Source organism: Dipteris shenzhenensis, chromosome 9 (assembly GCF_047967505.1).
Source record: "Dipteris shenzhenensis isolate YYH24624 ecotype China chromosome 9, Dip_SZ_1.0, whole genome shotgun sequence".
NCBI lineage: Eukaryota > Viridiplantae > Streptophyta > Polypodiopsida > Gleicheniales > Dipteridaceae > Dipteris > Dipteris shenzhenensis.
In genome coordinates, this window is record NC_141604.1 from 10,280,343 (window position 1) to 10,393,220 (window position 112,878).

Genomic DNA, 112,878 nt, shown 5'->3' on the forward strand with positions numbered 1-112,878 from the left:
ATAGATGCATAAATAGATGCTCTGCTAGAAAATATAAAAAACAGACAGACGCATCAATAAATGCGTGTATAGACGCATTTATAAATGGTCTTATAGACTCTTTTATAGACGCACAAATAGAAGCTCCTCGAACAGACAGATGTGTATATAGACACGTTTATAGATGGTTTGATAGACGTGCTACATAATATTTTTTAAAATTTGTGTGCTTGAACAGAATGCTGTGTATGTTGTGTATGCTATGTAGTTACAGGAATCCCATTTCCACATTATGTGATTCAATTCTTATAGCCAACCGCATTTTAATTAGCACTCTTGCAAGCACGTCTATAGCCGACAATTACGTCAATTCCAAATAAAACATTACAACTCCAAAACGTTTAGTTCACAAGGCATTAATTGATAGAACGTTGTACAAGAAAATTGAAAGCTCAAAAGTGCTTGTATGTAGATATAGCACGAAGCTAAGCCAGGTCTTGTGGCTTTGAGTACCAAAAATAAGAGGAGCGTATATATAAGAGGCACGAAGCCAAGCTAGTGGCTTTAAGTACAAAAAATAGTAGCTAGCATTACTTCTACGACTAATCTAAGTTCTCCACATCCTCGCTCCCTTCTATGCTCCCTTCTGCACTCCCTTCTCCGCCTCCTTCCTCGTCTTCTTGTGCAGGGGCCTATAAACAAGGGACAACATATATCAATGTATGAAAAATCAAATCTTTACTTATAATATTCACATTATTTAATTACTTTCAAATACCTCAGGGGACGCTCCAGTAGCCCAAATATACTGCTTCTCAGTAATCAACTCGTCATTATAGAAGCGCTTCCATGTATCTCCTCTGCAATGGTAGCGGTGGTAGGCTGTCTCGATAGGAGTAGGGTATCTGCCCACGATATCAAGCTGCAAGATGACACAATTTGCAGAGGGGTTAGTACAAAGAAACAACCTCCTAATAAACTACATAAACAATATAATTTGAGATCGATACTTACAAATTGGGCCTCCCATGATTCAACACCCCCTTCTCCAAAATGCATGCTTCCATATTGCTCCATTTGGATCCTTCGTGCCTCCACGTGCTGCAGACTAGGTTCCTCCCTTGCTGACTTCATTGCTTTCTTCCACTCATGCTTGTGAGCGGTGTGGGGCAGGCCCCTTGGTGGTTGACCTCCCTTGAGCCTGGCAAGCTCCGCTAGTGCCTGCCTCTTAAGTGAAGATCTTTTATTGCCAAGTATCGTAATAATCTTTGACTTGGTCCATTTATCTGTGAACTAAACATTGGGGGGGTTAGGATACCTAGAGCGAATAGTAGCGAGGGTCTCATCAGCCAACCTCTTTGGATGGTCTTTGTAGTGGATAAAGCAATCTCTATAATTATTAGCAATTACAGAGCACATGAAGGCCATGATGTCCTTCCTCTATGCATCCATCAAGATGCCTCCTGTCTGAGTAATGTCATAGAAGATCGTACCATCACTCAGAGGCACGTTTAAATCATCTGAATCATCCTCGTCCCCACCACCACCCCTCCCAAAGCAGTGTGCCATGCATCCCCCACTGCTCTCCCTAGTATTACACGTGCTACCGTGTCATGTCGAGCTAGTACACTGGCCACTCATAGCTGGAGACTGCATAGGACTATGTGGACCACTCGTAGCTGGAGAACCGCGTCTCGACTTCATAGGTTTACGCCGATGGCTCTGCGAGACAGAAGGACCTCCTGACGGCATGGGCGAAGGGGCATAAGATGGCATGGGGGAAGGGGCATAAGACAGCATGGGGGAAGGGGCTTGGCTGTGTAGGTAGCTGGGCTATGTTGACTCCACTAGGGTAATCTCAGCTAGTGTGGGGTTGGCGTGGTTTGGAGTCTGGAGTGCCGAATCCTAAGGGGTGTTTAGAGTACCCGTCATGTAACCGTATAACTCCGCAGGACTAGGAGGGTGCCCTAAAAGGTTATATAACTCCCGAAAGATGGTCCCTTGAAGATCAAGTGAGCCTGAAGAGCCCAGGACACTCACAAGCTTACTCTGTTTCTAAAAAACTACTACTTTCTAATGCCTTTCCCAATAGAAACAAGTTGCATATCGTGTTTTGAGTTTTTTATCCTCGTTATTGATAAATTTGCCCTTAATTTCTTCTAAAGAGTTGTAGATCTTGATTTCATCTTTGGAATAAAAAAAGAGCTCCCAAATCCAAGCTACGAACCAAAATTTATCGCCAAAATAGTGACTACTATTTCTTGGGGGAGGTGCGACTACTTTTTTAGCTGCATGCTCTTTATTCGGGCCTCCAACTACTAGTCCTACAATCAAAAATCAAATTCTACCATCATGCAAATAAACATCTACTCCTAAAGGCTAGCATGCAAACATGATCTAAGATGTACAATAGTATCAGCTCCACCTAGTTCCTACCACTAGCAGCTCAAAAATGGGGTCCTCAAAATATGCCTATCAGTTTTGCCCACCCCTCACCTATGAACATTTATATCTAGTAGTATCGTTTTGCTTTGCCTTATTACCCTCTTGGATCAAAAGGAAATAAACCCTTCCTTCTATACTGGCCACAATGCCTCAAGCCACCTATAGCCAAATATGTTTGAGTCTCTTGTCCCTGTGTCTTCAAAGTATGCAGCCCATGTTTTAATCTCTCCAATATGCATGCCATCTTCAAATCCGATTCTTCAATTCATTTTTCCAATCGCCAATCAAGAACCTCCCAATTATAACTGGCTTGTGCATATATATCATTATTTGGGAACTCTCCATAAGATGCATCATGCATTGAGCCATGTGGCAAAATATCATGTGCTACCTTTACTTGGTCATCCAAGATTCCTTCATTACACATGATTTAAAAATATATATTTCTGTCAGGTTACACTTGTAATACATTGATAGCATTGAGAGATATATCTCTACGAGATCCTTGAACTCTCTCCTCTTGCATCGAAGTTGTTATAATAGGCTTGTTCCCCTACTCTTCATTATTATCCTCATTGCTTGCATACCTTGTTTGCACTAGCACTACCTCTTCATCAACATGGGGTTGATATGGTTCATTCCCACCCCCTTGTCTACCTTCAGCATCAGTGGGAATTCACTCTCGTAAATTAGCCATGACCATCTCTACCTCATATACTACTTGCATGAATGCATCCCAAGCATTCGCCTCTCCATCATGCTGAGCATATGTCATGTTCGAACAATCTTCTTTCTGATTGTAAATATAAATCACCTACTTCTTATATTTTTTGATAGGTAAGCAGATTTAGCATATAGCATAACTTCATGCTTTGGTTGCCCAAAGAAGAATGTTGGACAATTTAGATCCTCACAATCTGTATCTCTGTGCATACTCATTGGTTATTGATTTTCACTTGGATCAATTCCAACAATAGCCAAAGTTGCATCAAAAGTTTCATTTGCATCAATATATCCATGGGCCAATGTTGATATAAATGGATCATCATTTCCTCTTTGCTCTTCCAAGTCCATGCATTCCTCATTTGGCTAGACATGTAAGTCTTCTTTATGTTTCTGAAAGTTTCATTTGCATCAATATATCCATGGGCCAATGTCGATATAAATGGATCATCATTTTCTCGTTGCTCTTCCAAGTACATGCATTCCTCATTTGGCTAGACTTGTAAGTCTTCTTTATGTTTCTGAGTCTTCATCTATAGCTAAAAATATGGAAGCTGTAGATGCAAATTTGAGACATTTTCTTGCTTGTACAAAGGCATTTCAATGAGTTAATGCAATGCTTTCATAACCAAACTTGGCTAGATGTTACCACTTATATATGGAGTTTGGTATTCTAATTTTCTCATAATTGCAATTCCATGGTCATTTGAACACGGTAGTACAATTTGGACGTTGTCTAGATTAGTAGCAACATCTATAATATTTCCTTTTAACAAATATTGCCTAAAAGATAAGCGTTGACATATCTAGGCAAATGTGGCATGCAGTGCAATTAGCCTTTCTTCAAGCTCTGAAAGCACCTACACTTGTTGGATTACCTCATTCATTTTTGCATGCCTTGGTGATGCCAAAGTGGGGACTTGGACTTGGTCAAGCTGGTATTTACAACATGAACATATAGCATTGGTGCATGCCCTAAAGGAATCATTATCATGCCCAAAGTTTCTACCAATAGTGTAGTGAATTCTTTAGTGGTTGTTTTTGTTTGATATTTAAATGATAGTCTCTCACAATGGCAACAAAAATATGTAGGTGTGTTAGCAACCATTGATAGGAAAGTTTGTATGGTTTTGTCTTCTTTTTCCTCTAATTGTTTTCTCCCCTCAAAGCATTCTCTTGCATTCTTTTGTTTTGTTGTTGGTCTTATTTATTTTCAAGATATTGAAGATGCCGAGTCATTTGAGCAATTGTCCTCCCCTATATGTTTAACTGTGCATGAATAATTGTTGCTACTTCTGGTCTTGATTTGTAGCATGCAAGATAGATCCCATGAGAACTCTGACATGCCCTATTAGGAAAAGATTACGAGGAGAAAGCTTGAGACAACGCGTTGTGGCGTGGTAGACTAGGTAAAATTTGATGACTTACAAAATCTAAGGATTTTCATGTGGTAGAACAAACATTTGGACAATTCGTGGAGAGCAACGCGATTAGACAGAATCTACTTCAGTAAAGAAAAATCATGGATTATGCCTTGTCTACAAGGAAAAGTATTGTGTGTCATACGACTTTGACCAATTCTTGCTCATGGTATGTTTTTGAACTACTGGGATATCAACAAGCTAACAAAGGGCCACTGCCCTTTAAGCTTAACGTCTCTATGCTAGGTTGTTTTGAATTTGGTGCCTGAATCAACAATGCTTGGAAATGTGAAGTCTGCAAGGCTGGAAGTCCACTAAGGAAGTGGTTGAACTGTATTAAAGCAGTTGTAATAGTGGCAAAGGAGTTTGGTAGGCATAGAGCAAGGAAACTATGGGTCACTAAAGGCCTTGCAAGAAGGGAGACTAGACTGGCTCTTCTTCAAGCTATTCAGGAGTGCCCTAAGGATGTCTATCTAGCAACTATGTTGAGCGAAACAGAGTACTTTTGGAGGGCTCGAGAACACAAAAGGCTGAAGGCTATTTGAATTCACATAAGGCTAAGATGGCTTGAGGACAACAATGGACCAAGTTTCTTTTTTTTAATGCTATGAGGGACAAAAAATAGAGGGAATGTATCACTGCTATCAAGGATGAAAATGATAACTTGATCACGGGAGATAAAGAGATAGCAAAGGTTTTTGTAGATCATTTGGCATGAGTAGCTAGCACTAGCCTAACTCTACCAGATAACTTTGATGAAAGGACGGAACTCTATTTCATTAACATGCTAAGAAGAGTGAGTCCACATTAAGAGATTATGTTGCAGAGACCATTTTCTGAGGAAAAGACAAAATTCACAGTAATGCAATTGCCAAGGGATAAGGCCCCCGAACCTGATGGGACACTAGTAGAGTTTTTCTAACGTTATTGGTAGCTTTGTAAAAACGAGTTGGTAAGATTAATACTAGAGCTAGAAATGTCTTTAAAAATTATGTTGCTTTTGGACAATTTCAATGGAGTGCATCCCTAAATTGATTTGCTATTGCAATCCAAAACTCCTTGGTTGATGGTTCTGAATTCAACAAATACCTTAGAGTGCCAAATTAGCAACCACTAGGAGTATACTCATAAGTCTTTACATTCTTCAAGTGGTGACGTTGCAATAAAGAGCCGGTTGCCTTGAATTGTTCCACTAGAGAATAACTTTTGTGCATGGCTTTTGATCTTGCGATTTGTTTTTCTCTCCTTAAGGACAAAACATTAGACAAATCAATCACATTAGCAGAACCCTTTTTCTCATCTGCTATATTAATTCACAAAATTGGCCCAAATGGCCCAGATGCATGGGACAATCATCATACAAGGTTTGCAAAGGATCGATGAAAAAAAGTCACCATACTTTGCATAAATTTCCGTGTTTACTAAAGACCACACATGGATTGGGCTTTGCAAGTAAGTTGATTCCCACAGAATAGCAAAGTGATCTTCCCACAAGCCACCCCATGATGCAGGGATGCGCATATGTGTAGGGTATTTATCATGAGTTTACCACTATGTAAGCTATGAAAAAGGCCTTTGAATAGGTATGTTTCTAGGCAATATATTGCTTGTTTCTCTTTCCTATGCAAAGAAGAAACAAATTCTTGAACTGCAACAATTGGAACTTCTTTTTTATGTCAAGTTTGTGTTTGTCAAATACAGTATTGTATGAAACAAGCAATCCTTGAGGCTTTAATTGCATTTTTTATCGCAGTGCAACTACTGCCTATGCAAGACAATTGAATAGTCTTGTTGGAAGTCCTTTTTTATTAATGTCTCCATGGAAGTTCCAAGGATAACATCTTCTTAAAGTGTAGCATCAACAAAACCAGAAACATTCACTAGTGTAGCAAGCAACAGATCTTGACTCTCATTGGGTTGCAAAGCCATGGCAATACCCTTCATAGCATATGAAGTTTTAGGGTGAGATGTTGTAGATATCTAAACAATTAGTTCAAAATGACTGCAATTCATAGTCCTATCATCATATCAAATTTGTGAAGGTTGTGAATAATACTTTTGCCCGCATCGCATGCAAATTGTTTTATGAATTAAAGACCACACATATATAGGTTTCAAAAGAACTTCAAGAATCCACAAAATAGCAAATTGATCACCCACAAGACCACCATGCATTGCTAGAATAGCCATTCACTCAAGGTACTCTTTGCAAGACTAAACCCTATGCAATGCATGTATACATTCCAAAGACACACCATTTCTAGACATCATTTGCTCATTATCAAACAAGCAATCACAACCTACATATTCACAGTTAACCACACAGTCTTTACTAAACATGTGGGGCCTTTGGTAAATAAGAAAACTTTATTGTTTGCTAGAGATCACACATGCAACACATAATGCCATTGCAAGCAAATTATAGATCCAAGCTCTTAGCTTATATTTGCCCTCTTGCTTTGCACTCCAAGTCACATGCTTCTAGCCACAATGAGAAACCCCTCCAAGTTCAAGCTTCCAATCAAGAAAGCCTTTTCCTAGATTAGCCAAACAAAAAAGGCTCCTTCCATTGCATATAGCTTTGCAAGGTATCTTTTCTTTCTACAGCACATGGTCTTTCAAAAAATAGCTCTATGAATAGCTTCTTTGATTGCAAAAAAGTTTGTGATATATATTTGATTTAAAAATTTACTTCTTCCAGAAATTGTTTCTTGGATTGGCCAAATCACGTTTTTTCTCATTGCATATATAACTGCTTTTCTTTTTTCTTAGCATACAATTTTTTTAAAGCTTTTGCATGGGATTGGCTTGGCAATGGATTTCCTTACAATGCATAGATTTGCAAAATAGCTTTTATTTATTTGGCAAACAATATATAGTTTCTTTCACTAGTTTGCTCCCCGTTTTTTTTAACCACTCAAACAATAGCTCCCTGGTAACACAAAAAGCCACCCAACAGTAATCGTCGCCAATCAAAAAGTAGCTTTAGAGCTACAATGTTCTTCAATGCCAATGTCCTACACTGTGTAATCATCCTCAGAATTTGTAAGCGCTGTATAGGCAATCAAACAATTCCTAGAGTTCGACCCAAATTGTCCATCAACATGTACAAAATAATTTGGTGCCAGAACTCCCTCTCATTCTTGTTGAAATATTCATCAACTGAAGTATTTGTCCCTAGCAATGGAGATATCCAAGAGTCGTTTGCTTGAACCTCAATACCATTTCCTAATCTAATTATTGCAGCCATATAGTAGACATTTCCTAATTTAATTATTACAACCATACAGTTGACATTTTTTGGTTCCACTTGATGGCCACACGCATACAATTGTAGACACTCTTGCCTATTCTTCGCGAGTGTTTTGCAAACGAAACATCCAGTCAAAAGTGATGAGTGGTTTGTACAACTGTTAGCTCACCACAAACGTACAACAAATAGGGCACATGCCACAATTAAAGGAATTTGCAAATTTAACAAATATCCATATCAAGAACTTATCAAAATGTTACCACAAACAAGGCAAAATACCACAATATACATTTCACTCACAAATTCAGTGCTACTGCCTTGCACGAATAATATGGGTAAACCTCAGCAAGTCTTTAAACAGTAGGTGGATCAATTATCGAAGCACCTATCAAGAAACTTGCAAACTGCAATTGCATCTTGCAAGTATGTTTCCCATCCTAGCATTTTTTCACCTAGAAAATAGACTAGATATCGTTCAATGCATTTAACCTCTCATTGTTCACATGCTCATGATCTCCGTAAAACATTGACTATGCAAATAAGTAAAGAATAAGGGACCAACACAAAAAAGAGGAAAAAAAAGAACCTTGCATTAGTACAATCGACACATTCAATTGCCAAATATTAACATCAGTATTGCAAAAACAAGTACTCCCAATTGCTCTTGGGTATTCCCATGCCATCCGCAACTTTGAGATAATAGCTTGTGAATTTCTCATGTTCATGTGTTCCAACATGCTCGAACACCACCACAGCAATCGAACCAACTAGATATGGTTCAGTGCTTTGTAATAGCTCGGCAATCGATTTATTCTCGAACAATGTCAATTTGATTTTGCATGTTAGCAACAATGTGATGATTGTGCTCCCGGTCACCTTCAATGTCAATGTTGAATCTCCTTTCTCCCATTCAAGCTTTTTAGTGCCCTACTCATGTATGCAAATAGCAACACATAGCATATAATCGGTGGCACTTTTTCCTAATTGCACTTCCCTTATTAACAACATACCAATCACTAAAGCCATAAATGGATATCGCCGTCGGTTCAACCAACTTTGTCGCAATGTTTATTGATTCAAAACCAGCACCATATGATTGCATCAAAATCACCCCTTGAAACTCAATGAAACTTAGCACATCTATAACCTCAGCTAATTGGTAGCATGCAATCATCAAGATCAATGCTCCTGGATGAAAAAAAGAACCATGCAATATCTAGTGTCATTCATATCTTAGGATCCGCTCTAAGCATACCCAACAAAATGTGCCAAATAACCTTAATCCCCACAACCCATTGTTGAAGTCACATCCAACAACCCAAGAGTCATGACTCAAAGGTTACTAACTTCTAGCTTTCCGAGTTCACTATGATGATGTTGCATATTATTTTGGCTTCAACTATTCTTTCATGTGCTCTTGTCTTAGGAAAATATATTGTCCAAGAGACAAACAACTTATTGAACTATGAGCAATGCTTTTGGTGCAAGTAGTCCTTAAGCTCTAGGGAGACATAGTAGAGCCATAGTATAAAAACTATATCTCTTAAGCTCTAGGACAAGACCTAGTGGAGCCGTATGAGATACACTATAGCCCTTAAGTTCTAGGATTGACCTGGTAGACCCATAGGAGATACACTATCTTTGTTATGTAGAAGAAGCTAGTGGCCTCCATCTTGGCTTGTTATTGCCACATAAACTTTGATCATGGTTTTTTGCTTTTGTCTTGGCTGACTTCTACTTTGGTTGTTTGTATTTATATGCTTCAAACTTAGGATTATATTAAAGAAGGCAACTTATTGAGCTATAGCTTAGATCTTTTGGTGCAAGTGCGTCTTAAGCTTTAAGGGAGACATGGCAAAGTAGAGATTGATGGCTTGCATCTTGACTTGTGACTTTCACAAAGACTTTGATTCTGATTTTTTTCCTTTAGTCTTGGCAAGGCTTGCTTCCTTGTATAACTTTAGCCTCCCCTTTGTCTATGAACTTTTCTTGTTCAATGGTGAGTGGAAGCTTTACTTTGGTTGTAGTATTTTTTGAATTTGAGTTCCCAAATACCTAGCCTTTTTGTGGTACATTACATACTACTTCTCATGTTGTGTCTTCTTATGTGTATTGAAGGGTTAGTCCAAGTTATCATTGTGGATCTTCATGTGTTGAACAATTTGCAAGTGCAAGACCACTCCTCCAAATCAAGGATTGTGAGGGGTCTAGGTCAAAATGACAAATTTTCTCATGTTCTTTTTTTCTAGAGGATGGTGAAGATCTTATCATTATATAAAGTTAACTTATTTTTATACAACGAGATAGAAATTCAAGGATTGATGCTCACTAAGGTTCCCTGCCTCTATCCCCTATGTCTTGAAGTGGCCCTCAGACCTTTGAACCACTATGGCCATTTTAGCTTGGCTTTGATAATGCTATTGAGGGCAACACAATAGGTTGATTGGGAGACCTCATCGAGATGTCTATGAGGTCACCATCAGAAGAAGGGGAGAAGCAACAATGAAGAATGATTGATGACAAGGGTAATAGGGGGTAGAGATAATATGCCACATGTTACACGTGAACAAGGGATGACTATGGTCAACTTATGTCCAAAGGTCAAAGGTAACAAGCTGCATGAGCTTTACATTTGAACTTTGGAATCGCTCCCTTTTGGCTTAGCTCACTTGTCCTCAACTTGAAACATGCATTGTTTGATATCCTACTGAGAAGATCTAAAATTGAAAGTAGATGGAGGTGGAGAAAAGGTCTAAAATTTCAAGCTCTAACTGTGCTATTTCTATGCTAGCTAGCTAGGTTTGTCACTCCGCTTGCAAATGACCCAAATGAGTGTTTATGGAGATATTCTTTAAAAGAGGGCTAAAAAAAAAGTATGTTTGCTTAGGTAGCAAACATATGAAGTCTATCTTCAAATTCAGTATTGATTAACATGTGTAACCCATTAAAAAAGTTAAAATTTTGGCTAGGCAATAAAATTTTATACTTTTAGTCTCCTCTTTTTAGTTTTAAAGGATCAATTTCTGCTTGTGTGTGTGTTAAAAAGAACTCCACTAAGTGTAAGTATTATTAGAAGAAATAACCAAAAAATAGAAATAGGTTGCTTGCACAACACGTTCGCCATTACTACTTTAGAAAAGGTAGTTTATTAGGAGTTCTTCTAGAGAGAGCACTTTCATGGTGATTTTGGACATTACCACATGTATTATACATTCTTAAAGATATTAAACTCTTTGAAAGCAAATCTCTCTCTCTCTCTCTCTCTCTCTCTCTCTCCCTCAAAATGTCTCTCAAAACGTTGAAGTTTTGACATGGTCAAGGCAAATTAACACACATTCAATGATAGATAAGGACACTTGCCTTGTTTTTTGCATGGTGAAATTTGGTGCTAAGCATGGAGCTGTACATAATTATTTGTTAGTAATGAATAGACTAGTTCTCTCTGTAAGATTTTGCTGTTTAGGTACTTAGAGCTTCAAGAAATGTTACCTCTTAAGACTTTGTTGTAGAGATATCCTTCTGCTTGGGATCCTTTCTGTGAGCTGTTTGTGCCACAGGTGCCTCTTAATTCTCAGATTTTTACCTCTCTGCGAGTATCCTCTCCAGTTGAACGTCCTCTGAGGAGTTGCGAGTGTTGCAAGCGTGCGTTTTATTTCTGTTTCCTTCCATTTTTCCTTTGGCAAGAAGATTGCAGTTTTGGTTTTGTTGATAGACTTCCATGAGTAATTTGCTTCCTGCTTTGGGTCCCATTTTGCCACTCAAGGGCAGCAGCTTCAGATGTGAGTGAGCTTTCTCTCAGCTGTCTGCGTTCCTTCCTTTTCCTCATCATCAGCTCTTGCTCTCTCTCTCTCTCTCTCTCTCTCTCTCTCAACGTGAGACCTGTCACTGCATTTTGGGCAGAATCCTAGCATTTTTGGTGCTCTTGAGAAGGCCTGTCATCCTCTTGATTTCATTTCGACACATTTGGGTCCTCTGTGGAATGGCTCATATTTGCATACAATCTTGTTTTCGTCCTCCTTCTGCCTTCCATCCTTCAGTTTCCCAGTATGGCAGTTCTTCGCAACGGATCTCTCATCTTCCTCTGCCTTCCTCCTTGCTCCCTCCTCCTTTGCTTGCTTTGCGCCAGAATTTCGTTCACAGTGCCCATCGATTCCATCTGTCACAAAAATCTTCCCTTTTAGTTCGGTGCAGCGCCCAAAAGCGGCCCCAATACATCCCCAACAAGATAGATGATCCAAACTATGTGCGCATTTTTGATACCACTCTTAGAGACGGGGAACAGTCCCCCGGCGCAACCTTGACAAGCAAAGAGAAACTGGACATTGCAAGACAACTTGCTAAGCTTGGGGTTGATATCATAGAAGCGGGTTTTCCAATCGCATCCCCAGATGATTTAGAGGCTGTGAAGATTATAGCGAAGGAGGTCGGTAACAAGGTAGATGAAGATGGTTATGTACCGGTTATCTGCGGGCTTGCGCGATGCCACAAGGCCGATATTGATGCAGCTTGGGAGGGCGTAAGACAGGCGTTGAGACCCCGGATACACACCTTCATCGCGACTAGTGATATTCACATGCAGCACAAGCTGCGTAAGTCTCCCGAGGAGGTTGTACGCATTGCAAGGGAAATGGTATCATACGCTCGAAGCCTTGGTTGTGAGGATGTCGAATTTAGCCCCGAGGATGCTGGAAGGTGAGCAGCTTTTTTATCACTTGTTCGAGCACGTCTTTTGCAGCGTTGTTGGTTATCTGCAAAACGTCCTTTCGCACGTTGCTCTCCACGATGAGCAATTCGCTTGCTCACAACGTAGTAACTGATGTCTTCCTTCATTGGTCTCATACGTTTCATTTGATAGGTTATACGTGTGGTGATTCCATTCTTTAGGCTCGTTCAAATAAAATCTTACGCTTTGGAAATGCATAATTACTGCTGTAATTCATCTTGAGAGCCTGCATTTTGATTGGCGAGGCATTACGATATTTTATTGTAATGAGGCTTCAACGTATTCTACGCCTCCGCTTTTGCTAGTGCTCAAAGTATCTGTTGCATCTGCAACTATAATGCTGCCTTGGAAAAAAACGAAAGCCTAAAACACATCCTGTTCTTGTTTTCCTATCAGGAAGGAAATTTGTAGAGGTTCTAGGAGCCCTCGTCATGATTTTAACATGTTCATAAAATGTCGTCACCACTTTTAGCATTAAGAGATCGTGCAGGAAAATGATCTCATGGGATAACCCTTTGACCTTTGAATTGAGCTTACAGCATATTACAAAATTTGGTTCTTAACTTAATTTGTTCTTTCCTCGCTTTTGTGGGATTTTCTAGCATAGCTTATATATGTCTCCCCTCGCTTTGTAATCAATTGATATATTTTTGCAGATTGTTGATCAATTTGATTTTTTCTTTCTTCTGTGTGATAGATCTAGTCCAGAATTCCTATATCAAATACTTGAAGAAGTGATCAAGGCAGGTGCAACCACTTTGAACATCCCGGATACTGTGGGTTACACTCTTCCCACAGAGTTTTCTCAGCTGATAGCAAATATTAAAGCCAATACTCCAGGTGCAGAAAATGTCGTGATCTCTACACATTGTCAGAATGACCTTGGTCTTGCAACAGCAAATACACTTGCTGTGAGTTACAAAATCTAAAATTTCCTTGCATATGTTCTTTGATTCCTTTTCTTACTGCTACAATAGCTAAAAAGTTGCCAAATTGCTTCTTTGGAAAAAGGGGAGTGTAGGGTGTAATTTGTGATGCAAATGCAGCTGGAGTTTCTCTTTGTATTATTAAAATATTTAATACGTTGTCAAAAGGGATTTTTTGAAAAAATGGGAACTGCAGGGTGCCCTTGGTGGTGCAAGGCAATTGGAAGTCACAGTTAATGGTATTGGGGAGCGTGCAGGGAATGCATCACTAGAAGAGGTGCCATTCTGGACCAGACTCAAATTCTATTTTTGTGTGAGGTTCTTGGATGTCTTGCTTGCCCAGCAACTTGCAGACTTTGGGCAAGCTTATCTTTAAAACACAATAAGTAAATAAAAATGTTTACATTGAAATAGAAGGGAGACGTGAACTGTAACATGTATAGGCCTACTGCTAGCTTGCCCTATCTATGCATGTCTTGTACTATTCCTGTTTGTAACGGAAGCAACAAGCAAAGCCGAAAGACAACATCAAACAGGACATGGTTTGGTTTCAATGCCCTCTTCCACAGACTGAATTACAAGGGTGCATCAGGCTTCATAGTCAGTGCATATGTCGTTTGGGAAGTGTGGCTGCCGCATCTGATTTCCCTTCTTCACTCCAGTTGGCAAGGGTGATGATGAGGACTGCTCTTTTGGCTGAAACCTGCTATTGGCTTGTGTGCCTAGGATCCTTCTTGTAATGCTTCTTGCTTGCTGCATCATCTTCATATACCTGATGCTGGTGTCCAATCATCTTTGGTGTTCTTCAGTGCGGTGATGGTTGCTGTCTTTATGTCTATCTTCTACTGCTGTAATTACTTCCAGTAGACTAAGTATCTAAGCTTATACGGTGGTTTTGTTTTTCTCTAGCTCGAGAAGTTCTGCTAGCTAGTTCATGTGGATGAGAATGTGGCTTAATAAATTCTACTGGTTCATCTCCTTCAAGTTGTCTTATTCTAAGTTTGCTTGCATGGAAACTTGTGTATTCTATATCCCTTTTGTAGGTTAATTTGTAAGCCTCACCTATTCTTTTTAGTATTATGAATGGTCCATAGTACCTAGGATATCCTTTAATCATGCACTAGTTCTTGGGATTTTCATAGATTCAGGTAACCTTAGGCTTACTCGCCTACTTCGAATACAACCTTTCGTTATGTGGATTCTTTCCTTTCTACCTTGAGCTTTTTTGACAAACATTTTATTCATATGTTCAATAAACTCCTTTTCACACTTTTGGGTAATTTGAAGGAGTAATACCTTATGAGCTACTTGTTGGAAATGTCACCTCCCCATCTGTAAGCCCCCAAATGAGGAGATCGTGGGGGAGGGAGACCTAGGGCAGGATATGCCCAGAGAAAAGAGAGGGAGCGGGCTGCCACATGGGCATACGGAGCTCGTAGATATGGCACAGACATGGTAGGGGCAGCAAGAACCTAGTCAGCCATTGGATGTAACTGGTAGGGCTGGTTGGAGCCAGTAAACTAGGCCAGCAATAAGGTAGAAAGAAAGAAAGAAAGAAAGAAAGTTTATTAAAGTCTTCGGAAGACCGATGGGTCTTTGAGACTGTGAGAATCGTGATACAAACAAAACGAGCATCCACACCAATGCAGAATGCAAAAAGCTAGTGAGTCATGTTAGAGTGATCGGCTACACATCAGTATCATCATCATCATCATCATCATCATCAGTTCATCCAGGTGGATGAGATGGCAGAAGCATAAAGTCGGCGATAGAGTGTTGTCGGTTGCTCAAGGGCGTGGTCCTGTGTTGTCTCTTGGTCATAGCTCTGCGTCTAACAAGGGCTACAGTGACCCTTGTCGGTCGAGATTTGACTCTGAACAGAGAGGGGATATCCCCAAGTGTAATCTATGTGTCAATCCTCTATCTGAGCTATTGTGTCATTGGCTCCGGATCCTGATCATGTCGGGGCCTCGTAGTATGGGGGTCCACGTGCTCTGGCTGTAAGAACTTTGTGATCGAGCTCTGAGAAGGGTCTACCAAGAAGGAGGTCTGGTCATGTCTCCGTGATCGAAGTAAATGCTCGCGGTGCCTGACTCCCTCATGGATGAAAGCCGCCAAGCATCTCTGGTCTGGATAGGAGAGAAACCGGGACAACACCCCAGAATTGTCTTTGAAGAGGCAGTAGAAGCGTCCTCGAATCTCATAGTAAACTGGGCTCCTGAAAATGAAATGCTCCTCCGACTCGACCTCCTGTGTGTCACATAATGTGCATGTGTGCCTCTCCTCGGGTAGACCCTTTGCCGTGCCACTCTCAATGCGCAGTCTATGTGACGAGACCCGAAATTGCCCAGTAGAGATCCTCAGTGAGTGGGGTAAGTGGATCTGCGTATATCTTGGTGGGTCAATGAAACCCTCCTCTGTGATGTGTAAACAATGATTCCTGTAGAAGCTGAGCTTCACTGGAAGCTCGCTCGGTCCCAACCAGGTTCGGAATGTGTGTAGTTGTAAAAGATCCTCGCGGATGATCTAGTTGACCTCATATGACAAGAGAGGAGAGAACGACGCCTCAATGCTATATTGTAAGGGAGGGAGTTTGTCCATGTGGAGCCCCAATCAATCAAACCATCTCTCTGTGCATGCATACCAGCATCTCTGGTCACTTGCTGCTGATAGTGCCATAGAAGAGGACAATGCTAGCCATGGTAATCTGCTGCGCCCAAAAGTGCAATCCCCGTACCCCTTGACCCGGTATAGGTAGGTGATAACCTGAAATGCTGCATCCAGCTGTAGTGGGGATGACCCAAACTCAGCCTGAATAATCTGGTGAGGGATGGATGGCTTACCGTGAATCATCCGCAATAGCACGAGAACCCGTAGCCGCTCCACACGAGCCCACTCCATATCTGATAGATCCGGCTTTCAACAAGGGCTGTCGTACATCCTCGTTGGACGGACCAAGGAGTCAAACAGCAATCCCTTGGTCCGGGGATCTTGAAAAAGTGAGCGGAAGCACTGCTCTCTAGTTTGTCCAATGAAGTGTATCCCCTACTCAGGCGGGCTTGCATCGCAGGTCTCGTGGTGAAGATAGGTCTAGAGAAGATAACACCAAGGTACGTATATGACGAAACAATCTCAATAGGTGACCCCGTCAAATTGAATTGCTCCTGGTGCATAATGGCTCGAGATGTATTGAAGATCATGACCTTGGTTTTACCAAGGCTGACCTTCAAATCATGGAACTCACAAAAGGACTGTGGTGCATCAAGGTGTCTCTGGAGGCCAGCTGCTGATGAAGACAAAAGCCACATCATCTGCATATAGCAATATCTGGATCAGCGTGCCGACTAGAGAGCATCCATCCCCTCCCAGTGTCTGCATAACTGTCTCAAGCTCGTCAATATAGAGACCAAACAAGGTAGGTGATTAAGGACACCCTTGTTTGACCCCAATAGTGTTAAAAATGGCAGCGGAAGATGCAAACAAACTGAAGCTACAGAACCACACAGAGAATACTAGAGACAACAAGATGTGCCACAAACAGATCTGCTGTAACTCAGCCCATAAACCAGGGCAGCAACTGAAATACAAGGTATCCTGAACAGGATAAGAAACAGGAGCTGCAGGAGGGGCTGAACTGAAGCAGAGGAAAGGGGGCACAAGGAGGCTGCAGAAGGGGCTGAACTGAAGCAGAAGAAAGGGGCACAAGGAGGCTGCAGCCTGAGAGCACGGAGGCTGGAGAAGCCTGAAGCGAAGAGGCAGGGGCCTAGGAGCGAAGAGGCTAGAGGAGCCTGAACCGAGGAGGCAGGAGCCTAGAAATGAGGAGGCTGAAGGAGCCTGGGCGAAGAGGCAGGAACCTTGGAACGAGGGGAACTGTAGAAGCCTGGAGCGAGGAGGCAGGAGCCCGGAAGAGGAGGGATCTGCTGAGGGAGCGTGGACAGCCAACAGAACAGCTGAGGGGAGGCTCCGGTGGGGATGGCCAGGAGCAGGCTGAAGACTAGAGCCTTGAGGAGCTGCTGGAAGAAGTGAGGGAGATGAGAAAGGGGGAAGACCCTTTTGTAGGGAAGGCCAGGAGGGTCGGCCAGATGGCCTAGACCGACCAGCCTGGTCGGTCAGCCAACTGGGCCGACCAGCTGGTCGGCCAGAGCCTGGTCGGCCAGGGGCTGGTCGGCCAGCCTACCCCCTCTGGCCCCCCTGCTGCGTGGGAGCTGGTCGGCCAGCCTACCCTGGAGATGTCAGTCTCAACACCCCCTCTCAGCTCCAGGGTGTGGCACAAGACCCAGAGAGCTGGCATGACGTTGGAGAAGGGGAGGGGAAACAGGTTTGGTAAAAATGTCGGTGACGTTGTCGGTAGTGGTGCTGAAGAGGAGCAAAATGGTACCGTCAAGAACCTTCTCTCGCGTGTAGTGGTACTGAATTTCGATGTGTTTTGTCCGAGCATGGAAAACCGGATTGCGAGCAAGGGCAATACAGCTTTGATTGTCACAAAAAAGTGTGGTAGGAGCGGGTTGCTGAAAACCACAATCGAGAAGAAGGCGCCGAAGCTACACAGCCTCACAGGTGGCACTACACATAGCCCGATACTCAGCCTCGGTGGAAGATAGGGCGACCGTGGGTTGGCGTTTACTGGACCAGGAGATAGCCGCAGAGCCAAAGGAGAAAACATAGCCCGTGGTAGAGCGGCAAGAATCGGGGTCGCCAGCCCAATCAGAGTCACTCCAACCTCGGAGAGTGAGCGGGGAAGGAGAGGAACCACTGGCAGTATATAGGAGCCCGAAAGTAGAGGTCCCCTGAAGATAGCGGAGGAGACGTCGAGCAGCCTCCCAATGAGAAAGCGAAGGGGTTTGCATGAAGGTACTGAGGGTGCCGACAGAGAAGCCGAGATCTAGTCGAGTGTTAAGTAGCCAGAGAAGAGAACCAACAAGCTGGCGGTAGAGGGAGGCATCAAGATAAGCAGTGGACCCAGAAGCAGAGAGTTTAGAGTTGGGATCCATGGGAGAAGTGATGGGCCGACAGTCAGCCATGTGGAAAGTTTCGAGGAGCTCGTGAACATAGCGTTGCTGAGAGACAAAATACCCCCTCTTAGTCTGCCAAATCTCAAGACCCAAGAAAAAATGGAGGCGGCCCATATCCGTCATCTCAAATTCAGATTGAAGAGCAACTTTAATGGCAAGGATATGATTGGTATGACTCCCAGTAAGGATTAGATCATCCACATAAAGAATGATGAAGGTATGAAGCTGTCCTTCATGAAAGAGATAAAGATTGGGATAAGCCAGAGAGCGATGAAGTCCTTGGCGGCAGAAGAAGGTATCAATACGCTGATTCCAGGCCCTAGGAGCTTGCTTGAGACCGTAGAGGGCCTTGCGAAGGCGACAGACCATGGAAGGAGAATGAGAATTAATGAAGCCGGGTGGCTGATCCACATATACCTCTTCTTGAAGATCACCATTCAAAAATGCAGATTTGACGTCCATTTGAAAAATGGGCCACTGATGGTGGGCTGCAAGAGCAAGGATCGTTCGGATGGTGCTCATCCGGGCGGTAGGTGCAAAGGTCTCCCCATAGTCGATGCCGGGTCGTTGGGCATAGCCTTTAGCCACCAGCCGAGCTTTATACTTGTCGACAGAACCATCAGAGGCGTATTTTGTTTTGAATATCCACCGGACACCGATTACAGAACGGTGTGAGGGACGAGGAACAAGGTCCCAGGTATGGTTCCGAAGAAGAGCATGAATTTCCGCTTCCATAGCCTGTTTCCAATGAGGCTGGGCCAGAGCCTGAGGAATGGTAGTGGGCTCGCGAGTGGCGAGGATGCGAGACATAAGGGCGTAATTGACATGGAGGGGATCAGAAGAGGACGGTGGGTGGTGGCGATGAGAGCGACGAGGCCCATCATCAGGGTGTGGTTCGGAGTAGGGATCCTCAAGACCAGAGGAGCGGAGAGTATCAATGAGCCATCGCGGAACACATACCTAGCGGGGTTCCAAAGGAGGAGCAGACGAGGGTGGAGCCGGAGAAGAAGGCGGAGGAGAGAGAATAGGAGGTGATGTAACGGGGGACGAGGCAGGTGGAGGGAGAGAGGGCTCCGGGGCATCGGACGGATCTCCAAGAACAGGAGAGTCGGAGGACGGCAGAAGGACCTGCTCGTCGAAAAGGACATCCCTGCTCACGGAGATAATGCGGCGGCGAGGATCATATAGGCGATATCCAGTGGAGACGGAGTTGTAGCCTACGAACAAGAGCTTGTGGGACTTAGGATCAAGCTTTCCACGATCAGATTTAGGAATATGAACATAAGCATCACAGCCAAATACCCAAAAATGGGAAACATCGGGCTTAGATCCATAGTAAGCCTGATAAGGGGTCATGCCTGGGACTGCTGATGTCGGAGAGCGGTTAAGAGTATGGATCGCGGTCATCATGGCCTCGGCCCAGAGAGACTGAGGGAGTTGACTGTGAGTTAGCATGGTCCGAGCCATTTCAACGCCGGTACGATGTTTACGTTCAACCACGCCATTATCAGAAGGGGTACCTGTGTTGGCAAATTCCCGTTTGACACCATGACTACTCAAGAACCGATCAAACTCGAGAGAGGTGAACTCACCACCCTTATCAGCACGAAGAATTTTGAGCGAGTGGTTGGATTCTTTTTCCACCAGGGCTAGCCAGGTCTGGAAACGACTGAAAGCCAGATCCTTGTGGGAAAGAAAATAGATCCAAGAATAGCGAATGAAGTCATCAACAAGGAGCATGTAGTACGAGGCTCCCCCCAGTGACATAATCTGCATAGGGCCACATAGGTCGAGGTGAACAAGACCAAGCGGAACGGTGGCACGGCGAGAGGCATGATGGGCGAACGGCTCGCGATGTTGTTTGCCCAATATACAAGAGGGACAGAGACCTTGGCGAGTGCCGACGTTAGGGAGGCTGAGGACAAGCTGATCACGGAAAGCACGATGGAGAGCATCAATGTGTAGATGACCAAACCGATAGTGCCAAAGGTCGCCAAGAGAGGTTCGTGTAAGGGAGGGAAGAGCGACAAGCTTGTAGATACCATTAGTAGAATGGCCGGTCCAAACCGGCTGTCCAGTAGCACGATCACGGATGGTAACAGAGGCCGCTTCAAACTCAACCTTCATATTGTTTTGACAAATCTGATGAACCGAAAGGAGATGAAAGCCGAGAGACGGAACATAAAGAACACGAGAAGAGTGTTTACCCCCTTTGCCATCAGGAATAATATCAAGAGAGCCCTCTGAATGAACAGGAATAGAGTGCTTGTCGCCGATGCAGACACGACCAGAATGAGGGGTGAGATCCTGGAGCAGCGAGGAGGAGGGGGTCATATGCCGAGAGGCCCCACTATCAACGATCCATTCACGAGCATCGGAACTATGGAGAGCCAATGACTCTACTGCAGGAAGGGGTACCGAATTCAAGAGCTCAAGGTGAACAAATGTAGGAGTGGGGGTAAGGGAGGCATCAGCCGCAGCGGCCAGGGGTGCGTCAGCTCGTTTGTGTTGGCGGTAGGGACAATTGCGCCAATAATGGCCAGGAGTGCCACAGTGATTGCAATTACCTTTGGGAGCAGGACGGTCACTGGAGGGATCTGAAGAAGATGAGTTAGTGGCAGAGGACGGGGCATTCTTGGATCGAGGTTTGGGACGGTGGGCCACAAGAGCCTCAGAAGAACCATCAGAGGTTTTAATGAACTGTTCCTCCTGATCCATCATCATAGGGACAAGTTCCTCCCAAGTGATGGTGCTGAGGCGGCCAGAGGTAATAAGAGAAGAATAGAATGCTGCATATCGACTGTCAGTAATAACATGAGATAAGAGAGTAATAGCCATATCTTCGGAGGAGATAGCCTTGCCTGCATGGAGGATGTCCTGATGCATGCTCTGCATTTTATTGATGTGGTCCCGTATGGAAGGGGAAGTAGCCGGATCGAGGCGACGAAGCTGAACTTCCAAGGAGATACGTTTCATGGGAGTGACGCGAAGGTACATGCCATCAAGAAATTCCCAAATAGCACGTGCAGAAGTAAGGTGCTTGATATGATTGAGAACCCCTGGTTGACAATTGAGAAAGATGAACGAGCGTACACGAGCATTCAATTTGTCCCAGATAAGAGAAGCATGTGGATCCTCCTTAGGAGACGGACGAGGGATCCCGGGATCAACAAACTCACCAAGATCATAAGATTCCAATACAGACGCCATCTGAATTTTCCAAAGGGAATAGTTGGTCCCATCTAACTGCCGAGCATCTGGAAATGTAGGAAGAGTGGGGATGCGTACAGGCTTGTCAGACTCTTGAAAGAAACTGGACATAGGGGGAACGTGAAGATCCGGAGTAGAATCCTTTGTTTCATCAGCCATGACTGAAACCAGGGAGTGGACAGCAACCAAGGGCTAAAGAAAACGGATCAAAGTCTAGAACGGGGCTGCCGACAGGCAGCAAAAAAATATATATAGGGGGAAGAAGAGAGCTCTGTAGTCAGCGGGAAAGAGAGTTGCCGACGAGGACAAGCTTCTTCAACTTCATCAATACAGGAGTTCCAAGATCAGAGAGTATTCTGGTGCTCTGATACCATGTTAAAAATGGCAGCGGAAGATGCAAACAAACTGAAGCTACAGAACCACACAGAGAATACTAGAGACAACAAGATGTGCCACAAACAGATCTGCTGTAACTCAGCCCATAAACCAGGGCAGCAACTGAAATACAAGGTATCCTGAACAGGATAAGAAACAGGAGCTGCAGGAGGGGCTGAACTGAAGCAGAGGAAAGGGGGCACAAGGAGGCTGCAGAACTGAAGCAGAAGAAAGGGGCACAAGGAGGCTGCAGCCTGAGAGCACGGAGGCTGGAGAAGCCTGAAGCGAAGAGGCAGGGGCCTGGGAGCGAAGAGGCTAGAGGAGCCTGAACCGAGGAGGCAGGAGCCTAGAAATGAGGAGGCTGAAGGAGCCTGGGCGAAGAGGCAGGAACCTTGGAACGAGGGGAACTGTAGAAGCCTGGAGCGAGGAGGCAGGAGCCCGGAAGAGGAGGGATCTGCTGAGGGAGCGTGGACAGCCAACAGAACAGCTGAGGGGAGGCTCCGGTGGGGATGGCCAGGAGCAGGCTGAAGACTAGAGCCTTGAGGAGCTGCTGGAAGAAGTGAGGGAGATGAGAAAGGGGGAAGACCCTTTTATAGGGAAGGCCAGGAGGGTCGGCCAGATGGCCTAGACCGACCAGCCTGGTCGGTCAGCCAACTGGGCCGACCAGCTGGTCGGCCAGAGCCTGGTCGGCCAGGGGCTGGTCGGCCAGCCTACCCCCTCTGGCCCCCCTGCTGTGTGGGAGCTGGTCGGCCAGCCTACCCTGGAGATGTCAGTCTCAACAATTGTGCCAATAATGGCCAGGAGTGCCACAGTGATTGCAATTACCTTTGGGAGCAGGACGGTCACTGGAGGGATCTGAAGAAGATGAGTTAGTGGCAGAGGACGGGGCATTCTTGGATCGAGGTTTGGGACGGTGGGCCACAAGAGCCTCAGAAGAACCATCAGAGGTTTTAATGAACTGTTCCTCCTGATCCATCATCATAGGGACAAGTTCCTCCCAAGTGATGGTGCTGAGGCGGCCAGAGGTAATAAGAGAAGAATAGAATGCTGCATATCGACTAACAGTAATAACATGAGATAAGAGAGTAATAGCCATATCTTCGGAGGAGATAGCCTTGCCTGTGATCTCCTCTGTCCACCTTGACCTTGCTCGGACTCTTTGTGAGACTCTCTCGTAAAGTGCCATGATAGCCTAGATGATCTCTTGGTCATACCCTAAATCCTGTAGGCATCGGAGGAGGCGGGATCTCAGAACCGTGTCAAAGGCTTTGCGGAAATCCACAAAGCAACAATATACCCTCTGCTTCCGTGCCCTCGCCTCCTCGATGATACACCTTAGTGTGAGAATGTGATCCATGGTCGCATGATCACGTCAATATTCAACTTGTCCGACTGCTCTAGGTCCCCTGCACTCTGCGAATCGACTGACCTCAGAATCAAGTACTGATGCATAAATCTTGGACATGAAATGTCCGATCATAATGGTCCTGTAGTTCTAGGGGCTCATGGGATCCTTTGCCTTGTGGATGGGTGAGATAGTGTTGATGGTCCAGGTGTGTGGAAACCCCAAACAAACAACTTCATTAAAGAGCTTTGCTAAGATCGGGGCTAGGAGATTAATCCCACATGCAATGAATAGGCCCTCATGATCTTTCGCTCGGCCATTACTCTACCTAGATAGATTAATGTCACTGGGTCTTTTTTCAATAAAAGTTTTTGAAAAATATAATGTCAAAGTTCTTTTTAAACTTCAATACACCTTGGAAAACTTCTCTTTTGAGGATTTGAATCTAAATAAGCTCCATTATATACAACTTAAAACTTCGTTGGATCGCTTCTTAAAAGTAAAAGCTTCATTTCAAAGCAAAGAAGTCTATCTAAATAAGGAACTCTTGATTTGTATTTTTACTTCTCCCTCACTTGACAAGATAGGCTTAAACTCCATTTTGAAGTCTCCTGAAGTAATGGATTCTCTCCCTCATTTTGTGAGAAGAATTTGGAAGCATCCAGTAGTAGCTTGGAAGTATGTAAAAACTTTAGGACAAAAGGCTTTCAACTATGGAGAGATAGGTAAAAGGCTTTCAGAGCATTCAAAATCTTCTATCCTTAAAGAACCTTGTTGTTGTAAAAGTAAGAGATTCCAAAGCTTTATTGATGCTGATTTAGGACATGTAGTCACAACTGATACCTCAATTTTGCTTTCTAGTAACCTAAGAGACCTTTTCATGAAAGGCACAAAATTTCGATTGTACTCTTTTAAAGAGTCTTGCCTTTTAAAAGCTATTGATAAGGGAATCTCAAAGTTTGTTTTGCAATTAGAAGAATGTTTAGGAGTTAAAAATATCTTATCAGAATGGAAAGGGAAGATTTTGAAGAAAGTTGCTTTGAAACTAGAAGAAGTCCCTTCGGTTATTTGCTCAAAGAAAAGTAACCATCTTTCGAAAGAAGATGAAATTCTTCTTCGAAAATTCCATAGGATTTTTGTCATTTCTTATGTGGACAAATGTTCCAATAACTTTGTTTTTATTTGCAAAAAGTTTTACTTAGAATGTCTTTTGAGAGAAGTGAACTCGTCTGCCAAAACTTACGCCCCCGCCTTAGTTTCTCAAAAGGATTTGATCTCAAAACATCAGAGTTTTTGCAAGTCTTCTGGGTTTGTTTGCAATCCAAGCATACCTTTTCTTTGTGCTGCTTGGAAGTTTCACAAAACTCCAAAAAAGCCAAGATTTATTGCAGCTGCTTGTGAGACTACTTTGATGAATATCTCTAAATGGCTAAGCTACTGCTTCAAAGCCATGTTGCCTAGTGTCCATGAACTTTGGAGGGACTTATTAAAAGAGGCAGATGTCCCCTCGAACTCAAGCTGGATTTTAAATGACTCTGTAGGAGTGATTCCTGTTGTAAAATTTTTTAATTCCTCTCGAAGCATTCAGGAAAAAGAGTCTCCTATTCTCCTTCAAACCTATGATTTTACGACGCTTTACACAAAGATTGAGCTGGAAGACCTGAAGTTTAGAATTAAAAAGCTAGTGGCTGAAGTTTTCAATCTGAGATTTGACAAAGATAGATGCAAAGTGCTAAAAGTTGAGAAAACAGCCTTATGCTTTGACTTTTTGTGGCTAAAAAATAAAGATCATGACATAGGTTCTAAAAAGAAAAGATACACAAAGGTAGTAAGTGTAGAAGATGTTTGCTCTTGGATAGATTTTCTTTTAGATAATCTTTACATCACAATAGGTGATTCTTTGTTTCAACAAGTTATAGGAATCCCCATGGGCACTAATTGTGCCGTCTTTTTAGCAAACTTTTATCTTTTCACTTATGAATTTGAGTTTATGCAACGTCTTATTTCTATCAATACCTGCCCTATCATTTTACATAAGCTTAGTCAAGTTAGGCGTTTTATAGATGATTTATTTGTACCAGATGTTCCTAACTTTCAAGACTTTATGTACAAAGACGCTAGAGCTTTTGGAGAAGGAATCTATCCTCGTGACTCTTGTGAACTGAACTGCACTTCAAAAGGGGATTCTTGTGTTTTCTTAGATCTTAGACTTTCTCAATCTACCATAGGATTAGAGGTTGATATATACGATAAACGTGAACAACCTGAATATAGTGGTTTACACATTATAAAAATGCCTCACATTGACTCAAACATTTCTGATTTGGCAAAATATGGAGTCATTTCTTCCCAATTCCATAGATTTTCCCGCCTTTGTACAACTAAGGAGTCTTTTATCACTCATTGTAGTAATTTGATCACTTTACTATTACACAAGAGGTATAATCCAAGGAAAATAATGAAAAAAGTTCGCACATTCTTAGATATGAAGTCTTTTATCTATGGTGTTTCGGCCTTAGGTTTGTTTAGAATGATTGAACTTAAGCTGAAAACAAAAAGCGGGGAGCTGAATAGCCCGTTTTTCTTTTAGTTTCAAAAGAGAGTTTGTTTGAGTATACTTGTGCTTTCTAAGTTAGAAATGTATTTTTGCCTCTTTGCAGAAACGAGACATAAGTGTAAAGTGCCTTTTAACTTTTTATGTTTTAAATAAGAGAGAGAGAGAGAGAGAGAGAGAGAGAGAGAGAGATTCTAGTTTTTTGGAAGTTTTTGTTTCTTGACTTGCTTGTTTATTTTTGCTTAAGTCACCTGCTTCGTTTCTTCTTTATTTCTTGTTTTCATTCTCTTTTGTTTATTTGACGTATTTTAGCAAGCACTGGGTTTGCCCAAGAGACTCCGCGGGTCTTTAGAAACCCAGTATAGCTGCTTATGCTTGGGCACTGATGACGACATAAGTGTTGCTTTGCTTGCTAAGTATGTCTTTCTTTTGCTTTTCATAAAAGTTTTTGTTTACCTCTTTTTTCTTCTCTTTCATTTTCTCTTTTATTTTCTTTGTAGATTTTTGATCTTTAGAACAACAAAAAATTCTAAATTTGTATGATTGGACTTATTCTAGTCTTACAAAGGTATATTTTGTCACAGTATCCTTTACACCCCCCCTACTGAGAAGTGTGCAGGATGTGGGGCGAGGTATGTGTGAGAGATTAGGAGCTGGCTGATTTGGGATATCATAGAGTGTACGTCCATAATTATCCTAGATTGGAGTGTCAGTGAGTGGTGACGATGATGGCCCCTCTATAAATCTTTGACAAAAGTCCTTAGAGTTGTTACTAAATAGAATATTCAGTAGTTTTCCTCGTTTCGGCGGACAAAATCCAGCTTCTTCCTACGTACCAATCAACGATACTCACGTAGCGTCTCTGGTTGGTTCGGGAGGTAGTTTTTGGTTTCAAATCTAAGTTGATGGCGTAAAGCCTTGCACTCATCATCGTACCAGCTATTACAAGGGATAGTCCTAGGTGGTGGTGGACGAGTGGAGCGAGTAGTGTGGGGGAAAGCGTGAAGGGAAGCCTCGTACAGTGAGCAGGTGAGTAGAGCAACACGGTCCTCTAGTAAGGGTATAAAATCAATTTATGTGAGAAGTATGTAAAGGCGAGCAGAATATGTAGGCGAGAGGCTGCGGTCAAAATGTATGTCATGATAAGTGGTGTGGGTAATGTGTGGTGTGGGAGGTACCGTGAGATGGGGTGTAGAGATACTTAAGAAGAGGTATGTCTGACAGCCCCAGGAGGATAGGGTGCGACAGGAAAATCAGTGATGCGAGAGGTGAACGCAGGGGATCCCATGACGAAGTCAACAACGCTAGAGCCCCCTCCATGTGGGAGGCAGGTAAAACCACCTGAGAAGGGCCATCTATCTGTTAGAAAATACCCAACAGAGGGTACGCACAGCGGAAGACTTATAGTAATGCCCAGGAGCTCACACAGTGTGCGGTGTGGGGTGTGGAATCACAAACTTCTTTACTTATGTGCATTCAATAGATATGCAGACTCATCAGTAGACAATGAACCAGCCAGATAGAGAAACCACCAAAATATATATTTCCGTCCAAAACTATGGACACAATACAAAACAGAGAGATCCAGAGTCCCACCAATGATGTGGTCCTCTGATCTTACCACAAGGTCCTTCTCCTATCTGCTTGCTATCTCTAGACTTGAGCCCGCGTGCTCCACCTCGAGCGTCTGTAGACTTTCCGTCTAGTGTGTTCTTCTCCACCTTACTGCCTGTGAATCAGCCTAGGTGGGCAGCCCCTGCCAAGCTTTGTCTGCAGCACACAGATCCCTGTTCCACTGCTCCAACCTGCTTGTGAATGGCTGCTCCAGAAGATGATGATCTCAGCAACCTTCTGCCCTAGAAGACAGTCTAGGTTCAGCCTCTCCCTGGAGCTAAGTCTGCAGCACCTCAGCACAGTTCACCTCCTGGTCATAAGCCCAACTGCTGCTGCTCTGCTGCTCCTTTCTGCTCCCTGAAGTGCTGCTAGGCTGGATGAGAAATGAGGCCTGAAGCCTCTCCTTTTATAGGCCCTGAGGCCTGGCAAAAATACCGACCAGTCTGCCCTGACTGGGCCGACTGGACAGACTAGGTTGGCTGGCCCAACCGACCTGGTTGGCTCAGCCCAACCAGCCCTATATAAGGGCCCTTTGCTGGCCCTTTGTTCCATGCAGGGTCCAGCTCCTTTGCTGCTGTCCTGCCACCTGCCAGCCCTGCTTGCAAGCCATAGACCTGCCCATAGACCCCCACTATACTGCGCCTTGCTGCAGCCCTTTGCTGGCACCTTGTCCTGGCCGTACCTCTTCCGTACTCTGCCCTGCAGCAGCCTGCACAGATCCGTACAGCTTTGTACCCTGCTCCATACACATGCTGATGTCAGCACGCCTTTCATAGGGTCCTGCTGCAGTCCACTGAGTGCCTCATGCCAGGCCTGATCCAAGACATTGTGTCCCCGCCATCTTCCTGCACATGAGCTGCTCCTGATGCAGCCATTCATCCTTGGGATACCCCACCAACCATGAATGCTCCAGATCTGTCCTAGATCCACACATCCAGGTAATCTCTCTTTGGGCACATCCTGCCCTAGGTCTCCCTCCCCCACACACTCCTCATTTGGGGGCTTACAGATGGGGAGGTGACCTTTCCAACACCCCCTCTCACCGGCACATCCAAGCCCAATGCCAACATGTCGATGAAGATGCTCCAGTAACTCCCTGGTCGTAGTCCTCTAGAACCTTTCGGTGTCGAAATCTTTTCCTGGCTTTTCATCCAGTGGCTCCTGCTCCACCACGTCCGGTTCCGCTTGTGCACACCATCCTGGTACACAGGTCCATCTCTCGTAGCACCTCCTGGCACCACCCCCTTCCGTCACATTCCTGCCTTTGTATTCGAGCAACCCAGCATCCACGATCTTCTAGTCGTCCCCCTCATAATGAGTGAACAACCTGGAGTCTTCCAGGCACCATGCTCTGAGGGTCTGTTGCAACCCATCCTTCCTTTGGCAAGGTCTACAACAAAAGTACATCTCCAGATCACCTGGACTGCAAACTTTAAACGCACCTGACTCTGAATCACCTTCCTTCTCGCAAGGGCACAATCCTCCAATCGTGGAAGTCAATTCCCAAGAGCTTCTGAATCAGGGTCGTCCTTCAGCGAGGTCCCTGCCTTGAGGCTCCCACACTTGTGAGCCTCCTACTTGGGCTCTGATACCATGTTAGAAAATACCCGAGAGAGGGTACGTACAGCGGAAGACTTATAGTAATGCCGAGGAGCTGACACAGTGTGCGGTGTGGGGTGTGGAATCACAAACTTCTTTACTTATGTGCATTCAATAGATGTGCAGACTCATCAGTAGACAATGAACCAGCCAGATAGAGAAACCACCAAAATATATATTTCCGTCCAAAACTATGGACACAATACAAAAGAGATAGATCCAGAGTCCCACCAATGATGTGGTCCTCTGATCTTACCACAAGGTCCTTCTCCTATCTGCTGGCTATCTCTAGACTTGAGCCCGCGTGCTCCACCTCGAGCGTCTGTAGACTTTTCGTCTAGTGTGTTCTTCTCCATCTTACTGCCTGTGAATCAACCTAGGTGGGCAGCCCCTACCAAGCTTTGTCTACAGCACACAGATCCCTGTTCCACTGCTCCAACCTGCTTGTGAATGGCTGCTCCAGAAGATGATGACCTCAGCAACCTTCTGCCCTAGAAGACAGTCTAGGTTCAGCCTCTCCCTGGAGCTAAGTCTGCAGCACCTCAGCACAGTTCACCTCCTAGTCATAGGCCCAACTGCTGCTGCTCTGCTGCTCCTTCCTGCTCCCTGAAGTGCTGCTAGGCTGGATGAGAAATGAGGCCTGAAGCCTCTCCTTTTATAGGCCCTGAGGCCTGGCAAAAATGCCGACCAGTCTGCCCTGACTGGGCCGACTGGACAGACTAGGTTGGCTGAGCCCAACCAGCCCTATATAAGGGCCCTTTGCTGGCCCTTTGTTCCATGCAGGGTCCAGCTCCTTTGCTGCTGTCCTGCCATCTGCCAGCCCTGCTTGCAAGCCATAGACCTGCCCATAGACCCCCACTATACTGCGCCTTGCTGCAACCCTTTGCTGGCGCCTTGTCCTGGCCGTACCTCTTCCGTACACTGCCCTGCAGCAGCCTGTACAGATCCGTACAGCTTTGTACCCTTCTTTGTACACATGCTGATGTCAGCGTGCTATTCATACGGTCCTACTGCAGTCCACTGAGTGCCTCATGCCAGGCCTGATCCAAGACACTGTGTCCCCACCATCTTCCTGCACATGAGCTGCTCCTGGTGCAGCCATTCATCCTTGGGATACCCCACCAACCATGAATGCTCCAGATCTGTCCCAGATCCACACATCCAGGTAATCTCTGTTTGGGCACATCCTGCCCTAGGTCTCCCTCCCCCACGCACTCCTCATTTGGGGGCTTACAGATGGGGAGGTGACCTTTCCAACACCCCCTCTCACCGACACATCTAGGCCCAATGCCAACACGTCGATGAAGATGCTCCAGTAACTCCCTGGTCGTAGTCCGCTGGAACCTTTCGGTGTCGAAATCTTTTCCTGGCTTTTCATCCAGTGGCTCCTGCTCCACCACGTCCGGTTCCGCTTGTGCACACCATCTTGGTACACAGGTCCATCTTTGGTAGCACCTCCTGGCACCATCCCCTTCCGTCACATTCCTGCCTTTGTATTCGAGCAACCCAGCATCCACGATCTTCCACTCGTCCCCCTTATAATGAGTGAACAACCTGGAGTCTTCCAGGCACCATGCTTTGAGGGTCTGTTGCAACCTGTCCTTCCTTTGGCAAGGTCTACAACAAAAGTACATCTCCAGATCACCTGGACTGCGAACTTTAAACGCACCTGACTGAACCTGAATCACCCTCCTTCTCGCAAGGGCACAATCCTCCAGTCGTGGAAGTCGATTCCCAAGAGCTTCTGAATCAGGGTCGTCCTTCAACGAGGTCCCTGCCTTCAGGCTCCCACACCTGTGAGCCTCCTACTTGGGCTATGATACCATGTTAGAAAATACCCAACAGAGGGTACGCACAGCGGAAGACTTATAGTAATGCCCAGGAGCTCACACAGTATGCGGTGTGGGGTGTGGAATCACAAACTTCTTTACTTATTGCATTCAATAGATGTGCAGACTCATCAGTAGACAATGAACCAGCCAGATAGAGAAACCATCAAAATATATATTTCCGTCCAAAACTATGGACACAATACAAAAGAGATAGATCCAGAGTCCCACCAATGATGTGGTCCTCTGATCTTACCACAAGGTCCTTCTCCTATCTGCTGGCTATCTCTAGACTTGAGCCCGCGTGCTCCACCTCGAGCGTCTGTAGACTTTCCGTCTAGTGTGTTCTTCTCCATCTTACTGCCTGTGAATCAGCCTAGCTGGGCAGCCTCTGCCAAGCTTTGTCTGCAGCTCACAGATCCATGTTCCACTGCTCCAACCTACTTGTGAATGGCTGCTCCAGAAGATGATGATCTCAGCAACCTTCTGCCCTAGAAGACAGTCTAGGTTCAGCCTCTCCCTGGAGCTAAGTCTGCAGCACCTCAGCACAGTTCACCTCCTGGTCATAGGCCCAACTGCTGCTGCTCTGCTGCTCCTTCCTGCTCCCTGAAGTGCTGCTAGGCTGGATGAGAAATGAGGCCTGAAGCCTCTCCTTTTATAGGCCCTGAGGCCTGGCAAAAATACCGACCAGTCTGCCCTGACTGGGCCGACTGGACAGACTAGGTTGGCTGGCCCAACCGACCTGTTTATAGGCCCTGAGGCCTGGCAAAAATACCGACCAGTCTGCCCTGACTGGGCCGGCTGGACAGACTAGGTTGGCTGGCCCAACCGACCTGGTTGGCTCAGCCCAACCAGCCCTATATAAGGGCCCTTTGCTGGCCCTTTGTTCCATGCAGGGTCCAGCTCCTTTGCTGCTGTCCTGCCACCTGCCAGCCCTGCTTGCAAGCCATAGACCTGCCCATAGACCCCCACTATACTGCGCCTTGCTGCAGCCCTTTGCCGGCGCCTTGTCCTAGCCGTACCTCTTCCGTACACTGCCCTGCAGCAGCCTGTACAGATCCATACAGCTTTGTACCCTGCTCCGTACACATGCTGATGTCAGCGCGCCTTTCATAGGATCCTGCTGCAGTCCACTGAGTGCCTCATGCTAGGCCTGATCCAAGACACTGTGTCCCCGCCATCTTCCTGCACATGAGCTGCTCCTGATGCAGCCATTCATCCTTGGGATACCCCACCAACCATGAATGCTCCAGATCTGTCCCAGATCCACACATCCAGGTAATCTCTCTTTGGGCACAGCCTGCCCTAGGTCTCCCTCCCCCACGCACTCCTCATTTGGGGGCTTACAGATGGGGAGGTGACCTTTCCAACACTATCAAGACAATTATAAATAATAAGATCATGCATCCTGCCTAGATCTAACAGGGCCTGCCCGTAAGATGTGACTGGAGCTCATCTATCAGTTGAAACTTGCATCATACCTACATCCTCAAGATCAATGTCTGGCTGTAAAATGAATCGTCTCTGAAGTCGAGAAGTGGCGACGATCCCTTGTCCTCGTGTTGAAGTCCCCAACCAAGAGGGACTTCCCTGCGGCTTGAGAGGTCGACAATGTCTTAGTATAGAGCTGCGTATGGTGATGTCTCCGTCTCCTCTCGGACATCTTGAGCAAAGTGTGAGGTCTCGGGAGGGAAGTAGCATACTGCAATGGACAAATCCCGACTGTCTGTGTGTCAGACTCGGATCCAGAGAAATCTGGAGTGTGTATCTCTCCACTCTACTAAGATGGTTCCCAAAAGAGTGGACTTCTAAAGAACTGCTGCTCCTCTCGATCCTCGTACTCCCCCTTTGTCCCTCGTCTCATCTCTGTAAGCAGACTCCCATGTATACCGGCTGACTACTAGTAGTGGGTGCTGTGGACTCTGATGTGTCTCTGTATAAAAGACTATGTCACGACCTGTATAAGATTCCGAGAAGTTTCTTGGTTCTGACGAGAAGGTTCCATTACAGTTCCAAATGGTACAAGACAGGGTCTCAGTATGCTAAGTCTCATAGACCCCACCTCCCTATGTGGGAGGAGGATCAGATGCCCGACGGGGGCCAGCAAGGAGTCGTCCATCTCGAACTACTGCTCACTTTCCATCCTTGTGGGTGTGGTCCTGCTGCTGTATCAGAGTGCGCCTCTCCTCAACCTACAAAGGGGTGAGATCCTCATCCATGGATATCGATGGATGGTCCCGTAAGACTAATCTATGCCGCAGAGGTGAGAGTCGTGCATGAGTATCATGGAATCGTATGATAAGGGGCTGCTCTCGATTGGGATCTCTCCCCACCCACCATGCCCACTCAGCTACCCCAAGTGTAGTGGCCACAAATGCAGTCTCATCGCTCATCAGTGTAGCCTCGGTGCGTGGAATACCATGGACTCTGATGTTGAGAGCCTTACTGGCTCTCTGCTGTTGCTCCATGAGAGTTACCGAAATGGTTGCCTTCGCAGGTTCCCGTTTGGCCACGTTTACCCATCTAGATGCCTCCTCGATTACAAAGGGGCTGGACTCCCTGCATGAATGGATGTCTGAAGGCCTGGCTTTATAGAACCCCTCAGGTTGTGGGGAAGCTGGAAGCAGGTCGGCCAGCAGACCCACAAAGGGTCAGGCTTTGGGGCTGGGAGGAGCCCTATTTAGAGGTGTGGTGGAGGGGGCCAGGCACACACAACTAGGGGGCTGGGCCCCCATTTATAGGAGGCAAAAGTCGGCCTGTTCCAGTTGGCCAGGATTGGGCAGCGAGTCGGTTTTTTGTGGAGGGCCTTGTGCCCTATATAAGAGGGCCTTTGGGGCCTCATTATTCATCCAGCAGTCCAGCAAGTTGGGGAGCAGCAGGAGCAGCTACTCACACACCCTCAGTCCTACTTCCAAAAAGTGGGTGCAGACTGAACTTTACTAGGGCTGGTATCTTGGCTGTCTCCTAAGGCAGAGAAGTCCAGATTTAGCTTTACTAGGGCTGGTATCTTGGCCTCATTATTCATCCAGCAGTCCAGCAAGTTGGGGAGCAGCAGGAGCAGCTACTTACACACCCTCAGGCCTACTTCCAGGAGGTAGAGAAGTACGGAGGGTGGGTGCAGACTAAGCTTTACTAGGGCTGGTATCTTGGCTGCCTCCTAAGGCAGCAAGAAGCTGAGGTCAAAGGGTGGAGAGTCTACATACGCTCAAGGTGGAGCATGCGGGCTCAAGTTCTAGAGATATAGTAGAAGTAATGGTGGTAAGATCCAAGGACCACGCTCTGGTGGGACTCTCTGGTGGGACTTTGGATCTATCTCTTTTGTATTGTGTCCATAGCTTTGGACGGAAATATATTCTTTTGGTAGCTTCTATATCTGGCTGGATCATTGTCTATTTATGGTTGCATCATGAAGGAGACCTCTATCCCAAGCCGGCTAGTGCACTGCTGTGGCAACTAGTGTGTACCTTGCTTGAGCTGAACTGCTGGCCCGACTCCCGAGCACAGCTAGTGTGAGGCCCAGTCCTCATCTCTCTGCCAAGAAACCCAACTAGAGAATAGCTAGGTGACTGGGGAAATCCACAACTCCCTTTCATGAAGTCCCAGCCACTCCTCCACCATGTGAAACATTTGGTCCCTCATCGTTAGATAAAAAAGCATGGTGGTCCAGTTCTCCTCTCCCATGGAGGGAAAGTTGAAACCCCAAAAAAGGATGAGAGGAGGAATCAATTGCACCAATGGTCCCGCCTTTTGAGGCTACATGATTAAAGCCTTCACCTCCAAGGCAACAAGATAATCATTTGAGATGTCGAGGTAGCTCCACGGTCCAAGCCTCCAGAACTCGTTCGGAAGGGGTCGTCTTGGATTTAGGCCTTGGACTTGGAAGCTTAGAAAAGGGGCCATGTGACGGAGTTTGCTCCATAGAAGCTATGTCTTGCACTAGAAGAGGGGCGGGGCTGGGATTCGAGGAAGAATCTGAAGACTGAGAGGAAAGAGTTTCCACCTTGCCCTTGTCCGAACGCTTAGGCACCGGAGAAGGCTGGGACTTTGGGTGGGGAGAAGGGGAGGTGACGGGAGGGAAGAGTTTGGGGGGGGGGGGGTGGAGGGGAGGACGATGGATAGTGAGAGTGACCGCAACGGGAGGGGCGGGAGGAGGTGAGGGTGCGAAGGAAGGTGGAGGGAGAAAGGTTGAGCAAGGGAAGATCCAAGGGGTGGATGGGAGGGGGGCAAGGCGATGGGCTCTCCTATTGTCTGTCGATGTGTAAGAGCTTGAGTACTCTAGGCCTCTGCCTTTGGCGGGTTTGTTGGGAGATAGAAGGATATCCGATCCATCTGTCTACCCCCCTTGAGATTGGAAAGTTGTTGCTTGGTCTGCCATCACCTTTTGCCTAAGTCTGGTTTGCCACTAGCAATTCTTGACGACGCTCTTACCAAGCTTCTTTCTCTCCACCCAGTCCAATCCCCTCGGAAGGCTCCACCCAAAGGGGTTTGAGACTCGTGCTGCTGCTTGGGTGGATGTTGGGCTCTATCCGCATGAAGCTCGAGCCTGAGGAGGAGGGGGAGCCCTACTTTGGCCCTAGGGACATGCCCGTGCCAAATGACCCATTTGCTTGCAACGAATACATTGACCTGGAAGTCCAGAGACCTCAACCCTTTGTTGGAGCTCTCCGTTGACAAGAGTCTCGAGGAGGATCTCGCTGGAAGAGTTTTGGGGTTGTCTTCAATCACCTTGAGATAAGAGATTCCATCATCTACCACAACTGAGTCTGTTGAAGTCGGCGGGGACTCTAACACTATGCCAAAACATCCCTTGATGGAGGAAAGGATAGGTCGGTACTCCTTTGGGAGCCCCATGAATCGGAGGCTGGAGTCACTGAGAGAAGTGGCATGTGTTGTGTCAAGCCCATGTCGTCAATTGTGAACCCATGGTACCAAGGGATGAAGTAAACGAGGTGGGGGTCAAGGAAAATGGGCATGCTCCACCAAGGCCGGGGTGTTCTCGAGGGAACTCATCTAACGAAGAAAAACTCCTCTCTTGTAGATGGTGACCTCTTGAATGTCGTCACTGTCTAGCGCTAAGCTCACCTAGATCCAGTCCCGCACCTAACTCCTCGCTTGTAGATGGTGACCTAGATCCAGTCCCACACCTAACTCCTTGTGGGAGTGGGTCCAACAATCGTGCTCACCAAAGCTCTATCCTGAAGTCACTGTACTGCATTTCTTTACTTGTTGCTTGTCCTTTGGGAAAGTAGAACCTTAGCGGCTAGGGGAGTCAAGCGAGCTGCCAAAGAGCCCCTCTTGCCGGACCAGAGAAATCAAACAAAAACACTGCGCTGTGAGAGAGGAAGGGCGGGGCAGAAAAGAGGAAAAAAAGGCTGGGATTCGAGGAAGAATCTGAAGACTGAGAGGAAAGAGTTTCCACCTTGCCCTTGTCCGAACGCTTAGGCACCGGAGAAGGCTGGGACCTTGGGTGGGGAGAAGGGGAGGTGACGGGAGGGAAGGGTTTGGGGGGGGGGGGGTGGAGGGGAGGACAATGGATAGTGAGAGTGACCGCAACGGGAGGGGCGGGAGGAGGTGAGGGTGCGAAGGAAGGTGGAGGGAGAAAGGTTGAGCAAGGGAAGATCCAAGGGGTGGATGGGAGGGGGGCAAGGCGATGGGCTCTCCTATTGTCTGTCGGATGTGTAAGAGCTTGAGTACTCTAGGCCTCTGCCTTTGGCGGGTTTGTTGGGAGATAGAAGGATATCCGATCCATCTGTCTACCCCCCTTGAGATTGGAAAGTTGTTGCTTGGTTTGCCATCACCTTTTGCCTAAGTCTGGTTTGCCACTAGCAATTCTTGACGACGCTCTTACCAAGCTTCTTTCTCTCCACCCAGTCCAATCCCCTCGGAAGGCTCCACCCAAAGGGGTTTGAGACTCATGCTGCTGCTTGGGTGGATGTTGGGCTCCATCCGCATGAAGCTCGAGCCTGAGGAGGAGGGGGAGCCCTACTTTGGCCCTAGGGACATGCCCGTGCCAAATGACCCATTTGCTTGCAACGAATACATTGACCTGGAAGTCCAGAGACCTCAACCCTTTGTTGGAGCTCTCCGTTGACAAGAGTCTCGAGGAGGATCTCGCTGGAAGAGTTTTGGGGTTGTCTTCAATCACCTTGAGATAAGAGATTCCATCATCTACCACAACTGAGTCTGTTGAAGTCGGCGGGGACTCTAACACTATGCCAAAACATCCCTTGATGGAGGAAAGGATAGGTCGGTACTCCTTTGGGAGCCCCATGAATCGGAGGCTGGAGTCACTGAGAGAAGTGGCATGTGTTGTGTCAAGCCCATGTCGTCAATTGTGAACCCATGGTACCAAGGGATGAAGTAAACGAGGTGGGGGTCAAGGAAAATGGGCATGCTCCACCAAGGCCGGGGTGTTCTCGAGGGAACTCATCTAACGAAGAAAAACTCCTCTCTTGTAGATGGTGACCTCTTGAATGTAGTCACTGTCTAGCGCTAAGCTCACCTAGATCCAGTCCCGCACCTAACTCCTCGCTTGTAGATGGTGACCTAGATCCAGTCCCACACCTAACTCCTTGTGGGAGTGGGTCCAACAATCGTGCTCACCAAAGCTCTATCCTGAAGTCACTGTACTGCATTTCTTTACTTGTTGCTTGTCCTTTGGGAAAGTAGAACCTTAGCGGCTAGGGGAGTCAAGCGAGCTGCCAAAGAGCCCCTCTTGCCGGACCAGAGAAATCAAACAAAAACACTGCGCTGTGAGAGAGGAAGGGCGGGGCAGAAAAGAGGAAAAAAAGGCTGGAGAGGAATCAGGATCAAGATTCTCTTTAAATAGGCCCACCAAAGGGCTTGGGCAGAAAAGAATTGCTCGAGTCTGAGAAAAGCTGAAAAGCTGACCTGCTCGCAGGAAAAGGGTCCAGCAGAGCCAAAAGGACTCAAGAAGATAACTGAAGGCTATGGCCTTTAAACAATGCCCAAATGAGCCACAAAAAGACCTGTGACCAGGCCCAGTGGAGCTAGAGAGCGGGGGCTGCTCCCAAAACAAGAAGAGCAGCACAAAAACTGCGCTAGCATCCAAGTCCACGCTCGACCCAGAGAAGAGCTCCCAGAAACAGTTGCAAGCTTCAAAAGCTTCAGAACCAGCAAGCTGCCAGAAAAGAAACTCCCACGAACAGTGCGAATCACAGAGAAGCCTCCAGGGACCAACTCGAACTGCTGGGTGGTCTAAATACAGCAATGGTGCTGCTTCCAAATCACCAGAGCAGCACAAAGCTGCGCTTCCAAGCTCGAACCAGAGAAAAGTACCTAGAGACAGATGCGACCTGTCAACTTTAAAACTAACAAGCCGGCCAGCAAAGAGCTCCCACAATCAGCGCGAACAGCTGAGAAACCTCCCGGGACCCAACTCAAAGCAAAGGGCGGCTGAAGCCTGAAAGACAGCAAAGGTGCTGCAAGAAGGCTTGGAACGGGCAGGAAGAAGCGGAGGGAAAGCAGGGAGAGGGCTTAGGAAGAGGCGGAGTGAAGGCGGGGGTAGGAGAGGCTATGACAGGGGAGAGAGCAGCAGTGCTCACGCAGGCAAGGACAGCACCCATCGCTCCCTTCATCTCCCCTTGCTTTCCAAACTCTGGTCAACCATACTCCACGTCTTTTAGGCCTGAACTATGGAGAAGAGCTTCTTCTCATAAGCTGAATATTTTGGTAATTAGAGTCTAACTTTTTGCTCTCAAAAGTAAGTGGCTGATCATCTTGGATCAGTATGGCTCGGACACTGAAGCCTTTAGCATCCACTTCAACCACAAAAGGCTGATGTGCTACTGTTCTTAGTATGAATGTTGTGACTACTATTCTTTTAATAGCGACAAAGCTTTTTAAGCTTCACCTCTCCAAAAAGGCGTTTTCCTTCCCCCCATCAAAGTAGAAAACCTATTATATATAATCTCTAGCGAAACTTTGGAGATGTTTGAATCAAATATGTCCAAGATACTTTGCATCCAGAAGCATAACTCAGTACAACATAAGCTGAGTCAAGAATCTCAATAAACTGCAACGTGTCACAAGCACTTCTACTACAAGTATCGGCTGCCCCGTGCGTAAGGTGGATTATTGTAGAAAATGTGAGACATGGCAAAAAACCATGCCAATTGAGCTCATTTAATAATTATGACCTATGTGTAGGACTTCTTGAAGTACATGGTTAGTGTAAAGTCTTGTAAAAAAGAACTCACACAGATGATCAATAAACATGTGCACAATAAACATGTACCCTTCACCTCCAGAGTGCCGACAGAAACTCAGTACGAAGACTTTGTATAAATGGATGCTCAAGTATGTGTGGGTGTGTGGATTTGTATGTGTGAGAGAGTCCCTGCTATGCGTGATGGAGTTTATGGTTTTCAATCTTATGAGTGACTATCATGAGATTGAAACTGCACTATGTTGTGTTTTTAGAGGATGAGTTTGGGAATGTTCCTGGAAATCCATCTAGGTATATGTGCACAATAAATAATAAAAATAAATGAGAAAATGGTATGGATATGCATGGATTGATGAAAGTTATTAGACCAGCTTCTTTAGCATAATGTAGAAATCTGACTGTGTTAATAGATATTTGAATTTTAACATTTATTGGATGTTATTATTCTAAAAGAATTTTAACTTTTTTCTGGACTAATATGATATTCCAACATAAAAAACTGTCCTAAATCTTTTGGTTATGTGGGAAAAATTCACTCCTGATTGCTTGGTGTAAAACTTTCACTTTCTAAGCAATTTAAAAACTTTTCTCAAAGTCTTCACATGTTCTTTACTGTAGGTTAGGATATCATCATGAAATGTATAACAAATTCACCCAGATAGGGTATAGGCAGGATATTCATGGGATTTGAATAAGGTTGTCTCATTACTTAAACGAAAGGACATAATTTTGAACTCGCAATAATTATAACGAGTACGGAACCCTATCTTACATATAAGTCCTTTAGGTATTATGAGCCATGTATTTGAAGAAAGATAACATATGTACTATTTTCATTCATGACCTGAACCTTTCTATGAGGAGTTGGAAGTATTTGCACAAAATGACCTAGGAGGGTGGTTGCTTAGGCTGTGGCGGTGGATAATCTGCTCCCTTATTGTCCTTTCCTAGACACTTCAAACTATCTTTTATGATTTTGTTTAACTTTATTGGTTTTAAAAGTCTAGCTTTTGTGTTTGCTTAGAAATCCTAGTTGGGCTGTTAGGTGAAGGCACATATGTGCCCAGTGTGGGGAATGAGATGACATTGCAGGAGCATTAGTACGGGAGCATGCAGCAAGGATGTATGGATCTGTGGCAGAGGATCTAGGGCCTGGACAGGGCCAAAACCATGGTTCTTAAGACACTCGTGTCTTATGATACGACACTTAAGACACGTGTCTTACCTTAAGATACCTTTAGACACTCTTGTTTTTTTTTTTTTTTTGTGGGTGGGGTGTAACACCTAACATTAAGTTTGACTTAACCATGCTATCACTGATGGCGACTTTGGATCCAGTAGTGGCAGTGACCTTGCAGATTCGGATTAGGATGAATCTTGAGAGTCGAAAGTTTCCTATTATATGTATCGAGATGTAGATTTCATTCATGTCACATGTGACTGACAGATTGTTGTCATGATATTTATGTTTATTGATCTATGATGATTGGTATATAATCTATGTAGCCCTCTAGCCTCTTGTTAAGTTGTTTATCTAGATTTTTGAATATCAAGATTCAATTGTCAGTTTAAACCTTTAAAGTTGTGTCGTGACTTGCAAGCTCTTGAGCCGTGAGTCTTAACTTTACCTTTTGAGTCCACATTGTACAAGTGCATTGTTTAAGTGTAGCTTATTGTACTTCTAGAATCTAGCTGCTAGCTATGTTAGCAAGTTGTACACTTGTATTCTTATACATATATTAATTAAATATTTATTATTACAATGACGTGTCTTATTTTTAAGACACTTTAGACACTCGTGTCTAACGTGTCGTGTCTTAACGTGTCTTACAACCATGGCCAAAACAGAGGTGGGGCACCAGGAGCTGATAGGTGACTGATCTGCAGGGACTTTGCGCCAGGAAATGGGCTTGGAGTAAGTCAGGACAGAGACAGGGGATCCTGGCCCAGTGGCTGCTTGCCATCTGGCCATGCAGGACCTTCAAGCCAGCAAAGGAGCTGCCCTAACAGTTGGTTTGACAGACTATATCTGGGGTTGACTGGGTCGGCTCTCTAGGCCTAATCAGTCGGCTATTTTGGAGGCCCTTGTGGCCTATAAAAGGAGAGCCTTTGGGGCTCACTAATCATCCATTGAAAGACCCATTTGAGGAGCAGATTGGAGCAGCAGTTCAGCCATACTTGAGCCTTCGTGCATGGGATTTGGAGCAGCAAAGGAGGAGGCTGAGTGCTCCAGAGAAAGAGCTCACAAGGTGTCTTCATCCTAGGCTGACTATCAAGGCAGCAAGGCTGATGGATCAAAGGGGGAGCTTGGGCCTCACCATTGGATGCGTTTTGGAGCAACAAGGAGGTCAAGCACTGACTGACTTGTGGCTATCCGGGAGGGTCAGCTTGAAGGTGTGTTTGTGGGGTACCACAACGAGGCCCACTTAAGCACATAGGAAGCACGCAGGCCAAGGGTTTTGGGAGAGCTACGGAGGTAGGAGAACAACTGTTGTAAAGGGTTTCACGCAGCCAATGAAAATGGGAGAAACACCACTAAAAGCCAAGGAAGCACCACAGTATTGCCCATACTTAAACTTTTTTTAGTAATACCTCCACTACCATAACGAATTGTGAGGGAGATTAAAAAACAGGGTCCTCCTCAGGTTGTTTAAAAGGGTTTAAGGGTTCTCGTCGCTCGAACAAGTATGCAGCTCAAGCAACTACATAACATGTCACGTAAGCTGCCACTTAACCCGAAATTAAGTCGGTTGAAGTGAGAATAAAAGGAATTGGTCTTGTAAGAAAGGGATTTCCTCCGAAAGGTTCAAAAGGGGGAGGTCTGAATCTCTTCTTTTCGGGTTGCACTTCCACCCGTTGAATATACATTCTACACAACACTACTTTATATGTGGTCGTGAGTAGACAGTTCGCAGAATGATTGCTCCATTTTGTGAAGCTAGGGTCTAAATTGTCTCAACTTCTGAAAGGTAGGATCATTCAGACGTCGTTGCAGCACGAGATAGCACTCTGCTACTAGAGGGTGATGCACTAGGCATTGCTTTTGTATCATGTCCATCTTGGACAGAAATATAAGTTTTGTTGGTTTACTTGCTGCACATCTACATAAGTACACATAAGGAAAGAGGTTTTAGTTTTGGATTCCACATATAACACCAATGTGTGAGTTCTTGGGCTCTATTATTCATCCGTATACCCTTTGTTGTCATTTCTAACAATCTAGATATACGTTCCTGCCATGTTGCGGCCTGCTGGTTTTGCGGTAATTCTTTCTATCTTAAGTGGTGTGTTGCCCTTGTCCTATTAGCGAGATTTAGATGCCCATGTGGGAGAGACTAAAATGAAATCGTTTAGTCTTCACAGGGAGTTGTAGCTTGAATGAAGAGATTTTGGACTAGCTTTTGATTGGCCTTCTCCTTTAGTGCTAGCCTTCGTCATGGCTGAGTCTGCCCTTCACCTCCGGAGTGCCGACAAAAACTCAGTATGAAGACTTTGTATAAATGGATCCTCAAGTATGTGTGGGTGTGTGGATTTGTATGTGTGAGAGCATATGCTATGGTCTACACCCACTGTTGGGTGCTGATGACGTCAGTGCAGTTTATGGTCTTCAACCTTATGAGTGACTATCATGAGATTGAAACTGCACTATGTTGTTTTTAGAGGATGAGTTTGGGCATGTTCCCGGACTCATCTAGGTATACGTTCTCGCCATATTATCGGACATGCAAATTTCATCCCTTGTGAAGTTTTTGTCTATGTTGCAGCTTGCTGGTATTGCAATAAGTTCTTTCTATTTAAGTGTGCCCTATCAGCTAGATTGCCTAATTATTTTGCTTAGAAATGCTCATTTGGGAGAGACGAAAATGAAATTGTATAGTCTTTACAAACAGTAGTAACTTGAGTGAAGAGAAGGTGTACTGCTTTTTGACTAGCCTTCTTCTTTATTACTAGCCTTTGTCACAGTTGAGTCTGCCCTTCACCTTGAAGTGTTGGTAGAAACTCAATACGAAGATCTTTGTATAGATGGATGCTCGAGTATGTATGGGTGTGTGGATATGTATTTCTGAGAGCATATATTTACAGTATGGTCTAGCGGGCGCCGATGACGTTGGTGACCTGCTATGCCTTGTGGAGTTTATGTTTTTCAACCTTGTGAGTGTGTGTCATGGGATTGAATTGTACTATGTGTTGTGTTTTCAAAGGATGAGTTTGGCATGTTTGTGGATTCATGTAGATGTATGATGAAGCTACTTAGCACCATTTGAACATGGAATTGAGGATTAATGGACTCCATATGCATTTATTGAATGGAAGTTTTTCTAAGTTCTCTTCTTTCTTGCAACACCCCGTCTTCTCTCTAGCCCCTTTTCCCACCTCCTTTCTCCTCTCTTTTTGGTTAAAGAAGTAGATGTTCTGTTTGATATGTGGGTAGCACTTTTTGTATGTATCTATCATAAAATGGTTGCGTGCCTTTGTCTATCATGAAAAGGTTGCGTGCCTTTGCAGGTTGTGATGGCCATTAAATGTCGAGGCAAAGAGCTGATGGGTGGATTGTTTACTGGCATCCAAACAAAGCATATTGCAGCAGCAAGCAAGATGGTTTGTACTCCAGAAAAAGATCTTACTTTTCACACGAAATCGTTGCCCCATTTCATTGACTGTATAAGATAACCTTGCATTGTATTTCTTACCCAAGGCAACCATTTCATACACATTTCTGATAAGCATGTAGCCTTACTTGGGTCCCTTGCTATAGGTGCCATGCCTTTACCAGTAAGCAATACTAGACATATCTTCCAAGCATCCTGGTTTGAATAAAGGAGCATGCTTTGTTGAGGGTAAATTCTAGGATTTGAATCTCTAATTGGAGGGTTCTTATTGCTGTGCCAGGTTACAGAATATACTGGCATGCTAGTACAGCCTCACAAAGCAATTGTTGGAGCCAATGCATTTGCACACGAAAGTGGAATTCACCAGGTAACTTTCTCACTAGGAAAATTAAGTTTTGATGTTTATGTGAGTCAGGAGGTTGTCATTAGTGGCCTATGTAGCCTTTTAATTGTGAGAGGAAAAAACAGAAAGATAAGTTTTGATGTTTATGCGAGTTAGGAGGTTGTTATGTAGTGGCCAATGTAGCTTTTTAATTGTGAGAGGGAAAAACAGAAGGATATGTATCACTAGTGTTAATCAGTTTGACTGTGAGAAAGCAGGGAATATCATTGAGCACTTACAGTGAATTTTGTGACATGCTTTCTTTTCAAATATTTAGCAATTGTCTTTTACAGCTTTTTCTTTGCATCTTTTTCCACACGACAGAAAGGCCTACACCAATATAGCTAGCTTGATTGGGATGGGTGTGTGGATTTGTATGTGTGAGAGCATATGTTTATACTATGGTCTACACCCACCGTTGGGCGCGATGACATCAGTGGGGATGTCATAGTAGCTAGTCCCTGCTATGCGTGATGGAGTTTATGGTTTTCAATCGTATGAGTGACTATCATGAGGTTGAAACTGCACTATGTTGTGTTTATAGAGGATGAGTTTGGGCATGTTCCTGAAATCATCTAGATATATGTATCACTAGTGTTGATCGGTTGGTGTGCCAGAAAGCATGAAATACTATTGGGCAACATTGAAATTTATAACATGCTTTCTTTTCAAATATTTAGCAATTGTCATTTTTCAGATTTTTCTTTGTATAATCTTTCATTTATAGAAACACTTACAGTGATATAGAAAGCTGTAATTCAGAAGCCTATGGCCAGGCTTTTAAGGCAAACAATGTTACCCTTAGAATTTGTAACAAATGCCTACATATTTGATGCAGCTGTGTTATGATGCATCTTGTGTATGGCTTATGTAATAGCTGTGATGTTTGTTCTGCCATTGGGTTTGTTTTGGTGGTGCTGGGTAGTTTTAGCTAACACAACCCTGTGACTTTGGTAGCCACGTGATGCGAAACGTAAAAGGTCAATGACCATTAATCTTGTTTCTAAGATCAACAGCACATGCTTTTTAGGACACTTACACAGAAATGCTCAATTTGTAACGTGGTATATTCTGGTCCCATGACAGAAAACATATAAGTTTATTCTGCAGATCCCATCAGAGAATGTGCTCAGTCAAGAAAAGAAAATTCAAATGAAAATTTGGATATCTGGAATGGAAGCTATTGTGGGTATTGGATTAGAATGTCAGATCTGATAGATGGTTGATGGGAAAATTTATAGGATGGAATGCTGAAATTCAGGGGCACGTACGAGATACTTGCTCCAGAAGATATTGGGCTTTCCCGTGCAGATGAATCAGGCATTGTGCTAGGGAAACATAGGTATTTTTCCTCGATTTGTGGCATTAATGCATCCCCCTGCTTGATACTCGTTTTAGATTAGTTATTTTTGGATCGAGGTATTTGTTCTCTAATGTTATAGTGATGTGGGTGACAATGTTCTTTGTTGTTTTGCCAGTGGTCGGCATGCATTGAGATCTCGCCTACAGCAGGTATTTATTGCATTTTGGCTTTTTGTTGACGACTCGGTTTTGCCTTTTTTTAATTATGCTTCAAAATTATGAGCTTGTGTAAACCTACAATTCACATTGAGGATCTGTCAAGCAAATTGCTCAAACCCACATTTATTTGTAGTGGAATTTCCAAGTCCATGTCAACGAGTTATGATGTTGCTGACGATGCCAATGACATCTATGCTGAATTTATATGTTGCTGCAGCAGCCACTAACACATATACCGTAGTACACTGCGTAAGGTCTAGTACCTATGCTGGAATAAATGTAGATAATTCAGCTAAGCTGACAAACAAATAGTAGATGGCAATTGTATTGCTGCTCTATGTCGAGGGATTTGCATTGATACATCGCAACAATCCTAGCGAACAAGCCTCTATCAACAACTTGATTGTTACAACCAAAGTCCCCAGACATGGTTGTAAGTTGTAACTGCACTAAATTGTTAAAACGACAAAATTCAAACTGTATCAAGTTTGCGAGAGGGGTTGGGGGGGGGGACAGGATATACCGTGGAGAGAGCAAGTAGTGAAGCAAAATGCAATATTGCTATCGCAAGAGTAGGAAAGTACAACACACTAGGGCTATGTAACCTCAAAGCATAATAGTAGCCCTAGCTAACCTAAGTGACACTTTTATCCCCAGTTAGGGATTTTGTTGCAAACATGGTGAAGGGCGAGAGAGAGAGAGAGTTAAGGTGTGAGGAAATAATGCTTTAATGAAGACACAATGAAAGGCTCTCATTCATTCATCAAGTGTCACATAACAAGTGAACATGACTTGACCAAGAAAAATGTAGTTTTCAGTTGGGGAGAAAGACAAAGGAAAGCTTTTAATGCTCTCAAAGAAAAGCTAACGATCGAGCTTATTCTCGTTGTTTCAGATTTACAGAAACCGTTTGATGTGGATTGCGATGCATGTTAAGAGTGTGTGGGAGCTGCCCTCCATCAAGAAGGTCGGGTTTTAGCTTATGAAAGTAGGAGGCTGCGTGGTGCCGAGATGTTTTTGGGTGTTTATGAGAAAGAGATGCTAGCAGTTATTCATGCTTTAAATATTTGGAAGTATTATCTTCTTGGAGCTGGCTTTACAGTCAAGACCGATCACGAGAGCCTCAAGTATTTCTTGACTCAGACCAAGATCTTCGAAAAGCAGGTGAAGTGGGTAAATTTTCTGTCCATGTTTCATTTTCAGATTGTCTATACTCCATGAGCTCGGAACAAAGTTGCGGATGTCTTATCTAGAAGGCCGAAAGTGAATAATGTCACCATAGCATATCACCGGGACTTGGAGGCTATGAAAGAGCTTTATTTATAGGATCCAGATTTCGGAGAGACCATGAGAAATATTCAGCAAAGAGCATCATTGAGCCAGTATACACTGAAATACGGATTTCTCATGAAAGATGATCATCCTTGTGTGACTCAAGACATGCGAGCCAAAGTTTTGGAAGAATGTCATGTTCCTCCTTATGCAGGGCATCGAGGTATTTTGTCTACTACATAGGCCATTGAGAGATATTTCTTTTGGCCATGGATGTGGATAGACATTCACAAGTTTGTAACTGAATGTCTTACTTGCCAAAAGGTAAAGTATGATAGGTACAAGACCCGAGGACTTCTCATGCCGCTACCCATACCGGAGGGACCATGGGAAAGTATTGCCATGGATTTCATCTTTGATTTTTCCTATATCTAGATACGGGAATGATGGGATATGGACCATCATTGACAGGTTCAGCAAGCAGGCCTATTTCATTCCAATAAGAAAAACTTTTAAGGCAGACCACATGGCCATATTGTATATCATGCAGAGAAGAAACGACCCAGAGGCAAGGTTATCCGTAGATACCTTGTCAAGTTTAAGAATTATTCGGCATTTGATGCCAAGTGGGTGGATGAGGAATTCTTCTCAGAGTATCCTCAGGTTCTACAGTTGTATCAAGAAGCTTTTCAGTTGAGGACAACTGTTTAGAAGCCGAGGGGATATCACCATTTGGGACTTCTCCTAAGAAAATAAAGAGTAATCTTTATTAGAATTGACTTCTGTCAAAGAATAGTGAAGTTTGTTAACCAAGAATAGGTTTTATTGTTTTTACTTTTGCCTTGCATTGGTAAAAAGGAAAACTGTGGGGATGCCCACAATGGACTAAAATAGTCGAAGAACTAGAATGCATGCATTAGTCTAACCTTTAACGGGTTAAAGTGTTGGTTTTTGTTTGTGGCAATGTGTAGGACCAAGAGGAGTGCAAAAAGGCCCTAGAATCAAGGAAAAAGTGCAAAAGGCAGGTCCTACAAGGAAAAAAGCACCAAGATGTGGGCGCCTACTTTATGGAGGATCCCACAAGGCCAAATCAGCAAGAATTCCAGTGCAATTTCCAAGAAAAGCCCCCTAAAGCTGATTTTACAGAAAGCTCAGCTGTCTAAGAAAAGTATGCCTAATTTAGGCTAAAAGCTAACCCCAGCTTATTAGAAAGCTCTTGCTTTTGGGTTGGAGGTTAAGTCTATAAAAGAAGAGCCTTAGAGCTCTAGAACACACAGATTGTACTTAGTCCATGCTCTTGTGAGAGCTAGCTGTACAAAGCATTATTCTATTGCAATAAAGACCTTCGGGGCGTCCAACCCTTTTTTCTGGGCCCTAGTGCTGTGTTTTGCTCCTTACCCTTGTCTCCTAGCACTCTATCTTATTGGTGATTTGATTTTCACAGTTTCAGCACATTTCCCGAGGAGTATACGAAATTTCTAGTGCCAGGCATCCTGTCGCGGGGAGTCCCACGTTGATTGCGAAATGTTCCATGGTGCCAAAGTGGATTGTGATTTTCATCTGATCTGGGTTTCATTGCAAGCAAAGGCAGGTCTAAAAAAATTTGCAGAAGAGGTTGATGCAGATGTGGTTGATTTGGGAGATGCCTGGGAGAGGTGCTGCAAGTGCAAGTGCATCTGCACATGGGCCAAAACTGAAGAAACAAAAGGTGTCAAAGGGAGCCTTGGCCAAGGCATGGGAGTCCCAAGCACGGAAGGAGGCCTACATTGCTCTTCGGATGCTTTTTCTTTGCAGAGGACATTCCTCATTGGAAGGCGAGCAGTCCTTATTTTTTGGAAATGGTCTGTGCAATTGGCCAAGCTAGACCTAGCTTTATCTTTGCGCATGAAGAAGATAAATAATGAGGAGGTATGCATATGTCAAGATTTGCTACAGTTTCAAGAGAAATGGAAAAAATATGGCTGCAGCATAGTATGTGATGGCTGGTCTTACACTTGGCATAGGCCTATCATTAATATCATGGTCTCATGCATTTTTGGCTCATCCCTCTTGAAGTTTGTGGATACTAGTGGGCAGTACAAATTAGGGGAATACATTTTTGGGATATTGAAAGCTGCCATTCTTGATGTTGGGCCAGATAATGTGGTCTAGGTATGCATGGACAATGCATCTAACTATGTGCGAGCAAGAGAATTGTATAGGAAGAGTGGCCTCATATTTTCTATACTAGATGCATGTGTCATTGCCTTGACCTCTTGTTTGAGGACATTGGACAACTTGCTTGGGTGAAGCCAGTGTTACCACATGCCAACACGATTGTGATATTTGTTACTCGAAAGCACACTGGTGTTAGCATGATACTACACAGACTCGGTTTGCTTACATGTTTATCGTGTTAGGAAACTTGTGGGATGACAGAGTCTACAATGGATTGATGGTTGTGAGTGATGGGTACTATAGGAAGAAAGTGTCACACACTGTGAAAGCACAAAAGGTGTCCTCCATTGTATTAGGTGCCTCATTCTGGTAAAAAGCAAGAGTTATATTGAAGATATGTGTACCTATTTTGAAGATCCTTCATTTGGCTGATACGGAAGGGCAACCATGGGACTTGTATATGAGCTCACGGATCGAATGGTGGAGAAGATACAAACTATGGATGGGATAGACTTCTCAAAGTTAACTGATGCTAGAGCCTTGTGGTGCATGATGGGTGGATGGATGTCATAGAGCGGTACATGAAGTATGATGTTGTGAGAGGCAGGGCATCTTAATTGATGAGCTAGATATTTACAAGTCCATGTCATGCACATTTGCTCGGGCAATTGCAAATTCTTGTAGCTTCGAGTGTTTGGAGCAGAGCAGTGCTGTTAGCCTTTGTGTCTTGAGTAGTAGATGCAACAAGCCCCATAGGGATGAGCATCTGCTAGAGTGAGGTTTGAGGGCTTGATGATTGTCAGCTTTCCATTTGAATATATATCGACTCGTGTGGTCTAAGATTCACGATTCTCTTCCTTCTCTTAGCTAGTGAATGTATTAGTGCATGCAAGTGTGTCTCTATTCACCAACAATGGGTATCAGAGCGGTGATCTCAGAGGATCTGTGAAGCATCCTAGCATTCAGGACTTGATAAGCGACATGAGATTCTTAAGGTCTGAGAATTAGAGTCGCTGAAAGTAATTAGAGCGAGTCTCTGAGCAAAGCAATTGAGTTTCCTATCAGCCATGAAGATGTACAGGCGGTGCAGTGCTTGCTACGTGCTACTGCAGATTGAGCCTAGTAACCGATGCTCTCAGAGGACGTGAGGTTTCTCTCATACGCTTGAGGACTCGAATCCAAACCTTGAAGAAGATTGTTGCATAGGAGATTACCCCGATTCAAAATTATCAAAGCACCTCATACTCTCAAGAGGCCACGAAGTGCACGGAGGAGAAGGGTGCTAGCAATTGGCATGCTTGTGATCTATGTGGACAAATTCGTCTACAGTAAGAGCAGAAATGGACACGTGGAACAAGGCCTTGGAGATTGGCCTGCCCGAGATGTCGGCGGTAAGGTTTGATGGTCGTAATTTCCCTTCTTGGCAATTATTTGTTTGTTTGTTATACATGGAGAAAGGGTTGTGGGGGGTTGTGTCTGGAACGGAGAAGAAACCTACTAATCGTGAAGAGAAAAGGCAAGCATGGAAGTTCAAGAATGAGAAGGCTTTGGGCCTTCTTGGACGTACTTTAGGATTATACTTTTTCCATCATGTCGATATCTCCAAGATTGCTGCCCAGAATTGGAGCATACCTGAAGCATTGTTCGGGTCGATGGTGAAGAATTCTAAAATAATGCTGAAGTTCTTTACAAATGGGAGAAGGAGATTCCTTGGCTACCCACCTCAACAAGATGCAGGCAATTATGAAGCAGCTCCAAGCCTTGAATGTCCAGGTAGATGATGATGATGTAAAGGCCATTTTACTCACGAGCATCCCGTGAAGGTATTCTGAAATAGTTACCATACTCAGGTTGAATTCCGATGCAGTTGGTTTCCATGACGTTGTATCTATGCTCTTGAGTGAGGAAAAGAGGGCAAAGCTTAATATGGCAAGTACCAATGAACGAGCTTTTACAATTAAGGATTAGCATCTGTGTGGTAAACCTCGGGTAGAGAAGCACTAAGGTTTGTTGGGATATCTCAAGGTGTATGCCTCAGGCACACCTTGGTTTCTATGTGTGAGTGCTAGAGGCACAGTTAGGTGCCCATAAGCACAGTTAGGTGGTGGAAAGCCACATAGGATGATTGAGAGAATCTAGGAGCAGATTGAGGAGATGATTGTGGAGCTCTGAAGTCATCAGTGATGTCAGTGAGCATGTAAGAGGTGCCTACATAAGGACCTCACTCTTCTTCATTCCGTAATGCAAGTATTCTGAGTTTGTGTCCACTCTACTCTTTCTTTTCAGTTTACCAACATGGTATCAGAGCCATTTGATCCCCCTTGATCCATTTCTGCCACATCATCATCTTCTTCTCCATCTTCTTCTTTCACCATCTCTTCCTCTTCTTCCCAAAATTTGCTTAAGCTTGTTCTCCCTCAGTTCTCCGCCATTCTCCAAGCCCTTCCTGCTGGAGAAACCCCTCGTTTGGGCGAACCTCCACCTGCAAGCAATTGAAAAAAAAACGTCTCTGCTGGCTGCCATTCTCCAAACAGCGCATTTTTTCATCATTCTTCTGTTGCAAAATACTCCCTGCTTGCTGCGCCATTGCTCGAGCCCTCTTAGGAGTAGATGGGCGACCTCAAGACGAACATTTTGAGTCATTTTTCAGCTCATTTGGTTCAGTAATGAAGGAGAAATCGTGAAAACTCAGGTTCAGCCTGCAGCAACTCCCCCGGGCAAAACAGCGCGCCATTTCACCCAACCTCTGTGCTGGATCTTCTCTGGTATATGAGCTTTCTTTTGCTTCAGAAAGCCCTCTTTTCCTTGCTTTGAAGAGTGAGATACAAGCCCTCCAAGTTCAGTCTTTTGATTTTGACAGTTTTGACAAGTTTTTGAAGATGATGCTACATAAGATGCTACTCTAGCATTTCTGAGTTTTTGAAGTTTTCAATAACATCAGTACAACTGTGGCTTCAGCTTTGCTTTGAGTTGCTATACCTGGTTTTGATTGGAAAGATTTCATTTTAACCACCTCTATGAAGCATGTAAGAAAAAGCATCATTGATTGAATTTTGGTCACTAGTCTTTGCTACATTAAATGCTTATATTTGGAAGCCTTTCAGTTGTTATTCTAGCCTTGTAAGAGAGAAGACACTACCCAATACCTGGGTTAGACCCTCTCATGGCTACCATATTGAATATAGATAAGTTCAATGGAAAGGGCTTCCACACATGGCAGATGAAGGTGAAATTTGCATTGATGAGGAAAAACCTCTGGGAACTTATCAAACCGACTTCAACCTCTTCTTCTATAGCCTCCAATGCTGGAGAATCCTCAGCTCTGACACTCCCTGCAAGGGATCCCGCTAGAGAGGAGAAAGCATATGGTATCATTGCTCTTGCTTTAGGAGATGATTATATTCATCACATCTCTGACTTAGAGTCTCCTTCAGAAGCTTGGCAGAAGCTTGACTTGATTTTTGGTGCTAGCTCTCACATCTCTAAATTATCACTTAAAATCTCTTTCTTTGAATTGAAGATGGTTAGTGGCACTGCTTTGGCAGCCCATGTCAATTACATGAGGAGTCTTATGACTCAACTTGCTTCTATCAACTCTCCTATCACTACAGATGATGCTATGGCAGTGTTGCTTAAGAGTATGTCTGAAGATTATGATCATATTGTTACAACTTTGAAAAATCTTCTTAATCCTAATCTTGAAGGTATTATCTCTGCTCTCCAAGAAGAAGAAAGGCACATGGAACTCAGGAAAGGCAATGACACAGCTTATGCTGTAAAAATCCAGAAGGGCAAGTTTACACCTTGCAATCATTGTGGAAAGACAAATCACCTTTCAAAGGACTGCTTCAAAATCAATCCATGCAAACACTGTGGCAAAAACAATCATCATGAGAAGTTTTGCAGAGCCAAAGCAAAGACAGAAAATGCCAATCTACTTTCAGTTGATGTGCCTCCACAAGATGAGGCATCCTTTGAAGATTATGCATTTTAAATCATCTCTATGTATGCTCCAGATCTCTCTTTTTATGTTGAGTCAAGGTACTCAGCCTGGATAGTCCTCCAAAATGAATGAAATAAACTATTGTGTTTTGTGTGTTTTGTAAACACCTCTGGTCACCTTATGATGTAGGCCATGTGTATGTGTTTTGCTCCATGGTACCTCCTGCAAACATTGTGTGCATGTACATGCAGGAGAGATAACCATTGGAAGGTCTTTTGTATCCCTTTTGTTTACCTTACACCCATGGGAACCCTTGCTAGCTTGAAATCCTAGCCATTGATAGATCCATGACCACCATGAGATGGCATGAGACACCTTGTGCTAGCTGTATCCTTGACATAGCCTGAGGCATTCCCTTGAGGGGGGGTTTGTTGGGATATCCCAAGGTGTATGCCTCAGGCATACCTTGGTTTCTATGTGTGAGTGCTAGAGGCACAGTTAGGTGCCCATAAGCACAGTTAGGTGGTGGAAAGCCGCATAGGATGATTGAGAGAATCTAGGAGCAGATTGAGGAGATGATTGTGGAGCTCTGAAGTCATTAGTGATGTCAGTGAGCATGTAAGAGGTGCCTACATAAGGACCTCACTCTTCTTCATTCTATAATGCAAGTATTCTGAGTTTGTGTCCACTCTACTCTTTCTTTTCAGTTTACCAACAAGGTTAATGGAGGGGTAGAATGGCAAGTGCCATGTGACACCTTCACATGCAAACTTCTATGTAGCTCCATTAGAGAGGCATCGACACCTTGTAGAAAACCTTTCGGAACTCGTTCGGCCGTGGGTCTTTCTCCTTCATGAGAGTTGGGATCTTTGGCATTTGTGGGCAGGCAGAGACGACTAACAGTGACTGCCTATTGGTACATGGCTGCTGGCGGTTCTACTGGCGGTGCAGTTCATCCCTTCATGATCTCAAGTGACTCTCTACGATCTCGGGTACCTCTATGATGCCTATAATAGCTGGGTATGCTCAGAACAGTTCGGTGTGCATGTGAAGTAGTGTGTGGCTCATTCTTGTAGCTTTGAGTGTTTGGAGCGGACAATGTTGTCAGCGTTTGTGGCTTGAGTGGTAGGTTCTTTTGTAAGCAGATGCAACAAGCTCCGTACGGATGAGCATGTGCAAAGTGAGGTGTGAGGGCTTGATGTTTGTAAGCTTTCTATTTGAATATATATTGACTTGTGTGGTCTAAGATTTGGAATTCTCTTCCTTCTCTCAGCTAGTGAATCAATTAGTGCATACAAGTGTGTCTGTATTCACCAACGTTAGGATCATGTAGTCAATCATGCTTGACCCGAGAGAGAGAGAGAGAGAGAGAGAGAGAGAGAGAGAGTTTAATAAAGTCTTCGAAATACTGATGGGTCTATGAGATTGTGAAAAATCTTGATACAAACAAGCTGTGTGGTGGAGCTACTAAACGAGCATCCACTCGAATGCAGAATGCAAATGATAAGTGCTGAGTGCTACATAGCCATGTCAGACTGATGATCGCCTACACAACACTAACATCCTCATCATCAGAGCATCGAGGGGGATGAGGTAGCGAGGACATAAAGTCAGAGATAGAGTGCTAGCGGCTGCCCGCAGACGTGGTCCTATGTCGTCTCTTGGTCGTAGCTCTGCGTCTAATAAGGGCTACAATGACCCCTGTCGATGGAGCCCCAACTCTACACAGAGAAGAAATATCCCCAAGCATAATCAGTGCATCAACCCTCTGTCTGAGTTGTCGCTGGCTCTGTGTCACAATCATGGTGGGGCCTCGTGGTGTGGGAGCCCGCATGGTCTGGCCGGAAGAACTCAGTGATCGAGCTCTGAGAAGAGTCTAACAGGGAGGTCCGCTCCTGTCTCTGTGATCGAAGTAGATGCTTGCAGTGTCTGGCTACCTTGTGAATGAAGGCGACTAAGCATCTCTGGTCTAGAAAGGAGAGAAAGTGGGACAATATCCCAGAACTGTCTCTGAAGAGGCAATAGAAGCGTCCTCGGATATCATAGTATATAGGGCATCTGAAAATGAAATGCTCCTCCAACTCAATCTCCTGGATGTCACACAATGTGCAAATGCGTCTCTCCTTGGGTAAACCCGCAGCCCTGCCACTCTCGATGCGAAGTCTATGTGAAGATCCCCGAAACTGCCCAATAGAGATCCTCAGTGAGTGGGGTAGGTGGATCTACGTATATCCTAGTGGGACGATAAAACCCTCCGCTGTAAAATGTAAACAATGATCCCTGTAGAAGCTGAGCTTTACCGGAAGCTCGGTCGGTCCCAACCAGGTCTTGAATGTGTGTAGCTTCAAAAGATCCTCACGAATGACCTAGTTGACCTCATGAGACAGGAGAGGGGAAAAAGGCGCGTCAATGCTATACTAGAAGGGGGGGAAAAAGTCGCTCAAACTATCTCTTCGTGCGTGCAAACCAGCATCTCTGATCACCTGCTGCTGTTGATAGTGCCATAGACGAGGACAATGCTAGCCACGGTAATCTGCTGCGTCCAGAAGTGCAATTTCCGTACCCCTTGACCCGATATAGGAAATGCTGCATCTAGCTGTAATGGGGATGACCTGAACTCAGCCTGAATGATCTGGTGAGGAACAGATGGCTTACTGTGAATCATCCGTGATAGTGTGAGAACTTGTAGCCGCTCCACACGAGCCCACTCTATATCTGACAAATCTGACCCCCAACAAGGGCTGCCATACATCCCCACTAGGCGGACCAAGGAGTAAAAAAGTAAGCCCTTGGTCTGCGGGTCCTGAAAATGTAAGCGGACGCATTGCCTCTCTAACCTAGCCAATGAAGCGTATCTTCGGGCCTGCATCGCCGGTCTCATAGTAAAGATAGGTCCAGAGAAGAGAACCCCTAGATATGAGAGAGAGAGAGAGAGAGAGAGAGAGAGATAGAGAGAGATAGAGAGAGAGAGAGACCGCTGGCTAACGATGTGTGTGTTTTATTGAACCAGCTTGGGTATGATTTGGATGGAAAGAATCTGGATGATGTTTTCCATCGTTTCAAGGCTGTAGCTGAGAAAAAAAAGGTGAGGGTTAACCCGGTTAAGCTTTCATAGTTTTAATGTCTTTTTAAACTTTTCATGCTCATATGGATAAAGCACGGTTCTGATGTTTTGCATTCTCATACAGTGCATGTACATACATATTATCAGGCTTATAAAAAAAAGAAACGACTATATCTTCACAAAAGAAAGGAATATATCCCCTACTCCACAGAAAATGGAATTCCATTTACATTAAATGAAGTGAGGGAGGAGGGTGAAATAAAGCATGTATTGCAGCTTTTGAGGGGGCACTAACAAAGAATAGAGGATGATAACTGTGTCACCCTTGTCTACACATCTTCACTCTTTGTGAAGTTCTATGTCCTTCAGTTGGTGTCTCAGAGGGTTCCCGTATCTCAGGAATCTTTTATCAGATCCATGTACCATGTGGCGAGCTTGTTCTCATGAGTGGCAGGGGGAGGTTCTTCCTCAACCACATTTTGCTTACCTTTATCATGCACGTGTTTATTGTCAACCTGCTTGCCTTGTTAATTTTGGGCTATTGCAACTGAACCTCAGGCTGTTCATTGTCCTTTTCGACTTTGTCAGTGAATGGCTACTGTTTTTCCTTCTGTTTCTTAATCGGAGTGTTATCAGATTCAAAAAAACAACTCCTCTGCCGATTATGAGCTTTCTGGATTGCATATCATACAACCTCTATGCTTTCTGCACTCCTACATGACTAACAAAGATGCAGTTTACTGGATTATTACGCAAATAGTATTTTGGCACATCTTTGTCTTTAAGCATTGCCTTGGTGCATTTCAAAATTGTTCCATCTTTTATTTCAGCCACCCCATTTTACTGAGGGGTATATGCTGTTGTAGACCATATCTAAAATGCCACATTTTGCTGAGGAGTATATTGTGTAGTAGACCGTCTTTGAATGCCACATTTGCTGCAAAGAAACCCAACCAACTCTTTTGACTCATACTTTCGTCACCAACAGAGGGTACGCACAGCGGAAAACTGAGAGAATAGCCCAGGAGCTCACACAGTGTGTGTTGTGGGTGGAATCACAAACTTCTTTACTTAATGTGGTTCACATAGATGTGTTGTGCAGGCTAGCAAGGACCCTCCTTTTCCTCTTGGATGTAGGCCCAAAGATGAGGCTCCTGCTGCTCCTGCTGCTCCTGCCACTCCTATGCTTGCTGATATGCTGGATGCATAACTGAGGCACAAAGGCCTCCTTTTATAGGGCCATGGCCCCCTTCAAACTGACTGACTTGCTGCCTTGCTGGCCGACTGAACCTGCCCTCCAACCGACCATACTAGCCCTTGTTATGGGGCTGTGGGCACCTACTCTAGGTCTTTGTGCCGGCCCTGATTGGCCAGCCAACCAGCCAGCCCAGCCCTGTATAAGGGCAGGTCGCTGCCCACTGTAGCCCCCTTTGCTGCTCCCGCCTGGCCTCCTGGGTGCCCTGCATACCTACCCTCGTGCCAGGCCTATTGCAGGCCATAGTTTAGCCGACAAACCTGTCCATAGGTAGACTCCTTTCCTGCTCCATTAGCTCCGTACATACTGGTCCACAGACCCGTACAGCTGCTGTGAGGTGCTGACCATGTGGCAGCCCCCCCTCTCTCTTCTCTGGGCATATCTTGCCCTAGGTCTCCCTCCCCCATGCTCTCCTCATTTGGGGTCTTATAGATGGGGAGGATGAGTTCTCTCATCTCTCCCAGATTGGTGTGCCTGTGTTGTCTTACAATAACAATTGGTGCAACAATTGGGGGTGTTGGATGAAAACAAGCTGAAGCAACTCATCAGAGGATTGGATTCTAACATCCGTTTCCCAGTATGGAACTTTGACCCGCTCACCTAAGAGCTTGCGCTGACCCTCGCTCAGAATCAAGAAATGATGCTACATGGGGGAAAGTCCAAGTAGGTGCAGAAGTATACCAAAGCCCCGTAGCAGTCCTCAAACCTAGCAGGTAAAGGCGATCAAAAGAAAGACAACTAGTATCATAAGAAAGACCAAGACTCTGGTCAAGAGTCGTCCAAGCCCAAGATGACTCCAGACAAAAAAGCTAGAGCGGGTATTACAGGAGGTTACTTACAGCCCGACGAACAGAAGCGGTTACACCAAGAACATCGATGTTTCCATTGCCATCATATTGCTAGGCATGGGAAGAAAGATTGTTTGAAGTGGTTGGTCGAAAAGGTAGCAACAACACCGGCTTCTACCGTCGCCTCTGTGATAGCTCTTCCAACCTCGCCAGAACTAGCTTCAGCTACCAATTCAGTTTGACCTACTTTGAACGCTGTTCCAACGGTGGTCTTTGAAGATAAGAAGGAGGGCAATCTTACAGAGCAGAAGAAGGCTCTTATTAGAGCATATGGCACGGCTAAAGGACGACAATTTGTTGTTCTCTTTGATATGGGAAGTTCAGAAGATGCTATTTCACCACAGTTAGCAAAGAAGATGGGGTGCAATCTAGTACCTCATGAGCTTGCTGTGGACGGATTCACACCGTGATTACGCACACAAATCACACATCAAGCCTCTCAGTTTGCTTTCCCCATTCAAAAGGCCTCATTCCAGCGGGATTTTATCATGACAGCTTTACTGGGATGCGGCACGATCCTTGGGATTCAATGGTTCCGTGAGCATTCACCGGTTCGCAGGATACCTTTACTATTGTAGACTGTCTACCTAAGCTGGCCATTATCCGCGGTAATCGGAGGATACTAGGGATTCCGCTGATTTCTCATATCCAGGCAGCTCGAGTGATCCACAAGGGCGTATTGTGCGCATTGAATACCTTTACTATTGTAGACTGTCTACCTAAGCCGGCCATTATCTGCGGTAATCGGAGGATATTAGGGATTCCGTTGATTTCTCATATCCAGGTAGCTCGAGTGATCCACAAGGGCGTAGTGTGTGCATTGATCTATGTCAGTTGCCAGCTTAATGTAGTTCAGCCCGCTCCTCCATTGGGGCAAGCCATGGCTGCTCTACTTCGGGAGTTTCAAGATATCATGCTCTGCAACGATCTGCCACCTTAGCTTCCACTGCACAAACCAGAAGACCATTGTATGAAGTTGGTTCGGGACTCCACTCGTCCAAGTAAGTTCCCATATCGTCGTTCCAAATATATGGAGGGGGAGTTAGAGCAAGAGTTGTCTCAGTTACTGTACGTCAATTTTATATGACCATCATCTTCACCATTCGTTGCTCCAATTCTATTCGTACACAAAAAGGACAAGTCAACACGCTGATGTGTTGACTATAGGACACTCAACAAGCTCACAGTAAGCAACAAATATCCCATGCTCCGCATTGAGTACATTTTGGAGCGACTCAACGGCACGCTTATGTGTTGACTATAGGACACTCAACAAGCTCACAGTAAGCAACAAATTTCCCATGCTCCGCATTGAGTACATTTTGGAGCGACTCAACGGTGCAAAGTACTTTTCAAAGATTGATCTCAAAAGTGGCTACCATTAGGTCCACATTTTTGAAGCTGACATTCCAAAGACAGCTTTCAGGACGGAGTGAGCTCATTATGAGTTCGTGGTTATGCCCTTTGGTCTAAAAAATGCAGCTCATGTGATGACGTCACGGGTTTTTGATTAGCATATTTCCGTGTGCCTATTCATCTTTTTAGATGATATTCTTATATTTTCAGCTATAGCAGAGCAACATATTAAGGATGTGCGGAATGATTTACAGTTATTTGTTGGAACACTGAAGGGAAAGAGTAGAGTGGACACAAAATCAGAATACTTGCTTATAGAATGAAGAAGAAAGAGGTCCTTAAGTAGGCACCTCATACAAGGTCGCCTCTGCAAAACTTCTCACTATGGTTGTTTTTGCCACAGTGCTTGCATGGATTAACTTTGAAGCAGTCCTTTGAAAGGTGATTTGTCTTTCCACAGTGATTGCAAGGAGAATACTTGCCCTTCTGGAATTTCATAACATAAGCAGTGTCATTGCCTTTCCTTAGCTCCATATGTCTTTCTTCTTCTTGGAGAGCTGAGATAATGCCTTCAAGGTTAGGATTGGGAAGATTCTTCAAAGTGCTAACAATGTGATCAAAACTTTCAGGCATACTCTTAAGTAACACTGCCATAGCATCATCAGGGGTGATAGGAGAGTTGATAGAAGCTAACTGAGTCATAAGACTCCGCATATAGTTGACATGAGCAGCTAAAGTAGTATCACTTGCCATCTTTAATTCAAAGAAAGAGATTTTAAGTGATAGTTTAGATATGTGAGAGCTTGCACCAAAAATCAAGTCTAGCTTCTGCCAAGCTTCCGATGGAGACTCTAAGTCAGATATATGATGTATGTAATCATCACCCAAAGCTAAAGCAATTATACCATATGCTTTTTCTTCTCTTGCTGGATCCCTTGCCGGTCGTGTCGGAGTTGAAGTTTCTCCTGCATTTGAGGCCGTAGAAGAAGCGGTAGGAGTAGGTTTGACAAGTCCCCATAAGTTCTCCCGCATCAATGCAAATTTTACCTTCATTTGCCATGTATGGAAGCCCTTTCCATTGAACTTCTCAAGATTATATAAGGTAGCCATGAGAGGGTCTAACCCAGATATTGGGCAGTGTCTATCTCTCTTACAAGGCAAAAAGAACTGAAATACTTCCAAAGTATAGGCACTTGATGTAGCAAATAGTAGTGACTAGTTTTCAAACAATGATGCTACTTTTTGCATGCTTCATAGAAGTGGATGAAATAAACACTTTCCAATCACAACCAGGTCTAGCAAGTCAAAACAAAACTGAAGCAACACTTGTAGTGAAGTTATTGAAAACTTCAAAAGACCAGAAATGCTAGAGTAGCATTTTATGTAGCATCATTTTCAAAAGTATGTCAAAACTGTCAAAACTAGAGAGCTGAACTTGGAGGGCTCATATCACACTTTTCAAAGCAAAAGAAAGGGGGCTTTCTGAGGCAAAAGAAAGCTGGTATACCACAGTAGATCCTCTGGGAAGAAGAGTCGCCTTCACCTTCTTGAACAAAGTCGACTGGTTTTTCTCTGTTTTCTCCTTCAATATGCAGCCATTGCTGCTCAGATTTCAGCACAAGGTAGCTCTAGGTATGGAGAAGCTTGCCCTGAAAGGAATTAGACAAAGACGGAGCAGGCGCAGAGAAATCGCAGCAGAGAACTTCGATGATCTTCCTGTAATGGCGACGAGCAGACGCAATGATTCGTCGATTCCTTGCAGCCAGAAGTTCGCCCCAACTAGGTGGATCTTCAGCTGGAAGGGCGTGGGAAATGGGTGAGAATTGGAGGAGAACAAGCTCAAGCAAATTTTTGGAAGAAGAGGGAGAGATGGTGAAGAAGAAGAAGAGGAAGAAGATGATGATGTGGCAGAAATGGGCTCAAGGGGGACCGGATCAAATGGCTCTGATACCATGTTGGAACACTGAAGGGAAAGAGTAGAGTGGACACAAAATCAGAATACTTGCTTATAGAATGAAGAAGAAAGAGGTCCTTAAGTAGGCACCTCATACAAGGTCACTGACATCACTGATGACCTCAAAGCTCCACAATCATCTCCTCAATCTGCTCCTAGATTCACTCAATCATCCTATGTGGCTTTTCCACCACCTAACTGTGCTTGTGGGCACCTAACTGTGCCTCTAGCACTCACACATAGAAACATAAGGTGTGCCTGAGGCATACACCTTGAGATATCCCAACATTATTGCGCAACAATCAGCTCTACCTTAATGCCAAAAAGAGTGAATTTGGGCTGATGGAGATTCAATATCTGGGTTACATCATCAGTGCGGATGGCATTCGCTTGGTACCCCAAAAGATTCAAGCTATCACTAGTTGGGCTATCCCCACGACAGCTCAAGAGATCCGATTATTTGTTGGTCTTTGCTAGGCCTATAGCTCTCATATGGACGGATTCTCGACTCATGTAGCACCTCTTACAGATCTATTGAAGGGGGTGAAGACACGTTGGCATAAAGTGTCAGTTACACGTAAAGCTTTAGAGGTCTTTCATGGCTTACAACGGTTGGCCACCACAGTGTCAGTTATGAAAATAGCGTCATGGGATGATCCTTTCCTGGTCATCACCAATGCAAGTAATGTAGCCATCGGGACAGTCTTAGAACAGGAAGATCGATTCGTGGCTTACACAGTCGGAAGCTCAATGACGCCGAGAAGAACTATTCAGTATATGACAGGGAATTGCTCGGGTTATTCAGGCGTTGAAGCACTGGAAGTCGTTTCTTTATGGGCGGACTTTCGCAGTAAAGACAGATCGTCAAGCTCTTAAGTCGCGTCAGACAATGCCAAGTTCACAGTGGAGTGATCGGCAACAAAGATGGAGTCAGATCTTTCAGTAGTTCGGGGGTATGATTGAGTAGGTCCCTGGCAAGAACAACCCCGTCGCCGATGCTCTTAGTCGGAAGAGCTCCATTCAGACCATTCAGAAGGCCACTGTGCTCGAGAGACAACGGAAGGACCTTGACAATATGAAGGCATAGTATGCGGATTCAACAGAGTTTGGCACTTAGTTCCACTTAGCCACCACTCTCAATCCAGACAGTGAAAAATGGTTGGCTCTTCTACAAAAACAGGTTATGTGTGCTTAAAGACAAAAGACAAGCACTTCTACATGATGCCCACAACTCCCTTGGAGGTGGCCATCGAGGCATCAATGGTACATTGGAGAAGTTAGAGCGCTACTTTTATTGGCCAAAGATGCGGAAGGATGTTTATGGTTATGTGCAGCAGTGTCAGATCTGTCACCAAGTCAAGGCGTCCCACAAGAAGGCAGCTGGTTTATTTATGCCTTTGCCTATTCCGGATGACCCTTTCCAGGGACTAGGACATAGCCATGGATTTTGTGGGGCCTCTTCCCGCAGTAGTAGGTATGGGCAACACACAATGCTTAACTAATATTGATTGTTTTAGTAAGTTTTGCATGCTTGTTCCTTGCAAGCATACGGCTAGCGCAGAAGATGTAGCACTCTTGTTCATCTGGTATTGGTATCCTATTGGAGGGTTGTCACGGACCATTACATCTGACAGGGATTCGAAGTTTACCTCTCATTTCTAGAGGGCCCTGTTCAATAATTTCGGTACCAAGTTGCAAATGTCCAGCGCTTTTTATCCGGCAGTCCAATGGTATCATGGGCTGGCATTCAACATGCTTAAAGCGTATTGTCATGATACATAGTTAAAGTGAGAGCAGTTTCTTCCACTTGTGCAAGCCATCCTTAATGACACTTATTCATCGAGTATCGGTCGCACTCCACATGAAGCAGCTTTTGGTAAGCGGTTCTCTTCGCTCCCCACCAGGGCGATATCTCCTTCTCTTGAAGCTATAAGATGACATAGACCATGGCATAGATTACAGAGCCAGTTAAAGACCGCCTCGCCAAAGCCCAGACAGCATACACGTGTCAAGGCAACAAGTCTAGACGGGATGTTAAATATAAGGAGGGTGATTGGGTTTATCTTTGAATTATCAAGCAAAGATTGAAGCATGTTTGCAAGCGATGCCCCAAGCTTTCTTTCACGAGCTTTGGACCCTTTCCCATTATTAAAAATATCAACGAAGTCTTGATGAAGCTCCGATTACCTGATAGTTGGACTATGCACAATGTGTTTCACGTTGTATGGTTGAAGCCCTACATTGGACGAGGTTTCAGATGAGCCGCAACTTGAAGTCATCGACGATGAGAAATAATAGAGCGAGAGCAGATTCTTCTCCATAAATGGAAACATGGGTCAGGACGCCGTATCTTGGAGTTCTATACCAAGTTTCGCAATCGAGCCACCCATGAGGCGGTATGGTCTGATGAAAGCTTTTTCCAAGAGCTCCCACAAGTTTTGGCGGACTACTTGGAAGTGATGGAGTTACCGCCAAGTTAAGGAGGGAACGACATGCATCCCTGCACTTGGGTGCATTGTGACACACTGGCTACATCGACAAATGCTTAGTAGGTCCCTTTATAGGTGATTTTAACGTATGCCGCGACCCCATTGTGATCCCTCAGTCCAAGGACAATCAGGCACGAGCTGCGTAGGTCAGTCTCCTAGCCTTAGGATCGGTCGTAAATAACTTGTACCCACTGGAGAACTAGTTAGGATAGTTAGGTTCAGCCTAAGTTAGTAGTTAGGAGGCACTCTTATAGGCCAGGTCCAGGCAGTCAGCAAAAGCTGATCGGTCAAAGGTTGATTGGTCAAAGGTTGATTTGTCAAAGTTAAAGGCTGACCAATCAACAGCTGACTAGTCAAAGGGTGATTGGACAGCCTAACCAGCCTTATATCAAAGACTCCTTGGGGCCTTTTTGTGGATGTCTGACCTATCTCTCCCTTTCGGGATCAAACAAATCCATCCCTGCTCAAGGACTAAGGGAGGGAGAGCCTGTGTCGAAAATCTCTTGGCATGCTAGACGGGAAGGGATGGAGATAATCTCCTAGAAGTTCCAGAAGAAGGTCAGAGTCAAGCCATCTTCACCAGGACACTTATGGATCGGGAGAACCTTGAGGGCTTCCCAAAGCTCCTCATCCGTGAAAGGCTCCTCTAGCCTGCTGCATAGATCCCGTGAGACTATTGCCGGAACGTGGTCCCAAACTACCTCTTGGGCCACAATGCCAACTGGAGTCATCCTCTCCGTCTGAAAGAGATGGCTGTAAAATCCTGTGGTCAGGTCTAGAATCTCCTGCGGGTCAGTGTGCATGATGCATTGCGGATCTTGGAGACGCTGCAGTTGTGTGCTTGCCGACTGGGGCCGAGTGGTCTGGAAGAACTACTTCGTCATCCTGTGCCCCTGCTGTACCTACCAGGCCCTGGAAGAGTGGTAAGAGAACTCAGCCCGCTGAATCTCTGTGTCCTGTAGCTCAAGGCGAGCACTCTCGAGCCTGTCTCTAAGCCACTGAGAACCTGGGTCCTGCTCCCTGAGCCTCTCTATGGAGGCAAGGTCCCTCCTCAAAGCCCGCTCACGATCTTGAAGCATCCTCCTTCGCCTTAGGGCGTGAGCCTGTAGCTCCTCACTGCTCCTCTGGATCGCGTCGGCGCCAAAGCCCAGCCCTCGCCCGGTGTCATCTCTGATTGCTCCCAAATCCCCGCCATCATAGGCAATTTATTAAGGACTCTTAAATAGTATACCTTTGTAAGACTAGAATATTTCTTTGACATAAGGCCTTTAGTATCTTAGGAAACATGATAGCTTTACCTAAGTAGTACTAAATAGTAATAAGGGCCATAGTACTATTTAGTACTAAACAGCAAATGACAATGGTATTTAGCATTTCAGAGAAAATGATAGCAGTTTCTAAATAGTACTAAATAGCATGGCCTTGCTTTAATAGTAGACAATATCCTTGAATAGTAGACAAGGGCAAACTAGTATTAAGGGCCATAGTAAGCAATAGTAGACAAGGACAAAGTAGCACTAAGGGACATAGTAAGCAATAGTAGACAAGGACAAAGTAGTACTAAGGGCCATAGTAAGCACCTAGTAAGCAATAGTAGTTAGTAAATAGCATATGACAATGGTACTTATCATGTGAGATAAAATGACACTAGTAGTAAATATTTCTAAATAGTACTAAATAGTTCTAAGTAGTACTAAATAGTAGTAAATATTTCTAAATAGTACTAAATAGTTCCAAGTAGTTCTAAATAGTATATGTCAATGGTACTGAGCATCTAATAGGACATGACAATAGCAACCAAATAGTAGTATGTAGCATATGACTAGTACTTAGTATTTGAGCGAATATGACAATAGTACCTTAACTGCTTTAAGAAGTCTAGTATTTAGTACTAAACAGCAAATGACAATGGTACTTAGCATTTCTGAGAATATTTAGCAATTTCTAAATAGTATTGAATATATTAGTAGTTTCTAAATAGTGCATGATAGTGATATTGATAATATGAACATACTTGACAAAAAAATGGTACAAAAAAAATTCCAATAGTACTAAATATTTGACAATGCATTTTCTACTGAATCTCCTTGTCCTGCAGGCGGTCCTCTAGAATGCGGACCCCCTTTTGGGGGAGACCTCGACGGGGCTACTCTAGATGAAGTACTACGGGAGAGTGGTCTGACATCGTGGTACCTGTCAAAATCCCGATAGAGCCGCCTCTGTGTAGGGCCAATCCCCAATGTAGAAACTGTCTAGTCTTTTAAGCAGTCCATCGTGTCTCCTCTGTTCGTAAGAGAATAGGAGGTTGCCAGGTATCCTGCTGAAATCTGGCTCTCGCCACGGGTCCCTGCCACTAATCATGAAAATGAACTGCTCCTAGGTGCTATGCTCTGTTGCTTGCATCTCAGAGAATGAGGCACCGCTCTGCTTGTCTTCCCCAAACTCTAGGCTCTTGAAGTCTCCTCCAACAATCCAGGAGTCTACATCCGGAAGACTCTCTGTTAGCCTCCTCCAAAAGGCTTGGCGGTGCTGTCTGCACGCTGGGGCATACACGTTCAGGATCCCAATCCTGGACTCTCCCGTCCTGACTCCCATCCAAACTGCTTGTCCTGGGATAAGCTCGCCCTGATCGTAGACCTCTGGAGGCAAAGTCTGTGAAACCGATATGCAGACCCCTTCGCTCTGTCCTACTGCAGGGGACCACTCCTCCGGACCTCTCCTTGGGAGGAGGTGGTGGCGCCGTGTGATGTCTGCTGCGGAGAACATGTGCTCTTGAACCAAAAGGATGTCCACTGTCCACCCTACCATGGTCCTCTGTAACTCGTGTCGGAGTATCAGGTACTGCGGCGGTTGACTACGAGCACGGTCGTGGAGCCCATGCACGTTCCAACTCACTATGGTCTAGCTCATGAGGATGGGGGTGTAGAGAACAAGGCTCTCCTATGAGTGGGTGCTTGTTTTAGAAAGACTGCCTTAAGTGACTTTGTCGGGGGTTTTGAGGGCGAATAGTCCGTGTCTGTGCGACGGCGTACTAGGGTGGATACCGGCTCAGTGCCGATCTTCCGTGCCCACTTCATCATGAAGGAGACTTCCACCCCAAACCGCTCCGCACACTTTTGGAGGGGCCAGCAGTATGCATGATCCATCGTGGCCTCAAGCGGCAATCTGATAACTCCTGCCACCAAACCACACATCGGCTCCTCTCGCGTGAAGCTCAGCTAGAAGTTCACCTCCATCCCATGGGCGTACCAAAGATCCAGTCCCCGTGCTCCCATCCACTCATCCATCATGCATGCTATCTGGTCTCCCATAATAGCATCAAACACCTCTGGGGTCCACTTCTCCAACCCTACTCCAAACGGGGTGTGTCTGAGAGTCAACTGTGTTAATCAAACCCCCCTTTCATCTGGCTGCAGGACCATAAGCGTTACCTCTAGGGTAAAGGATAGGAGTTCGAGATCTCCAGGTAGTTTCAGGGTCCCAACCTTTAGAAGTCCCGCGGCAATGCGCTCCTAGGCTGGAGGTGGGGGGCGGCTGACCTAGAGGACGAGCCTCGTCCCTCTGGCTCCCTCCCTGGATGGGCCTGATGCTGCGGTGAGGGGGTTGAAGGGGACGTCGTCTTACCCTTGCTTGCTGGCAGGGGTGTTGAAGCCTGGGAGGGAGGGGAGGTTGAGGAACCTGCTGCAGAGGTGGAAGGGAGGGCAACGGGGGCGAGAAGAGGTGCGGGGGCGGAGGGAAGGGGACGAGTGATGAGGGTGATCACAGCAGGGGGGATGAGGGGACCCGGGGGGAGAGGAGGGGAAAGGGGGAAGGGATCTGGAGGGGGAGGGGGAGAAAGGGGGCAATCACAGGCTCCCTCTCCTGATCAGGCTCGATGGGGCTCTGGATCCGCTCCTCCTCAACCACTGTTTGACTATCGTCCGCCATTGCCACATCAGGAACTCCTGGGGTTCGCTACGGGTGTGGGAGTGGGTGCGGACGCTGAACCTCTACCACGTGAGGAACATCTGGCTGGATGGTGGTCCCTTCCGCTAAGGGAGGTGGATCCCCTCGCAAGGGCTCTTGCTGCTGTTGCTCCTCCTCAGGTGCCTTGCGAACAACCTTGTCTCTCTCTCTCTCTCTATGTTTGGCCTTCTGCCTATGGCGCTTGCAAGCCTGCTTGCTTGGTTTCTTTTTCTTTTTAACCTGGGTCTAATCTCCTTTTGAAGGGGTCACCCAGGGGGTCTGAGACTCCTGCTGCTCCTGTCTAAGGGGACGCGGGACTTTGGTCTGTTGGCTTTGTTGGGGTAAAGGCACATTGCCAACCCTTCATTAAAGATAGGACACCTATGACTGTCTTAAGACAGTCATAGGGTAAAACCTAATCCTAATAAAACTAAAGAGTTTGTGGTGTGGCTCATCACTTCACACCCGCACATTGGAGTCTTCTCTCTCTCTCACTCTCTCCCTCTTGCTCTTCTTCCCCCTTCAGGCCCCTTCAACTGGTATCAGAGCCACCTTTCCCTTCTACCCTTGACCAACCTACCCACCCCCCTCCGTACGGACATACGTCGAGCGCAGTACTGACAGCGCCGTACGGACGTACGTCGTCCGTACATCCGTACGGACGGGCATCGAGCGACGGCATTGCATCGCGGGCTCTGGCGCTGGCATGGATCAGGGCGCGGGCGTGGGCGCTGGCATCGAGCAGGGCAAGGGAGCTGGCGCGGGCGCGGGCATCTAGCGGGCGCGGGCTGTATAGCAGCTGCTAGCTGCAGCACAGCGGCGCCGCATCACGCCAGCAGCTGCTGCTAGCTGCTAAGCCCTTCGGGCGTCGCACAGTCTACTCCAAGGACAATTGTACGGAAGTCCGTACGACGGGCGTCCGTACAGTACGGACGAAGCCGCCGTACCTGCAGGGAACTGCTTCCGATTTTTCCAGCAGGGAGGTATATTTTTTTTTGGGATCTGTGTCAGAGGAAACTTCTTTCCTTGGATCTGGCTTTTGCACAGGTACAGCAAGTACGAAAGTACAACAGGTACTTTTTGTTTGGGGAAGAAAGAGAGGTGAAAGAGCACTCTGCTCTTCATTCCTCTTGATTAAGGATCATTTTTCAGTTCACAGAACTGTGTTTTCTTGAAAGTACAGCAAGTACCTTCATTTACCTCGTGCTTGAGGAAAAGAGAACCACAGTGTGTGGTTGATTGCACAGTTATTTTGTTCTGGGAAGGTAATGCCTTGATTTTGCAAGAGGACATATGCTTTTACTGGGTTTGAATCTCAGTTTACAGGTGAGCAGATCATAGGGCTTTTGCCCGGCAGGTGATGCTTTGTATGCCTTGAGGCAGTGTGGTGCCAAAGAGCACACATTTGTCTTGATTTCCGCAGTGTCGAGGTGACATTTTCTTGCAGGTCACATTTCTTGTGCAACACTCAGAGAACCTCAGTTGAGCCACGCTTGGCCAGGGCGCATCGAGTTTACTCGGTCCCTAACTGTCCATCGTTGACAGTGCTCAAAAGGTTCCTCATTGAGTGTTTGTACGTTGGGATCTGTGTATGTCATTTCTACACAGGGCAGTATATGCATTACACTGTTGGATAATTTTGTCAGAGAGATTTTCATATTGCATGCTACCTCAGTGTTGAGGTGTTCTTCACTTGGTTCAGGTGTCAGATCAAGGGGCTTTTGCCCAGATTTTGTTTGATAGCACTTGGTTACCGACAGAGATCTTCAAATGCATTTTATCCCCTTGGTATAAGGGTGGTTGCTTGGGATTTATCCCATTTTCTGTTGCAGGTTTTGTGACAGGCTGAAGAGTCATTTTTTTTTGGGGAGTTTACCAAGTGGTTTATGCATATTAACTCAATGCAATACCTCATCTGAGGTGGGAGAAGTGATCAGTACAGTCAGTACAGCAGTGTTTACAGCAGTGTTTGTGCCTTGTCAGCTGATTATGCACTGTTAAGCACTTGTTGAGCAGCTGCAGCAGTCTGAAATTACTGTTTTTATGCCTCTTTGAGCACGGTACAGTGTGTCAGAAGGTACAGTTTTTGCAGGGACATTTATTGTTTTGCTGCAGATTTTCCTGACAGTAAAAAACAGCACTATTGTGAGTGCTCCTGGCTCTTAATAGAGCAGGCTTTTTCTGAGAAATCAGAATTTTTTATTCAGTCTTTTTTTACTTCCAGTGAGTCAGATACTTTCCTTATCTGATATGGCATCAGGGGGAAGTGATTCTTCAATTCTGAACATAAAGAAACTGGAAGGAGCACACAATTATGCATTATGGGCAGAACAGTGCTTGAATGTACTTCTATTAAAGAAGATTTCTAAGCCCATAAGGGTGAAGGGTGTCAAGCCATCTGACATGGCAGCTGATGACTGGGAAGAGCTTGATTTGTCCGCAAGGGCAGCTATCATGCTCACTATTTCTGACACTCTTGTGTTCAATGTTCAGGCTGAAAAGACCTCTTATGGTTTATGGCAAAGGCTAGAAGAATTGTATGCCCAAAAGAGCTCAGCCAGTAAGGTTTATTGGTTGAAGAAGCTGGTTGATCTTCGCATGAAGGAAGGTACAGCTATGACCTCACACTTGAGTGAGTTCAATGCCATCTTTACACAGCTGATTGCACAGGGATTGAATCTTGATGAGGAGTTCAAGGCTACTTTCTTGCTGTGTACCCTCCCTGAGAGTTGGGACACTTTCAAGACCACCCTGTCAAATTCAAATGTCACTCTTATTTATGCTGATGTAGAGAGCTCTCTCCTTATGGAGGAGATGAGCAGGAAGAATAATGCGAGCAGCAAGTCTTCAAATGCCTTGCAGGTACAGGATAGAGGCAGAACTCAGCAGAAGGGGAGATCTGCTAGTAAGTCCAAATCCCGAAGTCAGTCCCGTGGTAAAAAGGATATTGAATGCTTTTATTGTGGCAAGAAGGGACATGTGAAGTCTAAGTGCTTCAAGTTCATACGGGATCAGAAAGCCAAGAAGGCTGAAACAAAGGATGCAGGAAATGCAAGCAAAGGCAAAGGCAAGGCCAAGGCAGATGACTTGGATGCAGTGAATGTTGCAGCAGAGGACAGTGACAGTGACATACATGATGTTTTATGCTCTTCTACTGTAATAGCACATGCCTTGGTTATTGATGGTCATGACATGCACACCTGGCTCTTGGATTCAGGTGCCTCTTTTCATGTTACTCCTCATAGGGAGTGGTTTACTTCCTACACAGGTACTCATGGAGTTGTTCATCTTGGGAACAACTATGCATGTCAGATTGCAGGGATTGGCCGTATACAGATAGTATTTCCTGATGGACGCATATTCATGCTTGATGGTGTCCGCCATGTGCTGCAAATCAAGAAAAATCTGATTAGCACTGGCTTATTGGATGACAGTGGTTACCACACCACATTTGGGGATTCCAAATGGGTGATTACTGATGGCCAGGCTGTAGTGGCTGAGGGTTTTAAGAGTGATACCTTGTACCCTCTTTATGTTTCCAGTGTGGGTAATCATGTTGTTGCCATAACCGAGCTGCCAAAGGTTTCATTATGGCATAGCCGGTTGGGACACATGTCTGTTAAAGGAATGCAAGAACTGTCACGTTTGGGTTATCTGCCGTCTCTTTCTTTTTCAGATTTGCCTACTTGTGATCATTGTATATTTGGCAAGCATTCTGTGACTCCTCATAAGAGGAGAACTCCCCAGAATAGAGCACCACTTGATCTAGTGCACACTGATTTGTGTGAGATGCCACAGTTATCACTAGGGGGTGCAAAATATTTTATTACTTTCATTGATGATGCCACACGCAAAGTGTGGGTCTATTTCTTGAAGCATAAGGGCGATGCCTTAGATGCTTTCAAGAAGTTTGTCGCTCAGGTTGAGAATCGGACAGGTCGCAGGCTGAAATGCCTCAGATCCGATAATAGGGGTGAGTATGTGTCACATGCTTTTGTGCAGTTTTGCCAAGCTAAGGGCATCAAACAGGAACTCACAGCTCCTCATAATGCATCTCAAAATGGTGCAAGTGAGCGGATGAATCGAACTATTCAGGAGAAGGTTCGATGTATGTTGTCTTATGCTGCATTACCCCATGGCTTTTGGGCAGAAGCCGTGCAAACAGCAGTTCACATTATTAACAGGTCGCCAAACAAGGCTTTGGAGTTGAAAGTGCCAGAGGAGGTGTGGTCCGGCAAGCCACCTTCATATAAGCACTTACGTGTATTTGGCTGCGAGTGCTTTGCTCATGTACGCAAAGAACTGCGCACCAAACTGGATCCAAAGTCTATCAGATGCATCTTTATGGGTTATGGTGACGAAGGTGAAATGGGGTACAGGTTATGGGATCCCGTTAAACGGAAGATTATACGCAGCAATGATGTCATCTTTAAAGAGGATAGTGTACACAAGGAACCCGTGCAACCTGTGGAATACAGGAGGGTTATTTATGATGATGTTGGACAGCAAAGAATGCCCATTTATATGCAGCAGCAGCCTGCTGCAGATAACCCCGTTCAAGAGGGTATACAGGCTGAAAATCAGCCAGATAATTTTGCCAATGATGCACCACTGGATATGTCAGCAGATGAGGCTGTAGAACAGCCAGATATGGTGGTACAGCCACCCGTCATGCATGAAGAACAGGCTGGACAGCAGCCTAATCCGGAACATTTTGTTAGGAGGAGCACCCGTGTACAACGGCCTCCTGCCAGGTTTGTTCCAGGAGCCAATAATGTGGCTGATTTTATCATGCTGACAGATTGTGGTGAGCCTTCCAGCTTCAAGGAAGCTATGGGAAGAACAGAGAAAAAGCAGTGGGAGAAAGCCATGCAGTCAGAAATGGACTCCCTACTTCAGAATGATACATGGGACTTGGTGCAGTTACCTGCAGGCAGAAAGGTTTTGCCATGCAAGTGGGTTTACAAAGTCAAAGTGGATTCAAATGCTTTACCTAGGTATAAGGCCAGATTGGTTGCCAAGGGATTTAAGCAGGAGAAGGGCATTGACTTTGATGAGATCTTTTCCCCTGTAGTCAAGATGACTACTTTGAGAGCAGTGTTAGCTCTTGTTGCTCATGACGACATGGATTTATGTCAGATGGATGTGAAGACAGCGTTTCTTCACGGAGATCTCCATGATGAGATCTATATGAGTCAGCCAGAGGGATATGCTGTTAAAGGGAAAGAGCAGCTTGTGTGTAAGCTCAAGAGGAGCTTGTATGGACTCAAGCAGGCGCCAAGAGAATGGTACAAGAAGTTTGGTGCCTTCATGCAGTCCCAAGGGTATCATAGGTGTGAGACCGATCATTGCTTGTACACCAAACGGGCAAAGGATGGCAGTTTGATGCTACTCATCCTATATGTGGATGACATGCTTATTGCCAGTAAATCTCAGCATGAGATTAGTGCTTTGAAGAAACAACTGCATAAGTCTTTTGACATGAAAGACTTGGGTGATGCAAATCATATTCTTGGCATGCGGATTACTCGTGACAGGTCCAAGGGACTTTTGTTTCTGTCACAGAAAGAGTACATTGACAAAGTACTGCAGCGCTTTAAAATGGAGGGGGGGAAGTCTATTAGTACCCCGTTACCTCCACATTTAAAACTCAGCAGTAAGGACAGCCCCAGATCAGATGATGATAAGGCTGAAATGGCCAAGGTTCCGTATGCATCTGCAGTTGGATCTTTGATGTATGCCATGGTTGCCACTCGTCCGGATATTGCTTTTGCGGTGGGAGTCATCAGCAGGTATATGGCAAATCCAGGCAAGAGGCACTGGGAAGCAGTGAAAGGTGTCTTGAGGTATCTCAAGGGTACCAAAGACTTGTGCATATGCTATGGTAGGCAGGATGCATTGGTGCATGGTTTTACAGATTCAGACTATGCAGGGAATGCAGATAACCGGAAATCTACTACCGGTTATATTTTCACATTTGCAGGAGGTGCTATATCATGGGTGTCTCAGTTGCAGAAATACGTTGCACTGTCAACTACTGAAGCTGAATATGTTGCAGCCACTGAGGCTTGCAAGGAAGCAATATGGCTTACTCGGCTGGTGGGAGATTTGGGCATTACAGGAGATATGCCAGTTTTGCATTGTGATAGTCAGAGTGCTATCATGTTGGCAAAGAATCCGGTCTTTCATCAGAAGACCAAGCACATAGAAGTGAAATATCATTTCATCAGGGAGGTACTGGAAGACAAGCGACTTGAGCTTGTGAAAGTGCATACTGATGATAATCCTGCAGATTTGCTCACTAAGAGCTTGCCTACAGAGCGGTTTGCACATTGCCGCCACATCATGGGATTAGGATGAGACCATTCTTATTATATGGTCTTGTATACAGTAACTGTATATTGCTGTAATTTTTATTCTTTTCTCCCCTTTAGGCACATTGGCCTTTAGGTGGGAGGTTGTTGGGGTAAAGGCACATTGCCAACCCTTCATTAAAGATAGGACACCTATGACTGTCTTAAGACAGTCATAGGGTAAAACCTAATCCTAATAAAACTAAAGAGTTTGTGGTGTGGCTCATCACTTCACACCCGCACATTGGAGTCTTCTCTCTCTCTCACTCTCTCCCTCTTGCTCTTCTTCCCCCTTCAGGCCCCTTCAGGCTTTGCCTGCTTTGCGAGGGAGGGGGGGAGGTGCTCGGGGGTGGCCACGGGGGCAATCTTTGGCAAGGTGACCTATCTGTCTGCACCGAAGACACTGCCTGGTAGTCTAGAAATCTCCACACGTTGGCAAAGTATGCCTCCCTCGAGGGTGATCCTGGGGACTCCATCATCTGCTACAACTGAGGCGGCCGACTCTGGCGAGGACTCGAGCACAGTGCCAAATGCTCGACCAATGGAGAGGAGGATGGCTCGATACTCCTTGGGAAGCCTTGGGAAGCGGAGCGTAACAGGAAAATGGAAAACGTGGTGTGTCGTGTCCATGTCCTCCACTGTGAACACATGATACCAAGGAAAGAGGTAAACTAGGTGCGGGCCAAGGAAGATGGGGCTCTGCTCCACTAGTGTCGGGGGAGCTCAGCTGGATGAGGAAAATGCCTCTTCCATAGATGGGGACCTCCTGAATGTGGTCGCCCTCTAATGTCAAGCTAGCATGTATCCACTCTCGCACTTGTCTCCATGTAGGCGTGAGGCCCACAATTCTACCCACGAGCACCTTGTCTTGGAGGGACTGAACTGCGTGTTGTACCTGTTGCTTGTCAGTTGGGGAAAGAAGAACCTTGATGGCTATGGGAGTCGAGGGTGCTGTCATAGAGCCCCTTTGGCAAGCAGACAAGGATCGGCACCAAGATTTTCTTTCACCTGAATAAGCACAAGTGCTCTTGCTGCAAGGAGGAAGATGAGGAAAAAGGGGGGGAGGAAGAAGAGTGTACGAGGGGGAGACGGAGGCGAGGCGAAGAGGCAGAGGAGAGAGGTGGAGAGGGCAGGAGGGAAGGTAGAAGGGAGAAGGAGAGAGGAAGGAGAAGAGAAGGAGAGAAGGGAGCGATGGAGTGGAGGGAAGGTAGGAGGGGGGAGCGCTTGCGGGCGGAGAAAGAGGGGCGGAGAAGAGGGTAGAGGAGGGAGGGAAAGTGGAGGAGAAAGATGGAGAGGGGAAGCGAAAGGGCGGGGGGAGGCGCGCTGGCGAGAGAGGAAGGAAGTGGGCGGGAGATGCGAGGCGGGAGAGAAAGGAGACGAGAAGGCAAGAAGGTGGGGAGAAGGAGGAGTGAAGCGGGGGTGGAGGAGTAGCACGGGGGGCGGGGGAGCTAGATGGCGGGGGAGGCAGGGCGGAGCAGGGACTGAAGAGAATTGAGGCGGAAGGGAGACGGGGAGGGGTAGCGGAGCAGGCAGGAGCAATGAGTAGCAGGCAGCAGGGCAGCAGGCCGCCGCGGGCGAGCTCACCGAGCAGCTCGCTCAGCCATAGCTTCTTCTGAATCAACCGTAAGACCATTTGGCTTCACTTGGACTTAGAGGGGTGTGTCAGTTAGATACTTAGGATGCCAGGTCAGAATGTTCTTCACAACAATTTTCTTGTGGGCTGCCCAAGTAGTATTGGAACCTTGAACCCTTCAAGTGGTTTTTGGAAGTCTTTGATTGGTTTTTTGCAAGCTTGCAGGTGGTTTTGAAGCAAAAAGACATTTTTTGACGATTCCTTGTTTCTTTCAATGTCTGAAAGTCCGGAATGACTTGCAAAAACAAGGTGTCCATTGCACTTGAGGATTTCAAAAACCTCTTTATTCTTGAATTTGTGATTATTTTGTTGGACTTCTGACTCACTGTCTTTGCTCCAACGTTTTTTTATCAGTGTGTTGGAACTCAAGTTTGAAGCAATCATTCGCAGATCTGTCAGTTCCGGCGGACTCAAGAGGTCCTAAAACTTTTGTGTTGCTCATCATTCGTATTCCGGTGGTGTTTACAAACAGATCTGTTTGCTAAAACTTTTTTTAGTCCTTGTGTTGGATCTAGTTATTGGGACCACGGTTTTCAAAACCGTCTGTTCCATTGCGTTTCGGAGGCTCGAAAACCCCTACCTGTCAATTCTTGTGCGATCTTGTGGAGATTTGGAGAAGCTCTCTCTCTGAGACGTCGAATAGTCTCCTTTTTCTCTGTGTTAGAAAATCATTCAAAGGTTCAATTTCAAGTCAACTACAAGAGTTGATTGGGTTTTACTCTCTCACCGGATAGGATTTTGGAGTATTAGATATTTGCTAATTGTATTGCTGAGTCCGTTTATGCAATGACGTCCATGTTTTGAGGGATCTCAGGTCCTATTTTCAGTAGTGGTAATTGTCGTGGGACCATGATTTTTTGGGATATACCTTATGTAGATCACTCTAGCTGTAGTTTGAGCCATGTGCGCTCATTCGTGGTTTGCATTGGGTTGTAGTAGATGCTTTACAAGCCATTTGGATGCATTGTGATCCTTGTTGGATGCGTTGATAGGTCCAGATTGCTTTGTGGGATGCTTTATTGGGACGTTTCGCACACAGATGCTATTTTATGCTGAGGGACAACTTTGACATATTGCAGTTGATGCACTGATAGTGCTATGCTTTCTTGGATGAGACATTATTGATGCTTATGCACATGGACAGTGTTTATGCTTGAGGCGTTTGGCTTTTATTGGCATTGGATTTGTCATTGTTTTGTCATTGCATTTTGACATTTTCTTTTGGGCCAGATTTGCTCATATGGATGTATAGTATATGTACATGAGTCAAATGCATTTTGATGCTTTAAGCTTTGAGTTTTTGGTAATATTACCTTCCATTGTGACATACATATTTCTGACAAGCATTAGCAATGAGCATTTGGGATTTTGCTTTATGTGCATGCATCATGGCATCCTCTTCCATGTCTGAAAAGGAGTTTTTCAGCATTAAAAAGTTTGATGGGACAAACTTTTCTTTGTGGAAATAACAGATAAGAGATGTGCTTATTCAAAAGAAGCAAATTAAATCCTTGGAAGGGATTGCAGCTAAGCCCACAGCTATCTCTAAGGATGATTGAAATGATTTGGATGCATTAGCAAAGTCTACTGTTAGACTTCATCTTACAGAGTCAGTTTATTTCATAGTAGTAAATGAGCAGATTACGAAAGATTTATGCAAGAAATTATGTTCCACTTGTGAGAAAGAAACTGCCTCTAATAAAGTTAACCTCATGAAGAGGTTGTTTGAGTTGCAAATGAAGGAAAGGGTCTCCATTGTTTCTCACTTGAATGAGTTTAATATTATTTTCAGCCAGCTTCAAGCTCAAAAGTTGAATTTTGATGCACAGACTAAGGCAATCTTTCTCTTGTGTTCATTGTCATCCTCATGAGATATCTTTCGTACAACTGTTAGTAACTTTGCATCTGGTGGAGTACTGAAATTTGATAATGTTGTCAGTAGCTTGTTGTTTATGGAAGACAAAAAGTAGGATGCAGCCTTATCACAGTTCACGAGGAAGTCCTAAGAAAAATGAAAGTTTCGTAGCAAATCCAGGGCACGGAACATTAAGTATTACCATTGTGGCACGAAGGGCCACATGAAAAAGGATTGCTACAAGCTGAAAAGAGAGCAAAAGGATAAGAAAAAGAATGCAAATTGGGATGCAAATAAGAAGGAAGAGAGTCCAAGGGAGGACAAAAGAAAAGTGAAGATCGAGGAGAGTAATGCAGTCATTGATAATACTGACAATAACATTCTCTTCATGTTTAGTCTACCTGCAGAGTTGCTTACCACTTCATATGATGCATATTCCCATGATTGAATTTTGGATTCTAGTGTTTCATTCCATGTTACACCCCATAGGGAATGGTTCTCCATTTCTATGGAAAGAGAGGTGACCTAGTGGAGCCTAGTGGAAAGAGAGGTTGTGTGCATCTTGAAAATAACTATGCATGTGACCTAGTGGAGCAAGTGACATAAAGTTTTCTTTTGTCTGCTCTTGTTTTGAAAAATGTGAGACATGTGCCTAAGCTGACCAAGAGTCTCATTTCAGCGGGTCAACTAGATGATGTGGGTTTTCTAACCACCTTTGGCTTTTAGAGTTAGAAAATTCAGAATGGCTCTATGGTTTTGGCAAGGGGTGCTAAGTTTGGGACAGTGTATCCCTTACATGTATCAAGGGTGTTTGGTCATGTTGTTGCAATAATCGAGCAGCCAAGTACATCTTTTTGGCATTGTCGATTGGGACACATGAGTCAGAATGGAATGAAACTCTTATGCCGTTTGGGTTAGTACCGCATTTGAGTTTTTTTAATTTTGAATTTTGTGAAGCATTGTCTCTATGGGAAGCAGACTAAATCAGCCCATCAAAGAAGAGGAAAGAAAGAGCTTAGAAAGCTTGATTTGGTGCATTTAGACGTATGTGGTTCCATGTCTACATGGTCATTAGGCAAGACTGAATACTATGTGACATTCATTGATGATGCAACTAGGAAAGTGTGGGCTTATGCTATAGCTCGAAAGAGTGAAGTGTTCCAGGTATTTTAGAAATGGTTGGCTTTGGTTGAAAATCAGTCAAGTAGAACGCTTAAATGCCTATGGACTAACAATGGTGGAGAGTATCTCTCTCATGACTTTCAGCATTTCCTGTGATACACGTGGGATTAAGAGGGAGCTCACGTCCCCTCGTACTTCAAAGCAAAATTCAGTTGTAGAAAAGATGAATCGCACCATTTAAGAAAGATTGCAATGTACGCTTTTCAGTGTAAGTCTTTTTGGTGGTTTTTGGACTGAGGTAATGAAGATTATAGTGCACGTGATCAATAGATCACCTAGTAAGAGTTCGGAGGGTCGTATTCCTGAAGAGGCATGGAGTGGTAAGAAGTCCTCTTACTCTCATTTGTGTATATTTGGGTGTGAGGCATATGCATATGTATCAAAAGAGCTTCGGAAGAAGCCATATCCTAAGTTTAGAAAATGCAGCTTTCTTGGTTATGGTGAAAGTGGAGAGATGGGCTATCGTCTCTGGAATCCAGAAGCAAAGAAGATCATACGAAGCCATGGTGTGATCTTCAATGAGAAGAAGATGCATAAGACATCCATGAGGGATGTGGAAATGAGAAGAGCCACTTTCCAGGATGTGAATCATCTGCATATGTTGATAGACAGCAAATGTGCAAGAAATGGTGTCACCAGGTACTCCCACAGGTACACAATCAAGGGCAGATGATGGATCATCTTTTGGTGGAAATAATGAGCCCAATGAGGTTGATATTCAGGCGGGGCAGCAAGTTGAAATGCCATTGAGAAAGTTAGCTAGAGTATCTAGACCGCCTGAGATATTTGTTCCAGGGACAAACAATGTGATGCTTATCGATTGGAGGGAGCCTTCTTGCTCCAGGGAGGCTATGATGCGCGAGGATCAGTGCAAGTGGGAGTGCTATGCAATCAAAGATGAATTCACTCATGAAGAATAAGACTTGGGACTTGGTTTCTTAACGACATGAAAAGAAAGCATCGCCATGTAAATGGGTCTACAAGATGAAGGTCACAAGTGATGATGTGCTTAAGTACAAGGCCCATTTGGATGCTAAAGGGTTCAAGCAAGTGAAGGGTGTGGACTTTGATGAGATCTTCTCTCCGGTTGTGAAGATGACTACACTTAGATGTGTACCTGGACTTGTGGTAGTGGATGATATGGAGCTTATGCAGATGGATGTCAAGACAACTTTCTTGCGTGGAGATTTGTATGAGAAAATTTACATGGTACAGCTCGAAGGCTTTGAAGAAAAGGACAAAGAGCATTTAGTTTGCAAGTTGAAAAAGAGTCTCTATGGCCTTAAGCTAGCGTCTAGAGAATGCTATAAGAAGTTTAATGCTTTCATTCGGGCCCAGGGTTTTAGAAGAAGTTTATTTTGATTAGTGCCTCTACACTAAAAGGAGTTAAGGATAATAGCCTGATACTCCTGGCACTTTATGTGGATGATATGCTATTCGTTAGCAAAGAACACTTATGAGCAAGTTGCATGAGGCCTTTGACATGAAGGATTTGGGACCTCCAGGTCATATTCTTGGTATGTGCATCACGCGTGATTAGAATAGGAAACTCCTTTGGCTTTGACAGAAGGAGTATGTTACAAAAGTATTGTAGTGTTTCAATATGGAGGGGGGGAAGGCAATAAGTACTCCATTGCCTCCGTATGTGAAATTGAGTCAGGTAGATGTCCCAAATCAGATGAGGAGAGGGCCATAATCGACAAGGTTCCTTATGCATTGGCGGTTGGGAGTCCTATGTATGCTATGATACTACTAGACCGGACATTGCATTTGCAGTGGGGGTTGTTAGCCGGTATATGGCTATAATCCAAAAAAGAGGCATTGGGAGGTAGTTAAGTGCATCATGAGATACATGAAGGGTACCAAGGAGACGTGCATCTTCTTTGGTAGAGGAGAGATGCGTGTACTTGGGTTTGCAGGTGGTACAGTGTCGTGGATGTCTCGTGCACAGAAGTGCATTGCTTTGTCTACCACAGAGGCTGAGTACGTTGTAGCCACAGAGGGTTGCAAGGAGGCTATATGGCTTGATCACCTAGTGGGAGATTTGGGGATTCATATAGGTGTGTTGACATTGCATAGTGATTCCATTAGTGCTATTCAGCTAGCACGGAATCCGGTCTTTCATACAAAGACCGAACACATTGAGGTTAGGTACCATTTCATCAGGGAGGTACTTGAGGACAAGCGCATAGAGCATATCGAGGTTCATACAGATGATAACTCTGCAGATATGCTGACGAAGAGTCTACCTAATCAGCGGTTTGAGTATTGTCGTGTATTGATGGACATTGGATAGTATGCTCTCTGGCTGTTCTCCCTTAAAGGTACATTGGCCTTTAAGTGGGAGATTGTGGGGATTAAAGGCCACTGTGCCTTAACCCGGTTATGTATGATACTCAAACACATATATATATGGATGACATAGAAGATTAGGGTGTTATGCACCCATCAAAACTTGTGTGGCTCTCTTCTGGCTCTCCCTCTCTCTCACCCTCTTCCATTCCGCTTCCGTTGAGAGCACTCTCACTTTTCAGGCATTCAGTCTTCAGCCTCTCCTCCTTTCCTCTAGCCCTAAGAGCAGCCCCTGTGTACCCCAGATCTGCCCCTGAACAGCAGCATAGCAGTTCAGATCAGCCACCTTTGGAAGGTGTCCACGCAGCACTTTAGCCAGGATTTAGAGCAACAAATAGAGGGAGTAATCCTGCATTCCCGTGGACAGCACAAGCCTCGTCCTTAGCCTTGCAGAGTGGACTGCATCATGCTTGTGGACAGCATTGAGGCATTGGTCAGTGGCTGGTCTGTTGCTCAGGTTTTGGGTCAGTTCACGAGGTCACAATGTCTCTTCAGTGCAGTGTTCCGTGCGTTCTTGAGGAGTGTTATTTGTACTTCGTAGTTCTCCAAGTTAAAAGGAAATTCTCCCCTATATTGGGGGAGGGGGTCCTCAGTGGAGACATGGACCCAATCAATTGTCGTCTCCATTACTGTAACCTATATCTCTCTCTCCTCTCTCTGTGGTGTATAATCACGATTCCTCGCTAAAGGTTTAAAGGTCTTGTTGTGATTAAACGATCAGATAACCGTTGCATGTTACAGGTTCCTTGCTTTTCAACCCATGGCTCTTGCCCCTCTAGGTCTGGTCCTGCACAAGCAAACCATCTTGGTACATAGGTCCATCCAAGGTAGCACCAGATGGCACCATCACCTTCAGTCACGTTCCCACCTTTGAACTCGAGCAATCCAGATGCTGCCATCTTTCAGCTGTCTTCCTCATAATGAGTGAACAACTTGGAGTCTTCCAGATACCATGCTCTCAGGGTCTGTTTCAAACCGTCCTTCCGCTGGCAAGGTTCACAACAAAAGAACCATGTCGAGAAATGAAATCCCAAAAATATCTCCATAACTTGGACCATGAACTCTCACTGAGTTATAAAGCAAGTACTCTTCTTGCTTCAGTACACCTTGCTCATAATCACCTTCCAATAGCAATCTGCATCTGAGACTTGAAGAAGCACCTACACTTCCCCTTCTGCCTTCGAAGAAGGCACATTCCTTCCAGTCTCGCATTTCCTAAGATACATGAAGAGCAAATTCTCTCCACAGCATGCTACAAAGGCTCAAATTAATGACATCAAGTACATGTTAGAACGTCGTACTGCCTGGGTGCTTGCTCTGAAGCAAAAGATGCACCTCTTTGGAGGCACATACCAATGACCAGTGTAATCCTGTAATGCCCCCTTCTGAATTACAGCATTCATCTTAACTTAAAACCCTAGGGCATTCCATGGAGTCCATCCTTATGTTGGTATCAACAGCCACGTACCTGGAAGAGTCCAAACACTCCTTGCTGTCCTACCTTCACAAAGGTCTCTGACTCCCCGTTGGTCGACATCTCAATGTCAGACTTCTTCATTGTGACTTCTAGGTCTGCATATTTGACCTCAGTAACACATGGAGGTGTCACCAAGAACAGTTCTTTGATTACCACATTAGTCGTCGGCTCTCATAGCTTTTGTCTCACCGTTTGAATCTGAGTCGGACTCCTTGTTTTTTTGATCCACCTTCTTCTTTCTGCAATCCTTCGCAAAATGGCTTGGCTCGTCAAAATAGAAGCACTTCGTTTTTTGCTTCCTCTTCTTACTGGAAGTGTCTTCTTCATTTCTAGAATCATCCTTTTTGGGCTTACCACCGCTAGGCTTGCCTTATCCTTTGCCGGCTTTGTCCTTTGCTAGCAATGCCTTGTCGTTGTTGTCTTTGTTATAGAGACCTTGACTTTTAAGGGGTCCTGAAACGAATCTCCCTTATCCATATCCATGTTGAGAGTTGATGTTGAAGAGTCAAGATCCGGGATGTATTATTTGTCTCTTACAGATCCTTTAGAATGGCCCACTCCTCTACTGACGTGTCAGTCATCTGAATGTGAGGAATCACCGAGTCCGCCGTAGTTTTTATGATCAAGGCCACGGCATGGGCATATCTATCCTCCCATACTTTGAGTTCATCTGTATCTACCGGTATAAGTATCCTCCCCTGTCTGTCCAGCACATCCTTTGGCTTTGCATCCGCTCCCAGCTTCCACAGTTTTCGAGCCACTAAATGATCCCGGATCTTCACCTTCCAGATAGGATAGTTGATTCCATCTGGACTCCCACTCTCTCCAAAGTTAGGGATAATGAAAGAAGAAACTTGATCGATGGAGGAGGAAGGAAGAGCAATGCCTGAAGAGGCTTCAGCTTCTGAAATCGACATCTCTGCTGCTATACCACACTGCAAAATCCAAAAGCAAACACCACCGTCTATAGACAAGAACTCTTTACACATCGACCTGAACGTGAGGCGCCCTCCTCCTCGCAAGAGCACAATCCTCCAGTCATGGAAGTCGATTCCCTAGAGCCTTGAATCAAGGTTGTCCTTCAGCAAGGTCCGTGCCTTCAAGCTCCCACTCTTGTGACAATGAACCAACTTCTTTACTTAATGTGGTTCACATAGATGTGTTGTGCAGACTAGCAAATAGACAATGAACCAAGCCAGATATAGAATCCACCAAAATAATATATTTCTGTCCAAAGCTATGGACACAATACAAAAGATAGATCCAGAGTCCCACCAGGACATGGACCTCTGAGCTTACCAAAAGGTTCTCCTACTATCTGCTGGTACATCTAGATCTCTGAGGCCGTGTGCTCCACCTCGAGTGTATGTAGACTCTCCGTCCAAAGATCTCAGCACCTTGCTGCCTTAGTAGACAGCCTAGGCTTCAATTCTAAGTGAGATCAGTCTGCGGCGTGCTGGCTGACTTGATTGGCCAGCCGACCAGCCAGCCCAGCCCTATATAAGGGCAGGGCACTGCCCACTTGCAGCCACCTTTTCTGCTCCACCCAGCCTCGTGGGTGCCCTGCATACCTGCCCTTTTGCCAGGCCTATTGCAGGCCATAGTTCTGCCCACAAACCTGCCGATAGGTAGGCGCCTTTCTTGCTCCATTAGCTCCGTACATGCTGCTCCACAGACCCGTACAGTTGCTGTGAGGTGCTGCCATGTGGCAGCCTCCCCTCTTTCTCTTCTCTATGCTCTCCTCATTTGGGGGCTTATAGATGGGAAAATAACCTTTCCAACAATGTTTTCCCCTTAGAAATGTGAATGTGGACCCATCATGCACACCTCAGGTCGCAAGGATCCCCAAGGGGAGGTGTGTGTGTGTCTCTCTCTCTCACTCATATCAGTATTTCTGCGTTTGGTCATTGGCAACTCGATCACTGGGATTTCTTTCTTGGCTGCACTGATGGCACTTTGCTTGGCTTCCCTTTTGTCTCCCGCTTGCTTCTTGACTGAAAGCATGTTCTTTCTCATCTGGAATGGAATGGAATGGATGGCAATCTTTGCTTGGGAATTCTTTGAGAGCTGAAAGCGTTCACTGGTCGAAAGTCTTTCAGCCTCCCTTGGCTTTATAGGAACCTCGACGTTCCTACTTTGTCTCGTTTAAAGGCATCACCTCGGTTGCTGATGTTATAGATGATGCTAGTACTGTACTCCCCTTTTCTCTAGCAGCCACTACATATGGATTGGGCTCTCATTATCGTCCTTTGTGGCGACAAATTACTTCTATGCTTTCGCCTTTTGTTCCGATTCCTCCTTTGGAACTCCAGGACCGGCTGGAAGATTGGACTTTGACTTCTCCAGGGTCCTCTTCTCGTCCTTTGAGGCTATCTCAGATTACTGTGCCTGCATTGTATAAAATCCTTTTGCCTCAATCTTTGGTTTCAGAGAGAGGTGATTCTGTTTGGCAAATGCATCGCCCAGCCAAGTGGTGGAGGAAAAGATTACAGCAACTTTGGGCCTATAAAGTACCGCTTCGGCAACAAGTTTTCTTTTGGCGAGTTCTTTTGGGAGTGTTTCCATCTGGACAGCTATTAGCTCATCGACACATTGCTCTTGCACTTTACTACATATGTTTTGCTTCTTCGGAGACTGTGCCTCACTTGTTTTGGCATTGTCTGTGCTCTCGTGAGTTTTTTTATCTGCTTCAACAGCGCCTGCGAGCGAGATTCCCATCTGTTCCGTTTGGGAAATTCTTCTGGCTATTTGGGTTTCATCCATCCAGACTGGAGTTTCATCTTTTCTTCGTTTGGGTTCGCTACTGGGCACTATGGACTTTATGGACATATAGGAATTGTAAAGTCTTTGGTGATCCTACTTTCTTTCTGTTTGGCTTTTTTAGGCGTTCTCTGCAGCAATCTTTCTTTGATTGCTTGCAAACTCGCTGCATAGATCATGAGGTCTTTTTGGCATATACTGAAATTTTCAGTTGATGTAATTGTAGCACCTTATTTTGAGGTTGCTACTCATATGATATAATCAATCAAAGATTTCACCCAAAAAAAAGTGTGTGCGTGTGTGTCTCTCTCTCTCTCTCAGAGGAAAAGGACAAAAATAGAAACCAACAATAAATTGGGATAGAGCTTTGTGTATTGCTCAACAATCGTATTGCAGAAAATTTGGAATGATCATCATTGTGGCTAATCACCAATCTCAATTAGCTTGACCCATCTTTCTTTTTGCACCACAAGTAGCCTGACCCATCGCGGCCACTTCCAGTTGTAGATGTCGGCCGATGTGCGTAGGATTATGAGACGAAGAGAACCTCAGTAATCCTCTGCGAGGCACTTCTCTAGAATGCCTAAACCACTCACCCATATCCCAGTGTACTTCTCGTAGAGTGGAAGCCCCTCCACAACCAAAGCCGCCACCATGATTGGTCTTGCCCCAAGGATTGGTACTAGGTCAATGATCCATCCCCTCTCACAATCCTAATGTGCTAGCACTTCGGCACTTTCCGCGCCATGCACTAGAGAGTAGGGCCATAGGGTTTGTCTCACTTAGAGGCAAATAAAGACCAAGGGTTGGATGGGGCCTTGGATACACTTGGGGATTGATACATGAAGAGAATCCTTAGAGGCATCCTTATCCTAGAGAATGGCCCAACCTACTTGGGGGATCTGAGGCTTTGTGCAGATCATCATCCCTCTAGGACTTGGGGATGGTAGTGTCAATTTTCAACATCCTCGTACCCGCCCCTCTTCGGTTCAAGAGGGCTCTCATTTGTGCCTTCTTCTCTTGGGAAAGCTGGCTCCATGCTCAAAAGGATCTAATCGGGCGACATCCCATTGTGCCCATCCAATGTGCATCCATTGCCTTAGCATACAATAGGCTCTCACCATGTGCCCCATGTATTGCCATTGGGACACTGCACTGGGACGCTTGAGACCTCGACCCTCTCTCTAAACTCACCACTATCCAAGGTCGTCTCTAGAAGAATCTCCTCGGGCAAGGACTCTGGAAACTCTACATGACTCTAGAGCTGTGGAGCACCATCATCCACAAGGACTGAGGCTGATGTGGATGGGGACTCTAGTAGGCTTACGAAGCAAGCTCCAATGGAAGATAGAATGGGACCATATTCCTTTGGAAGCCACGGGAAGCATAGTGTCATTGGAAACCTAGGCACATGATGTGTTGTCTCCATGTTGTCTACTGTAAAACTTTGGTACCAAAGTATGAAGAAAACCAAGTGCAGGCCAAGGAAGATGGGAATCTGCTCCACAAGGCCAAGGTAGTGATGGGGGAACACAAGTGGAGGAGGAAGACTCCTTTCCCATAGATGGTGGCATCATAGATGGGGTCAACAGCTCGCCTGAATCCAGTCTTGAATTTGACTCTGAGTGGGCATGAAGCCTGCAATGCAGCCCACCATTGCTGTGTCCTGAAGGGACTATACAGCTGTTTGCATGTGCTGCTTGTTCTCCAGGAAGTGGTAAATCGTAAAGCTGGGGGAGTTAAAGGAAGCTTCTTGAGAGCCCCCGACTAGACTAGAAAAAGCCACCAGCAAGGTAACAATCCCCAAAGTTGAAACAGAGAGCACTTCTACTAGCAAAGAAGGGAGAAAGGGGAAGGCAGAAGGGGACGATTGGTTGTTAAGGCAGCCTGAAGGCCAAGAGAAGCCTGTCATATGGGCATATGTACACATGCCATGTGGGCAGATCTGAGAAAGAGAGCAGGATTTAGGGTTTCTTAGAGGCAGCAGCAAACTGGTGTGGCTGCCATTTGGGCTGCATGGGAGGCTGCCACATGGGCAGCACATAGAGGCCACATAAGGTGGCTGTGTGAGCTCTTGCAAGGCCCCAAGTGAAGGGCAGAGAGGCCTTCGGGAGGGGCAAATCCGAGGGCTGGAAGAGCCCTGCACAAGGCAGGGTGTGGGGGTGTATATATCCCACAGTCCAGTGTTGGCCAGCATACAGCAGTCGGGTGGGGCCAGGGCCAGGTACAGTCGGCCTGTCACATGGCAGGTCAGCAGTACCGGCTGCTGGTCAGCTCTTTGCAGGCCAGGTCGGCCAGAAATAGGGGGGGACATTGGGGTCTTGTATTTGGCATCCAGTAGCATTCAGAGTTTGAGTCCTTTAGTCACTGAAGCCATCAGAAGGCACATAGCATAAGATAGTTTTGTAGCAGTAGGAGCTTGCTTACTACAGCTGACTTCCTGCATTGGATGACTTCTCCAAGATCATACAAAAGTTTCCGGCCAAAGAGAAGCTAAGGATAGCATGTAATGCATAAATAGATCAAGTACAATGTACCCTCCAATGTATCAGTACCTAAACAGCAAAGTGCAGCACAGATTAGGTACCAAAAGGAGGCAAGTTAGAGCCTGGAAGATCTACAACTGGGATGTACTTCAAAACTGAAGAGTGGTGTTCTTGAGAATAGGGCAGGAGCTTCCACATTCAAGTGTCTGTTGTCAAAGCTTGCTGTGTGGGATAAGTAGGATCTAGACTTCTGTCATTTACACCTTGCCATGGTGTCCAGCTCAACCATACCAAATTTTGGTGGGGCTGGAAAATGGACAGGACCAACTGTCCAATTTGGAAGGTAAAGACTCGGAGCCATTTGGTGGCCAAAGAGATATGGGAGGTGTTGAAGGAACAGAGTTACGTCCTGCTAATGTCATGGATTCAAAAGGGTAGGTTATGATTCCAGTTGATCCAGACAAGGTAAGGGAGTGGAAACTCAAGGATGCAGTTGCACTCTCCGGAGTGCTGAGAGAAACTCAGTACAAAGACCTTTGTAGGTCTTTGTATAAGTGGATACTCTTGTGGGTGTGTGGATTTGTATGAGTGTGGGAGCATATGTTTATACTATGGTCTAGACCCACTGTTGGTTGCTGATGACATCATTGGGGATTTCATAGTAGCTAGTCCCTGCTAGTGGTTTTCAACCATATGAGTGAATATCATGAGATTGAAACTGTACTATGTGTCATATTTTTAGAGGAGGAGTTTGGGCATGTTCCTGTATTAATCTATAGATATAGATGCAGTTGCACTCTCTATGCTTATGGGGACGACTGCGGATGCGGTAATTCCCCATATCGAATTAGTGGAGATAGTGCCATGAAGCACGGGAGATCTTGAAGGATCTCTGTGTATCCAATCATCACCTAAGCTGTTACTCTCGAGGCTTGACTTCTCTCATATGGGTGCATTCCAGGTGAACATCAAGATCAGATGTCTGAAGGGTGGAGCATTGATTCTCCAACACCCCCCTTTAATGTCAACTCGAGATTATATAAGTGGGGTCTATCACACCCTCTCCACACAATCACTTAACTCATTCATTACTTGAGGAGATGAGATCTCAAGCTTCACATCTACATGCTCATCTCTTCCTCACAATGGGCGTGAACTACTCTTGAGGTTAAATTGCTTCCGCTGTCCTGCATTAGTGAATGGTGATTTCTCTCACAGGGCATACATTTTTTATCTGTTCTTGAAATCAATGTGTGATCATGAGCCCAGAGTCTGCTCTCGTTCTAACTACTGCAAATGGGAATTTTAAACTGTTTGGCTTAAATTTATTGAATGCTCTTTGAATTTCAGACCTTGTCAGATGGTGATCTGGAAGCCTTGCTGTCCGATGAAGTTTTTCAGCCACAAGTAGTATGGTCACTTATGCATCTTCAGGTGAATATTGTTTTTAGTATGTCTCTCAAGATTTTGAATCAAAATAATCAAATTCTTTTCAGGTGCATATTTCTGAAGGTATGGGCTGTCTTGATGTGCAGGTTGTTTGTGGAACCCTGGGCCTGCCAACTGCCACTGTGAAATTGATGGATGTAGATGGTCTTGAGTATGTTGCATGCTCTGTTGGAACTGGTCCCGTGGATGCTGCCTTGAAGGCAGTAGATAGTATAGTCAAGGTATAAAAATGAACATCACCTTGACATCCTTCTGCATAACGAAAGTCTTCTCATTGTCTAACTATGCTTTCCCTAACAGAAACAAACATAAGAAATACAGTTCTGGAATTTCTCAATCACATGTCTGATTAGGGTTAACACTAATGCTTTGTCTTTGCTCTTTCTCTTGCACAAAGTCTATATTCATGTTTATTTCTTATTCCTTCAAGCTTCAGAATTCTTGTCAATTGGAGAGATTTATTTTTATCTTTGGTAGAATATACTCATAGAACAATGCCTTTTAGTTTTTTCTATAGAATTTTCTCATTGGATGAACTTTCTAGTGCTGTCTTTGGCAGACTATTGTTCTTGTCTTGTATAAGCCATCAAATAATACATATCAATTGTTAACTCATTGAGAGTTTTGCATTTTTTTCTATTTCATAAATTTTTTGAAGCAAGCACACCAGTGAAAGGATGTTCAGTGTGCAACTTTTGTCCTACCTTTGTTTTGATAAACCCAAAATGATGATGCAGATTCAGAGTACTCTTCTAGAGTATTCTGTGAATGCTGTAACTGAAGGAATCGATGCAATAGCTTGCACAAGGGTGGTAATTAGTAGCGAAAAGGCACATGCTTCCATGCATGCACAAAGTGGTAAATCTGTACAACGTACATACAGGTATGACAACAGCATTTGTATATTTTCATTTCTTTGTTGTTGTTGTTCTGGTTCTGGTTTAGAGACGTAAAAATTATGTCAGCATCATCCTGTCTGAATGTACTGGCAGGTTTTTGGATAGATCTGAGTCTTTTGCATTTGTATGCAGTGGGACAGGAGCTGCAGAGGATATAGTACTTTCTAGTGTGAGGGCGTATATCAGTGCCTTGAACAAGTTGCTAGGCTTCAAGGACACGCAGAAAGTCAAAACTCCAGTCATTCTTAATGAGTCCCAAATTTCTGTGTAGTGGTTAACAAGGAAATACTCTCCGGCACTGTAGACTGATGTATAGTATAGTAAAGATGTCAATTAGTGCACAATTTTGACTACTGGAGATTTTTTGAAGTCTAAAATGATGGCGAGGCCCATGCAGTTGAAAGTGCAAGGGTATCAAATGAAATTATTGAGTCAATAGCAGAGGCAAGTTTTTGCACAAATTATCATTCATATTACAGAATCTTTCGATTGTGGATAACAACACCATGTTCTTAATGAAGAGTTATTCACTTTTGTCAATAATCTAAAGCTGCAGCTTGAAAGGAAGCTGCGGTTTTTCCAAAAAGATTTTTTCTGATAGTGCAGGTTTTACAACACTGTTCTGCAAATTCGAGAAGGTATTGATTATCACTGCTAGAATATATTACACATCATTGGGGATGGAGTACTCTGGGTACCTTTTTGTAACTATTCTTAACTGAATATACTTCATATAATAGCTTTCTGTGCAGTAGCTACGAAACTAAAACAATTCATCGATAGAAACTGAATTTTCCATCCATACCCGAGCTTATCCAGTTCTTAAACTATATTTGTAGTCATTGTTTGTTGGGAACCATATCACATCTAGGATATCATTGATGTGTGCTATATTCATGCAATACTTGTTTGCTCACTCGAATAAATATTATTTATTGCCACTCAAGCAAGAATAAAGGTTTGTACTTTCAGCAAGGCAAGGTTAGGGTTACATAGTCAGATTTAATAAGGTAGGTTATAATAAGCATTAAGTATGGGCTTTCCACGACTCAGAGCTCTATGAGAAACATCAATGCGAGTTAGAATGTAGTTCGAACTCCGTTAGGTACTGATGCCAGTGCATTTGCAATAACCTCTACCATTTTTAAGGGTCATAACAAGCAGAGGGTTTGATTGTGTGTTAGGGTGGGTTATTGTCTACCCCAGATTTTTCTCAATGAACTCGCTAAGTTTTTGTTATAATCTGTCATATTTAGGCTCCTGGATGACGTTGGCGGCTTTGATTTTTGTCAGCACAATCATAACTGAAGCAGCCAAACAAGGCCTACAACTACATGAATTTTATATCAAATAGGAAATTTAGTCTGATAATTAAGCTTTTGTACAGCTCCCCCAACCGATTGAGTGCAAGACTTATGCCGTAGATAGAAATACCAAATTATCAATTGAGTGTGTTAAATAGTGCCAAACCTCTTCATTAGGCTGCAATCTAAAAGAGGCTCAATTCTCTCATATAAGCCAATAATTTAGATAACAATTTTTAACATGAGATGGATCAATGCCAAATAAATCAACCTTGACTTGTTATGATTTTCAACACTTCACGAGTCGTACTTCATCGACATAGTTTCACCTACCAAACGGAGCTAGTGGAGATAGTGTAGTCTTACACTTATCTGGAGACAATCTTCGCATGAACAATTTACACTATGATTCATGTAGTCAAGGCACATCTTACATGAGGACCGTGAGCTTTGGCCCATCTAGAGCAACAGTGCTTCCAGAAACACTTCCAAGACTCCCCGATGAAGGGTTGGTACACTAGTGAGATCAAGAACCATTTTTGCAACACCTTTCTAGTGGAGAGTGATCTCTTGACAATTGATTGGAGGAGATGTGAAAGACTACGGTGTGATTATGGGATCCCGAGTGATTCAACCCTGAATCCCTCATCAAATTTCACCATGATACCACTCCAAATTAATGCTCTTTGTTACATTGTGACATAAAATCATAGGGTTGGGCTTTACCTAGCTAGAGACTATCGAGGTTTGGCACTAGAGTAATCTAGACAACTAGCAAATAAAGGGGTTAACATGTCCTAGTCTGCATGTATATCTTGATGATTTGTCGATCATGGTATTTATATGGATCGACTCCCCCTTTTCAACATAACCTGGATGCTTGAGATTAACCGTATCATCTGGCTGGATCTACTCTGCCTCCCTACGAGTTCTATTATGAACACTTCCTAAAAGTGTCAGAGGATGGAGTGATTATTAGACCCCAGTACCTCTAGGACAGATACACAAGCACCAAGGATTGCATTGGGCAAATGCAGGTCTCATCCGATTAGTTGAGGGTTGAGGCAAGGAGAGCCACAGGAACACCTAAAGAGCGATGGATCTGTAGGCTATGCACACTGGAGGAGGTGGAGACAGAGGATCATTTCCCATGTACTTGCCTATGATGAGATCCATGGACGATATGATTGCCTTTTGGGGCATGGTTTTGGTCTATGCTCTTTGGTGATCCGATTTCGTGATCAGGTCTACATTGGCCTCTATTGATTGAGTCACAATGACATAGAGAGACTCTATTAAGACATATCAGACAACAAGAGGTGACGACACCATAGAAGACAGAGATAGATTGAGTCATAAACTTCAATGCATTTGAGTCAGCCCAAGACAGTGTGTAGTGGAGGAGCAGCAGCTAGCTGAAATGTAGACAGACTGGATCAGTGGGAAGAGATGACATAGAGTTGTAGATCTAGAGACACAGAGGCCATGCACGATGGAGGTCCATCCTATCTCAGCTTTATTTTGTGTTTTGAGTGCTAGTTTTGAGTTTTAGTATAGCATTCAACAAGGGCCCTAGCGAGCCCTTTGCCTTAGCCCATAGTGGCTTGTATGAGCTACATTTTTTATTGTACCTTGTCTTATAGGGGCTTGAGGCCTCCCAAATGCATTAATACATCTCTCTCTCTCTCTCTCTCTCTCTCTCTCTCTCTCTCTCTCATGAGCTTGCACCTAACCATTTGCCTTCACTTTAGAAAAAGGCCGTTTGATTTTCCCCTTGTGAAGTATCATAGGGATTTTAGAGGTTCAGTACTCCATGTAGGAGATGAAGTGTATAGGATTATCCTCTTATAAGAAAGTATATACATGTATTAACACATACATATACATCATTTTGAAATAAAGAGGCTTTGGTTCTCTACAAGCTATGTTTCTTCCAAAGGTTCACCGCCGGTCAAGAATGGGTTATTCCATCAATACAAATCTTCAAGTCATATATAATGATCATGGTTCATAAGGTTGACCTTGGGCTAAAAAAGGGTCACATCGATTGAGGAATGCTTATGGATGTATTTGGGGCCTTATTTGCAAGCGACTAGATGGAAAGAACAAATGCCACCTACTTGGGATGCAAAGGCTATAAGTATATTCTTTGTCTTGATATAATGAAATTTTGCTAAATGATTAGACAGTAGAGCATTATATGTCTTTTGATATCTCAATTTCAAGAGAACATCAGGTGATGGTTACTTAAGAAAGGACTATGAGCATATTCCAATGATGGAGAGAGAATATTTCATGCATGAAAAAGATGTTGCATTAAGCTTGTCCTTTGAGGAATCAAATGCAAAAGGATGAGTGGCATATTTTGAATGGTGGATCTATCTCAAAAAGAGTAGAAATTTAGTTGTTGTTGCAAGAATGTGGACAAGTTGGAAAATCTATTTTTTCATAGAATACTTGTAACATTAAATCTTGGACAACATATGTACATGTTGTCTTCTCTGTTCCAATAGGACTTAGGTAGCACAGAATGTGTATGTAGAGTAGCGGCAAAGCTCCACTTGTACTTACATAAGGCTAGGAATAATCTCTCTTAGGAATCCTCAACATGCATCTTCAACATGCAAGTCCTACATGTATGTTCCACATGCAAGTTCTACATACAATTCCTACATACAGTTTGTACATGCAACATGCAGCTCTTACATGCATGTTCTACATGAAACTTCTATATGCACATCCTAGATGCAAGTTCTACATGTAGAGAGAGAATGTCTTAAAATTCCTACATGTAGAGAGAGAAGCTCTCCAACTTGTATATGTAGGCTCATGGAAGTGAAAGGATGCAAAGAGTGAAGCAAGGACCTCAAAGCTAGGAGGTTGTGTAACATAAACTTCTTCCTGCAGATCCCCATGAAGAAAGGTAGTCTTGATGTCAAGCTGGTGCACTTGCCAATGGTGATGGGTTGCAATGGCAATGACACATCTGATAGTAGTAATCCTGGAAGTGGGAGCAAAGGTCTCCTCATAGTCAATACCTTGTTGTTGGGCATACCCTTTTGCAATAAGACGGGCTTTGTGTCGATCTATGCTGCCATCAGATTTCCTTTTTGATTTGTAGACTCATCGAGTACCAATGGCATGCTTGCCAGGAGGTAGATCTACTAACTCCCATGTGTCATTTTTGGCAATAGATTGTAGCTCATCTCTCATTGCATCCATCCACTCTTTGCTATCAAAAGCATCTTTATGGCACAAAGGCTCTTCATTGCAAGTTGTACCAAGGAGTGCAAACTCAAGAAAGTGACCATGCATCTGTCTATTCCCTGATCTTGTCCAAGCAGTAAGAGGTTTATCTTGTTTGCTGTCCCTCAATGTGTCAAGAAGCCATCTGGGAACTTGCCTTTGCTGTCTATTGATAGCTCTTTCTTCAATCACTGCATCATGAATATTGGGATCATTTTGTGCTAAAAGAGAAATCAGCATGGGGTGTTGATTGATCATTGCTTGTTGGAGGGCCTACAGGAGGTTCATATTGTTGGTCAAAGTCCCCTCGTGAGGGAAGAAGACGTAACCAAGAGTCAAAGGCATCAAACACGTCAACTTCTGGCTTTGCTTTGCAGTCCACAAGAGGAGAAGCTGAATGTTCAACAAAGATTACATCTCTACTGACAAAAATTCAAGCTTATGTCTCAACTGAGATGGTACATGTACATATGCAAGAGACCCAAAAACTCTCATGTGTGAAAGTGAAGGCTTCCTGCCTTTCCATGCTTCATAAGGTGTAACAGTCCTCAATGCCCTTGTAGAGGTGATCTATTCAGCACATAGTTGGCACACATCACTACACTAAGCCAAAATTTATTGGGTAAGGACTTGGCCTTAAGCATGCATCTAACCATCTCCATAGTGGACCTGCTCTTTCTTTTAGGAACAGGATTATGCTGAGGAGTGTAAGGAGTAGTGCATGTGTGAACAATGCCTCATGAAGACAAAAATGCATCAAACTCCTATGACATATAGTCTCCCCCCCTATCTGTGTTGAGGGTGACAAGCTTGCATCCTGATTCATTCTCAACCATATTCAACCACCTCTGAAAGCATGGGAACACTTTAGATTTGGCTTTTAAAGCATATACCCAGCAATATCTTGTGAAGTCATCAATTAGAGTCATGAAATATTTTTACCCACCAATGGCATTTGTCCTCATTGGGCCACAGACATCACTGTGCACTACCTGCAATTTCCTTTGTGAGAATTTTGGACAATCTTTTTGAAAATCTTTTTGAAAAGGAAACCGATGCATCTTACCCAAAAGACAACCCTCACATACATATTTGGAAATTGTGTGAGTTTGAGGTACATCATTTGCCATGCCCTGTGAATGTAACTTGACAAGAGCTCTATAATTTAGATGACCCATTCTCTCATGCCAAAGATGAGTTTCAGCAAGCGATGAATCTGAAATAGCAAATGCTTCAATAGAAAGTGCAGCTGAGTGATAATCAAGGTGATAAAGCCCCTTTTTCAAAGTGCTAGTGAGAACTATGGCATTGTCATCATGAAGATCATATACTAGGCATCTGTATCCATCAAAAATCACTCTGAAACCTGAAGTGGCAATTGCTGAAATTGAAATCTAGACTTCAATTCCAGGCATAAAAATAAAATTTGTCAAAGTGACAGGATGGCTTGAAATGGATGTGAGCTGCACATTGCCAATTCCTTTTATAGCATAGGAAGCATTATTAGCACATGTGACAGTCCCCCCTCGAGGTGCATTAACCAAGGAATGAAACAACTGTCTGCAAGATGTTATATGCTTGGAAGCACTGCTATCAAAATACCAAGACTGAGCATCATTAGCAAAAAAGAATGCGTCAACTTTGGAGGGATCAAAAGAGCAATGGATGACCCATGCCCAATCATCCTGGAGAGCATATGCATGTGAGGCATCTGCTGGCTCATGGGATTCAATTGCATGTGAGGCATTTACTGTCAATCTTGCTTTCTTCTTCTCGAAAGCAATGCACTTCTCGCATTCTGAAATTTCATGCCTTGGCTTGTGACAATAGTTGCATCTTTTCTCCTTTGACTTATCTACTGTATTTTGAGATACATTGGAGGAATTACCATTGTTAGGTGCATGTTTTGGCTTGCCCATAGGCTTGGAAGCCTTGCCTTTTCCTTTCTGTTGTGAAGCAAATGCATGATCAGGAATAGTTGCTTGCCTATTAGCACAACTTTGCTCTTCCTGCAAAAGCAAAGTGACTAACTGAACAAATGAGTAGTGATCAAAATTTCCATTGGCTACAAGTCTAAGGGTTGTAGCAAACCCTTGATATGTGTATGGCAGTCCATTCAATGTAGTGCTAACAAGCTGAGAATTAGGCACCATTTCATCGATATTTGCAAGTTGCTCCATGAGGTCCTTGAAAATATGCATGCTCAGTTCCTGCAATTGTCTTCTCAAATATGCAACCCGTGCCTCATTGCAAACCTGATAAAGAGAAGCTAGCTTATTCCAAGCATCCTTTGATGTCCTGCATGACCGGATGTGTGGAATAATGATTCACTTGCATGATAAGGCAATACATGAGTGTGCATTTGCATCTCTAGAGTCCCATTTGATCTAATCTTGAGTAGGAGGAGTAGTGACAGGAGTACTAGAGGAAGAAGAGTCAGGAAGATTCCCCCCTGGAGGAGTGCCAGCAGTAGGAGCAGCCACTTGAGCATTGGCTGGCCTCAAATCAACACGTGAAACAATATTCTAGAAGTGTCTGGCAACTATAATATGCTTCATGAGGTAGGACCACATAGGATAGTTGGTGCCATCCAACTTATTATCTTCACAGAGAATGCCACACAAATCATTGTTGTTGCCAGCCATTGTAAAAAGCACAAGTAAAAGTGCACTGACCAAGTGATGCAAAAATAGCCTCAAGGCTTTCAACTACAAATAGAAACTAAGGCAAAACCAAATGGTCAAAAAGAGGGCAAAAGTTGAAAAGCCCCAATTTAAGCTGCAACTTTGCAAATGTGACCAAATTTCCTACAATGTCTTGTCAATTTCACTGAAAACCGCCAATTTCAGATCAAAGCAGGTAAATGTCACTACTATTTGAGCAAATGTGACCAAAATAAACTCCAAATCTAAGAATATCCTACAATATGCCTGCAATAAACCCAAAAGCCCCAAATTTTTGCAAAAAATTGCAACCAAAAGGGGCAAATTGATTGAAAGCCCCAAACTTGGCAATGTCCCTATAAATGCCCCGAAAATGTCAGGGAGCTCAGGGATAGTGCTCAGGGAGCTGTACGGACGGAGCACAGGGGATTGAATGGTCAACGGTGGCACTGTAGGTACGATGTACAGCATGATGACACAAGCTAGAGCAGCACGAAGTGGGCAGGACTGAAGGAGCAGGAGGAAAGCTTGCAGGGCAGAAGAAGGGGCAGGCACCAAGAGCAAAGTAGGTCAGCACTAGGACAGTCGTCTAGACTGAGAAAGTGGAAGATTGTTGATGATGGAGGTGCTTGTAAAGTCCTCAGAGACCCACACATGCCAAAAACGAGATGTATGGAACTGTAAAACAACAAAGGTATAGTCACCTCAAAGGTGTAGAGGGCTCAAAGCTAGGAGTGACAGGAGCAATAGGTAGAACCCGCTCTGATACCACTGTAGGCTCACAAAAGCGAAAGGATGCAAAGAGTGAAGCAGGTTAGGTTTAATTGCCAAATGTGACCCACGCCTCGATGATAAGTACCTCACGGCATGGTTCATTGTTGCAGGCTTGAGGAAGAAAATCCACAAAGACATGAAAAAGATTAGCAGTTACAAAACATTCAGTGCTACGCATGCGGCATCCATTGACATCGTGGCATGATTGACTCTAACACCAGCAGTGATGATGGAAGACCCAGTGCGCGAGATGAGCGCTCTAAAAAGTGACAATCCAAGTCCACTGTCGAAACGTCTAATGAAGAAATCCTAGAGGCCATGACCATGAAGCTAAGAGAAGAAATGATGTAGGCCATGGAACAAAAGCTTCACATGTCTCAGCCACCACCTTAGACTTATCCCCACGACGAGAGAAAAAGTATGGTGTCCACATTACATGGCCAATCGTATAGCAAATGAATGCCCCGTCCTAAGAGCTAGGATCAATGCACAAGCCAATCCACCGCCAAGGTTATGGTGCCACATCTACGTAGTCATCGGACATGATGAAAATAGTTGCATCTTCAACATGCGCAACAACCCGCCCTACCCACAACAATACCAATCGGCACCGATCCCAGTGTACAGGCAACCGACACTTGCACAAGCACCCCCAACTCCAAGGCTGAACCCTGTTCCCGTTCGGACCCAAGTCCCGTAATTACTCAGGAATCCAAATCCACGACCATATCCAAGAGCGCCAAATCTAGCTCCTCCGGTAGTTCCAATACAACTTGAAGCCGAGGAAGTAGATTCACGATTCTTTTTTTGTTGTTGAGAAAAGTGAATTCACAATTCGAGTATGAAGTTGAGTACCCGGTGTACTATGTGGAAGGAGCAGAAGGTTTAATACCAGTCTATGCGAATCAAATTCAACCCAACACCTATCGAGCGCCAATCAAGTGCTACGATTGTGGAGAGAATCACTGGATCACAGAGTGCCCTCATTGTGGTAGCCCCGCTACTTTCCAATCACTCTGCAGAGATTGTGGCATTAGCCATGCCTATATGGATTGTCCAATGAAAAATAAGATCCCACAACAAAATGAGGCTAAGCCTAACATCCCAATCGGCATTATTGGGATGGACCATCAAAGTCTAGGGCCGACAAGCAGATTGTCACAACCTGTGAAGGTAATTACACACCAGCAAAAAGAGGCCACTAAGGGCCTTCATATTCCAATTCAATCCCGAAGACCTCTTCAAAAGAAAACACAAGTGCCTATCCCTCTGCCAAGCAATGAATAGCCAAGCTCATCCACATTAGCTCCCGAGCCTCAAATAAAAGAAGCTCCATATCCTAATGCAGAAGTGGAGAAGGCTCGATTTCAGGCACTTCAACAATGGGTGAAAAAGGAACAAGCTCAATTTGAGGCTGAGAAGAAAGCACAATATCCATTCTCTGCCTTGGCCCCACCGAGTATTGACACTGTACTTGAGCCTCTGTTCTAGCAACAAAATCCACAACATAATGTACCGCCACACCAACTTGTAGGTGCTGCACTCTCTAGCATTCTAAGTTGCCCTATGTCAATTCCCATTGGGATCCTCTTACGAAATTATACCAATCTCTCGGAGAGTTTCAAAGGATGGATTGAACTAGCAAATCCCCCTCCACCTATGGAAGGCATAGAAGATATCCTAGTGCAGATGGGTGAGAGAGATGACATATGCAACATCACTTTGCCTTTGATCCATAAAGCATATGATGAAGTCCAGGCCATAGTGGATGGTGGAGGGCATACTGAAACACTCAAGGTCAATACATGGAATGCACCTTTTCAATTGGTGTATGGCCTTGAGGCTATGGTCCTACTAGAATTTGTAATACATTAGGAAAAAAGAGAGCTCATTTTGGGGCCTTTTACGGTTTGGAAAAATAAGCTCTCAAGCAATCAATAGAGGGCCAACGTAACGTTGGAAATTCACGAAAATAAGAGAAAATAGAAAAAAGAAACAATACTTTATGTAGGTACAAGCGTGTTACATTAATGTGGAGATTGGTTTTTTATTCTCACAAGATTTTTGGACAAGAAGATAGAATCTAGCCTAACATTTTATCTGACAAGGGCCTTCCCGCTTCCACCTTCCTTTGAACTTTAAAATGTTGTGCCGCCTTTCCTTCGAAAGGTCTACCATTTTACACCACTTCCTCATTGTGCAGCAGCCTCTTCTTTTCCAAAACTGCTCCCTTGATCCTGTTTGGCGTAGAGTAAGATGTTTCTTGTCAACTGTCTATCTGCCCACTGTCTCTTTCTTGAAACTTCAATTTGTTATCTTGTTTACATTACTTTGCTATTGTTACAGATTCAGAAGGTGTCCATGGTGCATAAAAACCATGGCCGTTCTTGTGGAAGACGCTCTATGGATGATAATGCTATGAAGGCAGAATTATACCACACATCCTTACCCCGTTGACCTGCTTCTTCTATTTCTTCGGTAGAGAATTCAAGTACAGTCAAAACGGAAGGAACTTGGGAAAGGTTTAGTGTTTCAAAAGGAGCATGGCTGCAACCTAGCAAAAGAAAAAGACCCCAGACAAAAAACATTTTCTTGGCGTCATGGAAGGGAAGAGTACGAGATTTTAAAATCACCAGAGGGAAGATATCGGTGAAAGAAGTTTTGATTCAGCATGTGTACATGCATAAAGAACTTGTCTTGCGAGACTATCCAAATGATCTTCCACAACACAGGCCTAATTGTATATTTTTCTATTGTGGTTTTTTTCTTTACGAGGTGTATGGATTTTTAAGATGAAGCTTTCTTTCTTTGCTTATTGAAATTCTTGTGTTGTTTTATTTCATATTTATACCCTTCATCGTATGAGACATGGCAAAACATCGATTGTATTCTGGGATTTATAGATGTTCTGCATGGATCGATAGGAGAACAACAATACCAAGGTCGATGTGCAATAGAGCTAGCTCAATCGGGTATATTTTTTACTGATCATTTTTATCAGTTACTGGACAATGCTAACACACATGGTGTGTTAAGGAAACAAGACCTTCCGGCATGGAATTCAGTGGATTGGCCTCACCCACATTCTAGTGTTACAGAGGCATATAGGGCCAAGCTTTTCAAAGAAGTACAGAAAGCTCTGAGGCCCAATAGTGCCACAAGGATAATAAAAATTTCTTTATGCATGCCTCTCACAGTTTTTGTGGACTTGTTTAATACCTTTCCAGTGAAGGTTTCAAAAACAATGTTCACAGTTAAAGCAACAAGTTTGGCATGCATGCCACAATTTTTGGATAAAGGTTGGGATAAGAAGACATGTAGTTCAGTGTTTTGTGAGGTTGTCCAACCTTCTATGCAACTGAAGTACATGGTTGCATCACAAAATTTTATTTTTTCTTTTTATTATAAGCGCAGTCGAATGCTAGGCACAAAACTAGTCCCAATGGATCAAGATGAAGATTCTTTTGGTGCAGAAAATAAACTTCTTGATATTGATGTTGTTGAGAATGGTGATGTGCTAGTCAATATCTCATTAAGAGAATGTTGCTCCCTAGCTTAGTTGCGCAATGATATTCTGTTTGAGACAGAAGGTTCTATTTCAAACGACTTTTTATTTATCTATAACAATAAAAAGGTACACCATCTGATTTATCCTAGTCTCATTAAGCACTGCTATTAGTTTACTTTACCCTATTGAAGCTTTTTTGCAGGTGCTCAAAAGAAGAGAGAGCCCAATAAAATACAAAGACATTAAAAATTTGAAAATTGAGATAAGACAGACTCCATAAACAAAGGTTTTGTATTCAATCAAGTAAAATTTTGTACAGAAGTGTTTAGTTGTACATGTAGAACATATTCCTGACATCCATTTTCTATTTATGTACAGCTTGATCCAGAGGCTGCTCTACATGGTCCAAGCTCTCCCTATCATCATTTTTTGGAGAATCTGTTTTCTGCTGCTCCATCCTATCCTGTATAGTATGTTGGTGCTCCTCCATTGTCTCCTCTATTGCCCCAGGAGCATCTGTTTGCTGCTGCTCCATCTTCTCCTCAACAACATCAGTAGCAGGTCCTTGCTCCTGTGGCTTCTCCTCATCAGCACTAGGTCCTTGTTCCTATGGCACCACATCAGCTTCATCTATGGCATCAAGGTGTATGACACCTTCTTGTACTTTAGAGCTCTCACCCAACTCGACAGTAGCTGGTACAATAAGTTTGGGGGAGGCATAGCTCAAAAACTTCCAAATTGTATGAGGTCTGAAATTATATACATAGTTTGAGCTGAAGCTATCTTCTTTCATCTACAATGGCATATGATGATTTAGAACACTTTGTATCACTATCAATTATCTTCAAGCTAAATGAAAATTATTTTTTCTTACAAGGTCTGGCTGTTCTTTCTCAAAATAGCTTGAAAGTAGATATGTGGCACTGATCAGCACTCTCCATCTGTAGCTACTTGAATCATCTTGTTGTGGTGTCTGTACAGTTGGAAAGATATGTTAGAAACTGTTAACATCTGAACAAAATAAAATTATTCAATAAGTTCAAAGGCATAGCATGAAATAGACATCAGTAGAGGGAACGACTTTTTACCTCTAGATTTATTGGCTCTATTGAATCCAAAAGAGAGACATTAGGAGGACAATGATCCAATGCATCTAGAAGCCTTCTAATACAACTGCAATACATATAATTTAGTTGGTATGATATCAAAATAATGAAGTTTTAAGTTGAAAAAGCACACACAGCACTTACAATTTCAGCTCTCTGTGTGTGTTTTTAAGAGAGTTGAATATAAAGCATTGCTTTTGCTGGATGTCAATAGAAACAAAACTCCAGTGGTCACTACGTAAGGAAAAAAGCATTAGGACATTAAAGGCTACAAGAGTTCTCAATCTTAAAGAAGAATCTTAAAAGAAGCAGTCACCCACATACCTGTTATGGTATGGAAGTAGCAAAACATCGATAACTTCAAAATTGCAGTGTCTGAACTAGTTGGAAATACCGATGGGAGTTTCCTTTGCATCTCTTAACTTAGAAGAAATGGCAGGATCAATAATATGGATTGTATGCTGTACAGAAGGGTGAAGCCAGCTTCTCATCATCTGCATAGGACCAAAAAATAATTAGGGTAGGGTATAAAGGAGGTACAAGGAGGATTGTTTTGCAAAAAATGTAAAATAATAGACACTTACTAGAGCATTGCAAGAATGATAGTATCTAAGCAATACTCATTCTTATGAGCCAATGCTGCCAAGCATGGTTTTGTCAAGTCAAAATCATTCACTGAAAATTCATCCTCAACATGGACAACTATATTAGGGCCCAGCTCCTGCAACCTTCTATGTATCTGTAGCTCCCTCTTTCCAGTCTCCACATCTATAACAGATTTTGTTTCTTTTATTTGCTGCTTCAGTGACTCCTCATAAGAGATTGAATCATGGTGCAGGTGTGCTAAGGGAGATCAGGAAGCAACAGAAAGCTATAGGTTTTGCAATCCCCAAGGTACCTTTTCAAAAACTGGTGAAAGAAATATGTGATAGTTGGCACCTTGGGTTCAGGTGGAACAGGACTGCCATTCTTTCCTTACAGGAAATAGCAGAGGATTACTTGGAAAAATATTTTGAAGATGCAATGCTGGTAGTAGCCCATGCTCACAGGGTGACTGTGATGGCCAAAGACTTCAACACTTTGTCCAGAGTGAGATGGAGGTATGACAAGCTTGTTCATCCTGTGGAATGGCAGGACATAAAGATGAGAGACATATTATTAATTCCACCTACAAGGAAGTTGAAGGTAGATGAGGTTAAGGTTGTTGAAGTAACCCACTCAAAGAACACCAGAGGGAAGGCTGCTTACAATCATGGAGAACATGGTATGACACAAAAAGGCAATCACAGGGGTGGATGAAGCAACATTGAAAATTTTGCAATAAAACGTGATATGGAGAGTTTGAAATTCCTAACAGGTCCAAATCGTGTTTTCCTGCAAATACCTGAAGTGACATGCTGGTGCATTCCTACAGTGATTTCTCTGTCTTTACAACTGAATACAATATGAATGGAGTTTATGCAAGAAGAGTACAACCATGGATAACTATGGAAGTCACAAAACTAGAATGACAGGGGTGGATGAAGCAACATTTCAATATTTGCAACAAAATGTTTGAAATTCCTAAGGCCTTCTCCTCGCGTTTTCCTGCAAATTCATGAGGCAGCATGCTGGAATATGCCTTCAGTCATTTGAAGGTGTTTGCATGTCCATGCAGGATGGATTGAGTCTATGGAAGGCAAGAAGTATGCACAGACTGAAGGAAGAACCCATAAGTACAGTTTTACCCTCACATGCAATTATCTACATTCCTACAGTGATTTCTTTGTCTTTACAACTAAATAAAATATGGACTGAGTCTATGCATTTCCATGCAGGATGGATTATTTCTATGGTAGGCAAGAAGATTGCAGAGACTGAGGGAAGAACCCATTAATACTGACCTGAAATCTATCTGTGGGTGTGATGTGCTGCTGATGAGTACCCTGTGCTGGGGATGAACCTGTACTGTTGGTCAAGATGCTGATGTAGCAGAGTAGGGAGGTAGGGAGGCAAGAGAGCTGAGACTAGAGGGCAAGAGGGCTGAGACAGGATAGATTAGACAAGAGGGAGAAGATAAGTGCAAAATACAAATAAGGCAGCTACTAAATCCCACACGTGTGGAATGTAGTCGTTTTTCACACGTGTGGATGGGACCCAGATCTCTTGGAGTTTGAAACTTGGCACATGTGAAAGGTACACTTTATGCCTTGGAACTTGTGCCATTCATGATTTCATAATCAATTCCACAACCACTCTTCCCTCCCCTGCCTCCCAATCTTTCATCCCTGCCAGGACCCTCGCATCTTCCTTTTCCTTCTTTCTCTGATCCTTTCCTACCTAGCACACTCCATCCAGACTGCAACCTGCCTGAAGACTACTACCACTGCCAGATCTCCAGGTTACCTAGAGTGCAGAGTTCAAGCTAGTGAAAGAGCAGGAGATTCACCAGTGCAACTCCAACAGCATGGAAAAGGAAAAAAAAGGTCAGAATTCTAGATTGTTTTCAATGTTTTTTGACATATATTTCTTCCATCCATTGGATTTTTGATGTCCAAATGTCTTCACTCAGCTCCACCCTTCTTGTTACATATTCAATTGATACTATCCAAGAATGTGGTAAATCACCCAGGAATTTGATTGGAGATGGATATGAATAGAACCTAGAAATTTGCAACAAAATGCCAGGAGAGTGCTTTATACATCTCTAGGTAGCCCATATCGCATTTTGCTACAAATTCCTGTTGTTGACACATTCCTCATGAAAAGCTTCACTCAACTCCAGCCTTTCTCTTGCATATTAACTCATATTGTCCAGGAATCAATGAGATGAACCTAGTGTTTGATTTGACATGCATATCAACAGAACTGGAGAATTTGCAACAAAATGCGAGGAGAGTGCTTTATATTTTCCAAATGGTCCCCCATCGCATTTTCCTGCAAATTCCTGTGTCTCTTTTGGTTCTCACTTCTACCTCATTGTTTTGCTATCTTTGGCCCTGTGGAATTCTTCCTTGATGATGAGAAATGTTTTTGCTTTGGAACAGTTGACTCCCAGGCCCCACCTTTCAAGAGGAAGCTGGACTTTTCTGCTGCTATTATTAGACCACAGCAATCACCAGGTGAGTCATGAGAGCTCATGAAGGAATTATCTGGTGATATCCTATGCATTCACTGATTGCATATGTCAGCATATAGAATTCAATGTATATAAATTTTAAAACAGGCAAAAGGAAGAGACTGGAGCAGAATGATGATTCTTCCATCACAAAACAAAAGGAACCAAAAGAGGACAAGTCTCCAGATTTGCTCCTATTTGAGTTTCTTCACAAATGCAAGGCTTAGAGTAACTTCCACATATACCACAGTATTTTCAACATGGAGTTCACAATGAGCTCTATACTGGAGCATCACAAAGATTTTCTTTCAGACCATTGGGATACCTTCAAAGAACTGACAGAGGCAGGAAGAATTGTGGAAGGTGAAAAGGTTTTTGTGCATATAAATCATATTGTCTCCATTGACAGGCTGAGGTACCATGTGAATAGAAGATTTGACAGCCTGCCTAATCAATATAAATTCAACTTTAACTTGCACACCAGAAAGTGCAGAGTGCTTAAGGAAACCATGGCATTCCTTATGTACATTGTCTTCAGTCAGGACTCTTTGGATGAACAAGGGCAAGAGACTGAAGAAGAAGACACATCTGAAGCAGAGGAAAAAGAGGATGTTTCTTTGGTAACAGAAATGGCAGAGCAAGAAGAAGATATCAACCTTCAGGATGAGGGGCTGCAAGTGGCTGCTCTTGACCTTGTTCCACTGAGGACAAAAACTCTTAGGGGAGCACAGCCAATTGAAGATTTTGATGTTCAGAGCAGCAACTATGCAGTGCCCATGCTTCCAGGTGTCTTGATTGGTGGAAAAGATTATGTTTTCCTCCATGATATAGAGTGTATGTTCAATTTGAGGGAGGACTATGCCATTTCCCTTATTGCCCAGGCTTCAAGGCTTGACAAGGAGGTTGGCATAGAGGATGACCATTCACTACTGGCTTTGGAAATAATTTTTGATCCTGCAGAGGCCCTTACTTTTTGTTTCAAAGAGGTTGAAAAGTTCCAAGAGCCAGATGAAGCTGCCTTCCAGCTCACACAGGAAGCTATGAATCTCTCAGCACTATACACGGAAAAGCTTAAAGAAGAGGCTGGACTGGAGGGGAGAGGAATAAATCTTTGGAAAGATGAACTGCTTGTTGCTGATGAAAATGAGAAGGTACTTCAAATCAAATACTTTGTCTTCTGCTTAAATGTTTTGTAGGTTGTGTATTGTCTCACTCCAATCTTTTGATATGTGGCAGCTACAAATTGAGGATGATACATTCCTCTAGAGATCAAGTGGAAGCAGGCCGGTTGGGTTTCGCAAACTGTCAAGCCTAGCTCATTATATTCATGATCTAGGCAGTGCTAAGATCTTGATTTACCATAGGTAGTTGAGCAACAATGGTGAAGCCATTGTTTACTTCTTAAAATGTTTTTCCAGGGTTTTAGGTGGACATGATCTTTCATGGCAAAAGGAAAAGATCATTTTGATAGAGAGGTTGTCTGCCATAGATATATTTGGAGATTATGTGAATAAGCAGGCCTCTAGGGCCTCTTACTTTTTGTCTTACACTTCTTATGCATTAGCATGTGGTGTTAAGGAGCCCAAATGTCTGGAGGGCTATGGAAAACACAAGCTCATAAGGTTTCAAGAGCCACCCATGATTGCATCAGGTGACACAATCCAAGAAGAAGTACACGTGGAGACAGCTGAAGAAAAGGATACCCCTCCCAGACAAGCAACAGAGGCAAGCATTGATAAACAGACAGTCGACATCAAGCCAATAAAGAAGAAAAAGACTCCAATCAAGATCAAAAAGAGAGTTCCGATCGGCAGGCCCTGGGAGAAATAGGATTTAGTCATCAAATATAGCACAAACATTATATTGAAGTTGAACTGATTTGTACAAAGTCTTTGATGTCTGGTATGATCTTGTATAAATGAACAATAAGTTGAAATGAAATGATTTGTACATTTAGATAGAGTGGTGTCGTTAAATATTAAACAAACAATATATTGAAATTGTGAACAAATTGTATTACGTTTAGATCATATGTTTCACAAAAGAAATACTGTTGATGGAGTCTCAAATCATATAGGCATAACACCAAGAGTCACTTGTTCCACAAAAAAAAATTCTATTGATTGAGTTTGAAAACATGTGGACATAACACCAATAAGTTACAAATGAGTCCTATTCATGTTTACTTGTCCATTTATGGTTTCTAAATATCTTCGATTCCCTCCATTGTCTATGTCTCTCTGCTTCCATTGAATTGTCTAGAGTTTGTCTTCGTCTTTGCTTTTGGGCTAGAAGAGAAGCAAGCTTGATTTTGGAGCTAGCAACTTTTCTTTTAGCATGCAACCTTTGTAGTATGCCTCGGTAAAACCATTGGAAGACTTCCTTCAGACTATTTGCCTTATGACTCCCTCCATAGTGTTGTGTGTGTCTGAAAAATGCATTATGTGCCATGTAGTGAGACTTCTCCATGCCTTGGGTAGACCAAATTGCTGGGCATCCATACCTTTTGACAAAATAGGGAAGGTGGTTGCAAATGATATGCTGTAAGACATAAGAATGCATAGTAAGTAATTAAAAAAAGAGGATCACACTTAAGTAAAAGAAGAAGACAGAACCTTACCATGTAGTGAGTTATATTGCAGGCTGTCCATGCGTCTTTCATTGACTTCCCAAAATGTTTAATTGCCTCCTCAAAGTTCTTGTAATCACTCTTTGTCCATGTTACTTTGTCACAGAACATGAAGAGTTGATCAAGAGACCTCCACACCTCTGCCTTCACATTTCGTGCTTCCCCATCTGCCTCATGATCTTTCACAGCATTATGGACTTGCTTCCACAATCCATAATTAATCTTTGAAACTGTTCTACCTTGCCTTACTTGCTTACTGTGTTTGAGTCGAGACAAGAATCTTCTTGCCTTAACACCACCAATAGAGAGCTTGATTGGTACCTCCTTGCCATCGGTAGACTTTTTAAAATCCTTTGTGATTTGAACATCTCCTCCATGCAGACCTATATCGGATAACACTTTTTCCAATGCTTGAAGAGCATCCTTTCTATTTTTTTCGGGACGGAGTTTCCAAGCAAATCCAATATTAAAAAATACCAATTTCTCAATAATTCGACATAGACCATGCAATGTGCAGATGTGAACATTACATAGTGGAATGTCTAGAATGGCCTTGAAGTCAGGGTCAACTTTATCTCTATTAGGTGCTCTCTTCCACCATTTGGAATCCATTACTTGAGCTGATTCTTTGCAGTAAAGACAAGGAGACTTTGAGTTGCCTCCTTTACTAATGTTATACATGCACCTAAGTGTTTTAAGATCCCCGGCCATGTGCCACTCTACTTGAAAATCACCTTTTCCTGCAACATGGAGATTCTCACCTTGCACTTGTCTTTTGATTATTCTTGGTATTTCCGTGTGGTAAAACACCCAATCTAGTGTTTCATGGTCTTCTGTCTTCACCTGCCAGATTATAGAAAACAAAAGTCTTACTATAACAGATTTGAAAACAATGACCAAAATCAAGTACAAAACAAAAAATGATCATACCTAGAACGAGCCTAACCACCATATGTGTTTCTCTGACTGCACACTAAAATACTTCGAACTCGCTTCAGTCAATGATGTATCAATTGCTCCATTCATCAATGTAATAGTAACTCTTTCCATTTTCTTTTCCTTTACAACCTCACACTCATCCAGTTTGATAACAAATTTCAAAATGCCTTTGCACTCCTCAAATGTTATTCCATAAAACTCGACCATTCTTCTTTGAAGTTATTGTAGATCTACAAATATCTTGTTCCAAGGATCATACACAGTGGTTCCTTTACCACCATGAAATATTTCTTCAATATGGATATATTGCCCAATAAATTCATCTATACTTTCATTCAAATGACCTCTTATCCTCCACACGGTTGCTGGATTTGGCAATAAAACTCGTTTAATCCTTTGATCTTTCAAAGTTGAGGATATCGCATGGAAAATCAAACTATATCCCTTCCTGCTAACTCCACTAACATCAAGAGCCTCTTGGATTGTAGTGCCATCAACTTGATTATTGGATACAAAGTCCTCTACAACATTGCGTTTGACTGTTTTGTATTTTTTTTCCTCAATCAAACCTTTTGCTACACCACAAGAAAGCAATCCTTTCATTTGTTTAACAGGAAGAAGATTCGGATCCATATTTTCTTTTGCAGGCTCCAATAATTTCCTATAGTAATAACACAATATGCCTATATCATTCAACACCTCCATTCTTGTTTTGCAGTAAGGGACGAAATAGATATAGTCATTTGAGAGCCTTTTTGAGTATACAAAATGATAAATTTCAATCTAACCTTGCTTCCTGAATTCGTCGCTTGCATCCACCAGTCCCAACCTTCAAATTTGCAATGTTTTTAATCTTCCTGCTACGTAGTCTGTCTCCAAGCACGGTTCTCTTCTTTCTTGCTCTTGTCAACTCTTTTTTACTCTTTGAATGCTCCTCAATTTCATTCTGCAACTGCTGCTCCAATTTTGCACGAATGGCTATCTCCTGCATCTTGGCCCCCTTTTCTTGTAGGTACATCATTTTATACGTTTCCGCAAATGCAGACTACGCTGAAATATAACCAAGAAGTCCATTTTGTCCATCGTCGGTAAACCTCAGTAATGTGGTGGGATTGACAAATGGAGGTGGAGTTTTTTACTTGACATTTTGGATATATGCTTCCATCACACCATAAGTCAATATGTTGAAGCCCTTCTCTTCTCATATTTTCCCGCTGTTGAGCATTCAGCACCGTATCCTTTCGTCTTTTTTGTGCTGGAGCATATTGTTCTTCTAAGTCGATGTGAAGATGGTGTAATCGCTTCTTCTGAGATAGTGACTCACTAGTATCGGCCATTTTTTGTGCTTCTCAGGTTGCGAAGTTTGCTTGTCAATCTCATAGTCGTTTTGTAACATGAATCGTGGAAGTGTGACGGTATACATGTGAATATTTTGAAAACTTGCAATCACCAAGTTCAGTGATGGATTCTTTATGAAAGGCATGCACACGTCGACAAAAGAGATGCGAAATCTTTGGTAAACAAAAAAAAATCTAAGGAGATATTTAATGCAAAATCGTGTTAGTCATCTTATTCCTTTCTGAATTGACAGTTATGTAGTCTAATAGTTCTAAGCCACGTTTCCGTATTTTACTATTTTTGAGGTCTTTTAGGAGAGAAATAAATCAAAAAATAGTGAATTTCTTATAGGGCCCCAAAATGAGCTCCCTTTTTCCCTAATGCCAAGCCTACGCATAGCATTACACGAACGCATGGGAGATCATGCATATCTATAAGAAAGAATCTATCAATTGGAGAAGCATATAGAGACCAGATTAGTCGCCTACCATGCTATAACAATAAAAAAACACAGAAGAAAGGCATGGTTTGATAGAAACCTTAAAGCCAAAGATATCAAGGAGGAAGGTAACCTAGTCTTGCTATACAATGCCAAAGTCCACAAGGGAAGCTCAAGTATCTAGGTCAAGGACCATATCGAGTAAGAAAAATGAATCCCATTGGAGCTATGGTACTAGAAACATTGACTAGAGTCCGATTCAACACAACCATAAACGAGAGCTGACTGAAGCGCTACTACATCAACACACAAGCCATCCTCGACAATAATGAAGATTTGGGAACCCTAAGTTTTTCTTAGTTAGTATTAGATTGTATCACGAGCACTCATTTCATATCTACGTCTTTGCACATATAGGTAGCATCAACCGACTTCAACCTAGGGATCAGAAGTGATGCCTAAGTCCTAGTTGTCCTATGAAATCCTAGCAAAAATTAAAAAAAGCAGATAGTTAGTCCCGGTCTAGTCAACTTCTACTCAACTTCCTATCCCAAGCAATGTTACTTCCCTACTAATGAGTCTACAATCTCACATTCACTAAAATGTCAAGATGCTTTTCTCTCTTATGCACAAATGACTCTCATTAAGCAATTATCCTCACAAAGAGTGGCCATCGCAACATAGTGGATATTTAAGATGATGTGTTTCAACTTGTGTACCTTGTTAGAGATGTCTCATACAGTGCCATCCATGGTGCAAGTACAAGGCTTCTTTGGAAATGAAAAGAAAAGCAAAAAGATTGGTCAAGGAGGGATCACTATGTGGTAACAAGGGAAAGGCTTGAACTAGTGCTGCATTTCATGGGGGTGGTGCATGAATGCTTTCTTGCATGTGGCCACACACATGCATGTGTTCCAAGGTAAGGACGTTTAAGATGATGTGTTTCAACTTGTGTACCTTGTTAGAATTGTCTCATACAGTGCCATCCATGGTGCAAGTACAAGGCTTCTTTGGAAATGAAAAGAGAAGCAAAAAGATTGGTCAAGGAGGGATCGCTATGTGGTAACAAGGGAAAGGCTTGAACTAGTGCTGCATTTCATGGGGGTGGTGCATGAATGCTTTCTTGCATGTGGCCACACACATGCATGTGGAGGTAGACAACTCGAGGTATTGGAGGGGACTATGAGGAAGAGGGAAAGGGGTGAGGAGCCCAAGGCATCCAAAGAATTCAAATTTTGCATTGTTTGCATCTCTAAAGTTGTGCATGCAATCCAAAAGGGAGACTAGCCTCCTCATAATTTGCCCACAAAGGGACTTCTTGGTGGAGTTCCAAAGAGGCCCAAAGCCCCTAACCACCTTGGTCAAGCCATTGGGAGTTCCCCCTCCTTGCCCACCAA

At 44.1% G+C, this 112,878-nt stretch overlaps 1 protein-coding gene across 1 annotated transcript; it reads left to right on the top strand.

Moving 5' to 3' along the window:
- The first annotated feature begins 11,298 nt into the window (after positions 1 to 11,298).
- Positions 11,299 to 91,082, top strand: LOC147898174 (2-isopropylmalate synthase A-like). The gene is made up of 12 exons (XM_087378783.1): positions 11,299 to 12,513; positions 13,242 to 13,455; positions 13,667 to 13,747; positions 43,703 to 43,795; positions 44,087 to 44,173; positions 45,430 to 45,530; positions 45,667 to 45,700; positions 56,092 to 56,166; positions 89,441 to 89,524; positions 89,626 to 89,760; positions 90,277 to 90,422; positions 90,571 to 91,082. Exons 1-12 carry the CDS (start codon positions 11,801 to 11,803, stop codon positions 90,707 to 90,709), a joined length of 1,902 nt encoding a protein of 633 aa, XP_087234909.1. The 5' UTR covers positions 11,299 to 11,800; the 3' UTR covers positions 90,710 to 91,082.
- The last annotated feature ends 21,796 nt before the right edge of the window (positions 91,083 to 112,878 follow it).

Bases quoted from the DNA above. Each gene is read 5' to 3' on its own strand.
- LOC147898174 (XM_087378783.1), top strand. From the start codon at position 11,801: ATGGCTCATATTTGCATACAATCTTGTTTTCGTCCTCCTTCTGCCTTC. The intron at 13,748-43,702 runs GTGCCATTCTGG...GTGCCTTTGCAG, and splicing joins GGAATGCATCACTAGAAGAG to GTTGTGATGGCCATTAAATG. The intron at 45,701-56,091 runs GTATTTATTGCA...TTATTGAACCAG, and splicing joins TGAGATCTCGCCTACAGCAG to CTTGGGTATGATTTGGATGG.